We start from the raw sequence: 143110 nt of genomic DNA, 5'->3' as shown, positions 1-143110 counted from the left end.
TTGCCGTAATATAAAAGAAATGCATCTGATGATAGTGGGAAGAGCAATAATCAGGTGAGCTGGACAACTCCATCTGCTGTCCAGGTGCTGCTAATTGCTGATTGAGAACTTCTGTTTTCTGACCTTTCTGTGAGTTCTTTGGACCAGGCAATCCTCTAAAGTAGGACACACGGGCACCCTAGTTCCTTTGGCTCCACAGTTGCCACTGATGATACATAGCCAGAATGCTGTGACAAAGAAATGGTTGGCATCCATCTGTCTTGGGAGGAGTGAGCCTTTGGGGGTGAGGTCAAGCTGTTGGCAGGTTGCAGCCTGATGTGGCTGAAGAGACTGATGCAGGGACATGTTTTGCTGCAGCTGCGTGAATCTCTGGCAGATGATCACAGGGCCTGGAGACAGGCAGTCAAGTGACCAGAGGAGAAATGATCTCTGGGAGGAACGCAGAGAGAAGAAATGCCATGATATACAACTGGATGCCTTCATCTGTGACAAAGAGGAGAAACATAAAGAGAAGAGCCTCTTGGATGAGGACAATGGCCCATCTAAACTAGCATCCTGTTCTCAAAGTGGCCAAGCAGGTGCCTGTGAGAAACCAGCAAGTAGGACCAGGACACAAGAGCCCTCTCCCTTCCTGTGTCTTCCAGCAAGTGGCCTTCAGAGGCATATTGCTTCTGACTGTGGAGGCAGAGCAGAGTCATCATGGCTAATAGCCACTGAGAGCCTCATGCCCATGAATTTGTCTAATCCTTTTTTTAAAGCCATCCAAGTTGGTGGTCATCCCTTCCTCCATCTGGAGAGAGTTCCATAGATTAACTATACCTTGTGTGAATAAGCCCTTTATTTTATTTGTCTTGAACCTTCTAACATTCAGCTTCATTTGACCTCCATGAGTTTTAGAGTCATTGAAAAAAATCTGGTAACCTGTAGGCTAATAGCAATGTAATGAGTCAATGATACTAATTGGGATACATGAAAATCACAGCAGCCAAATTACCTTTTGCGCAGAAGTTGCTTCTTCTGCCAAGAGTGAGCTTGCTTCTGTAGGCACCATTGCAGAAGGCTGCAATTCTTCCTCAGCCCCCCCCCCCCGCACACCTGCCTGGCCCACCAAACAACCCCACCTGACAAGCTATTCTCATCAGAAACAAGGATGCAATGCCACAGTTGTTTTATGTCTGCACACTGCAGTGCTTCCTAGAGCCTCCACCTCAGCTCAGCATTACGGGGAGTGATGATGACTGAAGAAACTTACGCACAACCAGACCTGACAAAATCCAAACTGGCAGCTGGAATTTGTGCTCAAGTTTGGTAAACAGGGCTTCAGAATGGAGTTCTCTCATGTCTGGCCCCAGAAACTGGGCCTAAAAAATGTTATTCCTCTCTGTGTCCTTCAGCTACGAGCTTATCTTATTAAGGAAGAGGACCCTGCTGATCATGGCCTAAACACTGTGTGCTTCCTGAGTCACACTGAGGCTTTCTGATGCTGAGGTGAACAAACTCTCTAGGAAAGCGACAACGTGTGTACCTGAATTGCCACTTTGCCTCATTTGCACAATTTTCTTCTCTTGCTTTTCCTTTTGCTGTAAAAAAGGAAAGAAGGTGAGTTTTCTCACCCATCTTTGGGAAAGGAACTGCTTGTAACATAAAAGCCCAAAAGTCTTAGGGAGCAATAAATTATGAATGAGAAGCAGCTCTTGTGGAACAGATACCACCACTGAAACAAAGTCTCTGGTTTCATGTCACAAATTGCAGTGGGAAACAACTCATCCAAGAGAAATACAAAAGTAAGCACATTTTGAGCTCAGAGGAAATGGGATCTTCCTTGTGCTGCAGAGAATGCCAGCCTCCCAAGAATCTCCTATATAATTTTGAAAGTGGTTTGACTGTTATTTTTCCATGGTTTCAGCTGCCCTTTATCTTGTCACAAAACTTGTCATGAGGGGGTTCATCAATGTTTGGATGCTGGCTGCCATTTTGATTCAAGATGGCAGACCAAAACATGACTTTGCTCATTTTCTCATTTGGAGCTGTCTCTTGTGATATCATTGCTAGACCTGGCAAAAGGGTTCCTGTAGTGGGGACAGCCATCTTCACTGATGTTTGGATGCCAGGCACCATTTTGAATCAAGATGGTGGGACCAAAATATGCCTTTGGAGTGACTTTACCCAATTTTTGGCATGACAGGACCAAACTCACAAATTGCACTATTCATTAAAAAAATAATAATAATCCACGCCTTTTCATTTCTACAAATTCCCAGGCAGTGCTGGGCATACCCTGATACTAAGATAGACACTGTGGGTCCATTTGTGTTCTGCTTGTGCCTTGGGTTGCCAGCTTCCAAATCAGCCCCTGCACCTGTGCATTAAGCGGTGCTTCTCTGTGCAACACTTAGCAGCATGCTGATCGCTTTGCTGTTACTAAAGGCACAATAACAAAACAAAAAAGAATGATGATGAATTGACAACTGCACAGGTGGCCTGTTCACATATAGCAGTGCAATGGTACCTCTGGTTGCGAACAGGATCTATTCCGGAGCCCCGTTCACAACCTGAAAGGAACACACTCGCGTCTGCACACGTGTGGGTCGCGATTTGCCTCCTCTGCACATGCACGTGACGTCATTTTGCGCATCTGCACATGTGCGAGCGGCAAAACCCGGAAGTAACCCATTCCAGTACTTCTGGGTCGCTGCGGGACGCAACCTGAAAAGATGTAACCTGAAGCAAACGTAACAAGAGGTATGACTGTAGTATCCAATGTGGTGTCCTCGACATTGTTGGAACTCCAACAATTGTTGGAACTCCATCAAGCAAACATGGCCATTGGTCAGGGATGATGGGAGTTGTCCATTGACATCTGGAAGGTCCCACATTCTGTGCCACTGAAATCTGCGTAAGGGATACAAGACTCTTTCAGTGATGTAGATGATGACGACTCATCCCTTGTAGGAAATTATCTCCTGCTATTGCTCATCCAAGCCTTTTTGGGAATTGATGACTTCAGCTAGACAGATTTTGTACATTTTGTTTGTTGCCCTTTCCCCCCTTAAACTGTATTATAAAGTGTTTATTTTTAAATGACTGAGCAGTTAAGCTTTGAATGGCAGCTGCATCCCCCCCCCAGTTAGTGTCATCATAACATCATTATGTTGTTGCTGGAACTCTTTTTTCCCTTTAATCTCCCTCTCACCAAAATATGCATGCAAATAAACGCCGATTCATTTATAGAGCAACATCAAATTAAACAGCTTGGATAATGACTTAACACCGATTATCACCGCCCCGAATAATATCCACTTAGACACACCACTTTGGAATCAAAGGCACAATGCCTGTTGTAACATTCTTGTGTTTTTTTAACATTAGAGAATCCCTTTAGAAACCAGGATGGGTGTATATTTCTCTCTCTCTCTCCCCCCTCCCCAAAATGGCCAATCTTCAGTGGGACACTTTGGTAGGTGGACAGAGTCACCCACCAATCAATCTCCAGGCATCCCAAGCAGGAAAAGACAAAGCCTAAGCCTACAAAGGAATCAGAAGTGTGCCAAAGAGACAGGACATGCTTGGAAATGACCAGGAGCTCAGATCCCTCCCCACAGCAGTGCAACGGGGCAATGGGCCAGATTCCAATTGCACCAAAGGAAAAGCCATGGCTGCAAAAGGATGTTCCTATTTACACCCATGGATTCAATTTCGTGGTGCGCTCAGTTGCAGCTATACTTGTCCTGCACTTAATGTCAGGTGATGTCAGGTGATGGACAGGCAGAAGGAGAGGCCTGGTGGGCCTAACTAGGCTCCAGGGACAGTGGTTCTTCACCATCACTGCTCTATTTTCAGACATCCATGCCATATAAATCACTGCAAAAACATTCTTCTCATCCTCCTCCTGCTCGTTAGTTTGAACACTGCTCCTGAAGATGGTTAGGTGTCTATTTGTTTAAACAAATGAGACCCACAACAATATGTTGCTGTGCATCCTTTTTCACCGCCTAGCAGGATCACTCCCGTTTTGGTTTCCTGCCATTGTTGTTGTTGTTATTATTATTAATATTAATATACTGCCCTTCACCATATGATCTTAGGGTGGTTCACAATATAAAAGCACAAATAACACCAAGGTTGCAGGTTCGATCTCTGTAAGGGACAGCTGCATATTCCTGCATTACATTAACGTGTAGCTATGCTCCAAAGAATTAGAGAGCTGGAGCTCTTCATGGAAGCAACAGAGCACACCGTCTCCACCAAGGAGGAGACAGGGGACTCCCCTGAGAAAGAGGCTAGTTCACCAACACAGGAGCCAGATATATGGAGAAACGTGACTCAAAGAAGTAGGAGGCTCAGGGTTCACTCTGATTGTTTAGAAATACACAATCGCTTTGAGGTCCTCTCCCCTAGCATGGAAGACGAAGAGCAGACTCCATTTGAGGATCTCCATTTGGGGCTGCCCAGGAGGACTCCCCTGAGTGAGTGCTGAGGGCCCTGCTCTTGCCACTTACCATCTGGCCTGGGGCGGGGCCTGAAGCCTCATAAGGACTGTGTGCTGCTTGCTGCCCAGGAGGACTCCCCTGAGTGAGTGCCTGATGGCCCTGCTCTTGCCACTTACCATCTGGCCTGGGGCGGGGCCTGAAGCCTCATAAGGACTGCTTGCTGCCTGCTGCCCAGGAGGACTCCCCTGAGTGAGTGCCTGAGGGCCCTGCTCTTGCCACTTACCATCTGGCCTGGGGCGGGGCCTGAAGCCTCATAAGGACTGCGTGCTGCTTGCTGCCCAGGAGGACTCCCCTGAGTGAGTGCCTGAGGGCCCTGCTCTTGCCACTTACCATCTGGCCTGGGGCGGGGCCTGAAGCCTCACAAGGACTGCTTGCTGCTTGCTGCCTGTTGCCCAGGAGGACTCCCCTGAGTGAGTGCCTGAGGGCCCTGCTCTTGCCACTTACCATCTGGCCTGGGGCGGGGCCTGAAGCCTCATAAGGACTGTGTGCTGCTTGCTGCCCAGGAGGACTCCCCTGAATGAGTGCCTGATGGCCCTGCTCTTGCCACTTACCATCTGGCCTGGGGCGGGGCCTGAAGCCTCATAAGGACTGCGTGCTGCTTGCCGCCTGCTGCCCAGGAGGACTCCCCTGAGTGAGTGCTTGAGGGCCCTGCTCCTTCCTGCCACTTACCACCTGGCCCAGGGCGGGGCCTGACAGGCCTCACTAGGACAGTTGTTATTGCCGGAGGGGCACAGAGTGTTTTTAAAATGTTTTAAAATTTTTCTTTGGATTTTTTGTATGTGGGGGGTGGGGGTGGGATGGATGTTTGGTTGGGCTTGGGGAATTATTATTATTTTTTATTTTGATGTTTTTGTAATTTTTACTTTTTTTGTTTGTATTGTTTTATTGGTTTTGTTTGTTTGTTTAAGGTGTTATTTTGTTCTTAGGGGGAGGGGTTAGGGCTGCCGGGGAGTGGGCCCCAGCCCACAAAATGGCTGGGGCATGTTCCACAGGGGGGGATGCACTGGGACGACTGATCTCAGTGATCACGGGTAGGAGGAGGAGTTATGCTAAGACTAGACCATATCATTACAGAGGGGGCAGGTTTAGTCGTTGTCTGAGGACTATTCCTGCCTCCGGGTCTGGTCCTGACTGGATGGATACTAGAATCAGCAAGGGATACCCACATGACCTGAAGGTGCTGCTGTGCAATGCCAGGTCAATGATTCATAAGACCACTGCCATCCATGACATGATCATGGATGGAGGACTTGACCTGGCATGTGTAACAGAGACTTGGTTGGATGAAGCAGATGGGCCTGTCCTTGCCGCTGCTTGTCCACCAGGTTTCTCTTACGCACAGCAACCCAGGTCACGTGGGCGGGGAGGGGGGGTTGCAGTGATTTTTAGGAAGTCATTAGTTTGCACCAGGCGTCCTATTGGGAAGACCCAGTTTTCTGAGTGCATGTTCTGGAAGTTGGGTAATAGGGGCAGTACAGGATTCCTTTTGGTGTACCGACCTCTCCGCTGCACCAAGGATTCCCTGCCCGAGCTGCTTCAGGTCGTGGTGGATGTTCTCCTGGAGACACCTAGCTTGGTCGTCCTAGGGGATTTTAACATCCATGCCGACACGACCTTACAAGGGGCCGCTCGGGACTTCGTGGAAAGCATGGCCTCCATGGGGCTGTCCCTGAATAAGTCTGGCCCAACCCATAGCCGTGGACATGTCTTGGACCTGGTGTTTACCTCTATGGATGTTGGTGATCTGACACTAAGTAAAAGCGAAACGAAAGAAGTGCCATGGTCAGATCACTTCCTGGTGCAACTGGACTTCTCTGCAACCCATCCCCTCTGCAGGGAGGTGGGACCAATTCGGATGGTCCGCCCCCGCCACTTAATGGATCCAAATGGTTTCCAGAGAGTGGTAGGGGATGCTTTATCCCATGTTGATGGCCTTTCAGCTGATTCCCTGGTGGCCCGCTGGAATGTGGAGTTAACCAGGGCTATTGACTGTTTGGCTCCGAAGCGCCCTCTCCGATTGCATGGAGCCCGGACAGCCCCGTGGTTTTCCATGGATCTGAGGGCAATGAAACAATCGTTGAGACGGCTAGAGCGCTGGTGGCGGATAACTCATTCCAAATCTGACCGGACACAGGTTAGAGCTCAACGTCGAGCCTACCAAGTGGCGATGGTGACGGCGAAGAAGAATTTCTTCACCGCCTCTATTGCATCTGCAGAAAACAGCAGCAGGAGACTTTTTCAGGTGGTTCACAATTTAGCGGAACCACCTGCAACATCGGGGCCCAGTACGGGCCACATGTTCTCCTGCAATGATTTTGCAAAGTTTTTTGCAGATAAAATCGCTCATTCGGGAAGAAGTAGACTCCACCGTGGCAGCAGGGCCGGGGCGGGAGAGTGCTAGAGTTCTGTCTAGTCAAGTTGAGTGGGATCAATTCCAATCTGTTACCTCCGAGGATGTGGACAGGCTGCTTGGACGAGTGAAACCAACCACCTGTCTCCTGGATCCTTGCCCATCCTGGCTTATAAAATCTAGCCGGGAAGGACTGGGCGATGGGCTTTGTGGGGTGGTGAATGCTTCCCTCCGTGAGGGAGCCTTCCCAGACCCGCTGAAAGAGGCGGTTATTAAACCGCTTCTTAAAAAACCATCTTTAGATGCGGCCATGATGGCCAACTATCGCCCAGTCTCAAATCAATCTTCCATTCCTGGGCAAGATGATTGAGCGAGCGGTTGCCGAACAACTCCAGGCACGCCTGGAAGAAGCGGACCATTTGGATCCCTTCCAGTTGGGATTCAGGCCTCATCATGGGACTGAAACTGCCTTGGTCGCACTGGTTGATGATCTCCGGCGGGCTAGGGACAAAGGTGAGAGCTGTTTCCTGGTTCTGCTGGATCTCTCAGCGGCGTTTGATACCATCGACCATAGCATCCTTCTGGACCATCTTGAGGGGCTGGGAGCTGGGGGCACTGTTATACAGTGGTTCCACTCCTTCCTCCTGGGCCGTGTTCAGAAAGTGGTGGTGGGGGATGAGTGTTCAGACCCCTGGGCTCTCACTTGTGGGGTGCCTCAGGGTTCTGTCCTCTCCCCCATGCTTTTCAACATTTACATGCAGCCGCTGGGTGAGATCATCAGGAGGTTTGGGCTGGGTGTTCATCAGTATGCGGATGATACCCAGCTCTACCTCTCCTTTAAATCAGAACTAGTGAAGGCGGTGAAGGTCCTGTGTGAGTGTCTGGAGGCGGTTGGAGGATGGATGGCAGCTAACAGATTGAGGTTGAATCCTGACAAGACAGAAGTACTGTTTTTGGGGGACAGGAGGCGGGCAGGTGTGGAGGATTCCCTGGTCCTGAATGGGGTAACTGTGCCCCTGAAGGACCAGGTGCGCAGCCTGGGAGTCATTTTGGACTCACAGCTGTCCATGGAGGCACAGGTCAAATCTGTGTCCAGGGCAGCTGTTTACCAGCTCCATATGGTACGTAGGCTGAGACCCTGTCTGCCTGCGGACTGTCTCGCCAGAGTGGTGCATGCTCTGGTTATCTCCCGCTTGGACTACTGCAATGCACTCTACGTGGGGCTACCTTTGAAGGTGACTCGGAAACTACAACTAATCCAGAATGCGGCAGCTAGACTGGTGACTGGGGGCGGCCGCCGAGACCATATAACACCGGTCTTGAAAGACCTACATTGGCTCCCAGTACGTTTCCGAGCACAATTCAAAGTGTTGGTGCTGACCTTTAAAGCCCTAAACGGCCTCGGTCCAGTATACCTGAAGGAGCATCATTCTGCCTGGACGCTGAGGTCCAGCGCCGAGGGCCTTCTGGCGCTTCCCTCATTGCGAGAAGCAAAGCTACAGGGAACCAGGCAGAGGGCCTTCTCGGTAGTGGCGCCTGCCCTGTGGAACGCCCTTCCAGCAGATGTCAAAGCGATAAACAACTACCTGACATTCAGAAGACATCTTAAGGCAGCCCTGTTCAGGGAAGTTTTTAACGTGTGATTTTTTTTTGTATTTTTGGTTTTTATGGAAGCCGCCCAGAGTGGCTGGGGAGGCCCAGCCAGATGGGCGGGGTATAAATAATAAATTATTATTATTATTATTATTATTATTATTATTATTATTATTATCTCTCCCTCATTACAGTCGATCAGGTATATGAAGACGAGCAGCAAAGTCAGTCCTCAGGGAATGTGCAGGCGACCTTGGAACGGACAGCTCACGGAAGAACCCCAACCAAACCTAAGAGGAGGCGTGTAGTGGTGATAGGGGATTCCCTACTGAGGGGAACAGAAGCAGTGATCTGTGGGCCTGACAAGATGTCTCGGGAAGTGTGCTGTCTCCCCGGGGCTAAGATCCAAGATGTAACTGAACGACTGCAAGGAATCATAAAACCCACTGACAAATACCCCTTCCTCTTGGTTCATGTGGGAACCAATGACACTGCAAGCAATAGCCTCCAGAAGATCAAAAGAGACTACGAGGCTCTGGGCAGGAAATTGAAGCAATTAAATGCACAAATTGTCATCTCATCTGTCCTCCCAGTTGAACGACATGGCCCAGGGAGAGAGGGAAAAATAGTGGAAGTGAACAGCTGGCTTCGCAAATGGTGTAAACAGGAACGGTTTGGATTCTTAGATCACGGACTACAGTTTCTTGAAGATGGACTTCTGGCAAGCGATGGGCTGCACCTCACAACGGTTGGGAGAAATGTTTTTGCCAAAAATCTCAGAAACCTCATCAGGAGGGCTAGTTAGATGTATTCAAGTCTCCAGGGCCAGATGAACTGCGTCCAAGAGTATTAAAAGAACTGACAGATGTGATCCCAGAACCACTGGCAGTCATCTTTGAGAATTCCTGGAGAACAGGCGAAGTCCTGGCAGACTGGAGGAGGGCAAATGTCCCTATTTTCAAAAAGGGGGAAAGAGAGGACCCAAATAATTATCGCCCAATCAGTCTGACATCAATACCAGGGAAGATTCTGGAGCAGATCATTAAGCAAACAGTCTGTGAGCACCTAGAAAGGAATGCTGTGATCACCAATAGTCAGCATGGATTTCTGAAAAATAAGTCATGTCAGACTAACCTGATCTCATTTTTTGACAGAATTACAAGCCTGGTAGATGAAGGGAACACAGTGGATGTAGCCTACCTTGATTTCAGCAAGGCATTTGACAAGGTGCCCCATGATATTCTTAGTTGGTCTTTAAGGTGCTACAGGAAGGAATTTTTTTATTTTGACTATGGCAGACCAACACGGCTACCTATCTGTAACATGATATTCTTGTAAAGAAGCTGGTAAAATGCGGTCTTGACTATGCTACCACTCAGTGGATTTGTAACTGGCTGACTGACCGAACCCAAAGGGTGCTCATCAATGGTTCCTCTTCATCCTGGAGAAGAGTGACTAGTGGGGTGCCACAGGGTTCTGTCTTGGGCCCGGTCTTATTCAACATCTTTATCAACGACTTGGATGATGGACTCAAGGGCATCCTGATCAAATTTGCAGATGACACCAAACTGGGAGGGGTGGCTAACACCCCAGAGGACAGGATCACACTTCAAAACGACTTTGACAGATTAGAGAACTGGGCCAAAACAAACAAGATGAATTTTAACAGGGAGAAATGTAAAGTATTGCACTTGGGCAAAAAAAATGAGAGGCACAAATACAAGATGGGTGACACCTGGCTTGAGAGCAGTACATGTGAAAAGGATCTAGGAGTCTTGGTTGACCACAAACTTGACATGAGCCAACAGTGTGACGCGGCAGCTAAAAAAGCCAATGCAATTCTGGGCTGCATCAATAGGAGTATAGTATCTAGATCAAGGGAAGTAATAGTGCCACTGTATTCTGCTCTGGTCAGACCTCACCTAGAGTACTGCGTCCAGTTCTGGGCACCACAATTCAAGAAGGACACTGACAAACTGGAACGTGTCCAGAGGAGGGTAACTGAAATGGTCAAAGGCCTGGAAACGATGCCTTATGAGGAACGGCTAAGGGAGCTGGGCATGTTTAGCCTGGAGAAGAGGAGGTTAAGGGGTGATATGATAGCCATGTTCAAATATATAAAAGGATGTCACATAGAGGAGGGAGAAAGGTTGTTTTCTGCTGCTCCAGAGAAGTGGACACGGAGCAATGGATTCAAACTACAAGAAAGAAGATTCCACTTAAACATTAGGAAGAACTTCCTGACAGTAAGAGCTGTTCGACAGTGGAATTTGCTGCCAAGGAGTGTGGTGGAGTCTCCTACTTTGGAGGTCTTTAAGCAGAGGCTTGACAACCATATGTCAGGAGTGCTCTGATGGTGTTTCCTGCTTGGCAGGGGGTTGGACTCGATGGCCCTTGTGGTCTCTTCCAACTCTATGATTCTATTCTATGATTCTAAGGGGTTGAATTGGACAATCCTCAGTGTCCCTTCCAACTCTATGATTACATTGGGGTGAAATACCACTATGTGCGTGAGGTGATAAAAGATGGACTCGTTGATTTTGCATATTGTCAAGCCAAAGAAAAGACAGCCAATATTCTGACCAAGCCACTACCAAGAGACAGTTTTGAGAATCTTTGAGTCAAGATGGGACTCTGGGTGGTTCATTACTTGTGCATGCAATTGTTATATTTTCCAGAGAAGGGGTTTCTGCAATAACCAGCTTCATACAACCAACATGCTTAAGTCTATTAATGCATGAAGGGGTTAATAACATAAGGTAAGCTGCCCTCCCAGGCTTAGTGAGGTCACTTTCCCTTAACTTAGGAGGAAATGGGTAATCAAGCCTGTTGTTCTACCCTCAGTCTACCAGGGAAGCTCAATGCCATTTAGTTCCTATACTGTACCAATAATTTAAGAAATTTCCCCAGTGCAACTAAGTCAAGTTTTACTGCCTGTGCAACTTTTCCTGAATGATGTATGCAAAGCACATGAATCTGACCTTTAGAGAGCTTGAAAGTAAACTATTTTTAACTTACCAAACGTGTGGTCTTTTTCTACCCTTTTTATATCTCTGTTTTTTACTTGAACCAGCATGAGTCACATCCATTGCTCCACCCACTATTGTATGTAGCCCCACCCACCACTTGTAAGTGGACCCTGGAAGGCTATGTAAGAGGGGAGCGGGGCCTCTGAGTTAAGCAAGTTTTCCTGCCTCAAGCGTACAGGGTAATTGATCCAGGGACCCCATTTAAATTGTTCCAACAAGATTCCCCTGTTCCACTTCTTGTATATAAATATCATTTTCTTCACACAAATGAATTTTTTTAACTATTTTGATTGTGGCTTGGGTTGGGGATATAACAGTTTGGCAAAGGCCAGCCTTCTTCAATGGTTTGGATTTCCAGCTTCCACCAGCCCCAGCCAATTGTGTCCAGCACTGCAATCCAGCAGCCTCTGGATGGCACCAGGTTCAGAAAGGCTGGTGTACAGAGAGAGATTTGGTCACAGGTGATGGTTGTCCTCTAATCAGAAATGCTCAGCTGAGTCCAAACGTTCTCCACTGTCCAACTCAGGTCTGAAAGATGGAAGTATTTTAAATGGTCACAGTCTATGGGCAGAATTAAATACTGAAGTCTTGAGATTGGTTCCCCTCTGGATTCCATTAGGCTGTCTACAGTTACAATAAAAATGATTGTTTTCCTATCAGGTATAGAGTAGAGACCCAAGTCTTAGAGGAGCATCTGCTTGATGGCGCTCTCTGTATGGACCACTGGTCATCCTTTGGGATTATCCCTTTCATGGTTGCTCAGATTTTCCAGCCATTGCTTCCTTTTCCACCTGTCCTTCCGCTCTCCACATAGCTTTCTTCTCTGCGTTTATCTTCAGCAGCGTGTCTTCTCTTTTGACAGCCTTCAAAAATAAGAACATCTGGTTGGTAACATTCCCTACAGCAGAGATCCAGGGTAAAGATCACAAGGGCCCCACACAGCTGACTGTTTCTTGAGCAGCCCCCAAGTGCAGGCGTCACTTGTCAGTGTTTGAAAAAGAAAATTTTCTTAAGGACTTTGGGAGAAATATAGAGAACTCAATTTCAAATTAGAAACATGGGGAACTTGGGCAGATCCACACCATATCTTAAAAACATGTCCAATGCTTGTTGAAAGCCTATGACTTCTTTCCAACTGGAACTGTAGTTTAGCCTTTACAGAGCTACAATTCACAGGATCCTTAACAAACTGCTGTTCCCACGAATCTTTGTGGCAAGTCATGTGCCGTACTTTAAATGTACATTAAATGTGCTTTGAATCTTAGGCGTGGCTCTACTCCAAGAGAAATCAGAATGGACAGATCTGTCCATCTCTGGCGGTAGCCCTATACAGGTGTGATCCCTCGCAGGGAAGCCCCTCTCAAGTAGACACAAACAGCAAGGCATGTAGAAGCACTGGTGGAGGAAGAGGGGGCGGCGGGTGGAGCGCACCACCCCCAGCAGCACGATCCCAGTGGGGTTCCATTGTGGTTGCCCCCCCCCACGCTGGGTGCCACAACCCCAGGCCATGCACCACACCCCTGTGGGCGGTGAACCATGCCCCTGGGCAGAGCACCAGCCACGCCTGCTCGTTGCCCCCCCCCAGTGCCAGAGCATGAAGCTCCGCCACTGTGTAGAAGCGAGAATCTTCACAAACGTATGTGAACCCCTCTCTCTGTGTATGTGTTTAAAGCACGTTGGGTTGTATTTCTTGGTCTGAGAAACAAATGAAGTCAATTCCTTTACCATTTTACCAGAGATGATCATGGCCACGCATCCTAGCAGAGTCAATGCAATCATGATGTAGCAGATTCGGATCCTCAGCTGGCTCTGAGCTGCCTTGAGGACTTCAACTCTGGAAAACCAGAAAACAATGGCATTGTAGTGTCATTGACTACTCTAGGCTCCAGGTGGAACCTCCTGGTTGTTTAGGGACTCCATCAGCTCCAACCAACATAGCCAACGGTCAGGGATGGTAGGACCTGGAGCTCATCATGTCTGGTGAAGGGTGAGAGCCACCCGTGATCTAAAGTATATCCTCTCTTCAATTAGCACAACACAACACAACACCACCCTAGATACTATGCCACCAAGTACAAAGTACCACATGTTGTCACGTATCAATTTTCGGGCAACAAGTTTTGAAATCAGGCCCCCCAAACTGCACTCCCCTCCCCCTCCCCTCTTCTGGCACAGCTGCAGGTATATATGATTCTAGGATATTGGAGCTACCACAATAGTTAATTGATCTCTGGTTTTATTTTTTTCCTGTGCTTTTTGCAATATGATCTCATGTTTTCTTGGTGTAAAGCACTTTTTTTATGAATAGCAATATTTATTACTATAAATAAATATATGAATAATCTTTTGGAAGGAGGCAACAGCAAATTTATTTTGGCTTTCCCCCACTCTCCAACATTTGTGTGTTACTATCAAGCACCATACAGATGAACCATGATAAAAATGCTGCAGAGATCCTCTGTGTACCTTGTCATGGAAGCAGCTGAGTGCTACAGGCTTTGCAAAATTTCTCTCAAAAGCAAGTGGAAGCGGTTATGGATAAACGAATCTTCCAACTTGGTTTGGTTTATTTTTGGATGGAGACAATGATCGACGCCCACACACTGAACTTCCTGTATCACACACAGCCCCGGTGAAGCTCTTCCAGAGAAAGTACACACTTGCCATTAAATGTATTTTGGGTGACAAGGGAATTAATGGCTGCGCAGGCGTTATTATGAAGAGCAAGCAAGTGAGAGAGAGAGGAGTCGAGATTTAGTTCTCTCTGCTTGGAGACAGGAAGTTGCTTCTGAGACAGCAGATGGGTGGAATGATGCAACAAAATGTGACAGGGTCTTAACTCTCATTTCGCTGGTCTTGCTGCCACCCCTTGTTTCACAAATCTGGCAGGATGCCTCTGAATCCCAGGAGCTGGGGATCCCAAGTGGGGAGGATGCTGCAGGTGCCCTCAGGACTTGCTTGCAGGCTTCTCAGTGGGGCACCTGAGAAAACGGTGTGCAGTGTCCTTTTACTGTTGAATGAGCACTTTTAGTTAACGATGTTTCTTTTTAAAAAAAATTCTGATGTATTCTAAATTTGGCATGGTATGGTTTTTTTTGGGGGGGGAGTAAGCAGCTTAATAATCATGCTAGGGTCATATAAAGAAGCCATGAAGGCTGCACTTGACCCCTGGGCCCTTTCCTTTTAAGGATATTGTAATAAATAACTAGCGAACCCCTGTGGCTACTTACGACAAGAGGTGTGGGATGTCTTCTTCTTTTTTAAACCGTCCCAACCACAGCAGTACCTTTTTGTCAAGCTTGGTTGGTCTTCTTTCATTTCTGAATGCTCTGTGACCTTAAAAATATAACCAAAGTTCAGCAGTTGTTGGTTCCAACTGCATCCAGAACAGGATCCTTGACCCCCCGCCCCCCACTACTGAATTAATGGATAGGATTGACTACTCTAAATAATTGCCTTGTAGGATGGGATTTGTGGATCATCCCTTTCCAGCAGGCAAGTGATGGAAAAGCCACAAGTACTTTTCAAGGTGAGATGATGTTTTCTTCCCTTAAACTTTGGTTAAAGGGCAAAAGGGTTTGGGGAGGTTCCCCCCTCCTTTCCCTCCACCCAATTTCTTTTAAAACATACAGAGCCCAGATGGAAATGGCAAATGTCTCGTCTCCCTTTAGTAATTCTCTTCACTGAAATCAATAAAGCACACAGCTCCCAGAACAAGCTATGCAATGAAAAGAGTCTTTAAATGATTTATAGTTTGTGGGAAGAAAGTACCCAGAATAAATTGCTAAGCCAGGAAGTTATAACAATGCTGCTGCAGCCCAACTGGGTACATACTTCAAGAAGTAGATTATTTAAAAGAAGATTTTAAATTTCATTTAAAAACACCTTTCTTCATTTCTACCCGTCTACCTTCTGCAAGGAAATAGAAAGACTTTTACAAGAGAAAGAGAAAAATCATATGCATGCCTCTCAAGTCTTCCATTATTCAGAAGTGAGCTGTTGTTTTTTTGCTTTGATTTTCTAATAACTAAAACAGGGGGGACCAAGCTGGGTAACAGATCAGGAGTGGAATTAGATGCAGTTCAAATTCCCTGCTTCAACTCTGAAGATTGTTTGGTGACCTTGGACCAACCACCATCTTATTTCTTTCTTTCATTTATTAGGCACCCAGTAACAGCAGATTTTGAAAAAAAGGTTGCACACGAGGGAATCTGGCCCTTAGGTGAAAAAACCTCCCTACCTCCGGCTTACTGTTTTCCTAATATTTTATTTATTTGAACTATTTCTATATCACATAACTCCAATAGTCCAGACCCTCCAAGTGTCCCTATTTTCCAGGGACATCCATGATTTAGAGACGCCATCCCAGTTTCTGATTAGATCCCAGAATCTCCCACTTTTTCTTAGGATGTCCCTGTTTTCACTAGATAAATATTGGAGGGTACAGAGTTATCCGACCCCCAAGCCTTCTGAAGGCAATCTTGTATAGGGAATGTTTTTAAATGTTGTATTATGTTTTTATTTATGTTGGAAACTGCCCAGAGTGGCTTGGGCAACCCAGTCATATGTGTGGGGTATAAACAGTAAAACTATCATTATGGAATGGGGAGTCCCTATTTTCTTCAGAGAAATATCAGAGGGTATGATAGTCTCCAAGCAGTTTGGAAAGGTACAATACCAAAAATAAATAAAAGCCGGTTAAAACTATAAAATCAAACCTCAGTTAAACAAATGCTAGCTGGAATGACAAAATAAAATAAAATAAAATAAAATAAAATCTTCAGTAGATGCTGGTTGTTCAACAGGTAGAGAGCCTGTCTGGACTTAACTGGGAGGGACTTGTACTCATTTGGGCACGTAATACTGAACACAGGGCTTCTGATTGATAAAAGCTGTGCTCCAAGCCATGGGGGACCATTCACAGTGACTCCCCCAAGGATCCCAGTGATTTGACAGGGAATAGACAGGATTAGGTGGTCCCTTGGACCCAAGTTGCTGTGGGCCTGATAAAGTAATACAAGAACCCTGAACCTGGCCTGGAAGCATGGGAACAGCCAGCACAAGCTTTTGAGCACTGGAATTGTGTGATGTCGAATGTCTGTTCCCATCAATGGCCTAGCTGCAGCATATTGTACCAGCTGGAGTTTCTGGACAAGGGAAGGATGGTTGGATGCGTGCACACACACACTGCAGTAATTGAGACTTGAGGTTAACATTGTGTGGCTTATGGTGGGCAGACTATCCCTTTACAAGAACGGTTGCCTGCTGTGCCCTCCCCCGTGTATATTCCACTTGTTCCATTACTTTTCACACACACACAAATTCTAAACAGCTTTAGAACTGCTCTTACCAACCTGAAAAAGTTCTAGGAGATGCCAGCCTACTCTTCACTGAGCCCTTCGTTTCGGGCAAAGGGGTTGTCCTCGCCAGTGTCATTCCGGTGCCATGGCTCCTACAGAAAGCACCTGTTTTCCACAGTGTGGCTAGAGGCCTGTGTCCAAACAACCTTGCAAACATGCTGGCAGCCTCAGTGCTCCCTTTGGAGTTCTGGCTAGGTAGGCAACACAGGAGCAATTGAGTCTGTTGACTGAGGCAGGGCAGTATGGAACAGGCCGCTCCCTCCTGAGGTGACTCAGAGGCAAGTTCAGCCTTGGAGATTTTCTTTCTGGGTTAAAGCTGATGATCATTATATTATCATGAACCTTCTCCCAGTTAGATCTCCAGAGTAACAGTGACAACATCAATCAAATCTGCTTCCTTTGGCTGTGTACACACCATATATTTAAAGCAACCCCCACCTTCCAAAAAATTGTAATTAACCCCTCATAGCACTGGATTTAGGGTGGTGCAGGCAGCTCCGCCATACAGGACACTGAACCAAGAGGGTGCAAAATTGAGAAGATCCATTTGGGGGTGCTAAATTTTGATCTCACACAGTGCACCATACAGTACTACAGAAGATTACCAAAGACCACACCTGCCCTCACAGATATACAATTCCTAGCACCCTTAACAAATTACAGGATTCTTGGTGAGTGTGCTTTTAGAAGTACTGTAAATGTATGGTGTGCGTTCAACCTCTCCCTTTTGCCACAGGCCATGCATCCCGAAGGAGTCTGGCACGGGAACAGCTTGAGAAGCAACCTTGCAACGTTCATATAAGTCACCTTCCTTCTCCAGGGCAGAACTCCCATAAACATCCAAATGTAATAGTGCCACAAAACTTAGCTGTGGGTGGTGATGGTTGGCCAGCACATGTGAAGCTATCAGGACACTTCTCCCCTCAATCTCTGGAGAAGTTCTGCAACTTTTTTTAGAAAGTGGTTTTGGTGTTGGGGAATAAAAGGAAGGATGAAATGTACATAGAATTGCAGAGTTGGAAGGGACCATGAGGGTCATCTAGCCCAGTCCTCTGTAGTGCAGGAATCTTTTTTGCCCAACATGGGGCTTGAACTCATGAGATTGAGAATCATATGTTCGGCCAACTGAGCTAGCTCATCAAAATTTCATTTCTAGAAGGCAGAGGGTTCGTATGTAGTAGGGTGGGTTCTCCCACACTGCAGGTCTCCAAGCAGACAGCCATCTCTTGAAGGTGCACTTGTTCAGGATTCCCTGCACCAAGGGTCCTTCAAGTCTGACTCTATAGTCCTGTGTTGGAGTGGGCTAACCCAGCGTTTGACTCCATGCAAGGATGGGAAAGTGGGAAGGAGCCTGGCACACTAGGAACAGAGGAACTTGGCTTCTACTGAGTCAGGCTAGCTCAGTATTGCAGTGTCTGGCAGTGGCTTTCAAGGGGTTGAGGAGGAGTCATTGCCAGCACTATGTGGAGATGCTAGGGCTTGACCCTGTGACTTTGTTCATGCATATAGCATACCCTCCAACATATGGGTGATCCAAATGGGATTTTTGGTCTGGTGCTCTGGTCCAAGCCAGTTGACTCATGTCAGAGCGCCAGACCAAAGAATGGGATATTCTGGGATCCAAGCAGAAGCCAGGTATGGCTTCCATAATTCCAGGATGTCTTGCTTAAATCAGGATGGTACAGCGGTATCACATGGAGGGGGCTACACCCTGTGACTTCTCTTTAAATATTGATGCCTGCTCTTCATGCCCCCAGTGACTCCCATTTCTCGTTGCTACACATCTTGCTAGAAAAGCCAACAGGTGGCATTCAGTGTTAGCCATACTCAGAGCAGACTCATTGAAAAGAACTGTGATGACTTATTTAGGTCTGCTCAGTTCAGTTGGCCCATTCTGAGTGTGCGTTAGTTGGCGCCTGACCTACAATCTTCCACTTACATATTTAATATGTCAGCCCTGGCAATGAAAAAGGATGGTACTGGTGAGGGATTTGTCACAGAAGGCTCCTAGCCCAGTGAACTTTGGTTGAATATGAGTGTGATTCACCTTTGTGGCTATAAAAAAGAAACAGCAATGTTTCTATTTTTTAGAGGGGGGAGGACATTTGCAGGAAGCCAGATGATCCCCAGGGAAGTTGCAGCAGGAACAAAGCCCCCCCCCCACCGCCTTTAGTGAAGAGCCCCAGATCTGCTTACCCCACCCACACCTTTTAAAACAGGCATGGCCAAACTTGGCCCTCCAGCTGTTTGGGGACTACAATTCTCATCATCCCTGAACACTGGGACCGAGGTGTGCCACCCACTTGCCTGCCATTTTGTCACCCCCCTCAGTCATGACACCCGGGTGGATCGCACCCACCACACGCCTCTGCCCTTCCCAGGTTGGAGACCCCCATCCTCCCCTCACTTCCCTCTTCCGTATGCACAGAAACTGCCTTTTTGGCCTTTGGACCTATGACTGGTCTCATCTGCTCAATCTGCCAGAGCCTGTCTTCACACGCAGGGCACAGGCAAGTCCCTAACTCACCTGATTCACTGAGAATCTGTTGGAGATGTGGAGACTTTTGGAAAGATCCTGTGAAAATGTGGGAGACTTTGTGAAGGGCTTGTCTGAGGGATATTGGACTTTGTCCCAGCAAGAACCTTATAAGCTAGAGCCCAAGCTAGACTCAGAGAGTGAAGACTTCTTGCACCAACTGTAAATAGTGTTTTTATATAGTGTGTGTGTTCGTGTTTGCTGTGTAAAAGCTGTATCTGCCATACTGTTGTTTCCTGTGGTGAGCCTAAATGCTTGACTGAACTTCTGTGGCACATACTCAACACAAAACACCCCACCCCACCCCCATGCAAGTTTTGTGCTGAATGCCCCCCTTTTGAACACCCTAAAAATCTCAGTGACTTTCCAGTTTAGCAGAAGCCAGCCTTCCTCGCTTAATTAATATGAACTGCTTGTTTGGAATCAAACTAATTGAGCATTTTGACGTGAAAGGTTAGTCTTGTAGATATCCTTTAGACTGCATTTAATCAAAGTCAAAGCAAACATGATTCAAAGGGGCTGAGGTACTTAGACAAATATGATCCACATGAGAAATTCCAATGAAGTTGATGCAAAACTCCCAGCAAACTTGAGTAGGTAGAAAATAAGGCAGGCTATAAAAGACAAAAGGGCCCTCTTATGCCTATGGAGTGTAAAGGTTTGGGTAATGGCAAGAACACACCCTTTGCATGTAAAAGTCCCAGGACCAAGCCCTGAGATCTCCAGGTAAGGCTTGGAAATACTCCCATAGAAGAACCTGGAGGGTTGTTGCCAGTCAGTGTAGAAAATGCTGAATTAGATGGAATAATAGCCTTCTATAAATCAATTTCTTATTTTTTCTTGTTTTATCTCAAAATGCAATCTGTAGACTGGAAGGTAATTTCAGATCACAGCTTCCGATGTGATGAGGTGAAAAACCTGTGAAGTTTAGCAGGTAGTTTCTATAAGTAGCGGTCATGAGGCCCCCACTCTCCTCATGGATACAATACCCAGAGTTCCCTTGGAAGAGGGATGGAATGTTAAACCAAGGGTGGATCTACACACAGGAAAAAACCACAGTATAAATAATACAGAAATTAAATCGTTATAACAAAAGGAAAAAAAATGCTATGGGAAATCTCAAGGAATTTTTTTTGCTCTCCATCGACATCTGGTGTTGCATGTTTATAATGTATTCAAAGCACTGTTTTTTGACTGATGTAGGTGAGTTCCAGGTCCTTAGTATGTGGGCTGAGAATTGCAGCCTTCAGGGGCACCAGTCTGAGCTCTGTCCTCTATGAACATCTCCATCTAAAGTCACTATGCTAGGTTCCCCTCTCCCTACAGTAGCCTTTCACATGACCTCATACCTTCCAACATCCCAGTGAGACAAATCAATGGAGGCCATGTCCCTTCTCAGGCCCCCACCCCTTCTCTGTTCTCAACTCCCTCCCTCCCTTGGGGCTCACCAAATTCCCACTTGCACCATCCTGCTGGTGGGCCCATATGCACTTTTGCCCACCACCACTCCTTCAAGAGCCACTGCGACTTGGCTTTCCAGACAGCATACTTCTGGAAGCCGGTGCCACTTCTGGAGGGAGGAAGAGGAGTGTGTGACGCTTGGGCACAAGGTGAGAGAGCATCTTTTGGTCTCATCTCTTGGTCCCATGCTCTGGTGGGAGTCAACTGACTCGTACCAGAATGTGGAACCCAAGAGCACGCATCTTTTGGTCCTGTATTCTGGCACAGCCAGAGCACAGGAGCCACAACAGGACACCTGGGAATGTGATCAGAAGCCAGGGTGGCTTCTGTAAATCTGAGATGTCCTTTTAAAAATGGGACAGTTGCTCAGTATGTGAGCTGCCAGGCCTGAGAGCTCTTAAGCCTTTCTGGGCAGTAGGCCAGATTAAATGTTCCATACCCAGGTTTCCTAAACATGTGAGAAGAAATGATCCCCTCACTTCAACGGGACCTGGTAACACCCACTTTAGCTAATAGGTTAATTTCCCACCAGTGACGTCTTTCCTCATTTGCTACACTTTGTGGTTTTTATTTGAATGCCTGAAACTGTGGTTAATGCTGATGTTTAATTACATCCCCAGGACCCGTCCCCATGACATCTGTGGGCCCCCACCCCTGCTTCTCAGGTTTTGGGAATCTCAAGGCATTTTGAAGTCTGGAATGTGCCTGACTGTGCTGCAGATGAAGCTCTGGAGAAAGTCTGCCTAGTTCCATTTTTGATGCTGCGCAGGAGGCAGTAAGACAGGCCTGGCCCAGGGCACTTTAGGGACTTGTGTTTGCCAAATTGATTTTTCTTCTTGTTTCTGAACAGTATTCAACGACATCTTTGATCTAAATGTATGATGTTTCTGCTGTCATTTGTATAATGTTTGATATGTGTTCGGAGGATTTTCTTTTCTTTCTGCCTGTGATTTTTTGTGTTCTTTTAGGGTGGTCTGGGAGCTTTCTGTTTTCCTGTGAACTGCCATGGGCAGCCTTTGCAATCATGTGCCCTCTATGTTTGGGGCTACAGCTAAATCACCCCCAGCCAGTTGTTGCCTCCAGCTTGTGGAGGGCACCAGGTTGGCCAAGGCTGGTTTCAAGTAAGCTCAGTTAGAATAGGAGGCTATATTAGTGGGATAGGCAACAAAATATTACACTGTAGTTTTAGGTTTTTTAATTTATTTTTCAAGCATCCATTCTAATGTGCTTGCATATTGGTTAGCCTAAAGCTGTGCATGCACTGACTCATACTGCTGGCATGTTGACTCCTTATTATGTGAGGCTCTGGGATTCCCACTTATGTGGAAGCCTATAAGTCACTGACTTGCACTGATTTAGGCCAACAGCATTGTAGATAAGTATTGTCTACACTGCCTGGCAGGTGCTGTCTCTGGTTTCAGTTAGGCATTTCTCCTAGCCCTACCCAGAGAAGCGAGATTGACCCTGGGACCTCCTTCTACATGCAAAGCAGATGCTCTACCTGCTTCCCCAATATACATGCAGGTTTCCATGCTTAGATTTCATCTGTATAAGTTTCTGTACAGCAGGGCCCCACTTCCTAGTATAAGTGGGCAAGCCTTTGCATGGCGAATGCATGAAGGGAGCTGCTGTTATGCCCCATTACACCTGGGGGCAGCAGGACAGGGGCAAGCACTCAGCTCTTTCCTCCAGCAGCTAGCTCTTGCTGATTGTGTGTGTGTGTGGGGGGGGGGAGCACACTCTATCAAAGAGGAGAGCCGGCCCCGCTCTGCTGTTCTGTAGCTTTAAAGGCAGTTTTTGCCCTAGCCTCTGCCTGTGCTGGACCACAGCTTCTGGTGATGTAAGCAGGATGCTGAAGGTCAAGGAAGAGATATAATAATAATAATAATAATAATAATAATAATAATAATAATAATAATGTTTTTTATTAGTTTTCCATTATTTCCCCAATAATAGCCAAATTATAACAATATCAATTATTTTCCAATTTATACAATTATTCAAATGCCAGAGACAGTTTTAAAAAGAAGGAACTTGACAGAGATGGATGGTGGTCAGGTTGAATCCTGACAAGACTTAAGTACTGTCTCTGGGGTGCGGTGGGGGACTCCCTTGTCCTGAATGGTATAACTGTGCCCCTGAAGCACCAGGGGCATAGCCCGGGAGTCATTTTGGACTCACAACTGTCCATGGAGCCGCAGGTCTAGGACAGCTGTCTACCAGCTCCATCTGGTATGCAGGCTTGGACCCTACCTGCCTGCCGACTGGCTTGCCAGAGTGGTACATGCCCTGGTTATCTCCCGCTTGGACTACTGCCATGCGCTTCACATGGGGCTACCTTTGAAGGTGATTTGAAAACTACCACTAATCCAGAATGCAGCAGCTAGACTGGTGACTGGGAGTGGCTGCCGGGACCATATAACACCAGTCCTAAAGGATCTTCACTGGCTCCCAGTACATTTCTGAGCACAATTCAAAGTGTTGGTGCTGACCTTTAAAGCCCTAAATGGCCTTGACCCTGTATATCTGAAGGAGCATCTCCACTCCTGTTAAGTTGTGGGTGAACATATCAGTTGGTCAGTCACCAGCGAGGAGGCCCAGGAGCGGCTTGTGGTCGGTGATGAGGTCGAAAGTCCTGCCGTAGAGGTATTCATGGAACCTCTTCACTCCAGCCACAAGTGCCAGTGCCTCCTTGTCGAGCTAGCTGTGATTCCGTTCAGTCGGAGATAGTGTCCTGGAAACGTAGGTGAGCGGTGCTTCTCTTCCGTCTGGAAAACGGTGACTGAGGGCAGTGCCGATGCCAAAAGGTGAGGCATCGAAGGCAGGGACCAGTGGCCTGGCTTCACTGTACGGTATCAGCACACTGTCCTATGAAAGGAGAGCCTTGACTGCGTTGATGTGGCCCCTTCTGGAACACTTCCGACAGATGGCATCTCTGAATCGACACTTGGCACGGGAATGGTTGCCTCTGCAGCCGGCACATTCCAATTGGCCCTTGGACTTCTTTTTGAACTTCCCGCACTGCCCTTTGTCTGGTGCACGTCATCGTCTTCGCTGGAGGATGCCTTGTAACTGCTGGCCTCTTCGTGATGCACTGGAACTGGCTTCCTAGCAAGACATGGGCTGCTGGCCTTGCGGATCTCCTGGGCAGCTTCCGAGGCCACAGCCTCCTCAATGGCTTTCTGCAGTGTGAGGTCTGGCTTGGCGAGGAGACACCATTGCAGACGGATGTCCCAGACCCCGCAGACGATTTGATCCATCAGGGCATCATCTAAGTCTCGGAACTCACAGTGCATTGTGGCCTGTCAGAGGGTGGCGGTGTAGTTGTTAATTGACTCCCCCTCTGCCTGGTTCCGGTGGTAGAACGCATGGCGGGCAGCAATCTTGTTTTTTTATATATAAATATTTATTAAAGTTTTCACAGTATTACATAATGAAAAAGAAAAAAGAAAAAATACAAAATAAAAAACAGTTTAAAATAATTCCATCTTTTCGTCACTTATCTTTCATTTACTTGTTTCCCGGACCTGCTCATACCTCCCTTTTTTGTATTCCAGTTCAATTTATTAGTTCAGCAATTCCTTTCGCTCCTTATTATCCTGATCTTTAATCTTAATATATTGTAACATTAAATTTTTACCTATTAAAAATCCATTTTTTTCCATATTCTTTTATACCATTACAGCTAGAAACCACTTAACTTCAATCAAACATCATTCTAACATTCATTAATTTTGCAATATTTCTGTAAATAGTCTTTAAATTTCTTCCAATCTTCTTCCACCGTATCTTCTCCCTGGTCTCGGATTCTGCCAGTCATTTCCGCCAATTCCATGTAGTCCATCATTTTCATCTGCCATTCTTCCTGAGTGGGTAAGTCTTGTGTCTTCCAATACTTTGCAATAAGTATTCTTGCTGCTGTTGTAGCATACATAAAGAAAGTTCTGTCCTTCTTTAACACCGATTGGCCGACTATGCCCAGGAGAAAGGCCTCTGGTTTCTTCAAGAAGGTATATTTAAATACCTTTTTCAATTCATTATATATCATCTCCCAGAAAGCCTTAAATCCTTGGGCACGTCCACCAAAGGTGAAAGAATGTACCTTCAGTCTATTTACAGTTCTGGGCACCACAGTTCAAGAAGGACACTGACAAACTGGAACGTGTCCAGAGGAGGGCAACCAAAATGGTCAAAGGCCTGGAAACGATGCCTTATGAGGAACAGCTAAAGGAGCTGGGCATGTTTAGCCTGGAGAAGAGGAGGTTAAGGGGTGATATGATAGCCATGTTCAAATATATAAAAGGATGTCACATAGAGGAGGGTGGAAGGTTGTTTTCTGCTGCTCCAGAGAAGCGGACACGGAGCAATGGTTTCAAACTACAAGAAAGAAGATTCCACTTAAACATTAGGAAGAACTTCCTGACAGTAAGAGCTGTTCGACAGTGGCATTTGCTGCCAAGGAGTGTGGTGGAGTCTCCTACTTTGGAGGTCTTTAAGCAGAGGCTTGACAACCATATGCCAGGAGTGCTCTGATGGTGTTTCCTGCTTGGCAGGGGGTTGGACTCGATGGCCCTTGTGGTCTCTTCCAACTCTATGATTCTATGATTCTATGATTCTACATTTCCAACATTTGTTATCGGGCAAATGGTAGATTTTTGCAAGCTTGACTGGGGTTATGTACCACCTGTATATCATTTTCATAATATTCTCTCTTAAGGCATTGCATGCCGTAAACTTCATACCTGTGGTCCACAACTGTTCCCAGTCAGCAAACATAATGTTATGTCCAACATCTTGTGCCCATTTAATCATAGCAGATTTCACCGTTTCATCCTGAGTATTCCATTTCAACAGCAAGTTATATATCTTTGACAAAGTCTTAGTTTTGGGTTCTAACAATTCTGTTTCTAATTTTGATTTTTTCCACCTGGAAGCCGATTTTCTTATCCAAATTGTATGCCTCCATTATCTGATAATAATGAAGCCAATCACGCACTTTGTTTTTTAATTTTTCAAAACTCTGCAATTTCAATCTATCTCCATCTTGTTCCAAAATTTCCCAATATTTCGGCCATTTGACCTCCATATTGAGCTTTTTCAGAGCTTTCACTTCGATCGGTGACAGCCACCTTGGGGTTTTATTTTCCAATAAATCCTTGTATCTTATCCAAACATTAAACAATGCTTTCCTGACAATATGGTGGGCAGCAATCTTGGACGGCTTTGGCGCGTAGTGGTTGCGGAGCTTCTCTCGAATCATGTCCCATGGTGCTGCCTGGACTGCTTGAGGCGCAACTAATGCTTGGGCCGTCTCAAACACCTCAGACCCACAGAGGCTGAGAAATACACTCCTCTGACACTTCCGTCAACTCGTTGGCTTGGAGGTAGCAGTTGAACCGAGCGAGGTAGGAGTCCTATGATTCAGAGGCTGGGGCAAACGGTGGTAGAGGCACGAGTGAAGCCATGGTTCCAATGCCAATGTGGAGGGCGATGGATGGAACACAGTGCTCTAGCCAGAACAGTCAGCTCTGAATTGTGATTTTGCTTGGTGTTTCAGCTCAGTGATTCAGCTCCGCTCAGAGGGTGGCCGCATCTGGCTGTGCTCTGATGTCCATCAATCCCATCCTCATCGCCAGTGTTAAGTTGTGGGTGAACATATCAGACGACACAGCGATTCTTCAAACAGCTCTTGTTTATTCACAGGCCAGAACAGAACTGAGCTGAAGGGTTCAGCCAACCTGCTTATATAGAGCTCCACTACAACGCAACTGTAACACTTTCTGTAACTATTCAATCATTGAATGTCACTTTCAATCCCTTATTTGCATATGTGGACCTGAGTGAAAACTATCTACAGTATCCCCCTGCTGGCCCAGGGTGAGAACATCAGTACATAACAGGTACCCTCCCTGTGGAACGCCCTCCCATCAGATGTCAATGAAATAAACAACTACCTGACTTTTAGAAGATATCTGAAAGCAGAGCAGGTTTTTTATGTTTTATGTTTTATTGTGTTCTTATATCTTTTGGAAGCTGCCCAGAGCAGCTGGGGCAACCAAGTCTGATACACGGGGTCCACATTAAAAAGTTATAATTATTATCATTATTAGAGAGAAATGTAAACTGCTTAGAGTTGTTTTATGATGGTGCAATGTAGAAACTTAACTAAACAAACAAACAAACAAACAAACAAACAGAGAAATGTCGAGGAACAGGATTACAGCTGGGCAGCCCTATGCAAAGCTGGGGAGTACATAACTGATCTTGTTCCCAGTGCCACTTACTTTGTAAGAATTGGGCATGGTAACAGCTTGCCCTGCAATGAAATGCACCAGGCATGGCTGCAAATTTGCAAGAGCAATGACGCTCCATGGTATCCACTTTTGATAACACTTTTTTGTTCTCCCAAGTTGTTCTTTTTATTATTATGTATATGAGCCAATAAAATTGCACCACGTGCAAACTACAAGAAGGATGCATTTGCTGAGAACGGGGGCGACAAGGACAAGGAGGCAGCAGAACACCTTGAGCTCCCCCCCCCCTGCTTCTCTTTCCCCTTGTCAAGGTTGCTGAACTAAGCAACAGGAAGGCATCACGTGGGCTTGGGGATTTGCCCAAGGCCAATTACTCTGGCAGGTGTTTGTGCGTGTTGAGTGGAAGCTGGGTGTTTCTTGAAAACCAGCCCATAGAGGGCAGCATAACCCAGCACTAAGCATCAAAAGCACTTTGTGCGCTGATGATGAAGATTCTCTAGCCCATATGGGGACTCCTGCACGACAAAGTCCCAAAGAAGAAGGTGGATCCAAACAGCACAGTTGCCTCTTTTCCATTTCTTTATAAAAGGCTCACACTGTGCAATTTCGTTTTCATATTTGGCCCTTTAAGTTATATCTCAGGGCTACTACCGTGGGAAGCATTTTTAAGCCTGCCAGGCATTGCACAGAGATATAAATGGGAGGCCTTGAGGGTAGAGAAGCTGTGCAGGCAGCTTCTACGATGCAGAGGGGATTGGTGTTTTAGTGAGCCTCTGTGGTGGTTCTTAAGAAGGAAGCCTCCACCTTCAGAGGCAGTTTACCTAGGACTGCTATGTGTTGAGGACAAACAGCAATGGCTGTCCCTGTCTGACCTGCTTAGAGACAGGGTACTGGGTCTATTTTGACCTAAGCTGGCAAGCCAAGCCCTCTGCTACTGGTTCTCTCCTCCCCACTTGATGTGGATAATCACCCCAGGGAATTGTGAGATTGTAAAAGATAAAGGTAGGTAAAGGACCCCTGGACGGTTAAGTCCAGTCAAAGGCGACTATGGGGTTGCAGCGCTCATCTTGCGTTCAGGCCGAGGGAACTGGCATTTGTCCACAGACAGATTTCTGGGTCGTGTGGCCAAACCGCTTCTGGCGCAACAGAACACCATGACGGAAACCAGAGTGCATGGGAATGCTGTTTACCTTCTCACCGGAGTTGTACCTATGTATCTACTTGCACTTTGACGTGCTTTCATACTGCTAGGTTGGCAGGAGCTGGGACAGAGCAGCAGGAGCTCACCCCGTCATGGGGATCCGAACCATCAACCTGATCGGCAAGCCCAAGAGGCTCCGTGGTTTAGACCACAGCACCACCTGCATCCCTTGTGAGGGTGTACATTGTTAGGGAGCCAAAGCCTCTAGTCTCAACCCCGATCTCCTTCTTTCCTGTTCCTTTAAAAAACACCATACAGTGGTACCTCGGGTTAAGAACTTAATTTTTTTCTGGAGCTCCGTTCTTAACCTGAAACTGTTCTTATCCTGAGGTACCACTTTAGCTAATGGGGCCTCCTGCTGTCACTGCCATGCGATTTCTGTTCTCATCCTGAAGCAGAGTTCTTAACCCAGGTACTATTTCTGGGTTAGCAGAGTCTGTGACCTGAAGTGTCTATAACCTGAAACGTCTGTAACCCAAGGTACCACTGTAATTGTATTTGTTTCACTTTGGTTACAGGGTATGTCCAGAGGCATGTATACATATAAATTAATGCATTCAAATTTCATGTCAGTTTGTGTTATGGGCCTTTTTAAAGTACCTCACGACACTTCTGAATCACCAAGCATTTGCAATTTGACCTTGTTGCTACCACATGCAAATCCAGCTGAGGTTTCAGTGAAATCTCATCCTGGGAGACCTTGGTGATATCTTGCTGGAAATCAGCACAGATGCTGGTGGCAGAAGGTCAGTGGGGGCTAGGTGAGGTGCATCACCTTGGGAGCTTCTGCCACCCAAGGTGGCTCCTTTACCCCACCTCATGGTTGGGCTATGCCAGGCCTGCAGCTGAATCAGACAGACAGAAATCAGGCAGCAGGAAGTGGGTGAGTTCTTTTGAACTGCTTGTTAGGAATGCTGCAAAGTAAAAACCCAACAATGGCATAAGCTGAGGCTGCCCTCTAAGGGCGAAAAGTCTTGAATGCACAGCACAGCGATGTCTCTTGCAACTTGCTTGTCAAAACTTTCTGTGCCTGTGGACCTATTTCCAAACCGAGGTCTTATCCATAACGACTTAAAAGCTGCCTTGTTTTTCATATATTTTGTGTGTGGGTGAACCACATCACATTTCTATAAAATGGCTGATGTGCTGGTTTTGGGGAAGGCAAAGATCCAGCTTCCTACTAGCAGGCAATAGCACAGATCCAATTACATGGCAACTTGCCTGCCAGCCTGTATTTGCCAAACCTTGCTTTTGTGGTTAGCCCACTTTCCCCTCTCTCCCAAGCCTCTAAACCTCAACCTTCCCTTCCTCCTTTCTTTTGTTGTCGTCGTCACTGCTGTTCATTTCCAGTTGCAACTTTCTCTCCTTTCTGGGCGGATTTACCTGGGAGGTAGTTTCTTTGCACTAAACAGTGCTTACTTTTGAGTAGTAGGGTTTACCAGAGGTACAATTCTGATTGTTAAACCACTCTGAGAATTGTAGCTCTGTGAAGGGAAAAGGGGTCAAGCAGGTCAAAAACAAACAAACAAAAATTTTATTGGTTTTGAGATGGCAACATGTTCATTTCCCAAAACAGACAATATGTTTTTTTGCAGTACAAAAACACACCTGGGGGAAACCCAGAGCTTCCCACCTATCACCACAGGCTTGGTGTCCCTGGCAAAGAAAGTGCCCTGGTCCTATTTTATGTCATGGACTGTGAAGGCAGCTAAAGGACTCTTTTCAGTGAAAGTAGACTTCCAGGACATTGGCCTACAATTGACAGGAAACGTGGAAGGAAGGTGGGTCTAGTGGTCATGCGACTGCTTGGTACGGCAGCTGGAACATCCTGTCACATTGCAGTGGCATTTTTCTACCACCCACCCAGAATCAAACATCTGGGGACAAATGGTGGCCACATCCACACTATGAGTTGAAAGCACCATGACACCACTTCAAACGGTTATGGCTCCCCCCCACCCAAAAAAGAAAAAAGATTTCTGGGAGCTGTAGTTTTTTAACGGCACTGAGAGTTATTAGGAGACCCCTGTTCCTCTCACAGAGCTACACTCCCTAGAGAGGCTTAACCATCCCTCTTCACAGGGAACTCTAGAAATTGTTGCTCTGTGAGTTGAATAGAGGTTTTCTAACAATTCTCAGCACCTGCTTTAAATTTATGTTGTGAATGTGACCTGTTTCTGGGATCCCTCCTTGTGGCTGCCATCAGAACCAGAGTAGCCAATGCTGCCTGACCTGACGTTGTTGAACTACAAGTTCCATCACCGGCTAAGCTGTTTGCGGCTGGTGGGAATTAAGAGTCTATCAACATCTGGAGTGCATTGTGTTGCCTACCTTTCCATTAGAACAGTGTTTCCCGAACTTGGGTCTCCAGCTGCTTTTGGACTACAATTCCCACCATCCCATGCTAGCTAAGGATGGTGGGAGTTGTAATGCAAAAACTGCTGGAGAGCCAAGTTTGGGAAACTCTGCATTAGAAGGATGAAACAACTCCACTTCCATTCTTCAACTGAGATGACTTAGGGCAAAGGAAGAGTGTTCTTGTTCCCCCACCCTGGGCCCAAAGAGGCTGTTATCTTTCAGAGCATGGGCCAGGGCTCAAGAATTGGTGTCCTCTAGATATTATGGGGAACCTGTAGCTCTCTGGCATGGGCAGTGGCTGGGGATGATGGGAATTGCTGTCTAGCAACATCTGGAGAGCTGGACATTCCCCCTCCCAGGTGTTCAATGGGACAAGGCTATGGACATCTTGCTGTATCCCATTATAGAACCACAGAACTGTACAGTTGGAAGGGACAACAAGGATCATCTAGTCCAACCCCCTGAGATGCAGGAATCTTTTGCCCAACCAAAGGTTTGGACCCATGAGATTAAGAGCCTCAGGCTCTACCAGTTGAGTTATCTTCTAACAACAACAACAACAACATTCTGAAATAATATATATATATATTTAAAGTCACTTTTCTCTTTTGGAAGTATACAAATTTGATGCCATAAAACTTATAGCAGGAGCTTCAGGGAAAGTTCCTTTGTAACTCAGGTTGCCTGAGCATTTAAAGAATGGCATTTTTGAAGAAAACTAGAAAACAAGTGCTGACTCACTTGTGCAACATCCTTAAGAAAAATGACCCTCTCCAGAGACACTCACAAATTAGAGATTCAGGAGAGAATGGGGATGAAGATGGATGAAAGGAAGAGCCTCTTGAGAAGATCGCAGCCATTACCAGCTCAATACAAGATCAGGCAGAACAGAAGCATCGTGAAAGTCAGGTCTTTGGGCTGGCCAGCCTGCCACTCTGGGCTTTCTGAGACTAACTAAGGCCACAAAGCACAGAATATGGCACTAGGCACAGGACCCAGCTTCTGAAGTGTCGCATTTGAAAAACAAACTCCAAACACCAAGCTGCTAGCCTATATTGCTGGGACTGTAACAATATGCTTAAAGGTGTGGCAGAAACACCAGCTGAAATCCCCCAAAACCAAAGAGTTGGCTGGATCTTTAGCAACTGCATGAGGGGTGGAGAGCACCTGGCTTATCCATCCAGAAGAAAACCTGATCATCATCATCATTATTTTGCAAGAGGATAAAAACAATAAATTATGCAAAATAAAATAAAAAGTGCACATCGCTCAGGTTTCTGTGGTGCCAAATTTGGAATGCCTGGATGCAGAAATACAGATATAGATCTGATGTATCATACACATAGTTCCAGGAACAGGAATACAAAAACAATAGCTAATTGTCAAAAAACTAATCTATTTGGGATTACATCCCACTGACTTCAACAATGCTTTCTTCTAGGTAAGACACTTGTGTGATACTGAATCACCATCGAGCATTATGGAAGTGTATTCCTATCACAAAGCCTGTTAGGATGGGCAAGGCTGCTGCCCTTATTTTTTCAGTGGAGGATTAAGACTCTGGGGAGGATTTCTGCAGGGTCGTTACAGGAATGGATCATGATGGGTTAGGGAATGGAGCCCACTCCTAGCAAGATCTATGTCACAGCCTCCCCTGGGAACAGGGACTAAACTCTGGAACTTCTTCCAGCTCTCCCCATGCATAGCATGGACCAGTTTTAGCACCAGCTAAGGGGTCAGGAGACATGCTGTCTTCCTCACTATATCTAGCAACTGGGCAGGTCAATAGGGCAGTACATGTTAGCGACGAAGAACCTGCCTCCACGCTCCGTTGACTTGCTGTCCATTGATCTATCACAATATACAGTTCTCAGAATAAATAATATGGCTTCCATTATATAAAAAAAAACCCGTTCACACAAACCCAAAAACCCCACTCTCTCTGCTGCAGATGAGTGACAATTGCCTCCCAACGGGCCACTTCACTCTGGCTTGTGTACGTAGGCATCCACAGTCGGGATTTCGATGTCTTTCTCCTTCTCTGTGTCAACCATGTTGCGGTATCTTTCTCCACGATTGCGCTCTAGGGCGGGACCCCAGTTGGGCTGGGGCTTGCAGCAGAAAGTAATGCGCTAGAAGGGGGAGAACCAGAAAGGGGGAATGAAGGCTCAGTCTAGAGGTGTCATCCTAGTAGCAGACACAAGAGGCCTGGCGCAATTCTCTGCTGCAAGGTGTGTAGGTGAAAGCTTCTGGTTTAGATAGCTCCTCCAAACAGATTAGGTCAGTAGTATGAAACCTCAGGTTTGTGGGGGAATGAATGTGGCTCCTCTCCCCAGGCCTTTCTATCTAGCCCCTGGGATTCTCTCCAGACCATGCCCTTTCTTCTCAGACCACATCCCTCACCACTCCTGCTCCATGCCCTTATGAGAAGTGTCCACAAGTTTCTAGTCCTTAACGTTATGAAGAATGACTGGAAGGCCTGTGTCAGTTATGAAGAATGACTGGACATGGCCTGTGTCAGTATGTGACACGAAAACTCAGGACCCCAAGGGACAGGAATCTGAGCAGCCGCCATGCAAGGGTTCAGAAGCACCATATTCCCAAGAACATTGAGGAGCTGACACAAAATCTTATGTCGCTCCACGTCTGGCTTCATGTTAGGCTTCAACAATTGGGGAGGGGCCAGCTCCCTCAAAAAAGAAAAAGATTGGGGGGGGCAAAGAGCCTTGGGCCCCCTGGAGCTGTTGCCTATGCAAGGTTTCTTGGCCAGCAAGTCTTTGCGGAAAGTAGAAAGCTTATAAACCAATGCTTTAGATTGCTTAGCAAAATTGTCCTAGCATTCATGGGAATTTACATATGCATTATTATTTGCTATTGTTTCAGCTCTGGCTGAACTCAGTGCCTCTGGGTGCCTCCAGGCTGATGTTTTGCTGTGGGTGTATTCTGCAACATTTTCTTAACATAACAAAAGTGCAGTAATAGCTGGTTTTATCTGCTTTAGTTTGGTCTGTGAAGTTTCTCCAATGCTATCACATTATTGATGTCTGGAGGGGCTACAGCAGAACAAAAGCAGGGCACCCGCCTGCCAGAACATTTGTGGTATGAAAAGTTAAGGAATTTCAACCGGAGGTTACAGGGTATGCACTGATGGGAAATGAAGCTGCCCCAAAATCTTTACAGGCACAAACAGTATCAGGATTGCGTCTAACCACTTCAATAGCATTGTGATCACAAATCATCACGAATGCACAATTAAAGGACATCTGAAGGGACCCAGAGAAGGGCGACTATCCCATCAGAGCAGAGTTCATGATACCTCAAAGCACTTACCTGCCACAAGCTCCCTTTTGCTTTTGATATCTTGTAAATGGCAATGATGGGAATCCAAATCAGGCAGAACATGATCATGCACCAACCAACAGCAGCTCCCCAAACTGGGTATTCCACAGAGCCAAATGTTGGGCGCTCAAATGTGACCAAAGACCAAATCAAAATTGCCTGTTTGAAAAAAAAGTTAGAGAAACAGGAGAGTCAAACTTAGCCAAGACTAAGCTGCTTGTGCAGCATTGAACAAGACCTGATCAGACATGTTTTAGGCCCAGCTTTCAAGACTTGGTTTCCTAACCTCAAAATCTGGCCAAAAGGGAAAGCCTGGACCTGAGACTGAACCACGGCTGTAGAGCTGGTGGCCCCTGGTAATGTCATGAGGTGGGCCTGGAGATGGACGCTAATTGGAAGAGGGGAGCAGAGGAGGGCAACCCCCCCCCAAGTGTTTGTGCTATCATTTGCAGCCAGCTCCTGCCAGACTGAAGCCTGCGCTGTCTTCTTACTATATATATTTTTATTAAAGGCAATCTTGCTCACCTGGAGATTCAGGCTCTCCAACTGACAGCTGAAGAGGCACCTGGCAAACCTGGAGACTTCAGAGCCGACCTAGATGTCTGGCAACTGCACCAGGGAGAGAAGTTCACCTTGGCCTGTTTTCACACTGCATTTGAACATGGTTGAGCTGGCCCCATCCTTCACCTATTCATGCTTAATGTTTGCAGAGTGCCAAGGAGAGTCAATGTCATTGTCTTCAGTGGTGCAGCCAAGCCTAAAATCAATGTGGCTTGTTTCCTTCTGTGTACCTAAGAACCATTCCAAGATAACGCATGCCCCCCCCCCCCCGAGAGGCATCTCATGGGAGTGCTGGGGTGAGGGAAATATTTTGCTCTTTCTAGCCCAGGAGCTTATCCAGTCAGCCAGGATATTTCTGGGCAGCCCCCAAAAAGACTACAAAGACCTCCAATATTATACGTCATGGCATTACAAGGAGTGGGAGCAAGTAGTATTAAGCTCCTCCCTGTGCTTCTGCTGGTGAGCCAGATTCTGCAGGATTTGGGTGTGCAATGCAGTTTCCTGCAGGGGGCGGGGCAGACATCTCACACATCCAAAGCATTCCTAGATGTGCATGTGAGTTTAATCCTGCTTTCTGCAGGAATCAACCATGCGAAGTGCTGATCCAGCCATGTTGCCACCTGCCCAATACCTGACACCATATATGATGTCAGCTGTGGAGATTAGGGACTTGGATTTGGGAAAATATGGGGAAGCTTGGCTGGGGAAAAAATGACCCACGGAGGTTCCCTGTAAGCCCAGCTCTACCTCCCCCCAGCCTCAGAGCTACTGAAATCTCTTGCTAAAAGTTGGCTACTTACGAGGAGGAGGAAAGGTGTGATGAAAAACCAGCAGACTCTCCACCACAGCCAGAACAACCAGCTTTTCTTCCCAATCATCATCTCAGTGTCTTCGATAAATCGGTTTCCACCTGTGCAAAGGGGACACAAACCGCTGGGTTAGTTCTGTGTTTGTGAAGAGTCAGCTTTCTTTTACTCCCCTTGAGAGTGATGGGATGGCCTGCAGACTGTCCTCAATTGCAGGTGTGTGGCACTGAGGTTTCTGCCTTGGAGTGGCTGAAAAACTGCTGCTAAAGTGTTTTAAGATGGGGAGAGATGTTAACAGACAGAGAAGACACAGGACTGGAGTGATTGAGTGGATTCCAGAATCTAATCCAAGATGTGACTGGCTTGGATCAGATCCTGTGACTCCATGCTAGAGTCCTGTGATTCCTCCCCACTCCTTCCCTGCCTACCTCACAGGGTCGTTGTGAGGATAAAATGGGGAAGGGAAGGAACATGTATGCACCTTCAGTTCTGTGGAGGGAAGATGGGACGCAAATGTAATGACGAGGATGATGATGCAAGAATTAAACCTGGGACCTTCTGCACTCAAAGCAAGTGCTCGGCCACAGAGCCCCTTCTCACAGGCATAGTGGTTAGAGTGCTGGACTTGCACCTGGGAGACCAGGGTCTCATGAAACCCACTGGGTGACCTTGGGGGCCAGTTGCTGCCTCTCAGTCTAGTCTACCTCACAGAGTTGTTGTAGGGATTAGATGACAAGGGGTTCTTTCTGTGTGAAATAAACAAGCTGAAGGTTCCTGATGTTTGGGTTATACCCTCAGAGCGCTGAGTACAGCTGGCTTAAACCGGTTCTCTTATCTCTTTCTGTCAAGGTTGTGCTGACTATGATAATCAGCCAGAAGGAGCCAGGGTTTAACTGTCTCTTTTTATCTCTTTTCCTTCTGGTGTAGTGTTTTGTACATAGTGTGCTTAGTATTAAGGTTTAGTCTTATTATAAGTTATTGTAAGTTTAAGTTAAGTCTGCTGCAACCGGATTTCTTATGGACTGTGCCAATCCTGAATGTATTGGATTTTTAACCGTTATGCTCATTTGCCTTCAGTAGCAGTAAAACTCTTCTGGATAAAATATAATTGCCTCTGGTCTATTTTGGGGGGAATCTTGCAATGTGTTGAAGTTTTTATTCTGCTAACTATACTCTGGAGTTCTGCTCTGGATCAATATTGAGTAGAATTTCATGACGGAACCAGGTACACCGCCTTGAGCTCCTTGGAGGAAAATAACGGGATATAAAAGCAACAAACAAACAAACAAAGCTGCTAATTCAATCTTACAATTATGGGTGTCACTGGGTCTAGCCATTTGACCAGGGCGAAGTAGCATATAAAGCAATGCATTTGGGAGACTGAATTATCAAAATTTAAGTTAGATGTTAAATGTTGATCACTGGCAGAGGAAGAGGGGGGTGGGGGGAGCGCACTGCCCCCGGCACCACGATCCCGGTGGGGTGCCATGGCAGCTGCCCCCTCGCGTTGGGTGCCACACCCCCACAGGTGGTGCGCCATGCCCCCAGGATGCACGTAATGCCCCTGCGGGCAGCGCACCACCCCCAGGACACACGCCAGTCTGTCCCCACCTGCTCTCTGCCCCCCCCCATGCCAGAGCATGAAGCTCCACCACTGAGGTTGATGAAACCTTCCTAATCATCAAGTTGCTGTTGCTGCTTTGGAACTGGGGAGTGTTTGGTGAGGTTAGTGTTTTATTAGGGGCTGGGTGACACGGCATTCATCACTTACCATAAATCCAGCAGATCCCCACCAGCTCCAGGACAGCTGCAAAAAGGATCCCCCAGCCAGCACAGAAATGGTCCACCAGGTTGACCCAGTAGATCCCTGCCTGCAGAAACAGGATGAAAGGCAGCAGAAAAGTTAGTTCCATTTCACACAGATCTCTCTCAAGTGTCTCTAGATTAGGGATGAACAAGTCTGTCAATTTTTGTTTCCTCTGTTTCTCAAGTTCTTAAGTTCAGTTCACATTTTTGCAGCATTAACAAAATGCAGCAATTTCTCATTTAAATCTTCATGAAAATTTATCAGCATTTTAGTGTGATTTTTTCCTAATATACACGTTTATTGTATGCAGTTTTGCCTAATATACACATTTTTGCAAAGCCATTTCCTCCATTGTAATGCATTTTCGTGTTATTTTCAACAGCATATGCATTTAAATTGGATGCAATTTTTGTACCCAGTACTTGGCTGGAGAACTGCATTGCAAATTTCGGAGGAAGATGAATTTGGGAGCATGGGTGTGTTTCAGTTTGTATACTGTTTTGGAAATCCAGTGGGTTTATCTTTAAACCCAAACTTCAAATTAATTTCTCCCCATTCCTTCTTCTGAGTGTCACTACTTCCAGGAGGGACTGAATCACATCTCAGAAATATAGCCTCACGTAGTTAAAAGGGCACTCTCTTGCCCTTGCACAACAAATCCTCTTATCCTTATTCTCCCTTTAAAAAAGACTTTTTGCAGCCTGGGAAGTGACAGGAAATGCACTGAGAAGTGCAGGATGCACAAATCTTTAGCAGGAACATGCACAGCCAACCAGGATGATCACTCATTAATGATGGGAATAGGGCATCAGCTGGGCCATGATTCAAAGCAGTATCACACCACTTCAAACAATCATGACTTTCTCTAAAGAATCCTTAGAAGTGTAGTTTGCCATGGGTGCTGAGTGTTGTTAAGGAGATCCTTATTCTCCTCACAGAGCGACATCTCCCAAAGCTCCCTGGGTAGAGGGAACAAGTGTGCTAAACCACTCGGGGAGTTATAGTTTTGAAGAGGGTATAGGGGTTCTCTTAACAACTCTCAGCACCATCACTGTTTAAAGCACTACCACAGTTCTTTAAATGCATAGTGGAGATGGAGCCACAGTCTGACCAGTGTGTAAGCTTCATGCACATAAACCAGGGTGCAGGCTCAATAGGACAGTCATCTGGAAAAGGCTATAGTGATTCCCACCCCACTTTGTCCCTGAGAGATTCACAAATTCTATCCTCAAGGGAGAAGGTGGGTCCATGGAGGCTTTGCTCCTTCCTACCTGCGTAACACAGACGAGCCCAAGCAGGAACAGCACGGTGCACAGGCCCAAGGTCACTGGGATCCTCATTTTCTTCATAAGTTTGGGGTAAACATCTTGGATGGTGGTTGTAAGGGTCTCTGCAGGATAAGGTGGGCATGATGAGCATTAGTACTACTGATTTATTTTATCATTTCAAGCTGCACTATACACACTATACATTTAAAGTGTGCAACTTCCTCACCAAAGAATAATGGAAACTGTTGTTTCTCAAGGGTATGAGGAACTGAATCCCTAGAACTACAATTCCCAGGGTTCTTTGGGGAAGCTGTGTGCTTTAAATGTGCGGAAGTTCGCCAATCTAACATGCATTGCAAATAATTCATTTCCGCAGAAGGGTTTGCAGAGTTTAAGGGACTGTAATCCTAGGAAGACAGTTCAGAGTGGCAACCTGATGAAATAAAATGTAATACAATCTCTGCCGACTGATTAATCAAGGGTTCATTTGAGGAGGTTTGAAATGTTAATAAATTATTAACTAAAGAGTGCAATCCTAAGCATACAACTTTTCTGTTCAGGCCAGGCTACCCAGACATGGAATTTTGTTGTATATATTGCTTGCTAATCTTATCATGTCTATTTGTTTATAAAGTCTATTGATTTTATTGCTATTTCCCCATCATACTAGGTTTAAAAGCAATACATAAATGAACACCTATGAATAGGCTTGTGCAGAGTTTGTCTGAGGCCTGGGGCTGGAATCTTGCTAGAATAAAATTATAAACTTAAACAAAAAAGGAGCCAGTCCTTGGCGGAGGCCCCCCCAGCCAGCTTAGCTTTCATCTTTGCATCAGGAAAGCAGCTGCGTGAATCAAGGCTGGAGATTAGCATGAAGGTCACAGGGAAGAGTGGCTGAGATAGGAACAGCTTGTTTTGTAGCATGACTCACCTACAGTAGCAAACTGGGAATCGAGCCCCAGGAGCAGGAGCATGAAGAAGAACAAGAAAGACCAGAGGGGGGCGACGGGGAGCTTCGAAAGGGCCTCTGGATAGGCAACAAACGCCAGATCAAAGCCTGTAACAGAAGAGAAACAATTGTGGGATGGGAAGGCAACAGGAAGTGGTTTCTTGCAGTGTCTCAGTGGAGGCCTCTGATGCTATGGATCAAGGAAGAGCAGCAGGGAGGCTGCAATCTCCAGCCTAGTTTCATCAAAATCAGCTCTCATTCCATTCATTCTGCTGCAATTCGGCATCTGCTAAAATCTACCTTGTTCATCTTGCTATTTGCCATGGCCAAAACTAATGCAATTAATTACATAATCATGCATTTGATTTCAATGGAGGAAAACAGCATATTTATTCAATGCTTGTGGACTAAAAACCCCTCACAATGACAGTGAATGCCGCTTATAGTTGCTTGTGGGATTTCTGTTTCTGGCCTTGGAATATATGAACTGATGGGATTTTTTCTGCTTCCAGTTTCAATGAAATGCTCCAACTTCCCCACCAACACATATCCCAAGAGCTGCACAACCCCCGGACACCCACAGCCTGTTATAGCAAAAGTAGGTGCCCCAGCAGGCTCTGGCTGCAGATGACCAAGTATCCTCCAGCTGTGCTGCCCAGTGGTCGGAGGGCACCAGTTTTGGCAAGGCTGCTGTAAGATCATCAGTAGAGCCTTGCTGCATCAGAGCAGCTGGGCTGGCACAGAAGAACATTTAGCCACCCAAGGTGAAGGAGAAGGTGGTGTCTCCCCACATGTCAGGGGGGAAGCATGCTCTGTAGCACCTGAGGTTTTCAACCTTTTTGATCCCGCAGCTCCCTTGACCAACTACATTCTTTCTGTGGCTCTCCTGTGGGGTCAGGAGCTCAGTTATGTCCCCCCCCCCCCGCCTGCAGAGCTGGCAGCCCCTCACCCTTTTTCAAACACCCTCCCTGGTGGAGTGCTCCCTCAGGCTCCTCTCCCCTTCCCTTGGGGGTCCTCTGGGCAGCTGCCCCCACCCCCTGCAAAGAGAGGTGCCTCCTCACACCGCCCCACAGGGGCCTGGGAAGTCCTAGCCTTAGTGGCCCAATGGAGACTGACCAAAGGTGAACATGAGGCCAGCACTTTACCTTGGGAGGCAGCAGTGGCGGCATCAGGTGCTGCCAGGCCTGCATGGCAGAAGGGCTCCCCTTTAGCACAGGGCACTCAGCTCCCAGGTGGGCCTTGCACACAGTGAGCACAAGAAAGGCCAGTGTAATGGCTGTCTGCCTGCCCGGCCTCCCATTTGTCTGTCCATTTCCCAACAGCAAGGGCTGCTGGGCTGGCTGTCTGGGCTCCCTTGCCCGCTTGCTTGCTTACACCAAGGCTGCCTGAGCTCCTGGCAACCGGCACCCCATGACCAGTCCCAGAGACACCGTTTGCCTGGGGAGCTTGTAGCCAGGGCTGCTGCAACAAACAGCTGGGCAAGCCTTTGGCAGGCTTGAGAGAGAGCATCAGAGAAGGGAGGGAAGGAAAGAGGGACAGAAGCCAGGGTTGCCCGCGGCACCCCTGACTGTCCTTCAAGGCGCCCCAGAGTGCCACGACACACAGGTTAAAAACCACTGGGCGACTATATAGGGTATGGGGCAGGGCACAGGGCACACCAACCTGTGCTCGCTGCGACCCCATTCTTCTGTACCCTCAGCTCTCTCTCTGCCTCATGGTAAGGCTAGGATCCAATCTGTCACAGTTCTAAGAAAGCTCAGGAGAATTAATGGAAGGATCTTTTTTATTTTGCTTCTCCCAGCTTGTTTGCTTTTTCGGTCTTAGATTCTCTACATTCTTGAAGCAATTGGTGTACTTTCTTGGTGTACAGAGGCATGAAAATGTGCCAGTGTTTCATCATTTTTGTGTGTGTGTGTTCATAAACAACACATTTTTTTGTATATTATTTTGACTGCAAACATTTCTACAAGTCACTTCCCAGTTCTGGGGAGGGCAGGAAACAAATAAATAAATACCTAATGGAATGATTTTTTTGTATGTCATTTCCACGAATGCTTTCATTTTTTAAGCATGCTTTTCTCTGAAATAAGCATTTTTGTAAACATTGGTTGGTAGGAGAGCTGCATTGCCAAATTTGGAGAAGTGCAAATTTTGATGGCTGGCTGGCTGTGCTCTGCTTCTCATATACTTCTTGAAAGTGCAAACTTGAGAGATCCAACTTTAAATGCAAACTGCATAGAATTTCTCCCCCACCCCTACACACAAGTAGGGGATGCTTGCCACAGCCCACTGCTGCTCTATAACACCCAAGAGCGCCACATTTGAAAGTCCGTTTTCTCTCCCCACATTCCAGGTCAGGACTGCAGGCAGATGCACACAGGGTCCATGGCTTCAACACCAGCCAGCCTTTCCTCCACCCAACCTTTACTGCTTAGTATCTAGCGTGATGAAAAGCCATGGAGAACCCCAAAGTTGGCACACTATCATTGTGATATTTTATTTATCATTAAATCATTTGCTTCTTAAAATAAGGCCCGATTCATCCTTTCCCCAAATAACCGAGGGCAGCAAACCACTAACTTAATAATTCCAGTACAAACACAGACTGGGAAAAATCTCCGTTTAAAAGAGGAAGGTGTTCAGTTGGCACTGGAAAAAACATCAGAGGAAGTGTCTGTCTAATATTTAATGGGAGGGAGTTACATAGGATAGGTACCACAACACAAAAGACCTGATTTCTTTGTTGTGTGGAAGAAATCTCCTGATAAGGAGGCTTTCACATGCAGAGCATAGTAATTGATTGGGGTGAGATAATCTTTCAGGTTTCCTGGTCACAAGCCACATAGGGCTTTATACACTTAAGCCAGCACCTGTAACTTGGCTGTTAACTGCTAATTAATTGGCAGCCAGTAGCAATTAGGCTGGCACTTTGGTTGAGCAAATAAAAGTATTGCTGTAATTTGGATTAAAAAAGAAGATTCTGAGCTACAGGAGGACAGCTGTCTTGAGCCTCCCACCCTTACGTCTACTTATTACTTATAGTCCTCCTTGTCAAGGAGCCACTGCAGGACAAATGCATTTGGTGCATCTTCACCCAGGCATGAACTATGAACACATCATACATTAAAGCACAGAGAATCTTGAGAACAGAGCTGCAATTCCCTGCACCCTTAACAAACTGCAGTTTCCAGGATTCGGGGGGGGGGCGGGCGGGGGGAAGTGTCGCATGCTTTAAATGTCCCTTAAAAGTACTCAGCCATAGATGGATCTAAACAGTATTTCTCCAGTCTACCTGAATCGACGACTTCTGAGACTTTCTTGCCTGCCTCGTGTGCCATGTGTCCCAAGATGGAGAAAATCGCAAAACCAGCAAAGACGCTTGTGAGGCAGTTTATCACGCAGACAAAAATGGCATCCGAATAGCAGTTGTTGTTGAATTTGTTGTATGAGGAGAGGGCGACCAACCCTCCCCACGCAACAGACAGAGAGAAAAAAATCTGCGTGGCAGCATCTTTCCAGACCTTGAGAAAGACAGATGGAGGTGGGGGTGGACAATATAGATATTATTGCATCACAATCCCTGCAATGTAATAGGCATGTGTGTCGCAAAGGCTGTTGTACACAGGTATAGGCTGGGGTAGCCAACATAAGAACACAAGAGCTTGCTGGATCAGGCCGAAGGGGGCCCATCTAGCCCAACATCCTCTTCTGACAGTGGAGGAAACATCTCTGAGGAACAAGGGGAAGTTTAGGTGTGTGGCCTGATTCTGCTCATATTTATTTTTTAAAATATAACGTCCCTGCTCTCTTCATCTAGCAATGTTAGACAACAGGAAGTTTTTGCAATGATGCCTGCCATGTTCAGACTGGGAAATGATGCATTTTTAATGCCACACTGGAACTCATACTTTGGGGGGGGGGCAGAGGGGAGGTATGTAGGAATTCCCACTTTGCCTGTTATCAGTAGTGTGGAAAGAGGATAACAGGGACTTGATCCCTCTTAGGAACATCATAGGAAGCTCCTTTATATAATGTCAGACCATTGGTCCATCTAGCCCAGTTACGGAGATGTTAAGAGGTCATGACTCCCCAAGGTTTCAAGGAGAGGACATCCCAGCCCTGGAAAGTCTGTTGGGGATTGAACCTGGGGCCTTCTAAATGCAAAGCACTTGTTCTACCATGCACCAATGACCTTTCTCTTAAAAGGTAAGGCTTCTCTTGGTTGAAGATAAAGAGCTGATTTAATGGTACATAAGAAGCTGCCTTACCTAGGACTAATCTACACAGGTGAGTTATATGTTAAAAATGTGTTATAAAAGTGTGAGGGCACTGTAGAGCAGCGATCTGTCACCAGTGGGAAATTGCCCTGAGAGCAATATTTTTATAGCATTTTTATAGCGTTCTCCTGATCAGTGTAGATCCAGCCTTAGAGTCAGACCCCTGGGCATATCTAGCTCAGTATTGTCACTCTACACTGATGGGCAGCAGCCTTCCAAGTTTTCAGGCAGGGGACATTCCCAGACAGTGCTCTAACACTGACCCTTCTGTGGCCCTTCTGTGCTGGTATCTGATATCTGGCAGAAGCTGTGCTCAGCCCAATTCCACCACCTGCCAGGACACACTCACCTCTGCCTCTGTGAGCTTGGTGAAATTAGACTGCTTTCCAATGTAGAACTCAATGCCCTCCAGAGCACCGTCTAGAGTGGCACCTCGGACCAACAATATCACAAGGACAACGTAGGGGAAGATTGCTGTGAAGTAAACAATCTGTGATGACGAGAAAAGAAATGAAAGAATGATCAAGATTTTGGATTTGGGAGGAGGATGTAGAAGGTGGAGTCAGGGTGGGACCGAGTCTTAAATGGAGGATTTCACTAGATCTGGAGCAGGGAGCCACTTGCAGCCAATGAGATGGATGCCTTGTGTCCCTCAACACCCACAGGTCATTCTGACAGATGGGCAGAGATGCCCACCCATCAATCACCCAATGATACAATAATGATAATGATAATATCATTATGTTGGATATTATAATACGTTGGAAAAGAGGAGACGGAGAGGAGATATGATAGCCATCTTCAAATACCTTAAGGGCTGTCATATGGAGGAGGAAATATGCCTGTTTTCTCCTGCTGTGGAGGGTAGGACTCGAATCAATGGCTTCAAGTTACAAGAAAAGAGACTCTGACTAAACATATGGAAAACTTTCTGACAGTAAGAGCTGTTTGGCAGTGGAACACACTCCCCCGAGAGGTGGGGGACTCTCCTTCCTTGGAGGTTTTTAAGCAGAGGTTGGATGGCCATCTGTCATGGATGCTTGAGCTGAGATTTCTGCATTGCAGGGGGTTGGACTAGATGACCCTTGGGGTCCCTTCCAACTCTACAATACTATGATTCTATTAAGTAAGTAAGTAAGTAAGTAAGTAAGTAAGTAGTGTCTGAGCTATTTAATATAAAACCAGTGCTTTTTTAAAAAGATGGTATGCAACAGTAGGCTGTACTGCCACCTCTCCCCCCACCCCCATGCTACAAATTCATGTGACCCTTTTATCATCGCCAAGTGCCTGATTATTGTAAAAAGGTGGTGCCAGAGCAGAGGCGCTTTGGCACAATCCTTTTGTGATTGTCAGGCAAGTTCCTGGAAGGCACTTTGATGATCATAAAAGGATTGCACCAAAGTACTTCTAGGATGCAGCAGGCAAAGGTGCGAGGGGGGAGGGAGTGGGCGGGTGGGTGGGTGGGCAAGTGGGGGCCAGCATGGTGGCGGAGGGGGGTGCGAACAGGCAAAAAGCAGCAGGGTGGGAGAGATGGGGGGGGCATGGTGCGTACTGGCACCATTTTCCCTAGAAATAAAGCACTGTGCATTACATACATACATACATACATACAGTTGTTAAATAATATGTGCAATGATTGCCAATAGAAAATATTTCTTGAAAATAATTATAATTGTAAAAGCTGCTCATTCTATCTACATGCAAAGCAGCTGATCTGCATTTCATAGAATCATAGAATCATAGAGTTGGAAGAGACCACAAGGGACATCGAGTCCAACCCCCTGCCAAGCAGGAAACACCATCAAAGCACTCCTGACATATGGTTGTCAAGCCTCTGCTTAAAGACCTCCAAAGTAGGAGACTCCACCACACTCCTTGGCAGCAAATTCCACTGTCGAACAGCTCTTACTGTCAGGATGTTCTTCCTAATGTTTAGGTGGAATCTTCTTTCTTGTAGTTTGGATCCATTGCTCCGTGTCCGCTTCTCTGGAGCAGCAGAAAACAACCTTCCACCCTCCTCTATGTGACATCCTTTTATATATTTGAACATGGCTATCATATCACCCCTTAACCTCCTCTTCTCCAGGCTAAACATGCCCAGCTCCCTTAGCCGTTCCTCATAAGGCATCGTTTCCAGGCCTTTGACCATTTCAGTTACCCTCCTCTGCACACGTTCCAGTTTGTCAGTGTCCTTCTTGAACTGTGGTGCCCAGAACTGGACACAGTACTCCAGGTGAGGTCTGACCAGAGCAGAATACAGTGGCACTATTACTTCCCTTGATCTAGATGCTATACTCCTATTGATGCAGCCCAATTGCATTGGCTTTTTTAGCTGCCGCGTCACACTGTTGGCTCATGTCAAGTTTGTGGTCAACCAAGACTCCTAGATCCTTTTCACATGTACTGCTCTCAAGCCAGGTGTCACCCATCTTGTATTTGTGCCTCTCATTTTTTTTTGCCCAAGTGCAATACTTTACATTTCTCCCTGTTAAAATTCATCTTGTTTGTTTTGGCCCAGTTCTCTAATCTGTCAAGGTCGTTTTGAAGTGTGATCCTGTTCTCTGGGGTGTTAGCCACCCCTCCCAGTTTGGTGTCATCTGCAAATTTGATCAGGATGCCCTTGAGTCCATCATAGAATCATAGAGTTGGAAAAGACCACAAGGGCCATCGAGTCCAACCCCCTGCCAAGCAGGAAACACCATCAGAGCACTCCTGACATATGGTTGTCAAGCCTCTGCTTAAAGACCTCCAAAGTAGGAGACTCCACCACACTCCTTGGCAGCAAATGCCACTGTCGAACAGCTCTTACTGTCAGGAAGTTCTTCCTAATGTTTAGGTGGAATCTTCTTTCTTGTAGTTTGGATCCATTGCTCCGTGTCCACTTCTCTGGAGCAGCAGAAAACAACCTTTCTCCCTCCTCTATGTGACATCCTTTTATGTATTTGAACATGGCTATCATATCACCCCTTAACCTCCTCTTCTCCAGGCTAAACATGCCCAGCTCCCTTAGCCGTTCCTCATAAGGCATCGTTTCCAGGCCTTTGACCATTTTGGTTGCCCTCCTCTGGACACGTTCCAGTTTGTCAGTGTCCTTCTTGAATTGTGGTGCCCAGAACTGGACACAGTACTCCAGGTGTGGTCTGACCAGAGCAGAATACAGTGGCACTATTACTTCCCTTGATCTAGATGCTATACTCCTATTGATGCAGCCCAGAATTGCATTGGCTTTTTTAGCTGCCGCGTCACACTGTTGGCTCATGTCAAGTTTGTGGTCAACCAAGACTCCTAGATCCTTTTCACATGTACTGCTCTCAAGCCAGGTGTCCCCCATCTTGTATTTGTGCATCTCATTTTTTTTGCCCAAGTGCAATACTTTACATTTCTCCCTGTTAAAATTCATTTTGTTTGTTTTTGCCCAGTTCTCTAATCTGTCAAGGTCGTTTTGAAGTGTGATCCTGTCCTCTGGGGTGTTAGCCACCCCTCCCAGTTTGGTGTCATCTGCAAATTTGATCAGGATGCCCTTGAGTCCATCATCCAAGTCGTTGATAAAGATGTTGAATAAGACCGGGCCCAAGACAGAACCCTGTGGCAGCCCACTAGTCACTCTTCTCCAGGATGAAGAGGAACCATTGATGAGCACCCTTTGGGTTCGGTCAGTCAGCTAGTTACAAATCCACTGAGTGGTAGCATAGTGGTAGCATTTGTGATGGCCCCTCCCTCAATTCTGCTGGTACTGCAAAACTTCCTTCTGGGGAACAGCCTCCCTCTCCTCTGCTGCAATTGTGAGCAGGCGTGCAGGTTCTCTGGAATGCATGAGTGTGTGAGTGACTGTGTGCACGAGTGAGGACACTCCCATATGTGATACCCCACAGGAGCCTCAGCTCTTGTCCTTGGGATCACCTCCAGATGAGCAACATAGATAAGAGCAACTCACAGCTTCCTGCCAAACTTGTCCTTCTATGCTGGCCCTGCAGAATTGCTTAGGAGAACCCAAATGCCGTGCCAAACTAGACTCCTCTGCCACGTTGTTAACTGCTAATTTTAGTGGAATCACCCTGCCAGTGATTCTCAGTGACTGGAGAAGGAAAGGGAGTCGGCCCCAGAGCTTAGCAGTGCTTAGAATAATCATTGCACTCTCAGGATGTCATCACTGAGCCAGCCAGGCTGGTTCTGCTCTCACAAACAGAAGCCCTCTCATTGCTTCACCACCACCACTTGCCAGAAACCCTGTGCAGATGGATAACCCTCTAAATCTCTCTCTCTCTCCACCCTGAATTTAAAACACCATGATACTGCCTTAAACAGTCGTGGTTCCCCTAAAGAATTCTGGGAGTTGTAGTCTGTTAAGGGTGCTGAGAGCTGTTGGAAGACCCCCTTATTGCCCCCACAGAGCTACAGCTCCCAGAGTTCCCTGTGAAGAGGGATTGACTGTTAAACCACTCTGAAAATTGCCACTGCGCCCTTAAACTACAGCTCCCAGAATTCTTTGAGGGAAGAAGCCAGGGAGGTTTAAAGTGCTTTAAATGCATGGTGTGAAGGCGAACTCTCTTCCAACTCAAGGGAGTTCTGAGCAATGCTGCACAACCTCTTCTCAAGGGGGATTTTTTATTCTGTAGATAGGTATGAAACAAGCCTGAACATCCCACATTGGAACAAGGGGACAATTATGCCATTGCGGCTGACTGGAAAGAAATGCAGGCTCTCATAAGCTCATGTATCTGTGAGCACAAGTCTAGGCAGTGGCTGCTGGTACTCTTGCTTTGGTGCCCAAAGGTGCTTGAACTATCCAAAGTTATTCTGGATTTTCTAGAGTGGGCCTGACCACTGCTGCATAGGAAGCTGCTGTAAACCAAGTCAGACAACTCGTCTGCCCAACTCAGTAACGTCTACATCTAGGTAGCTCAGATGGTTAGAGCATGATGCTGATGATGCCAAGATTGCCGGTCCGATCCCCGTATTGGACAGTTGCATATTCCTGCATTGCAGGGGTTTCGACTAGATAGCCCTTAGGGTTCCTTCCAACTCTACAATTCAACGATTCTGTGGTTCTTTGATGGTCACAGCTCTCGAAGGTTTCAGGAAGGGTTCCCTCCCAGCCCTACCTGACATTGGGAACTGAACCTGGAACCTTCTGCATGCAAGGCAGACCCTCTACCATGGACCTATGTCCCTCCCCTTGAAAACAGTGCCTCACTCTAAATAAACGGCTGGACTTAGGAAACTGCTTTGTCCATCAACTTCAGTACAGTATGCACTTGACAAGCAGTTGCTCTCCAGGGTTTGAGATAGGGAGTTCATCTGAATGTTTTCCTTTCAATGTGTTTGCATCCCATTGGAGCACAGGCTTGATCAAAGAGAGGGAGAGCAGATCTGGTGGACTGATTGTATCCTTTCCTCACGCAAAGGAGGCTGGCACTGCAGCTGGTAGCCCAACGTGTCTGGGTTAAGCCTACCTTTCCCGAAGACTTGATTCCTTTAAACAAGGCCACTGCCACAATCAGCCAGGAAAGGAGAAGGCAGAGGGCGAGGTACCACACAACCTCCCCGGTCTCGTCTAAGCCACTTGAACGCTGAAGGACCTTGTTGCTGGGGGGAGACAAGGGAAGCATCAGCAAAGACATCACTTAGAAGGGAGTGCTGTAGCCAGCTGTGCAAAATGAGGTGTTCTAAAGGAGGCATCTGTGTAACCTCCAAAAGGGGCTCCTACATCCTGCAGACCCCAGTTTGGCTTAGGAACTTTTATTTCACCCAGGAATGGGAGAATAGCCTAAGAATATGTTACAGGCCAGACAAAGGGGTTTAGAAGCTATTTGGTTTTGATTCACCAAGATTTCCACTGACAACAAATACTAGCTTAATCTTGACTTGGTCATACACCACGTCTGCCTGTCTGAACCAGATCTAGCTTGCCAGGTTTTCATCCTGGCCCTGGGCACTGATTTTTTTGCCTCTGGGTTTTGAGCTTGGAGAACTGATCTTGTGAAGTCCCACCACCAGCTTGCAAGGTTTCCCAAGCAATATTGGCAATGTCACATTTCTCAAAGCAAACCAGGATCCATTTCTCTCTTCTGGAGGTTGTACCATGTTGTTTCACTAACAACATAGCTTTTATTACTCATATTACTCATCGGGCAAATGTGCCGCAACCCATAATGATTAGTGCACAAAAGAAGCAGGGCAGGTGACACACCTGCAAATTAGTTGTGTTCAGGTGTCATTACTACTCTCCAATGCCTGCCCCTTTCAGGTTGTATACACCTGAACAAAGGGGTCACCTAGGTAGATGCTTAATGATCAATGAGTTTTGGGTGGGAGACAAAACTGCCTAATATTTCAGGGTCTGCCCTCCTGTGTTGTTAAACTGCTTCAGGATAGGTAGTGATTGGGGGGGGGGTTGGGGGGGTTGCAAAAAGGTTGATGATAGAGGTGGGTGGACAAAGGTCAGCTTGGATATGGAAGAACCCTGTTGGTCATGTTTGTGACCTTCGGCAAGTTTCTCAGTTCCCCATCTGTAAAATGGGGGTCAGCAGAGTCTTACCTCACAATGCCATTGTTTTAAAGGTCATAGGTAGTTGCCTACGGCTGTATGCAAACCAGACCTTTAAAGCACATTCTTCCCCACAAAGAAACCTGGGAATGGTAGATTACCCCTCACCAAACTAAGGTTCTCAGCACCGATAACAAACTACAGAACCCAGGATTCTTTTTGGGGTGGTGTGCTCTGAATGTGCTTTAAAAATCTGATGTGTACTAGAGTTTGACTAAGTGAGACCACTGGCCTATTTAGCTCAATGCTATCTGTACCTTCTTTCTCCACTTGCTGCCCATCATCCCTGGCCATCAACAAGAGTCGTGGTCTAAAACATCCAGATGGTACAAGGTTGGGCAAATGCTGGTCTACACTGACTAGGCATTTTTCCACCTGGGGATGCCAAGGATCAAACCTGAGTTCCTTCTGTGTGTAGCTGTTGAGCCACAGCCCCTCCACCCACTGAGGACAACCCCAATGACACCTGCAGACCACATTTCAACTGGAAGAGCAACAGGCCCAGGACTCACTTCCAGTATTGTTCACTGGGAGCCTGGGTGTTCGCAAACACCTTGGTGCCATTGATGCAGGTGTAGTTGTTTTTCTCAACCCAAGAGTAATTCGCGTTGATAGTCTCATCGTTTAATGTAATGTTGCAGTCTAACACTGAAAGACAAAAAAGTGTTGCTCAGCAGTTCTGCAGAAGGAAGGGGGTACAACAAGTATGTGAAGCAACAGCAGCAAAAACATTTTTAACCCCCAGTGTGATTTTGACCTCTGACCATTTCTTATGAGCAGAATGCCCATCGCAATGACACAAAGGGTGTGTGCCGGTATGGAACAAGCAAGGATGGGGACCTTGATGTTGATGGATGATGTTGTGGTTGTTGGCATTGTCACATTTATTAATCACTTCCCAAACCACTGTCAGAGTGATTTATACATATGACAAAAACAGTTAGAAACAGAAAAACAGCAAATACCTTTAGAGCAAAACTAAAACCGTAACCAGTGAACACTTACGGTAAAGAGCCATTTTATCTAACTGGGAAAGCCTGTTGGAGCAAAACTGTCTCCAATGGTTTCTACAAGGTGCAGGTGATTGTCGTCTGTTGTATATCAACAAGAATGCTATTCCACAGACAGGGGCAACACACTAAAAGCCTTGCTCCAGGTTACTGCAAAGCAGGCTTTCTGAGATCTTTGGAACTTGCAGGAGAAACTCTTCTGCAGAGCACAGTGAATGTATAAGAGATAAAGCAGGTCTTCCAGGTAATTTGGTGCTGAGCAGTGTAGGAACTTATACTCTCTGCTGTATTATGAATCCCCATCATCCCTGACCACTGGCCATGCTGGCTGCTAATACTGAGAGCTGGAGGCCAGGAACACCTGGAGGAACCAGGCCAGGGAAGATTGGCCTACAGAAAATGATGGGGGACCTGATAGCCACCAATTAACACCCCAATTGCATTGGTTCTTTTTATGTGGTGCTTTGTCAGTTTGCATCAGCACTTGCACACATAGGTTAAAACACTATAGAAAACAGGCCATCTCAATGTGACTGCACATCCAGGTGTATTAAGAGTCTTGGTGTGGTGTTTTACCACTATGCATGGATGCCTATACCTATCAGTAGATCACCCTGAAAAATGAACTGAACATAAGAAGCCTCCTTAGACTGAGTCAGACCATAGGCCCATCTAACTCATATTGTCTACACTGACTATCCAGGGCTTTGTACAAGAAGTCTTTCCTGGCCCAGCCTGGAGATCCTGGGCTACTCTACCACTGCACTACAGAGCTTCCTTGCATTGCAATCATACATATGACCACATCAAGTTTGCTCTTTTGCAGTGTTTTATCAGTCCACATTACATACTGGTAACATGGAGGTTCAAATGAACAGAAGTTGTTGAGCGTGGAGGCAAATTCTGTACAGTGGTGCCTCGCAAGATGAAATTAATCCGTTCCACGAGTCTCTTTGTCTAGCGGTTTTTTCGTCTTGCGAAGCAACCCTATTAGTGGCTTAGCGGATTAGTGCTATTAGCGGTTTGGCGGCTATTAAAGGCTTAGCGGCTATTAAAGGCTTAGCGGATTAGCGGCTAAAAGGCTATTAGCGGCTTAGCGGCTTAGAAAAAGGGGGGGGAGCGGAAAAAAATCGGAACACTTGCAAGACGTTTTCGTCTTGCAAAGCAAGCCCATAGGGGAAATCGTCTTGCGAAGCAGCTCAAAAACGGAAAACCCTTTCGTCTAGCAGGTTTTCCGTCTTGTGAGGCATTCGTCTTGCGGGGCACCACTGTATTTCCCCAGAGAAGTAGATGCAGGCGGGGGGGGGGAGGTAGAGTAGTAACTGTTTTGGGGGGGGGCACCGGTGCTTAGCGGACCTCCCGTCTCCAGTTTTGCTGCAGCTTACCCAAAAGAAGGAGGAGTGGTGAGGTCAGCATAGTACAAATGCATTGGTAGGAGTGCCAGATTGGTTCTGCCAGTGTGTTTGCACTGTGCCAGCCTCATCCCAGGTAAGAGCCACTTGCTCCACCCTGCCAACCACTACAGACTTAGAGGACACCATTAGCAGTAGGGTCCCAGCTTGCTTTCTGCCCATGGTGACTTGGCCACAGATAACCAAACTCGCTTCTAACCGCATAGTGCCACCTATGCATGTCCACACGCTTCATTTGCAGAGTCCATCCCTGTTTCTTGGTCACACACTGATGTGTGATGGACTGTTGCAACATTGCTCTTATATACTGAGGCACCATTTGGGAGGGGTAAAGAAAAATGATGCACTAATCCAGACTCCAAATAAGCCAGCATTCAGCAACAGCAAGAGAACACGGCATCAGTTTACTGTAAATAACTTGCAACACGATCAAGGATTATTGAATGAGCTTGAAAGAACAATCTTGCTGCCATGGAAGTCTTACCTAGCCTCGTCTTGCTGCAATTTGCATTGGCCCACTCAGGATTGCAATCTGCCCAAGGGAGGACGCTTTGGAAGGAGGCAAACAAGTAGTAGAGGCTGTAGCCAATGATGACATTGTAATAGATGGTCACAAACGTTGAAATGATCACCATTGTGACTCCGACTCCTAAAGGGATAGAGAGGAGACATTGTGATAAGAGCAGGAAGAGCATTTCTAATGGCCATGATGTTCGTGCCCTCAAAATTATTTAACAGACTCACTGGATTGGAGAATAAGGCTTGTGGGGAGCCGTCCCTATCTCATCCCTCCTGCCCAAACCGTCCTCCAAACTTTCTAGTTGAAAACGGCATTCCACATGGGTCAAAGCACTTTCTAGAGCAGAGATGGGCAACACTGAGCCTAAGGGAAGCATCCCTTTCCAGGGGCCACAAACTAGATGCAAAAGTGGACAGAGCAACAAATGTTAATTTTACCTCTGTACAGTACCCTGGCTTCTACACCTATGCAAGAGGCATGATAAGAGTTTAAGGGCACATTTCCAACCAGGCAAAAGCAGTCAAGGAGGATACAAATCAGATGTGTTGTTGAGTTTATGAATGGTCCCCAGGGATCACGCCTCCTACCTCTTAACATTTTTCATCCAAGGGGTGGTGAATATCCCGTATGCTATTATTGTAGTACAGTTTTGACCACCAAGCATGCAATTTTGCTTCCTCTGCTGCTTTCCCAATAAGCCACAAGCAAGGAAGATGCAAAAGACGGAGTGGATGGAAACTGATTGACTCAAGTTCTAGATCAAATTCTTTTGGGGGTAAATATTGTGGGATGTAATCCATGAGAGGCAGTCAAGTACAACATTCCTTGAAAAGCTAGAGAAGACGTGTGAGGGAGTGTTTGGTTCAGCCAGTCGAAACTTCCCGTTCCTCCTGGCTAGAGCATCCTTCTTTTTGCATGTGATAGAAGGTGGGCGTGATGTAACCTGTCCAGGTATCAAAAGGACGAGTCACGCAGCACACCTCTCTCTTTTTCACTTCTTTCTTCATTTGACCAGCTTCTAGCTAGGACTGCTCTGTTAGCTCTCAGCTAGCAGAACACTGGGATTACTCCCCCATATGGGGTAGATCCACATGTACATATTTGTAACTAAGTCTGCCTTCAGGGATTCAACTCTGAACTGATGTAAGTAAACTTCTTTTATTGACTTCTTTATTCTTTGAAGAGGGATTCAAGGGAACTTACCAGGAATGTACAATTGAGACAGACTGTGCATTTTTAACATACAATGTCTATGGGTCTCCCTCCACTGTTGGAGGCTGTGTGCCTCTGAATACCAGTTGCTGAGAATCACAATTGGGGAGAACGCTGTTGCACCCACATTGGGGCATCTGGCTGGCCACTGCGAGAACAGGATGTTTGTTGGGTTAGATGGGCCTTTGGCCTGATCCAGCATGGCTCTTCCTATATTCATATGTTCAAGGCTGTTGTGCTGATATATAAACCCCTGAAAAACTTGGGTCTAGGGCACCTTAAGGACTGCCTGTGGTCCAATCCCTGAGATCACCTGGAGGAGTGCTGTTTGCTGCCCCTCACCTTGCAATGGCCCAAATGGCTTCATCCGTAAGTCAGGCGTTTAGTGTCACCAGCCCCATTCTGTGGGGCACTCTTCCAGCAGGGATCCAGCAAGCACCCTCACTTCTCAGGCATCTTATAGAGGAGGTGTTATCTTGATGGCAGGCCTATGCAGTTGCTTAAAACTCACACAAATTGTCTGTTCTGTGCTGCTTAAAAAAATGTTTGTATGTTGCTCTGCACCACCCTGATATATTATGAGAGGGTGGTAGATTAAAATACATTCCAAAATAAAACAATGAGCACAAACCACCCTCGATTTTGCATTAGAGAGCTACAAACAGAAACCTTCCCCGGAAGTGTTGTGTATGTCTGTGAGTGTGTGGATGTTTCATGGCAGCCCAGTGGAAACCAATGTGGAAAGGGTAACAATGCCTACCTTGTAAAAGGGGTAGAATCCTCCAAACAGAAATGGGTCCCAAGCTGGCAAACTGCCCAAGCGAGCATTCCAGGAAGAACAAAGGCAGCCCAGCCAGAGCCAGCATGATGGTATAAGGTATCAAGAAGGCCCCTGCCAAGAAGACAACAAAAGGAAAGAATGTGAGCATTGGACCAGCCAACCTTCCAAGACGTGTGCATATACAAAGGCAACAAAATGTTACGCACCACAAACATACTGGGGAATAGGCAGATTAGCAGCCTGCTGATGGTGTGGGCACCCTTAAACAGGCATTTGGCATTTGGATGAATTCTGTTGTTAAAGTATTACCCCCAACTTCTGCGTAAATCTAAACCGGGCTTCTAGAAATCTGGTGTTTTGGGCTCCCACTCCCAAAAGCCTTGCTGACTGGGACTGGTGGGCATTGCTCGAAGCACTGCACCTTTTATGCCAACCACACTTGGCACAATGTAAGTTATTTCTAGCCTGCAGCATTCATGCTGTTTGTGTCTCAAGGGCTGGATGAGGAGTGGGAAGAAATGCCTTTCATGGAAATTTACTTGGCTGGTCGCCTAAAGGCACTTTCAACACACTCTAGGTGAGTAGGTAAGCAGCTCTTTGCCAGCATGCATTATAAGACAGGCAACTTCAACAAACGCTCCACTAAGGTGCTTCTCCACTTTCTCCTTCTAGGATGGCCTTGCCACTGACACAGGAAGCACAAAAAGAAAGCCTACCTCCTCCATCCTTATAGGTGAGGTATGGAAAGCGCCAGACATTCCCCAAGCCAACGGCATAGCCAACCATAGAGAGGAGGTAGTCTGATTTGCGCGACCAGTTTCCTCGTTCATTCTCTTCATCTTTTTCGGTAATTTTCTCAGTAGACAAAGTGAAATCCTTTAAGAAGGAAGAGAGAAAGTCATTCATGCATTTATATCAAAACCTTTGCACCCCACCATTCTGTCCATGAATGAACATTGGCGAGAGAGGGAGAGAGAGAGATGATACAAAAGAATGCATGCCAATTATTATATTAGTTTATTATATTATTATATACTCAGAGTAGACCCACTGAAGAAGAAGAAGAAGAGTTTGGATTTGATATCCCGCCTTTCACTCCCCTTCAGGAGTCTCAAAGCGGCTAACAATCTCCTTTCCCTTCCTCCCCCACAACAAACACTCTGTGAGGTGAGTGGGGCTGAGAGACTTCAAAGAAGTGTGACTGGCCCAAGGTCACCCAGCAGCTGCATGTGGAGGAGCGGAGACGCGAACCCGGTTACCCAGATTACGTGACTACCGCTCTTAACCACTACACCACACTGAAATTAATGAATATGCCCATCTTAGGTCCATCCATTTCAATAAGTCTACTCTGAGTAAAACTTAGTTGGATGCAGCCCAATTCTTAATATTTATTAATTTATATTAATTAGTTTACATTAATTTACATACACAACAAGGCCCAAGTAGACCCATTTTGTTATATAACGGCAGTTATAATGCTCACCAGCCATGGCGACTATGTTCTGCCTCCATTACAAGAGGCATAATGCTTCTGAACACCAGTTTCTAGGAATCTCAGGGGAGAAAGTGCTCTTGCAGACCCTCCAAGTGCCCCTATTTTCCAGGGATGGTCCCAGATTTACAGAAGCCATCCCAATTTCTTATTTGATCCCAGAATGTCTTAAGACGTCCCTGTTTTCGCCAGAGAAATGCTGGAAAGTATGGAGTTATGTGACCCCCTGAGCCAAGGAGATAAGTATACAGTGGTACCTCGGGTTACATATGCTTCAAGTTACATACGCTTCAGGTTACAGACTCTTCTAACCCAGAAATACTACCTTGGGTTAAGAAGTTTGCTTCAGGATGAGAACAGCAATTGTGCAGCGGCAGCAGGAGACCCCCATTAGCTAAAGTGGTGCTTCAGGTTAAGAACAGTTTCAGGTTAAGAACTGGCCTCCGGAACGAATTAAGTACCCAACCCGAGGTACCACTGTACAACCTTTAGAAGACCTCTAAAGGCAGCCCTATATAGGAAAGTTTTTTTAATGTTTAATGTTTGGTTATCTTTTAAATATGTTGGAAGCTGCCCAGAGTGGGCAGCAAATAGCAAAATTATTATTATTATTATTATTATTATTATTATTATTATTATTAGATAGGACACCCCTGTTTTCATTGGAGGGTTTGTTGTTGTGCTCATATCCTTCTTGGGGCCCACCCTTGGGGGCATCTGGCCGGCCCCTGTGAGAACAGGGTGCTGGACCAGAAGGGCCGTGGGCCTGATCCCGCAGGCTCTTCTGATGTGCCTATGTTCTTGGCAGTTTACAAAATAAAAAAGCCAAGTTACACCAACATTAAACTATAAACACCCATGACTGAAATGCACAATAAAAGAAAGCCACTTATAACAATGCAGCAATTAAAGGCAGGAGACTCAGGAAAGGCACCTGAGCCAAGGACAAGGTTAATAACGCCCCCCATGGTTCACCAATCAAAGGCCAGAGATGGAAGAGATGAGCCTGAATGCCAGGGGGCTGCTGGCGGGGGGGGGGGGGGAGAGTTGCTCTTGCACTCATGTGCTACTTTTGCTTCCCAGAGGCGGAAAGGGGAGCTGGGCCAGTGGGCCCTAGACCTGATCTAGCAGCCAGGTACTGCCTGTATTTCTCCACCACCAGGACAGAATCAACAGCAGCAACAGTGAAGCAGAAAAGCATTTCACATAACTCAATTTTTCTGTGGATATCCAGGTCAGAGCATGTCCTGGGCTGCAACTGAAATGACTGCTGTTGCTTTAAAATCAGCTGAGAAAAAGGCAGAGAATCTTTAGTTCTACATGCAGAGCATGGATTCCTCCAAGGCAGGAGTGCCATCTTGGCCCTGCGACTGTGGGTGCCCGGCGCTGTGGTGGGTACCACACAGCTTGCCTGTCCTGGCGCTGAAATTTGTGGGTGCCCAGCCCATTCATGGGAATTTTGTAGGCGGTGCTCAGGCACCCAGCGCCCCAGGCACCTATGCCCCAAGGCATCTTAGGAGCTGTAATTTGCCCGCAGCAGAGCAACAATCCCCACCACCCTTAACTACACTTCCCAGAATCCTTTTTTTTTGGAGGGGGGAGAGTTGTGTGTTTCAAGTATGCTTTAATTATATGGCAAAGTCAAAATAAATTTGTCAGCCACCTTTAGATCTCATGACAGTTCGCGGCATAAAAATACCAATGCTTCCCTCATATGCACCTGCCACTTTAGTTCTGATACTTTTTTAAACACACACACACACCCAGGATCAATCCTCATGGGCATGGCCGGGGGGGGGCAGGGGGGTAGTTGCCCCCCAGATCAAGTAAAACAGCAGAAATACTTAACTGAGCAGTCACCGCCCATCAAAATCCCTCACTATGCGCACGTTAACCCTTTTACCTCTTGGCCATTTCTGCTCCATCAGAGGTTCCCAAGAGGGGAGCAACAAAGGTGAGCTCTTCTGTTCAACCTTGTGGAAGCCTTTGGGCTGCCAGAACCCTGCTGTAATTGCTAATCTTCAGTCATGCAAGCCTTTGCTCCCCCTTTCGCTTCTGACTCCGTTTCCCCTACCCCTGGTCTCACCCTGGGGTAGAATGCTATTCGTTCGTTCGTCTGTTCTATATCGATATACTTAGCGATAAGACTGTAATGAAAGCCTCGAACTACAGCCGTTCAGAGACTTGTTCCCTTGTTCTGGATCTTGATAAGACGCAGTTAATCACTAAAACCAGGGGCGAAACCATGCTTTATTTCACCCGGGTCAAAGACCCAGTTTGGCACCCCAAGCCCACGTGCAACCCCCCCAAAAAAAACCCCCACACAGGCAGGGCGCCTCAATGGCGCCCCTCTGGAGGAGTCACAAGGCAAAAAACCTGGCTAGCCCCGCCCCCCAGCTAAGGCACTGACTAAAACCATCTATTTATGCCAGTGACTTACCAAGCAGGACTTTTAAATTATTGTAGCAAAAAGCAGAGCAAGTGATGAAGGCACAAGCCCAAACCCTTTGCTGTAAGAATTGAGCATTTCTGATTTGCAAGCTATTGTTCGTCATATATCTGTGTCTATATATCCCAAAGTATCTATATATCCAAAAGCAAATCAGGAGCAGATAAAAAAACTACCATAGTTAAACTAACCAGGGGTGCCAACTTGAATAAAATATGGAGCGGGAGCTCCGCCCTGCATAATCAATCACATTACACGGGGCACACACACCATTTGAATGGCAATGCCCATTAATGGGGGAGGCAGTCCCCTCAAATATTTTATGGGGGGGGGGACGTAATCAAAGGTACCTTGGCCCCTCGGAGTTGGCTCCAATGAAACTACCCATCACTAACTCGCTCTAAATGTAGAATCCTTCATACTACAGGAAGCGGCCCCCTCCTTGCAACTTGAATGAGCGACCCATTGAACTGAGGGGGCTTTGATGCACAGGGGGTGCAAAGATGCATGGGCAACGGGGCACACAAAACTTCCCTCTTGCGCTCTGAAAAAGGCTACAGGCAAAGAGGAGGAGAATAGGCAGAAGTTACCTGCCGCAAGGAGCTTACAATCTAAACCTCTACCACATACGATGGAGGAACCCCTAGGAGCTTCCACCCACCCCGGCTTGCTGCCCCATGTTATTTAGTGGGGAGGAGGACTTTAAGTCGAGGCACCACAGTTTGTTTGCGGGGCATCCTGGTTATTCCGAGCAGCCTCCTCCCGTCCCTCCTTGCGCGTCCGGCCGGACGCCGGTGACGCCTGTTCGGCTGCATCTTGCCCATCGCTGTGCGGACTCACCTCCTTGTTACCGCACCGCAGGAAAGACGGCAAGCTGAGCCACCCCATTGCTGTCTGTGCTCGAAGCCCGGAGTCTTTCGCAGACTGCTACCTCCTGCCCTCCCGTCCAGGTAGCTTTTATGGGGCGAGGCGGGCCGGGCCCGCCCTGCCTGCTCTCCTCCTCCACTTCTCCGAGAGGGACCTTACAGGTGGAACCGGGAGAAGGGCAGGCCCCTCCCCTCCCCCCCCGGTCATGTCCCGTCCCGTTTGGGCACAGCACGTGGGGAGGAGGCCACGGAGCAGCGTAGCCATCACCCGCCTCCACTTCTCCACTCAGGCAGTTTCTCCCCCCGCCCCAAATCGGAGCCTACCCCGGTCTCAGGAGGACAGGTAGCCGTTCAAACGTTCCTCTGTCGCTTCCCTTTTCTTCAATGGATTCACGTCTAAGTTCACTTCCCCTTGTCTCTGCCGCTCAGGCGTCCCATACTTCTTTCCTTCCCCCCTTTCCACCCTTTGCTCATCTGCGGACCAGCCGCCCTTCCCGCTTGCCCCCTCTCTAGCAAGGCTTCCCTTACCCACTTCAAAATTTTAAAATGAATTTCTCACAACGGCGGCGAGAGCTTCCTTACACTAGCCTGGTCCACACGTGACGTTGAACAGGAGTCCAAGCTGCCTCGGTTATTTATTTACTTCTTACATTTATGTCCCACATATTGGTCCCCAAGGAGATCAAGGTGGCCTGCATGCTTCTCCCCTTTCTCATTTAAGCCCAGCAACAACCCAGTGAGATAGGTTAGACTGAGAGGCAGGGACTGGCCCCCAGGTCACCCATCAGGAGCTTCACTGCTGAGCAGGCTTCAAACCTGGTCTTTCCCGTGTCCTAGTCCCAGAGACTCTAACCCAGAACAGCCCAACTTTTCAAACCAAGTGGGCCGAAAAAGTACTTTGACACAGAACCCGTAGGTTGGACACTGTCCTGTTGTGCGGGGGTGGGGGTGAAGGCTGCCAAAATTTGACACCCCCCCCCAGTGTGTGACCATACAATCAACTAATAATCTACTCCTGTATAAGATAAGTGTGCGCACTAATGTACATAGATGGTACCCTTGCTGAATAGCGCACATTAAGAACCATAGGCGTGTGCAGCTCAGTCGGTTTGTGTACACAGATTGTGCACTCATCTGGATCTGATGGTTGGTCCATCGAGCCCAGTATCCTTACTGGCAGAGGCTTTCTCTCTCTCTCTCTCTGCCTGGAGATGCCTTTGGGGGTCGAGCCTGAGACCTTCTGCATTCAAGGCAGATGCTCTGCCACGGAGCTACAGCTCTTCTTCTAAGAACAAAACAAGGTACTAGTCCTCATAGTTTTGTATTAAGGGTGGATTTGATAAGAACATAGAAAACTGCCTGGTACAGAATGAGATCATTTTGGGTACAACCAGCTCAGTATTGCCTGCACTGACCGGCAGTGGCTCTCCATGGTTTCAGGCGGGCGACATTCTCATCCCAACCTGCAGAGGCCATCAGATGGAACCTGGGCTCCACCTGCAAAGTGGGTGCTCTGCCACTGAGTCAGAGCCCTGCCGAAGGCAAGAGCAGAGGGCATAGAGCTCCTCCATTTAGAAGGCCAGAAAGATAAAATCTGTGCCTGATTCCAGGAAGGAAAAGTAGGCAGCAAGATGCTAAAGATCCATCTGTCCACTGAGCCTTCTTTTCAATCCATCATCAACTGCCTCTTTAGGACTGTTTTGGCATCTATTCCTCCATCTATTCCTCCCTTTCAGTCCAATTATCCACCATTCCATTCATTTTTGCCTGGCTCTTTATCACGGACTGCTGTGTGTGTATGAGAATCGGGGGGGGGGGGAGAGGGAGAAGGGGGGGAGAGAAATGTCTCTGCTAACTTTTCAGAATCACAGTCTCTCTCACTTTCTCCCCTCTCAGCCTCTATCCACACATTTCATTTTATTTGGAGCAATAACATTCATACATTTTGCAAAGTACGCTTTTCAGCTCCATCTTTTTTTAAAAAAGGAAACCATAGGAGCCAACTCCTAGGGGCCCTGGGGGCTTTGGCCCCCAAGATAAAATATTTGAGGGGGCCAGGCCCCTGCAAAGTTGATGGGCATTGCCATTCAAATGGTCTTGTGTGTGCTGTGTCATGTGATAGATTATGTGGGGTGGAGCCCACCTGTGCCCCCATAATATTTTATTCAAGTTGGCACTCCTAAAGGGAAGCACACAAGGTCTGTGTTTCCTTGCTTTTTGAGTCGACTCCCACAGTATAGCTTTGCACTCTTAAACAGTGCAAAGCAGGACAGCACTTGCGTCTGAGGGACAAGCAAAGCTAAGCTAGGAAAAAAATGAGATTGCATTGCTTGAATAAGATGTTTGCAGTCTAGGGAGCAAGTAGTGGACGGGGGGACAAAAGAGTTTTAGCTCCCCCACCCACAGCCAAATCCAGCTGAACAGAGCCTCTCCTACGGAAGGGCTTTAAGAAGACCAGAAACAGTTGGAAGGGGAGGAGTTTGGCGGCAGGGATTCTTTTAATTTTATTGCGCTTTTTTGCATGGCTTTTTATGTATTTTGGTATTTTATGTATTGCAATTCTGCTGCTATTTTTATTGATTATAATTTAAGTAATGGTTTATTGTAATTGTTGAGAGCAAATTTCCAATCGTTATTTGTTGATACTTGAGTGTTGATTTTGTTGTGTACTATAATAATAATCATAATTATTTGTATCCCGCTTCTCTGACTGGGTTGTCCCAGCCACTACATTCTAATGGATTATTGAATACTACATTATTTGATATGTTGTTTATTTGAAGTCATATTTTTGGTATGACTTGTATTGGATTAGATGGTTGTAAGATGTGTGATATTTGTTGGTTATTTCCTTGTTTCTTCTGTCTGTAAACTGCCTTGTTGTGTAGCAATACAGAAAAGCGGTATGCAAATTATAAATGAAATGAAAATGAAATGAAGGTTGTTAGAGTAGGACCTGGGAGACCAGGGTTCAAAGGTGCCTCTCATCCTAGCCTCCCTCACAGGGTTGTTGTGAGGATAAAATGCGGAGAGGGAGAACCATGCATTCCACCTTGAGCTCCTTGGAGGAAAGGCAATATAGAAACGGGATAAATAAAATAAAATAAATATTGGGAATGTGAGAGGTTTTGCCATGGTATGAAGAACACATAAATCCGGTGGGGGGGGGGTTAAGTAGAAAGGGTAAGGCAAGTGAAGGATAGCTGCCAGTTCAACATTTCTTCACGCTTCTTCTTTCATTCTTTGTACATCCAGAACTTTGCTTCACAGTCAGCTGAGAGAAAGGGTGACTTCAAAGAGGAAAATCCAGAATTGCCCCATCACTTTTCCTGCACCCACACAGTTGCTGTGCAATGCAGAATTTCATTCACTCTGAACTAACAACTCTCCAAGGCGTCTTGCAATGTATCTGGAAAAACCAAAGTCACCATCACAACAGCAGCTGGAGCAATAAAACCAAGGTAGGTAGGTTGACTCATAAGGAGGTAGAAACCAAAAACTGAAGACCATTAGAGCAACCAGAATGGCACAAAAGAGTGTGCAAGCTTTTGAGTTACCAGGAAAAGTGGGTAAACAAAGCAACCTGGATCTTTTGTGGGCGGGAGTGAGGGGCGGAGATGAAGCTGTGAGTTTGCAACAGGGAAGAGACTTACGATGGAATGTGGGAGGAGATAGTAGACATTAGAATGAGGTGCACCTGTGTGTGGTGAGGTTTCAGGGTGCACAAAGGGCTGCTGAGAAATAAGAAGGAAAAAGGGAGGGGTCATAGGTCAGCAGCAGAGCACCTGCTTTGCATGCAGAAGAATATGCCAGGTTCAGTCTCCAATGGCATCTCCCTGTAGGGCTGGGAGAGATCCCTGCCTGAAACCCTGGAGAGCTGCTGCCAGTCAGTGTACAATACTACTGATGGACAGCTTCCTGTGTTCCTAACGTACAGTGACCGACTCCCCATCTGTGGGAATTCAAAAGAAGAAAATTACCTTGATCCATTGCCACCCTTAGGAACAACACAGGTGTCTTGGAACAGGTGGGAAACAGGAGTGAAGAGGAACAAGGCAGTAGTTATGTCAAGCAGGTACAGGCTAATTTTAGGTGCCTGAGATTGCTTTATTCCTCTTACCTCCTGCTCCACTTTCCCTTGTGTTGTGTTTGCTTAGATTATTGGCCTGTGGAGAAGGGACTGTCTTGTTTTGTATGTAACCTCGTTTGGGAACAACCCCCCGCCCAATGGTATAAAATCATTTTTCCAGTTTAGAATTTTGCATCTGAATTGCTTAATTTAAAAATAAATAAATTCTAGAGTCGCATAAAAAGTTAGAATCTAGAATCCATTTTGGGGCACTATCTTTATTAGGCCACCAAAATGTCACAAAGGATAGGTCCGGATATTATTAGTATTGTTGAGATCTGGAAATGGCCTGTCTCCAGATTTAAGGACTTAATAAGAGCATTGCTAGATCAGCAAACGTTAAGCACATTGGTGTTCATCATCATCATCACAGTCATCATTTTATTATTTATATCCCACTCATCTCACTTGGTTGCCCCAGCCACTCTGGGTGGCTTCTAACAGATATTAAAACATCACACATTAAGAGATTCCCTATACAGATCAGACCAAAATACTTCTTTCCTGCACTTACAGTATCCTTTTCAGAGTGTGGTGACCAGAAATATATACTCTATTCCAAATGTGGCAGCACCATAGATAGGCATTGCAGTACCGACAGTTTCAACACACAGTACACAAATGTCCCCATTTAGAAGTCAAGAAGAAATCTTTTGATTGCCTCAATAGCTATCAGGGATGCAAACTTGGGTCTCGGCTTATAGGTGCCCAGCATATGTGACATAACATCATGATGTGACATCGTGATGTGATGTCATGATGTCACACACCCTGTGACCTCAGAACCTGACTTCCAGTGCCACCGGAAGCCAGGTTCCAAGGTCTCACAAGGCCTTTGATAGCATCTCCAAGGTCTTGCTAGATGCTTTGTGAGGCCCCCAGGGCTCCCTATAGTTGGTGTCCCTGATACCTATGTTCTTCCACTGTAGAAGGAAGCATGCCTCCAAATATCAGTAGCTGAGGTCAAAGATGTGAGGTGAGGATAAATTCAATCCAGTTCAGATTTTAAGACATCCTTCAGAATTTGCAGCTCTCCAAATTTTGCATCGTGGTTTTCCAACCTACCAAATGACTACAAGAATCCAAATATTTGGGGAAGTTGTGCATAAAAACAAATATATTAGTGAAAACAGCATACAAAAAATGTAATATATTAAAGAGAAATTGCCTGCATGCATGTGTGAATGAGTCAAAACTGCATACAAAGATGTGTTTCTTAGGAGAAATTTGCACTAAAATGCTGAAGAATTTTCATGAGGGTTTTTTTGAAGGAAAAAATGGAAAAATCACAGATTGCTGCAGCAACATGGAAAACTGAATTTAAGATTAGAAAAATGAGAAAACAGAGACAACCAAAGCTGACAGAACCTTCTCCCACTAGCTGGGAATTGCAGGTGTTCGGGTGCTGATGTGCTCATATCTTGCTTCCAGGCTTCCCATTGGAGTAGCTGGCTGGCCACTGTGAGAAGGGGATGCTAGACTTGATGGGTTACTGGCCAGATCCAACTGTCAGGCCCTTCTTGTGTTTTTATGCTTTCTGGTTCAGCTACATTTGTGCCTAACTGGCCAGTATACCTTGAAAAATGATAATGTGGGGCTGGGAGAGGGGGCAGAAAATAGCAAAAAACACCAGGGCCATTGAAAATGTTGTTTCCTTCTCAATGGCCTTTGGAATCTCTTCCATTTATGAATGCATTAGCCAGGGTGAAGGGTTGCTTATTAGTCTTCTCTAGGGAATATCCCCAAACAGCCAAGCAGTTTTCCCCCTTCAAATGGCCAGTTTTGAATACATTGGCACGGTTTGGGATTCTGCGCCCATGTCCTACAAGGTTTCTATATGCCACAAAGCCAGATGGGCATGCCTGTTTCCAAAGGGGACGATGAGAGTGCCTGGGATAGGATGGCCTACTGCGCAGTGCACTGCAGAACATAGAATAAATGTCTGCAAAATGCTGGCTCTGCTGAGTGACCAGGAGAAAGGGTTCTTCCTTCAAAACAAACTCGGAGCAGGATGTTGAGTGTGGAACAGCATTCCTGTTGAGATTTAACAGGTACCTGCTACCTGCACTTCCCAGGTACAATTGGAATACTTTTTTTTTGTTTTGTTCCAATGGGCTTTCTCAGATGGATAAATGGCTTTTAGTATTTTGTATGGTTTTAGTTCTGTTCTACATGTATTCGGTTGGGGATTTGCTGTGTTTTTAATAGTTTTTATTGTACATTGCCTTGAGACAATTGCATAGAAGATTAATGAATACATGCTAATGATATTAATTATCCCCACCATCTGTCCCCTGAATGGCTGCTAGAGGCCACTCAACATACCCTCATTCAATGCATTCCACTCACCATTCAGGAACATTTATCTATGTTCATCTGGCAATCCAGAATCTCAACCCATTTGGAAGGGCCATGGAAATACATTAGAAAGGGTTGAGATTCTTTTTGTTCTGGCCATTTGAAGACGGTCCCTAAGAATCACCAAGGACACTGGGCCAATCACCACCCTGATGGTGGGAAAGTTGGGGCCTGGCATTCCTTTGGCTATTCAGAAGGAACCAATGTATTCCATTTGCTACTCCCTGTTATTGGCTTGAATATCTCCCCAAGGGAAAAGCAAAGGCATTTGGAGCTTTGGGGAAGGGTGGGTGGGTTATAAAAACCATGCGTGGTGCAGAGAAAGCAGGCAGGGATCATTTTTCACCACCTGCCTCTTATGCCACTAGAACTCAGGGGCCACCCAATGAAACCAGCCTGCAAGAGGCAGAGAGCAAAGCGAAAGGGGGCACAATTAGCTAGTGGAATTCGTAGGTGCACAAAAGTGGTTTAAAGAGGGCTTGAAGGAGGGGATCGTTATTCTGTTGTGGTTGTTAAAACCTTAGGTCTGATCCAGCAGGACTCTCCAAATTTTCTTACTAAATCGCCTCCTTTCAAAAGCACAAGAAAAGGAAAACCTTCTGCAGAAAGCACCTTGATTCATGACAATTTTGGGCTTTGAATGCTTTGGGAGGAGCACTCAAGGCACCATGCCACACCTGGTTTGGGGCTAATCTAGACGCTGTATTAGCCATATATGTATATAACCCCCCCCTTTTTTAGGTGATCTCCACCACATTTTTGGAATGATGCAGCCTTGGCTGGGGCTCATGGGAGCTGTAGTCTAAAACATACGAAGGGCACTAGGCTTGCAAGGGCTGCTATAATACAGTTTTCAAGTCCATTTATTGTAAAATGAGAAGTAATGGAAATTAAAGTTGCAAGCCTCGTGACCATCAAGGGCTAAAACTAATAACCTTTGCAGCATAAATCTGCCAGAATAAATTTTAAGAGACAGATTAAATTGGTATACAACTGTATAACAAAATATATTTACATTTACATAAGGGAACCCTGCTGGGCCAGACCAAAGCCCAAACTAGGTCAGAATCCAGTTTCTTGCAAGTTGATGCATCTGGAAGAGACCATAGATCAGTAGCAGAGCATCTGTCTTGCATGTTAAGGCCCCAGGTGTGACCCCTGGCATCTAGGTTGGGCTGGGAATGTCCCCTGCCTGAAACCCTGGAAAGCTGCTTCCAGTCAATGTAGACAAGTACTGAGTGCGATGGATCATTGGTTGACTCAGCACATGCAATTTCCTTTGTTCCAATGGGATGCCCACAAGAGGGACTTAAGAGAACAACGAGCCCTCACTGTCATATGTCCACACCATTTGGTAAGCAGATGTAGACTGCTTCTGAAAACAGGGGATAACTCCTAGCTGCTCATTCATCGATCCAAAATTAAACGTAGCAATGGTTTTTCACTGTCAAACAAACAACAACAACGACTTCATAAGCAGAACAGAAAGCAGCAAATGTCTGGGGGGAGGATGCAATTAAGGCTGGTTTTTAACTAGGCACCAAAAGCTACACAGCAAAGTAGCCAAGGCAGGCATGACTTGGGAGATAGGGTTGTAATCACAATAAAAGACCTGCTTCTTGAGTCACCCACTCAGTTTCCCACAGGTGTTTGAGATTCCATGCCCTCCTGCCCAGAAGTGCACAAGGCTATCATTTGCCAATAATAACAAAAGTGTTTTCTGAAGACTGGCCCTAAAAAGAAACCAATTTGCTCCAAGCTATCATTATTACAGTGGTACCTCGGTTACATACGCTTCAGGTTACATACGCTTCAGGTTACAGACTCCGCTAACCCAGAAATAGTACCTCAGGTTAAGAACTTTGCTTCAGGATGAGAACAGAAATCGTGCTCCGGCAGTGCGGCAGCAGCAGGAGGCCCCATTAGCTAAAGTGGTGCTTCTGGTTAAGAACAGTTTCAGGTTAAGAACAGACCTCCAGAATGAATTAAGTTCTTAACCTGAGGTACCACTGTATTTCAATTTATTATTGGCCCCTCAATGTAGGGTCTCAGGATGAACCAGTTAAAACTATTTTCAAACAAGATAATAGGGCTGGCCCTTCTATGAAGAAGAAGAAGAAGAGGAGGAGTTTGGACTTGATATCCCGCCTTTCACTCCCCTTCAGGAGCCTCAAAGTGGCTAACATTCTCCTTTCCCTTCCTTCCCCACAACAAACACACTGTGAGGTGAGTGGGGCTGAGAGACTTCAAAGAAGTGTGACTGGCCCACAGTCACCCAGCAGCTGCATGTGGAGGAGCGGAGACGCGAACCCGGTTCACCAGATTACGAGACTACCGCTCCTTACAACTACACCACACTGGCAAGATGAGGCAATTGCCTTGGGTGGCAGGATCCACAGGGGCAGCAAATCTGGCTTCCAAGAAATGCATCACCCAGTGCTGCTGCCACTTCCATAATGACAGTAATGGCTGTGGTGACTCAACATCCCGTTTGGAAGTCCCCCCACCCCCACTTCTCTACAGTGGCCTCTTGACAAATAGGAGACACTACTGGCTTCCTCCCACCCCTAGGGAGGAAATGGTGGGAGCTTCCCTCTGGGGTTTCCTGGGGTCTGCACCTACAAGGTGTGATTTAAAGCAGGCCGCCACTCCACAAAGGCCTTTGATTCTCACTTCAACTGTCAGGTAAGCCTGATTTGATTCCACTGCCCTTATTCCCAATGTAGACCTTCACTCACCCCCCCCCTTCTTCCCTGGAGGGGGGCACCATTTTGTACTTTACCTCAGGTCCCAGATGTCTTGGTTCGCCACCCCCTCCCACACACAGCAGATGGTGCTCATCCACCTGGGAAGGGAGCCCATCTAGGAGAAGGAAAACCCTGATCTTAAACCTCTACTGCCGTGCAAGATATCTTCAGGAGAAGAAAAGGCTAAGGAGTAAACCTACAGAAATCTGGAGTCCCTAAGAAGGGTTGGGTGGCGCCTTGCACACCTCCTTCCGGCAACTCCTGCAGCCAAGCTGGTGCCCAACGTCTTGCTCTGCTTCCCTTTGGACCACATCAGTGAGGCTGAGAGGAGGGGTCTTGCCACCTGGGCAGCCCAGGACCTCCAGACACACTGCCCAAGCTTGTGCCCCTGAGGGGTCACTTCAGTGCTGCTAACACAGCAGTTTGACTTCCTCCACAGAGGCATGGGGAGGAATTTCTACTGCTAAGGAGCTGCCACAGAACAATGATATTGAAACCCTACTCCTCAGGTGGATAACAAACAGCCCTTAGGCTTATACAACCCCAGGCTTGGTGGAACGTTTTTGTTATGATTATTTTTTAAAAAACAAACAAACACTCTATTGGCATCTTGCCTTAATGATTATGGAAGGCTCCTCTGAGATAATCTGTATTTACTTGGCAACACGCCCTGATGCCAACCACACTGTGCAGTCACGTTCATCCCTGCTTAGCAGGATGAAAGTATATTTTGCAATGTTAATGATGTCATGCTACTGTGGTGTTTTGTTCCTTTCTTTTTAAAGGTGCAAGCACAAGGTGCCCAGAAAGCAAAGTGTCAACACTGCAAGATAAACAGAATTTAATCCTCATAGGGGGTGGGGGAAACCTGGGTGTCTGGGGGATATTTACATTATTTCCTTCTTTAAAAAAATATAACCAGTGTGTGTAACTAGGCTGGCAACTGCAAGGCTATGGTGACTGCTGTGAGAGGGGTGGGCTTGGCCCTACAAGAAGGAGTCTGAAAGCCAGTTCAAGCAGGATTTGGAGTTATGGGGGTGAGGAGGAATCAAGCTGCTATTATTATTCACTTTCTACACAGTTGTCTCAGGCAATGTACACTAGAACCTGCAAAAAACAACCTAGTTAGAAATATAAAAAACAGCAGATTTAAAACAAAAACAAAACCATACAAAGTATACAACTCACAGTGAAGACCCATTTATCCAGCTGGGAAAGACTGTTAGAACAACAGCAGCAAATGTCCTCACTTGTTTTTGGAAACTCTGGCGGTTAGAGTACTGGGTTGAGACCTGGGAGACCAGGATTCAAATCCCACTCACTGGGTGTGACCTTGGGCCAGTTGCTTTAGCTCCTTGGAGAAAAAGGTGGGATATAAATGTAAGCAAAGAGATAACAAATAAATACGTGTTTATTCAGAAGCAAGCCCCAAGGTGCTCAGTGGATGTTATCCCCAGGAATGGTTGTGTTGGGATTACAGCCTTAAATCCATGTGATTGGCAGATTAACCAGCCAATTAAGTAACAAAACGTTTAGTCGATTAACTGCGGGAGGCCAGTTCCAAGCTGCAAGTGATGCTGAAAGCGAAGGGGAAAGCTTGTTGTTTCTGTGCCATGGAGTTGTGACATTTAGGAGGGGGGAGTCCCCACCCTTCTAATAACCAAACATGAATGAGAAAAGGAAAATTCATAATTGATTCTTCTAAGAATAAGTGGCAGCTGCTGTTTATAGATCTGTAAGTTATCTTTCCTCACTTTGTAACACTTCCCCCAATATATTAGTTAAACTGTGGAACTTACACCCACAGGAAGAGTTAGTTATGGCCACCAACTTGGATGGTTTTAAAAGGGGGCTGGACAAATTCATGGAGGAGAAGGCTATTGGGGACTGCCAGTAGCCTCTAGCAGTGATTGCTGTGCTGCACTTCCACAGTCAGCCTCTGGCTACCAGTTTCTGGAAACCACAAGTGGGGAGAGTGGTCTGGTTCTCTGTTCCTGTTTCCAGGCTTCCCACCGGCCTCTGGTTGGCCACTGTGAGAACTGAAAGGTGGACTAGATTGGCGCCCGTTGGCCTAATCCAGCAAGCCACCTTTGTGTTCTTACGCTTAGGAGACCTTTGTATCAGGGGTTTCAAAACAGCACTTTCTTTTTTTCACTGCACTGGAACCTTCTGCCCTCTTGCCTAGGACATGAGACAGGCATGCCAGCCAACTTGTTTCTGTTTTCACCCAAACACTTTCAGACAGGTTCTCATCCCTCAACTTGCAAGTGGAAAATGCAAGATCCACAGAGTAAATCAACTTGTAGGGCAAGTCTGCCCACATGCCACTCATGGAAGCGAGGTGTCCCTTAACAGGAAGTCTTCCCTGAAAAGTGCTGGCAGGAGCAATGAGTGCATGCCAGGGACTTAGATGCCATTGTGGTGGAGATGAGTGACTGTCTTACAAGACCAGGCTGGGCACCCCATCTGACATATGCGAGAGGCAGCCCTTATACAAGCAGGTTGGCAGAAGGAGAACTCCCAGGTCAAACAGTATGTGTCAAGAGGTGCTGCCCAGGTGATGGAATTGCAGAGCTGAGTGACTGTCAAAGAAGGGTTAGTTCAACACAGAGAGCTCCAAGTTGCTTCCAGGCCAAATGGGTGTGCCTGGCATTCCAATTCTCGTCCAGACATAGTTTCAGGAGTTACCTTAAGCAGAACAAAGGTACATGTGTATTCGGACTCTGACCAAAGATAACCCCAGTTCTGTATCACCATCAATTTTGTCAACCTGGGATTTTTTTTATTACAGTGGTACCTCGGGTTACAAACGCTTCAGGTTCCAGACTCCGCTAACCCAGAAATAGTACCTCGGGTTAAGAACTCTGCTTCAGGATGAGAACAGAAATCGCGTGGCGGCGACAGCAGGAGGCCCCATTAACTAAAGTGGTACCTCAGGTTAAGAACAGTTTCAGATTAAGAACGGACCTCCAGAACGAATTAAGTTCTTAACCCGAGGTACCACTGTACTCATATTGCATATTTCTGTGTAATTTAAGGAATTTGGCTTCTCAGATTTAATGAAATCTATGAATATGTGTGGGTGGGAAAGACTTGGTGGTTGAGCAACTACCAGGACCATGATGCAGCACAGCAAGATCAAGCAGGGTTTTGTTGTTGTTGTTGTTGTTGTTTTGTTTTTTAAACCCTTCAGGAATGGGGAATTTGTAGCTCTCCAAATGTTGCTGGGCTACAGCTCCCAGCCTCCCTGGACATTGGTCCTGCTGGTGGGGGCTGATGGGAGTTGTGGTCCAACAACACAGAGAGAGCTAACCACCCCTGTTCTAACTCTAACTCTAATGGTGCAATGTGCACCATTGGGTTGGCAAAAATGCTAAAATTGTGCTATATCAGTTACAGGCACCCCCCCCCCATTCACACGCATTCAGTATGTGTGCAACTGCGCACACGTGCACAGTGCGGAACCTGGAAGTGACCTGCTGTAAACTTCACAGAAAGGGGCAGAGTGAGGGTGGACCTTTCCAGTGGTATTTCAAATATATGTGATTTCGCTTAAATGCACGGTACCTTGGAATGTAACCCCTGTGAAAATTGGAAGCTGTCTGTACTCATTTTTCCAAACTTAAATTTAGTTTGTGGATTTTTTGAAGTCCTCATGGAAATTCATCTGATTTTAGTGTGAATTTCTCCCAATATACGAATATTTGCATACAATCTTGCCTAATACGGACATCTTTGCAGAGCAGTGCTTATTATTATTATTAGCCCTCCCTTTACCACAAGGTATCAGGGGCAGTTCTCTGACTGGAAGAAGTAGAAAGTGGAGTCCCATAAGGATTGGTATGGAAGCCTGTGCTTTTTAACTTGTTCATAAATGATCTAGAGTTAGGAACAAACAGTGCGGAAGCCAAATTTGCCGATGACACTAAATTGTTCAGGGTTGTTAAAACAAAAAGAGCTCCAAAACGACTTCTCCAAACGGGTGGAATGGGCAGTAAAATAGCAAATGCAATTCAGTGGAAACAAGTGTGAAGTGATACACCTATGTGCTAATGGGATCTGAACTGGAAATGACAGACCTTCATATGAGATAGCTTGATGAAGATGTTGAGCCAGTATGCAGTGGCTGTAGAAAAGGCAAATTCCATGCTAGGGATCATTAGGAAAAGAATTGAAAATAAAATGGCAGATATCATGAATGCCATTATAGAAATCTATGGTGCAACCACATTTGGAGTCATATGGACAGTTCTGGCTGACTCACCTCAAAAAGGCTATTGTGGAGTTGGAAAAGGTTCAGATAAGGGCAACTGAAAAATAATCAAGGGGGTGGGGGTGATTCCCCTCTGAAGAAATGTTGTAGCATTTGAGACTTCTTAGTTTAGAGAAAAGGTGAGTAAGGAGCAGCATGACTGAAGTTTGTGAAATTATGCTTGGCATGCAGTCAAATGCATGGAGAAAATGGGTAGAGAAAAGTTTTTCTCCCTCTCTCATAACACTGGAACTCGTGGACATCGAATGAAGCTGAATCCTGGAAGATTTAGGAAAGATAAAAGACAGTATTTTTTCCAAGCAGCACATAGTCTAAGTGTGGAACTTGCTCCACCAGAAGGCAATCGACTAGGGTGGCTTTAAAAGAGGATTGGGCAAACTCAAGGAGAAGAAGGCTACCCATGGCTACTCGCCAGGAGGGCTATGCTCTACCGCCACAGTCAGAGGCAAAAGTGCTTCTGGTTGCCCTCCTAGGGAGGGGAAAGTGCTCTTGCACTCGAATCCTGCCTCTGGGTTTTCCACTGGGGCATCTGGTGGGCCACTGTGAGAACAGCAGACTCTCCAAGTGTCCCTATTTTCCAGGGATGTCCCTGATTTAGAGAAGCCGTCCCAGTTTCTGATTTGATTGTGGAATGGGACATCCCTATTTTCATTGGAGAAGTGTTGGAGTGTATGGAACAGGATGTTGGGCCACTTGCGTGATCCAGCAGACTATTCTTATGTTCTTGTGGCAGTTACAACCATTACAACACAATGGCTAAGGACAGTTTAAAACAACTTACAGCCACAGAAATAAGGCGAGTCCTGAAATAGACATCGAAGGGGCCTACAGATGTGTCTTTAGCATATTTCCACGTTATTTTAACCAATAGTACATTTTAGGCACACTTTACCCAAGTGAATGTGTTTTTGTACACATTACTTGGCTAGAGAAGTGCACTGCAGAATTTGGAGAATCTGGAAGGAAAGCTGTGTTTTGGATCATGTGCAAATCAGGCAGATTCGTCTTGGAATGCAAGTGAGACTGATTTTCCCCATCCTTATCATCCTTGACATCAGCCGAATTGAGCATCATTGGACTTAGCAATGATACAGAGGAACAGGCTGCCCCTGCCTTGGGTTTCTGACACTGTGATAGAAACCCACAATGGAGATGGCGCAGCAGAGGAGGATGCACAGACCGCTTTGCATTACAGTGCAGAACATGTCTGGGTTCACTGGGATTAGAGATGGCAGCAGTGACCAACCCTTTTTCCCGTAGCCAAAGGGCCCCCCTGCCTCCCATCTGGGGCTAGTGTGTCAGTGATGGCTGTGGTCACTGCCAACTCCCACCTCACATGCACACATCAGAGCACCACAGTGACCAGCTGGCAACCCCTCTCCTGTTAAATCCTCAGCAAAGGACAAGGGCCTGGGGGGGGGGCAATTTCCTCCCCATCACAGCACTGGGATGGGCAGAGTGCTTGAAATCTCTTTGCTCAGCCCAGTGCCGAGATGCGGAGGAAAACTGCAACCGCTCTGCTCTTCAGATGAGAGGCAACAGGACTTGGTGTTACCTATGAGATAGTCAAGGCCACTGGCGTCCACCTCCTTCTTCCAAAATTCCTGGATCTGGGCAGTGCAAGGATTCTTCCATGAATCATTCTTTTAATTTCCCCAGGCAGTTTCAGTTTTTGATTGACTCACATTCCTGGGAATGTTGAACCTTCCTCTTGTTCCTGTGCTGTTACATAAACAGCCGTTCAGTAGTTGATGGGGGAAGTTTCTCTAGGGTGTCTCAGTCCAACCATCTAGTTTCCAACACATTCCCATCTAATTGGGGGGTTGGGGTTGGGAATGTGCCAAAAAATACTTCCAAAGCCTTTGGCCGCAGAATGGGGCTTCCTAAACATTTCTTGAGCCTTATACATGCTGCTGAGGTCTTCCAGGTGTCACTGAAGGTGAGGAGCCAGCCAACCTTCTCCTGGCGAGCGGCTCCAAATCTTTGCTTTCAAAGAAACAATAAATGTCATAATTCACGAGGAAATACTCAAAATGTAAGTCATTTTCAAAGGAGGTTGAATCGGTGCACATACACTCTCTTTGACTTGCTCACAAATTCTGGTAAAATATTGCGGTGGCACATCAGCACAATCTGTTTCTTTTTTGAAACCTTTGTTTCCTGCTCTTCTGGTGCAAAAAACCAGCACACCGGGCGGCTTATGGCTTTTAACATTGCAATGACATTTGAAGCAATATAAAATAATTGTGCAAGGTGACAAGGTTGGTGTTTGAAAAAAGGCTAAAACATAAAAAGTCTGCCAGAATCCAACGGTCTTTGGGTATCGATGCAGGAGCAAGTTATATTTCATGAGGCAAGATGTTCCATAAAGTAGCTTGGTCTTGGCTAACCTGAGTTGTAGTCCAAAACATCTGGGGGGGGGGCACCAGGCTGGGAAAGGTGCTGAGATATGAATTTTATTGTGGGAAAACAGAAGCTAGTGGCTCACCAGGTATGGGGCTGCCACTGAGAAGGCTTTTCTATAGAACATAAAAGACTTCCATATCCAGCTGGAATTTGCTCCATTTACCTGTGTGGGTGGATGTGTGAAATCTCAAGGCGTTCAACATGAGCAAATGAAGTCATCTTACCCTTTTGAGTCAGATCCTTGGCACATCCAGGCCAGTATCACCAACATTGAATGGCAGCAGCTCTCCAGCATCACAGGCAGCCATCCTTAGATGGTGGCTTAACTGGAGAAGTGCACTTTTTCATGAAATGCTTCCAATTTCCTTCTTATGGTCCTCAGTGCATCCTCTGACTTGTGTGGTTAACAGAGTTGTTTTTCTGGTGATGCAACCATTTTTATTTTTATTTTTTTAAAAGTATCAATCTAAACTTGCCTAACTAGAATTGCAATACACAGCACGCAAACCTGTTCAGCAACAGCAACCTGCATGTGGTAGAAACTGAGGCTATAAGTCAATAGATGCTTTATCCTGCCAGATTATTTGCCAATGTGACTGCTTCCTTTTGTGCTCCTTTGGCCACATTCCTTATTTGTTTTTATGCAATACATGTTGAAGAAGAGTTCCCCCATCTAAGAAAATTATGGACTCCTTTGCAATAGTCATCAAGTGTTTGCGAGAACATGCTGGTTTCTCGCTCCCCCCCTCCCCCTGCCAAACCCAGTGAACGCAGATATGCAAAGAATGTATAGAAATATCTCAGCTTGCCAATACAACATTTGCATTCAAAATTAATAGGGAGCAAGCTTTGGAGTTCACCAGCACTCTTCATCAGACTGTATGGGTAGCCAACATGGTGTGTTCCAAATGTTGTTGGACTACAAACTCCATCAGCTTCAGCCAGCATGAGCAGCCATCAAGGAAGATGGGAGTTGTAGTCCAACATCAACGTCAAGGCATTTTCACTTGACAGAGTTCCAGAGCAGGGGAATCAAGTCCTCACCCCCACATCTTGTGGAAGGGTACCACGTCAGCTCTATGGGGTTCAGGTTTCAATTTGCTCTGCCTTTCAGGAGTGCCAACTTGAATAAAATATTGGGGGGGGGGAGGTAAGCCCCACCCTGCACAATCAGTCACATGACACAGTGCATGCACACCATTTGAATGGCAATGCCCATCAACCTGGGGGCCTCCTCAAATATTTTAGGGGGGGCAAAGATCCCTCAGCACCTAGGAGTTGGCTCCTATGCTGCCCTTAACATAAAAAGGGATGGCATGCAGAAAGAGGAGTCAGGAACTAAAATGCTGAAAAGTCTTCAGCTGGGCACCGGCTGGTCTCCCAAGCAGGTATCACATTAGTATGGAGAATTTGGCACTGGGTTTCAACAGTCAAGGGAGCATGGAAGTAGACCAAGCAGACACGGGGAGATCGGAAGACCTATGGATTATAAATTTGATTAAGACGAAAGTTGGAGCTTTTGGGACATTTGGGACATTTGGACTTAAAAGGAATAAGAAACACAATTTGGGCTCCACTTTTGAATCTGGAGGTCTGGTTGGAAGAAACATAGACCCTACTGGGACAGAGCTTCTCCGAGATTCGATGTCCAACATAAAGGACTATCAACAAAATCGGCAGAGAGGGACTGAGAGAGATTTGAGAGCCTCGAATGTGAGGGACCCAGGCTGAGAAATGATAGATTGATGGATATTTCTTGGGGATCGAAACCGGGAAAGGGGGCGGGTGAGAGTTTTGGAATCCAAAGGGTGTATAATTGTATGTTGTTTTTGGTTATTATATTTGGTAATTAATATATAAAACTGGGAAATTTGTGGAAGGGAACTTGGGTCGACCTTAGAAAAGGAGGTAAAAGTTGGGTATTGTTGTTTAATTGAGGTTTATAAGTTAAATTTGGTTAACCAAGAAGATTAAGTAAAATATTAATAAGGTAAGAGTAGGAGATAAGAACTTGCTGAGTTAACTATGAAATTGGAATGCAAGAAGGGGAGGTGTGGGGAAGTCAGGGTAAGTGGTTAAGAAATTAAGGATTTCAAATTATATGTGTTTGTTTTTGTGTTTGTATCGTGTCTTGTGTGTGTTTGTATAAATTGTGAAAACCCAATAAAAATTTTATATATATAAAAAAAGAAGTAGACCAAGCAGACAGATCAGTGTTGCTTCAGGGGAAAAATAAAAATAAATGAATGGTGCATTTCCAAAATAGACCAACCTAGAAGGTGAATGGTGCCTGCCATGGCCAATGAAACCTGTCAGATCAGTTGACAATGAGTGCAAGATGGTTGCACAAGAGCATAGTGGATCTTCATACACAACAAGAGGAGGCATCTATTTCATCACTGTTGCACAGATTTCATCAAATTTCGCATGGAATTTTCAGTTTGGAGTCAGCTCATAGATTTACTTCTTCAGAAGGAGACAAACTCTCAGGCCTTGTCTTCTGAGCCCAGGAAGGGGATATGATTCATTTTGGAAGCTGTCTGTTTTTTTGTGTTGTTGTTTGTTTGTTTTTGAGTCAGGAAGGATGTCACAAGGTTACATGTACATTTCTTTTGAAGTGTGAAATGCATACATTGTGTTTCCTCCAGAATGAGCTCCAAATGATTCAGACGGGGTCCCTAGGTGGGCTGTCCTTCCTTCATGACTTTTATCAAGGATGGGCTAACTCAGGTTTCAAACCCGAAATCTCCTTGGAAGGAGGAACAGGGGAAGCAGATTTCATCAGCGGCAGCCTTAAGAAGCAATGTTGCCTAGGCTTCTGGGTGCGTTTCAGGCTGCCCCCCCTATCACTCCCAGGGTTACAGGAGCAGAGCAGAAAACAAGCTAAACAACAGTTTCAAGGCTGTTTACCGACAGATTGGTTAGATCAAGATTGTGTGCATTATTTGCTGCTTTAATAATATCTGACATTTAGTGAGATAGCATATCAAATTTCTGCTCAAGCAGAGCTGGGGCTGCTCTCCCGTCCAAGGCCAGTGCCGGCCTTTTTTATTATTGTACACATCTGAGTCTCTGTCCTCCTCCATTATAGCAGAACTTCCCTGCCTTCTTGGTCCTGCATATTGCCTTTGGCCATGTCAGCATCTGAGGCCTCCTCTGAAGACTCAGGCAGAGCTCCCTCTACTTCTTCCTGAAGATCTAACCTTGCTGAGGCCGTGTAAAACTTTTTGATTAGATGTCAATAGGATCCATCACAGGTGTAGAATGGGGGTGTGAGCCAGGCGCCCCTGCACAGAGTGTCCCATCCCACCCTGCCTGCTGCTGCATCCCCAGTCCCCTCACTGAATGGCTGCCTGGCCAGCATCAGGGGGATTTGCCCACCAAGAGCTGCATTGGTCTACCGGGCTCCACATGTGTGGGCAGGGGCACAGCCCTGCTTGGTTCAGGTGGCCAGGGCTGAGCTGGTGCACAGGCTCCATGAACCCTCTGCACCTGGTGGACATGTGCTCAGCAGTGTTGGTGGTGATGGCTGGCCTGGCGCAGTGGCTTCTGTGGCCCTGCCCTGCCCAGCACACACGCACACACATGCATGTGTCCCAGGTGTCAAAAAGGACGCAATACTGCTGGGATCCAGTCTGCTTAGATTGGAGACAAAGAGCTATGCTGCCATTTCGCTTTCCAGCTAGCCACAGTCCCACCCTAGGATTCTGTATGGCACTGCAGACACTCCATTGTGTCAGGAGCAAGGAGCCAACCCTGGAGGACACTGTACCCATCCACCAATGACACCAACAGCTGTCCAGAGTTCTGGGTGGGGTAGGGGATTAAAGGGGAAGAAATGCTGGTGTGATGTGAATGATTTTTGGACTACGGAGAGGTTGAGGTTTTGTTTATTAAGTAGAGAGCCTGAGTGTTGCTTTTATTATTATTAGGGTATGTTTTATATGGACATTATGGTCTCAACTTGCTGGTAGTTAGAAAGACAAAGACCAGAGTTGGGGGTTGTGTGTGCAAGCTAAAAGCTGGAAGCAAGCAGGCTGCAGCCTGGGCAGCTGGGAGGCAGAGCCATGCCTGATTTCTACTGGAATCCAAGACTGTGGCTATGGGAGAAACAAGTCTTTCTGGGGTGTTAATGTTGTGAGCCCCTCCATCATAGGCTCCAGTGGTACATATGTTCAAATTACCCATATATCATGAAGACACCCAGTGCCGAATTCACGTATAGGCTAAGCAAACTATAGGTTAGGGCCCCACTCTCTCCCCCAAAAATAAAGGAAAAAAACCTGGATGTACATTTCCAAAATATAAGAAAAAAATAAATAAAACCTACATATTTTGTTATGTGCAAATGGCTTGAGATACCTATTGGGTCCATCAATTACCATATAGCATATATTCAACACAAAAACCAGGAACGAGTTGTTGTTGACAAAGGACAGCTGGACATATAAAGGGCCCCATTACCTCCAGTAACTTTGGGCCTCATCAAACCTAAATCCAGCCCTGAAGACACCACAGTTGCCACTGAGCCTCATTCTCGAAGGAAATATGAACCCTGGGTAAGCACCTGGAACCCCTGGAATCTTGCACCACTCAAGAGATTATGGTGGCCTGCAGCTATACTATTCAAGGGATTCTGAATACTATAAAAGCCAGAGTAAATAGGATGGCCTTTCCCTAAAAAAGATGAGGATGGGCAGATCTGCATAGCTTTCAACAACCTGGCATGGCACCAGTGGCGTAGCGGGGGTGCAGGGGGGGCCGACCACACCGGGCGCAACATCTGGGGGGCGCTCGCACTCGCAGCTCTCTGCCCCTACCTGGCTCACTCACTCTCTCTCACTGCAGTGCTGGCTGTGCGAATCCGATCTGAGCCGCTGGGTCGCCGCCCACTGTGGAGGGGGGGGTGCCAGGCGTGCGGTGCGGAGAGAGAGCGAGGGACTATCTGGGGGAGGGACAGTGCAGCGGCCGCCCAGCGCAGCGCTGAGCGCTGGAGAGAACCACACCAGACCAGACCAGGCAGCAGCAAGAAGAAGCTGGCAGCGGCGGCAGGTTAGGGGTTAGGGGGCGCAAATTACTTGCCTTGCCCCGGGTGCTGACAACCCACACTACGCCGCTGCATGGCACCTCCAGATATTTTGCTAGGGGCTGATGTGAGTTGTCAAAAACATCTGGTTGGTGGAGCCTGGACTAGGGAAAAAGTGTGCCATGTATGGCAGCCTCCAGCAACTTGGTGCCCTCCAGAGGTTATGGACCACCATGCACATCAACCCCTGGAGGGCGCTAGGTTGGCAAAGTGTGGTTTGCAACTCTGTGTCCTGCAGACTCCATGGATATGTTGATAGATGCTATTAAACTACAGAATCTGATCTTTGAATCATTGATAAGGGAAAGGAACAATGAGGAAATGGAGATTAGTTTAGGGTAGGTGTGCAAGAGAATGTACAGACTTGCTGCCCCAGATGATAAGGAAATGGTGAATAAGGGTAAGGGCGTACAAAAAGATGCATTATCTGATGACAAAGATAATGAGACATTAACAGACCCCTCTCCACCAAGAGTGAGTTTGGGATGTTGTTGGAAAAAATAATATTTTCATAAAACTGTATTTTGGTTATTATGTTTTCTTTTGAGTCTATGGCCTAGCTAAACTGAAAGAGCCTGTACCTGCCTCTTACAGTACAGAACTAGCTGCTTTTAGGTACTGTAAGTAGCTAATGTCCGTTACAGAACATTGAAAAGAATAAGCTGTTAGAATCTAAGGTGCACAAAAAAAGAATCAGCTGGACACAGTAATTGTGATTAATCTTGAATTGTTTTGCAGACGGATGAAAGGCGACATTGGAAGACTTTTAACCAACAGGAAAATTAACTCTTAACAGAGAAAGACGCTGAAGAATGGTTAGATGTAATCACATGATATTATGGTGAGGGCTGATCTGAAGAGTCAAATGACTTTGACTGGTCCAGGATGGTGACACTGGGTTGCAACAGCTAAGACTGCTGTGATCCTTTGAGTATTGAATAGAAATGATGTGTGCAATCTGGAAGTGTAAAAACAAGAAAAACCCATGGCTTTGGATGCGGTTCTTTGCAGCCTCCTCCTTGCTTTTGGGGCTGGCCCTGTTTGCATTTGTACAGTCATACCTCAGGATAAATGTGCTTCAAGTTAAGTATTTTCGGGTTGCGCTCCGCAGCGACCTGGAAGTAATGGAGCACGTTACTTCCAGGTTTCGCCGTGCGCGCATGTGCAGAAGGTCAAAATGACATCATGCACAGAAGCAGCAAAACGCAACCTGTGCACACACAGACGCACGGGCGCGGATTGCTTTCGCTTCAGGATGCGAACAGGGCTCCGGAACGGATCCTGTTCGCATCTCGAGGTACCACTGTATTTTAATAAAGGCCTATCTTCTCACTTGGAGCTTGCATCCTTTTCTTTTAGGTTTCTAGGAGGGATACCTCCAGTCTAGGAACCACTTTTTAAATTTATCCAACAATGTCTCTGTGGAAATGCCCCAATACGAGACCTGGCCTCTTGAGGCGTGGCCCCCTACCTGTGGAGTGCTCTTCCCAGGGAGAATTGCCGGGTGCCATCTTTGTACAGCTTTTACATGTTTCTGCTGGCCAAGGCTTTTAGTTAAGTAAGGGTTACCTCCTGTGGTGTTGCTTGTGTTTCAGTAGGTGGGCAGGACGTGGTCTGTATTAGTAGGTTGCTAGATGAACATTTTACCTACCATCAATGTTTTAAACTTAGCATGGCTTTAAACTGTTTTCAGCTGTGCTGTGTTTGATTTCTGTCAAGTTATTTTGAGACATTTGATCACAAAAAGCAACTGATAAAAGTAATAAATAATAATATAATAATAAATAAAATCACTATAAAAATTATATACAGTCTGAAGATCGTAGGGGAATCTTATATAAAACACTTAAATAAACTTATATAAAATATAAAGCTCTGTCTACTCCTCCTCCCCAAGAAACAAATATATACATTACATGTGTGCAAGACCAGGACAAATCTACAATGTCCAAAATTTAAAAATAAATTTATAAATATAGATACATTATTTCTTGCCCACCCTTCATCATAGAACATAGAACAGAACATAGAATCATAGAGTTGGAAGAGACCACAAGGGCCATTGAGTCCAACCCCCTGCCAAGCAGGAAACACCTGTCCCAATGTGGATTATACCAACATATTGCACAGATAGGAAAACAGGTAGAACTATTATAATGATACAACAAGTAAAGATCATTCCAAGTGGAACAGAACAGTTATAGATGAAAGAGGGTCTCACAAAACAAGACACCTTTTCTGTCAAAGGCAAGGGTAGAGAGGGGCATCTCTTATATTGAAATCAGGCTCCATATACCTGCTGTGTATCTTGCCTAGAGAGAAGGATTCAAGTCTAGCTCTCTCTCTGATAATATAATTTTTAGGTACCCAAGTGCCTAAAGGAGTGCCTCTCCTAATACCTCCCATCTTGGGTCCTAGGATCAGAAGGGGAGACCCCAGTGGTGGTGGGTTCAGTGCTGCCTGCTGCCTGTTGACCACAGCAGGTCCTTCTCAGTGGTGGCCCCCCATTGGTGAAATGCCCACCCTGGTAAGGGATGTTTATCTTCTTTTCCTCCCTTCTGTTAACATTCAGAAGGAATTTAAGAACATTTCTCTCCACCCAATCATTTGATGGCTCGAAGAAACTTGAAATTATTAAGTGTGAGGGTGTGCAACTGTTTGTCATTCTTCTTAGATACTGTAATTTTTAAAATGTCCTGTGGTGCATTTGATTTTTTTTTATTTGTTTTGTTTTGTTTTTAATTCCCTTGTTTTCTTACTTTGTAGTTTGCTGTCCCCAGCTCTTTGGGGAGGAAGGATGGGACAGAAATATAGTAAAGAAAGAAAGAAGTCAAATTTTGTCTTCCAGAAAAGGAGCCTGCCCCAAAGATCCTTATCACTCTTGGGAGCTGTGCTGCTCCAAGTGGAAGTCTAGGAACTGATGTGGGACAAACCACACAGCAGTACTCACCAAATTCTAAAGGTGCTAGCCAGAAAAAGAATTACTGTGTGTTGACTTTGATGCTCTGCAGGAAAAAGGCAGAGGAGAGTCGTTCAAGAACATGATGACGGCTCTTCATTTTGTGGTTTAGTATCTGGGCATGAACATCTAAGGTCCCTGCTCACTTGAGCATGAAGCAGACAGTGGTGCCAGGTGGAACATCATGTGGACCCCAGGTGAAAAAACTTTCCTCTCACCTCAGCCCTACCCTCTGAATTACACACCAGTTTTTTGCTCCTGTCTGAAGCATGCCAACCCAGTAACCCTATATAGGGATGTAAATCAAGCACCTACTTTGTTCCAGGCCTGAGCCTCTGGACCTGGCTCGCCAGTCCCGGTTCCTGAAGCATTATTCTGTCCTTTCTGGCTGAGGGTCCACAACCACAGCAAGCCCTGGTCCCACATTTTGGGGGGCAGAGCCTTCATGCTGCCAAGTTCTGGACTGCTGGAGGCTAAGAGGGAGAGAGGGAGGCCCACCATGCACTGGGTGACCCCTGGGGGCTGAGAGTTGAGAGCAATGCCTGCCTAAGCACCCAGCTGATGCACAGCGGGTGCCGTTCAACATTCTAAATCCCCATCCAGTAAGTGGCTTGACTAAAGGATTGCTGGCCAGTTCTAAGCATGGGCTTCTATGACCTTGGATCATGTTCGAGGGTTGTCTTTGGCAGGCGGGGCTTCATGTGGAAAACCCCCAGAAGATGTCCCATCTCCCAAGGAAATGGAACAGGAAATGCCCACACCACTAGGATCCTCTCCCTGCCACCCGACTCAGGTTCTGGCTAAATGGCACTCATGGCTCCCACTGGCTGGCTTCTTTGAAAAGCTTCAGCTGCATCTACCTTTATGACTCCAGGTTTACCTCATTAGCTACTTCAAAATGAGCAAACAATGAAATTACGGTAGTCAGAGGGATGCCTCTGAGTGATGATTGGGTGTCCTTTCCTAACCTGTTGTCCTTATGCCCCTTTCATGAGGAAGTAAGATTGTTATTTAATGACACTGAGGGAATTGCTGTTCCTTCTTCCTCTAGTGCTTGACTTGCTAAGATCAACATTATTCTCAGTACAGACTTTCCACAGCAAACTTATTTTGGTTGCTGGGTTTCTGAGCTTTCCATGTTTCCTCCAAACTTTCCATTTTATTCAGCAACATAACAGCATTTTGAAATTTTGTGGTCAGATGCATGGCTTTCCAAAGGTTCTGAGTGTGCTTGGGGAAAATGTGTTTCCCTGTAGAAAGTTATAGTGCTTGTCATAATCACCAGTCCAACACAAGTCCACTTCACTCTCTTTCAAGGTATGCTATTCCTACTCTCTATTGCACAAGCCCCACTCAAAATGGGGATGCCCCAAATTCTTCATGTCCTGCATTGCACAAAGAGCACTTAGTTCAGGAATGCATCAAATGAAGCCATTCAGAACTCACTCCACCCTTTCATATCTGCCACCAGCTGTAGAGGCAAAATGTACAGGACTAACATTCTTTGGCACTTGTTTGAGTGACAAAGTGAATTTACCTTCTGCAGTGTAACGTGGACTTAGTCATGAAGACAAATTAGTCATCTTAATTCCTCTGCACAAACACACACATACACCAACTCCATGTAATCTTACCTGCAGGAAATGTACAGCACAGCAGTGCCAAGTTCTAAGATTACCACACCTGACTTCCTTGTTTCCCTTGATGGGCACAAGCAGTCCAAACACAGCTGAACCAGAACAAACATTTTCAGGCCTCACAAGTCAAAACTTTGAGGCAGCAAAAAGAACACCATAGAATTCAGACTGTGATACAGCAAAATACAATATTAGAAATAAAAACTCAGTTAACCAAAATACAGTGCCTAACACAGCACATTCCAAATGATAAAACAGGCAGAAAAATTACTAGGTGGTCTGCTAAGACCAGCAGCAATTTTCAAGTGGTTCGTGGGGGGAGGGGGGTTTGGAGCCACATTAAAAAAGAGAAAGTGTAGTGGTTAGAGTGTTGGACTGGGACCTGGAAAACCAGGGGTGAAATCTCCACTCAGACATGAAGCTTATGCGCCTAACCTACCACACAGGGATGTTGTGGGGATTAAAGGAGGAGCAGTAGAACCACCTTGAGTTCCTTGGAGAGAAAACCAGGATATAAATACAGTAGATAAAAAAAGGATCCCCGGTTTATCCTGGACTCCTCTAGATGATGTTTAACTGAGCATTTGCTGGTGGGGTGTTTCATTGGTCAAACATTTGCCCATTCAATTCTCTGTTACTTGCCTAAATGCAGCAGCCGGCTTCTTTTTGAAAGTGCATTGTTGCACCAGGGTAACAGCACTTTAACCCACCTAAAGAAGGCAAACCTAAATCCTACCACAGAATTAAGCCACATTGGATCAATGGTCTTGAGCCCAGTGATTGTACCTTAAGAGTGGATAGTGGAGCTATCCACTGGGAACTAGAAAATCTTACAAACACAGGATTGCTGAAAGTGTCCTTGAGGACACTCCATAATTTAGGTCCCAGGTGGGTAACATGCCTCCTGAGGCCCCCAGCCAAAGGGGGCCCATCTAGTCCAGCATCTTGTTCTTCCAGTGGCCAACCAGATGCCCTAATGGGAAGGGCACCCACAGGACTTGAGGGCAACAGCAAGTCTCCGCACTTGGGAGTCCCAGCAACTGATATTCAAAGGCCGATGGCCTCTGACCCTGGAGGGAGAACATGGCCATACTGGCTAGCAGCTGTTGAGATAGCCTGGTCCTCTGTGAAAGCCATTGAAGCTGGTGGCCATCACTGTCCCTTGGGGCAGCCAATTCCATGTTGTTCTTCAATTCCATGAAGAAGTACAATCCTTAGCATCTCCAGGCAAGGCTGGGAATGTCCCTTGTCTGGAACTGTGGAGAGCCTCTGCTAGATAGAAACCCTGAGCCAACTGCACCCAGAAACATGGGAAGCTGCCCTGTACCAAGTCAGATGATTGGTGAATCTAGATCCATATTGTCTACACTGACCAGCAGCAGTGGCTCTCCAGGATTCCAGGCAGGGGTCTCTCTCAGCCCTACCTGGAGATACTGGGGATTGAACCTCAGATCATTTGCCAGGTCTTCTACCAGGGAACTACTGTTGCTCCATTATGGACCAATGGTCTGACACAGCTGAAGATGGATCCATATGTTCTTCAAAACCTTTAAGAGTAGATCAGTATGCTTCCTAAAATGATTTGTGCTTCCCAGAGAAGCCTAATCTAATGAAACTGTTCCATCTCACAAATGGAGCTGGATCACCTCCAGAATTCTCAAAGCTCTTATTGTTTTCCTTTCAGAAACTATATTTTGTGTACTTCAAGTGACAGCTTGAAAACAAATGAATCACTGAGGCCTGGACCAAACCACTGATGCTTATCTTCTGTGCCCTATGGAGGCTTACTTTGGGCAAACATGTAAATGAGAAACCCCAAATTAGTGTAAATGTGATGTCAGTCTTTCTGTTGGTAGCCACCGACTATGAATCAACCTTAATCGTGTTTAGAGTAAGGGATTCTTTGGGCTCAAGCACAGCCTCAAGAAACCAGCATTTCCCTAGGTACTGCCACTAGGATTCTGACTCTGGCAACAGCCCCCTGGACTTGTTGCAGAGAGGAGGGGGCTCAGTCAGAGAGATGATGTCTTGTCCAAGGGCTTTCTATAACCTGGCACTGACTGTGCAGAACACCTATGTTTAAAGCTTATTTAGCCCATTATTTTCTCCCAAAGAATCCTGGGAGCTGTAGTTTGTAAAGGATCCTGGGAATTGTAGCTCTGTGGAGGTAAACTATGCTTCCCAAGCTTCTTGGCAGGGAAACCATGTGATTTAAATCATATGGTCATTAAAAAAAGAAACTGTATAGTTTTGTATAGAGTATAAGATGTAAACCATAAGCATCACAACCTGGAAGGATAAAAGTACAGAGATACAGCGCAGCTCCAAAGGGATAATAAAGTGTTAACTCATACAAAGGTTCCCTTTACAAATAATAAAGATGCATAAAAATAAAAGTATTCTCCACCTTGAATTCCATCATTATTGAGAATTAAGGTTCTATGTGGTCTTAAAGGAACAAGACCTTTGCATATCATGGTGCCTATGAGAGCTCATCCTCAGGAGGAGTATTTCTGAATGTGCCAAAGCTGAGCATTCAGGACCACGGAAAACACAAGGTGCTTCAGTGCATGTTACATACAAGGGAACTTCAAGGAAGGCACAAGTGAAGTCACTCCAGGAGGAGACAGTGGAGCCCTCCACATCCTTTGCCCTTGTACTCATGTGCCCAGGAAATGGTTGTTGCTGAAAGGCAACACAGAGAGAGCTGCACTGATGGTTGCGATGCATCCACAGTTATAATTATGCTATAGCCATGAGATTATTTTAGAATCTTAGCAGGTTTGTAATCTTAGAAATTGCCTTGGCTGACTCTGCACGTCTGAATTTGCCACTACGCTACTGCTTCTGAGTTAACATCAGACCAGGCTGCTAATCACTTTCAAAATACGTAAGGCAGATGTGTTTTTAGGGTCTTGCTGCTTTGAGTTGGCTTACCTTAGCCAGATGGCATTAGGTGCACTGAAGCACCACAAAACAGTGGGTAGGAATTTTGAATCAAAGACCTCTGGGTTATTTTTATTTTGAAAAAAGAAAGTTAATAGGAAAGGGACCAGAGTACTAAAACATGCATTGGGATGCGGGTGGCGCTGTGGGTAAAACCTCAGCGCCTAGGACTTGCCGATCGCATGGTCGGCGGTTCGAATCACCGCGACGGGGTGCGCTCCCGTTGCTCGGTCCCAGCGCCTGCCAACCTAGCAGTTCAAAAGCACCTTCGGGTGCAAGTAGATAAATAGGGACCACTTACCAGCGGGAAGGTAAACGGCGTTCCGTGTGCTGCGCTGGCTCGCCAGATGCAGCTTGTCACGCTGGCCACGTGACGTGGAAGTGTCTCCGGACAGCGCTGGCCCCGGCCTCTTGAGTGAGATGGGTGCACAACTCTAGAGTCTGTCAAGACTGGCCCGTATGGGCAGGGGTACCTTTACCTTTACTAAAACATGCACGAAAACTTTCAAGCACTCCTGTGATGCCATGTTTCCAAATCAATGGATTCTATGATCCTCTTAGCAGTCATCTGCAGGCTTAGAAGAATTCAGGCCTCCAGCAAAGCATCACTGTTTGCCTGGCACGTGGAAGACTTTTTGTTCCACAATGGATACTAAGCAGATGAACAGTGAGAGGTAGATGGGCTGTTCGTCTTTCAGGCCAAAAGCTCTGAACCATGGGCATACACCTCTCAGTGTTAAAACACTGGAACCCATAAATGGCCAGAATGAAAACAGAGAGAGAATTACCGATGAAAGAAGAATGGAGGATGAAATTGATGGACTATGCAGAGTTAGATAAAATAACAGGTAGGATTCGAAACCTGCAGGACCAGAGATTCTCAGAAGACTGGAATAAATTTACGAAGTATCTGAAAAGCAATTGTGATGAACAGATTATGCTAGTAGGATTGCAAGAAGTTTTGTTAGGTGAACTATTTGAAATATTGAAAGAAAGACTATGAGGAGAATTATTAGTTAAAGATAATTAAATGTAATATAGAAATTAAGAAATGCAGAATAAGTGATAGAGAATGGGAAATCATCAGAGGTATTGACGGAAGTCTAAAACATTTTATAAGATGAGAAGTTATGTTGTATGAATGTTGGAATTGATATATTAAAAAATTAATAAAAATGTATATATGTGTGTATATAGATATAGATGATAGATAGATATAGATAGATAGATAGATAGATGATAGATAGATATAGAATTAAAACAGAGAGAGTAGTTACCGTATTTTTCGCTCTATAGGACGCACCCGACCATAGGACGCACCTTGTTTTAGAGGGGGAGAACAAGAAAAAAAAAATCTCCCCCTTTCAGCTCAGCGCCCCTTCAGCGAAGCGACAGGAGAAACGGAGCCCCTTCCATTTCTCCTGCTTCGCTGAAGGGACGCTGCACAGCTCTCCCTCTCTGCTGAAGCCAGGAGAGTCTTGCTCTCCTAGCTTCAGCAAAAGGAACCCGAAGTCTCTGGAGTGCAGCGGGACCTCCCGCTGCGCTCCAGAGGCTCCAGGCTTCAGCGAAAGCAACGCGAAGCCTCCGGAGCGCAGAGGGAGCGCTCCATCTGCACTTTGGAGGCTTTACGTTGCTATCGCTGAAGCCAAGGAGCTTGCATTCGCTCCATAGGACGCACACACATTTCCCCTTAATTTTTGGAGAGGAAAAAGTGCATCCTATAGAGCAAAAAGTACGGTAGTTTAGCTGTGAAGTGTCATGTCCTGATGGAAGTTCATTTGAAAAAAATAATCAAGAGAGAAACCAGATTAAGAGATTAAAAGAAGGAGCTTTTCATATTCACAATGTCATATAACTGGTTGGTTGATGAATGCTGGTATTTTTAGCAGCTGCCTGTGTTTTCTGTGACAGTTGTAAAACTTCTCCCTCTCTCATGGCAGTAGACCTCAAGGTCACACAATGAAACTGACTGAGAGTAGATTCAAGGCAGGCGCAGTGAAGTACTTCTGCACATGACACATAATTAATGCTTGGAATTTGCTGCCCCAGGAGTCAGTGGTGGCCACTGGTTTAGATGTCTTTAGAAGGGGACTGGACACAACTGTGGAGGAAGATGGGTTATTAGCTATTAGCCAAGGTGGTTGCATAAAGCCTCTGTGTTCAGGGAGGTCTGCCTCTGAATGCCAGTTGCTAGGTACAGTACTAAAAACAGGGGAAGTCCTGCTTGTGGACTTCCCAGAGGCATCTGGTTGACTGCTGTGGGAACAGCTTGCTATACAATTGTATGGTCTATTATTCATACAAAGATTTATTTCCCATGTTTCTTGAGTTTAGGTACCACCCAGTGTGGCTAAAAAGAGTTAAAAGGGGCACTATCATCCCACAGATGTTCTTCCCTTAGAAGAACAATACAGTGGTACCTAAGGGTTAAGAACTTAATTCGTTCTGGAGGTCTGTTCTTAACCTGAAACTGTTTTTAACCTGAAGCACCACTTTAGCTAATGGGGCCTCCTGCTGCTGCTGCACCGCCACTGCACGATTTCTGTTCTCATCCTGAAGCAAAGTTCTTAACCCGAGGTACTATTTCTAGGTTAGCGGAGTCTGTAATCTGGAGTGTCTGTAACCTGAGATACCACTGTACGATAATTCTCAGGTCAGTCATAAAGTTAGAATCTATGCACAGAGGTGAGGACAATGTTGGAATAGGGAATAAGCCTCATGTTCCTATGAGGGCATTCTAGGAAGCAGGTAGAATTCCAGGCAGTGAAACTCCCATTCTCAAACAACTTGTGCAATATGCACAAAGATTTGCATTATTGGAAAGTTTTTGTGAACCATGTTGTAAGCCCAGAAACCCTAAAGAATGTGGATTGGATTAAAGGTTAGGGCACTGCCAGGGCTGGTGATGAATAAGCTGCACCTTGGCTGATCAAAGGATACCACATGGAGGAAGCTCAATATTCATAGACAGATTTATCTAGCATAGCTTCCTCCTTGCCTGAGATGCTATTTATGTTTTTTGCACACAGGAGATTTTGACACAAGGAAGCCTTCAAACGTGAAGTTCCCCATCAGTGTGCTCTTAAGTGACAGAACCCCAGGAGATTTCTGCACTCGGTATGTATGTGTGTGAGCGAGCAGTGGCAGACCATGGGGTCTCAAATTTCAGTGACACCCTGTGCAGTGCCAAACTTCGCATCCCGATTCCTGCGCTCAATTCCAAATAATAGTTGTGGAGACCCTGCAGCTCTGTGCACAGTGCAACCAAACTGATTGGCTCCCCAAAATCCACCTCTGGAGATATTTCTCCAAGTCCACTCACCTTCTTAGGTGGGGGCTGTTGCGGGCTGTCATGATTCTGACAGCAGAGGCCCTGCTTCCTGGGACACTTTCCAGGCAGGAAAGGACGTCCCTGGACTGAGCTTGCTACCTGGGAACTGGATTCATCCTGCTCACACAATTGGCCAATCGAGATCAGGCTTGGGGTGGTCCACTCCTGGGGGGTGGACCCAACCAGGCCTGTTGGCTTTTCTCAAGTCCCCTCCTATGGGGCCTTTGGCTGGCCTTGGCAGCCACTCTTTGCTGGATCATCCTCCCTCCCTATTTTTCTGTTGTGTGTTGCATTGAATGGCCTTGCCAGGGATATTGGCCATCACCATATATGGCAGCAGGTTGGAATTTTCCCATTTGGCTAACTGGCTGCTGCCATCTGGTTTTCTCCATCCTTGTAGGCAGTTTAGGCATTGGGTAGGCGTAGTCTTGGACCAAGCGGAAGTTGTAGCCTCTGCTTGCCCCTCCAGAAAATGAGGTATCCCATGAAAAGGATCCAGCAGTGATGCTTCTGTCTGGATGCCCAGGCATGGGCTAGGTCCACAGCATTTCCTAAGTGCAATCCAGAGGGGCAGCTACTTCCTGATGTAGGTCAAGAACTCCCTCCTGGTGACCCCATATTAAGTACTTGCAGCAGGTGGGCTGGAAGAAGTGTGGTCTACCCAATGCCTATGCCAAACCTCTTACAGCTGTAGGTGATAAAGTTGTAGCCTGATTTGACCCAGACGCGCTGACTAGGCCTCAGATGATGCTTCCAGGGTTATGGCAGGGGTGGGGCGGCGAAGTTAAGGTGCACATCTGCAGCTGCAGCAGGCCCCAACAAAGGCCCCGTGGTGAAGACAGAGGCCCAATCCAGTTGCCACTGCAGGGCTGGAGAGCTGGAGGTAAGGCAGCAGGTGGCAGCAGGAGGAGGCCGGGCACCCACAGTGAAAATTTTGTGGGTGCCCAGGCCCCCCTGCAGATGGCACCAGTGATTTGATGAAAAATGGAACTTGTCGGTTCTTATTATTTACAGTTTAAGATGTTCCATCAGATAGGGATGCCTGGGAACGCAAGGGACGTTCAGGGGTGCAACGCTCACATGACATAATTTAAGAGGTTCCTCCTTTACCTGCCATAGGCCAACAAAAATGGCACAAAATAGGGTGAAAGCTTTCAAGTTCACCCAAATAATTTTATTATTTGTACCCAACCCAGCTGACTGGGTTGCCATCCACTCTAGGCAGCTTCCAACAAATTATAAAAGCACAGCGAGACATCAAACATTACAAACTTCCCTATACACTTATACCTTGGGTTGAAAGCGCTTCGGGTTGAGCGCATTCAAGTTGTGCTCCGCGGCAACCCAGAAGTAATGGAGCGCGTTACTTCCAGGTTTTGCCACTCACACATGTGCAAACGCTCAAAATGATGTCATGTGCATGTGCGAAAGAGCCAAAACATGACACACGCATGCGCAGACGCACCGTTGCATCTTACGTTGTATTCAGGATGGATGGATCCCGTTCGCATCCCAAGGTACCACTGTATAGTACTAACGATGCAGTTCTTCTGGTACCAATGTTATATGGTCCTGGTGGTTGCTCCTTGTCACCAGTCTAGCTGACGCATTCTGGACCAGTGATAGTTTGTGAGTCACCTTCAAAGGTAGCCCCACGTAAAGCACATGGCAGTAGTCCAAGTGGGAGATAACCAGAGCATGCACCACTCTGGCGAGACAGTCTGCGGGCAGGTAGGGTCTCATTCTGCGTACCAGATGAAGCTGGTAAACAGCTGCCCTGGACACAGAATTGACCTATGCCTCCATGGGCAGCTGTGAGTCCAAAATGACTCCCAGGATGTGCACCTGGTCCTTCAGGGGCACAGTTACCCCATTCAGAACCAGGGAGTCCTCCACACCCGCCCGCCTCCTGTCCCCCCAAAACAGTATTTCTGTCTTGTCAGGATTCAACCTCAATCTGTTAGCTGCCATCTATCCTCTAATTGTCATTAGAAGTAAAATACAAGCTATAACAATATAATAAAATAGGTGGACGTTATAAGCATATTGTACAGCCCTTGTGTTTGTCAAGAGTGGCAGCAAATACCCAATAAATAAAAATGTCTCCAAATGGTTTTTGGGGGGGGGGCATGGAGAAGCAGTACCAGTTTGGGGGTGAACTGAACAGGGTTTTTTTGAGAGACGCAGGTGGTGCTGTGGGTTAAACCACAGAGCCTAGGACTTGCCGATCAGAAGGTTGGTGGTTCGAATCCCCGCGACGGGGTGAGCTCCCGTTGCTTGGTTCCTGCTCCTGCCAACCTAGCAGTTCGAAAGCACGTCAAAGTGCAAGTAGATAAATAGGTACTGCTCCGTCGGGAAAGTAAACAGCGTTTCCGTGCGCTGCTCCGGTTCGCCAGAAGGGGCTTAGTCCTACTGGCCAGATAACCTGGAAGCTGTACACTGGCTCCCTCAAGAGAGATGAGCGCCGCAACCCCAGAGTCGGTCACGACTGGACCTAAAGGTCAAGGGTCCCTTTACCTTTATTTAGAACAGGTTCTTTAATAATTTTATAGACTTTTTCAAAAGCTCTAGACCAGGAACTTTTACTAGTGGATGTTCCCACCATAAGTGGAAGTATGTACCACAGGACCCACATCCCCCAACTCTTCTCAAGATAATACATGAAAGGTGTATTGGGGTACAGTACCACTTGCCTTATTGACTGCCCACCCTACTGCTGTCCCCGTCAGCTCACCGACTGAGTGAGACTCCCTGCCACCCTCTCCTCCCTGAGGAAGGACCAAGGGCAGTGGAAGCGCAGCCATTTGGGTGTATGAAGCCCTGCCCTGCATACTCTCTCTGCCCAGTGCCAACCCCTGCATGCTTGCTTTCCTGCCTGAAGCTGGGACAAGCAACAACTCTGGATGTCAGCTGCCTTCTCCTACTTAGTCCCAATTCTGCCCTTGTAGAACTGAGCAGGGAGAATGATGGGGACAAAACTAGAATGAGACACTCTGTCTGTCCATGGCTCTGGCACCACCTGCTGTTGGTCTTCCAGCCTTGCCAGGCACCAGGGGCCAAGGGATCCTTCTTCAGAGTGAGGCATCGGGTGAGGTGGCTGATGGAGCGCCTACACTGCTGCAGTTTGCCATGGTGGTGCTAGCGAGACAATTTTCCTGTTGATACACTGGTGAAAGGTGATATTGCGGACCTGAACTCTGCTGATCAAATAACTGATAGTGCAGGTAATAGTCCAGCAAACTTAGCACATCTTCTCCAATGGATGCTGTTGCTCATGCCCCTTTCATCGCTGCCTTGTTAGAAACTATCCTCTGGTCCCCCATATGTCTGTCGTTCATTAAAATGCCTGTGCTTCCCATGAGAAGGCACTAGCCCTTCCTGGGCATTCCTGGGTGGAGAGCTGCTGTACCCCAGACCCCAAAAGAAAATCCATCAGGCAATGCTAAAAATGAATTCTGTTTTAAATGCAGTTTTTAGATATATTTGCACAGAAGAGCAGCCAGAAATGTTAAAAGTGCCTGTGTTAGGAATACAATTGGGTTTCTAGTTGTTTTTGGACTACAATTCCCATCATCCCTTACTGCTGCTAGCTGGGTGTGATGAGAGTTGTAGTTCAGAAAGAGCTGGAGACCCAAGTGTGGGAAGACCTGCTCTAGTGAAAGGCAATGATATGGACATGAACTGTTCTGATTAAATTGTAGATTGGATCTTTCGTAGCTCCGATAAGAGTGAAGTTCAGGGAGCAAACAGCCCTCCTACTCCCATGACATCGCTCCCCCTGCCTTGCTGAAGTTGTGTGTGTTTACTCCCTTGTAGCCAAGGGATCTGCTGTTGTTCATGCTCATGCTGGTATCTTTGTTTTTTTTTTTAATAAAGTTTTATTGCTTTTTTCCAGGGTAAAAGAAAGGTATATCATCCATAGCACATCAAAAGCAGTTTTACAGAAAAGAAAAGAAGTTATAAAAGAAAAAGAAGAAAAGATTCACATTTTTCACATCCATTTTCATGATCGATCAGACTTCCCCACGTCCCCCATCCCCTGTTTTCTTTACAATAAAAATAAACAGCAAATTAATACCTTATTTCATATGTTTTTGTGTTTTCCTTTAGTTATATAGTCCACAATTTATACATTTCGAAATCTTAACTTAATTTTCAACATTTACCAAATTCAATACTGAAGCATGTTTTTCCAGAACATTTAGCAAATTCTCAACATTCATATAGCTTATAATATTTTTGTAAATAGTCCTTAAATTTCTTCCAGTCCTCTTCCACGGCGTCTTCTCCCAGGTCTCGGATTCTGGCTGTCATTTCAGCTAATTCCATATAGTCCATCAGCTGCAAATGCCATTCTTCCAGCGTGGGTAACTCCTGTGCCTTCCAGTGTTTAGCTATAAGAATTCTTGCTGCTGTGGTTGCATATAGAAAGAAAGTTCTATCTTTTTTTAACACTCTCTGGCCCACAATGCCCAGGAGGAAGGCCTCTGGTTTCTTGTGAAAGGTGTATTTAAACACCTTTTTCAACTCGTTATAGATCATTTCCCAGAAGGCCTTCACCCTCGGGCATGCCCACCAGAGGTGAAAAAAGGTTCCCTCAGCTTCCTTACATTTCCAACATTTATTGTCAGACAAATGATATATCTTTGCAAGTTTGACTGGGGTCATGTACCACCTGTATACCATTTTCATGATGTTTTCCTTTAAGGCAGTACATGCCGTAAATTTCATACCGGTGGTCCATAACCTTTCCCAGTCTTCAGACATAATGTTGTACCCGATGTCTTGTGCCCATTTTATCATAGCTGATTTAACTATCTCATCTTGAGTGTTCCACTTAAGCAGCAAATTATACATTCTTGAAAGCACTTTCGTCTTAGGTTCAAGTAATTCTGTCTCTAATTTTGATTTTTCCACCTGGAAACCAATTTTTTTGTCTTTTTTAAAAGTCTCTAAAATTTGGGCATAATGAAACCAATCTCGCACCTTTCCTTTCAGTTTTTCGAAACTCTGCAACCTCCAAGTGTCACCATCTCTTTCAATTATCTCACAATATTTCAACCAGCCAGTCTCCATATTACGAAATTTTACGGCCTTAGCCTCTACCGGTGATAACCACCTCGGAGTCTTACTTTCGAATAAGTCTTTGTATTTAGTCCAGACAATAAGTAGAGCTTTCCTGACAATATGGTTTTTAAACAGTTTATGAGACTTTGCCTTGTCGTACCAGAGATATGCATGCCAACCAAAAGCATTGCTATGCCCTTCCAGATCTAGGACATCAGTGTTTTCTAACAAAAACCAATCTTTCAACCAGCAGAGGGATGCAGCTTCATAGTACAGTCTTAGGTCCGGCAGGGCAAACCCCCCTCTTTCCTTTGCATCTGTTAATATTTTAAATTTTATTCGGGGCTTTTTGCCCTGCCAGACAAACTTCGCAATGTCCCTCTGCCACTTTCCAAAGCATTCCACTCTGTCCACGATCTGAAGGGTTTGAAACAGAAACAACATTCTTGGCAATACATTCATTTTGACTGCAGCTATTCTGCCCGACAAGGTAAGTCTCAGTCTCGACCATGTTTCTAAATCCTTTTTGATTTCCGACCAACATTTTTCATAATTATCTTTAAACAAATTCAAATTTCTCCCAGTCAGGTTAACCCCCAGGTATTTCACTTTTGGAACAACATTTAATTCTGTTTCCTTCTGAAACCCATCTATTTCTGAAGGTGTCAAGTTTTTAGCCAAAACCTTGGTTTTTTGTTTGTTCAGCTTAAATCCCGCCACCCGACCAAATTCAGAAATTAGTTCTAAGGCTCTTTTTGTACTAGCTTCTGGCTCCTGTAATGTCAAAACCAGGTCATCTGCAAAGGCCTTCAATTTGTATTGTTTTTCCCCGACCTGTATTCCTTCCACCCGCTGGTCCTTCCTAATCATATTCAGCAACACCTCCAGGACAGAAATAAATAACAAGGGTGATAAGGGGCACCCCTGTCGTGTCCCTTTTTCAATTTTAAACTCCTCAGTCACCACGTTGTTTACTATCAATTTAGCTTTTTGCTCTGAATAGATTGCTTCAATACCATTTTGGAACGCCCTTCCCACTCCCATCCCTTCCAAATTTTTCTTCATAAATTTCCAAGATATGTTATCAAAGGCTTTCTCAGCATCTATAAATATCAAAGCTGCCTTCGTGTTCAGATTTTTCTTGCCTAGATCTGAAAATGATCAGGCAATCTCTTGGTTTATCCTTCCTAGCCACTCTTCCTAGTCTGAAAGCGGTGACAATTTTAAAATCTTTTTCCTCTGCCACACCCCAGAATTTGGATAATTCTGTTGTCAAAAATCCAATCAAATCCTCCTTTTCTGATTCTGGAATGTTTCTAATTCTGAGGTTATTTTCCCTATTTTTCAGCTCTGCAAGGGACAGGTACACTTGTTGTTCAGTCACCTGTCTACTCAGTGGTCTGACTTCGCCTCTTAATTCCTCTATCCTCTTTTTATTTTCGTCTGCTTTTGTATTTGCTTCCTGTGCCAGTTTCCGATTTTCTGTTGCAGTCTTTTCAATATTATCTATGGCCTGAGAGTTTTTAGAAACTTGGTCTGTCAATTTGTTAATTGAGGCTGTTACCTGGTCAAGTTTAGCAGCTTGTTCATCAAACCTAAGTGCTTGTTCATCCGCTTTCTTGTTCAGTGCTGCCAACTGCTCCAATATTTCTTTAGATACGGAGTCTATCCCTCCAGCAGCCATCTCTCCAAAAGTAGGCTGTATAGCTTGTCCTTCCTGCAGGCCTGTCACAATTGGGACAGATGATCTGCGTGGCTGCACAGGCAGAGTTAATTGCAAAAGTTCAGTTTGTTTTGCTTTTTTTCTTTCTGCAGCCTCATGCTGGTATCTTTGCTGCCTTGTCAGAAGCTGCCCACTGGTGTCCCCCAACCCCAGCCACCCCCGTAGATGCATCAATCACTATAAGGCTTGGACTTTCCATGGCGATGCACAAGCCATTCCTTGCCACTGGCGGAGAGCCTGCCCAGACCCCAATATGTCTCTTTGGTGCTCTGCCACTTCTTGTGCCAAAGATTCCCCATTTTTCCACTGGGCACATGGGCAAGAGGGGAAGTAGGCATACAAATCCTTAAGGCTGGGTTTGCTGTGAAGTTTACAGGATCTAAGCCAGGAAACCTTGGTTCATTGTGGGGATTTGTTTCTCTGCGCACATGTAACTCGTTAGGGAATTAATTTTGGAAATGCATGGTTTGCGATGTACTGGATTTTCCCAAAAGGGCAGTCAAAAAAGTGAAAAATATTATGATGCTTTAAGCCAGCCAGCTAAAATGTGAATTTGAAAAGGAGAAACGGCTGTTGTGGTCATCCCTCTGTCTCAAGAGACCATGGCGTGTGCCTTGGGGGCTGAAGCCAAACCGCTGGGCTAGCAGCAGTGAAGTGACCTCCCCAGGGCATAAGCCTGGGCAGTGTGTCTGGTGGTCTTGGGCTGTCCAGACGACAGGACCCCGCTCTCGGCCTCGCTGATGGGGTCCAGAGGAAAGCAGAGCAATGCATTAGGCACCAGCGTGGCTGCAGGAGTTGTAGGAAGGAGGCACACAAGGTGACAGCCAACTGCCTTATGGACTCCACTCCGCATTGTGTAGGGTTTACTCCTTGGCCTTTCCTTCTTCTGAAGATATCCCACAAGACAGAGGAGGTTTAGGATCAGAGTTTTCCTTTTCCCAGATGGGCTCCCTTCCCTCACCTGCCCCTCAATTCCCACTCCAGCACATGCAGGAACCGCCTCCTTAACCGCTGGACCCATTATTGGTCCCATCTGCTCCATCCTCCGGAGCCTGTCTTTGCATGCAGGTGAAGTCCCTAACTCACCGAGGGTTTGAGACCCATTGGCTACCCTCCCCTGGTTTAGCCAGCCAGTCGAAGCTGTTCCTGGCGTGTGGCCTCTATCACGTGCTGACAGCTTCTAGGACCAATTTACATTGAAATGGATGAAAGTAGACACAGAAGCATTTGGAACACACCCACAACCACATTGCTTTTCTATATTTGCTGTAAGTCACGTGCAGAGCTTCGGGTGACAGGCAACTAATAAATGAAATGATTATACTTCCTTCTGCCATGATACCTGTCACTTCTATGCTGTCCAGCACTCTGTGTCATAAAAGCCGCTGTTGGAATCTGCAATAGGAATACACTGGCATATAAACCAAGAATGGCTGCTAACTGTGGTGAGTGAGAACATTTATTTGACATTTAAATGAGAAACTGTACTTTGTTAAAATTGTTCCATGAGGCTTTGTTCACACTATAACTGCAAAGCACAGTCAAAGTACATTCCTTGCCCCCGAGAATTCTGGGAATTGTAGTTCACTAGGATTCCCAGCAGCCCTTAACAAACTACAGTGCCCAGAACTTGAGGAGGGGGGGAATGTACTTTGAAAGTACTGTACTCAGAAGCATAAGGCAGAACCCCAACTCACGAGCTACAGGTATTGGGATATTCTCTGATGAGAATTTCTCTCTTCTGTGGGTTCTTTGATGTGAAAAAAGGAGTACACTTCCTTCCACGTTCCAAGCATCTGCTTGGAAATTCTCTTATTTCCTTTGATTTAGCAAACAAGGTCTGGAAATTTCTACGGTACCTCCTCTTTGTGACCCAGCTGATGTATTCCAAGACTTAAGGGAGACACAAAAGACTTTTGACTTTTGGAGCATATAAGCTGTGAAGGTGAAGGAGAGGCAGCACCATCTTCCGCCTGCGCTCTCTCCTCTCCCAGGCTCCGCCTCCTTGGGGATAACTTGGAACCTTAAAGAGCTAGCAGCCCTGTAGCCTGATGTAGGCACTCCTTCTCCTGCCTGGACTGGTGGTTCCACAGGCTCAGGGGAAGCTACTTGCCAGGGTCCTGCCTCTGACCTACGGGATCAGGTGATACAGGAGCTTCTTCTGAGGGCTCCGAACCTGATCTGGATCCTTGGCTGGAGAGTGCAGCCCCTGAGTCCAGATTGTCACTGGGCTTTAAGATCAGGACAGTGCAGGTGACAAAGATAGGGATGGTGTATCTTGGCAAAAATGGTAGGGGGTGGATGAAAATTGAGGGTGGTGCCAATAGGTAATTACCCAGAGTCCTGAGGCCTTTCTTTTAGGCATAATAAGGTCCCCAAAAAATGATTAACTTACCTTTGCAACAACAGCAGCTAGAATTTTGTACGCTCAGAACTGGAAAGAAGAGAAAATGCAGACGAAAGAAGAATGGATTTTGAAGCTAATGGACTATGTGGAACTGGTGAAACCTAACCGCAAAAATAAGAAATTAACATGGCAGACTATTTGTGGAAGAATGCAAGCCCTTTCTGGAATACATTAATAATAATAATAATAATAATAATAATAATAATAATAATAATAATAATAATAATAATAAATTTATACATCGCCCACTCTAGGTGGCTTCCAACTGAATATTAAAAACAATACAGTGTCAGACATTAAAAACTTCCCTAAACTGTTGTCTTTTAAAAGTAAAATAGTTGTTTACTGCCTTGACATCTGCTGGGAGGGCATTCCACAGGGGAGGCGCCGCTACTGAGAAGGCCCTCTGCCTGGTTCCCTGTAATCTCACTTCTCACAGTGAGGGAACCGCCAGAAGGCCCTCAGCGCTGGACCTCAGTGTCTGAGCTGGACGATGGGGGTGGAGACGCTCCTTCAGGTATACAGGACATAGCTGTCAACGTTTCTCTTTTTTAAAGGGAAATTCCCTTATTCCAAATAGCATTCCGCACAAGAAAAGGGAAAAGTTGACAGCGATGATACAGGACTCAAACCGTTTAGGGCTTTAAAGGTCAGCAACAAGACTTTGAATTGTGCTCGGAAACGTACTGGGAGCCAATGAAGAGCTTTCAGGAACAGTGTTATGTGGTCTCGGCGGCCACTCCCAGTCACCAGTCTAGCTGCTGCATTCTGGATTAATTGCAGTTTCTGAGTCACCTTCAAAGGTAGCCCCACATAGAGCGCATTGCAGTAGTCCAAGCAGGAGATAACTAGAGCCTGCACCATTCTGGTGAGACAGTCTGCGGGCAGATAGGGTCTCAGCCTGCGTACCAGATGGAGCTGATAAACAGCTGCCCTGGACACAGCTTTGACCTGCGCCTCCATGGACAGCTGTGAGTCCAAAATGACTCCCAGGCTGCGCACCTGGTCCTTCAGGGACACAGTTACCCCCTTCAGGACCAGGGAGTCCTCCACACCAGCCTGCCCCCTGTCCCCCAACAGTACTTCTGTCTTATCAGGATTCAACCTCAATCCATTAGCTGCCATCCCTCCTCCAACTGCCTTCAGACACTCACACAGCACCTTCACCGCCTTCACTGGTTCTGATTTGAAAGAGAGGTAGAGCTAGGTATCATCCACATACTGATGAACACCCAGCCCAAACCCCATGATGATCTCTCCCAGTGGCTGCAAGTAGATGTTAAAAGCATGGGGGAGAGGACAGAACCCTGAGGCATCCCACAAGTGAGAACCCAGGGGTCTGAACACTCATCCCCTACTACCACTTTCTGAACATGGCCCAGGAGAAAGGAGCGGAACCACTGAATAACAGTGCCCCCAGCTCCCAGCCCCTCTAGACGGTCCACAAGGATGTTATGGTTGATGGTATCAAAAGCGGTTGAGAGATCCAGCAGAACTAGGAAAAAGCTCTCACCTTTGTCCCCATCCCACTGGAGATCATCGACCAGTGAGACCAAGGCAGTTTCGGTCCAATGATGAGGCCTGAATCCCGACTGGAAGGGATCCAAATGGTCTGCTTCTTCCAGGCGTGCCTGGAGTTGTTCAGCAACCACTCGCTCTATCACCTTGTTCAAGAATGGAAGATTTGAGACTGGATGATAGTTGGCCATATTGGCCAGGTCTAAAGATGTTTTGTAAAGAAGCGGTTTAATGACCGCCTCTTTCAGTGGGCCTGGGAAGCATTCACCACCCCGCAGAACCCATCACTCAGCCCTTCCCGTCTTGCTTTTATCAGCCAGGATGGACAAGGATAAAGAAGACAGGTGGTTTCACTCGTCCAAGCAGCCTGTCCATTTATCATTATTATCATTATCATCATCATCCCACTTTCCCCCCTAACAGAAACTGAAGGTGGTTTTCAAAGTAAATCTGGATTATTTTGAAAGTTGCAGCTAGTTTTGCATTAAATGTTGAGTGCTTGACAGAACTGGCCACATTATTTCACCACTTTCTGCTGTGTGCTCTTCATATTTTTAGAACAAAAATGCAACCAATGATAGTGTGAGAAAGTCGCTTTAAATCCGCCAAGGTCAGAGTAGTTATGCTCAAGACATTCACTGATGATTTACTAGTAACTGCTTTTCTACATAAAAATGCAACCATAATTTTAAGTGATAGACATTAGGCCAGTAGAAAAAGATTAAAATAAACTGCATCTCTGTTAAAAGAACATGCAGAGAATATAGCTCACATTTGCTCCAAGCAAGCTGCTTGAAATTATCAAAGGTTTTTGTTTCTGGCAATGATCTATTTGGCAATGATATCATAATCAGTTGAAACTGTGTGCAGGATTTAAAATGATAATATTTGAAATAGAATAATATGTCTTAGCTGAAACGTTTATCAGAATGCAGTATGTAAAAGGGACGGGATTAAGAGCAGCAGGGAGGGAAAGGCGGGAAGCCAAAGTTTAAAGAGAAATGTACGTATAGCAAATTTGAAAGCTGGAATTTATATGTAAAGAAAAGAAGAAATGGAGGTTGGTTGCCCATTGAGTCCAGCATCCTGTTCTCACTGTGGCCAACTAAGTGCCTGTGAGAAACCAGGGCTAGGGTTGGAACTTGCATTGGGAGAAGGTTTGGAGATGCTCAGTTGAGACTCAGGTGGCTCAGAGTCCTGTTGTGGGGCAGATGGTGGCTGCACCTACCATGCCCACAGAAGGAAGCCTCGGTCTTACTCAGCTTGATTTGCCAGCAAGACAAGCAAAGGGTTGCAGGCGACAGTGGCATCAACTTCCTGCTGTGGCAGGGCAGCCCTGTGCCTCAGAACATGGGAAGAGCCTTTAAGGAAGATTGGAAAACATTTGTAGAATCATTGGAAACTGATGAAAATGTTAGCAGGGTTAGAATAAATCCAGCAGTTTAAATTAAGTGAAGATATAATGGGGGAAATTATTATTATTTAATTAGCATATGCAGTCGTAACGGAAAACTAAAATGAACCATGGAATGGGGGGGAGGGAAGTTGATGACTATTGTATGGTAATATTAATTTGAATGTGAACCTATGTAATGTAAAATCACAAATACGTTTGTTTTTTTTAAAGAACACAGGAAGAGCCATGCAGCTGGGTCATGCCAATGGCCCATGCAGTTCAGCCTCTCGTCCTCTCAGTGGCTGATCAGGCACCCAGAGGGCGGAAGCCCCCAGGCAGTATTCCAGCACAAGAGACCCCTCCTCCCCTGTGGTTTCCAGCAACTGGTATTCAGAAGACCTCCAACTGAGGAGTCAGAGCATAGCCATTGTGGCCAGGAGCCACTGAAAGCCCTCTCTGCAATGGCTGTCTACTGAATCCTCTTTGGAAGCCATCCAAGTTGGTGGCCGTCACTGTTTCCTGGGGGAGGGAGTCCCAGAGCTGAACTCTGTGCTGTGTGAAGAAGGGCTGGGTCTTCCCACATTTAGCTTCCCAGCTCTAGTGTTGGGAGAGAGGGACCAAAGCCTTCCTCTGACGGCCAGCACAGTATGCGGATGCAATAAATACTCAGAAAGATAGGGAGAAAAAGTTCAAAGTGCACTTCAAAGAGTGGTTGCTTCAACTCTTTTGCAGGAGAAGTGACCTGTTCCAGGTGGGGGGGGGGGAGATGGCTAAGTGGAGTCCTTCATATGGTGAGGTTAGCTGAAAACTTGCCTTGTTTACTAAACTTAGCTTTCCAAATCATGCAACTTAAAAGCAATACAAAAAGACCTTTTGACTTGTTCAGGTCTTGATCAGTTTGCTATCAGGAGTTTGAAGGAGGCATGGCAGCTAGGAGTCTGGGAAATTATTCAGTGCCAGTGTTTTGCTGTTTCCTGTGTAAAAGAAAAAGAAGACGAAGAAGATAAGAAGCGGTTTTATACATTCCTAGTATCTTTGAAAACCCAAAACAATGCAATGCCTGGGACAAAGGGAATGTAAACTATTTCTGCACAGTGTGGGAACTCTCAGAATCAGAAGAGTAGAGTTGGAAGGGACTCTGAGGCTCATCTAGTCCAACCCCCTGCAGTGCAGGAAGAAATGGGGGCCTGTTAATACTGGAATCCTTGCCACCTTCCAGTCAACTATTGGAGATTCCATAGCTCTTGATTCCCTGCATTAAACTGGGTCATTTATTTATTGCTTGTCTGATTTATATGCCACATTTTGGGCTGCAATTGGCCCAAAAGAGCATGAGAAGAACCTGTCAGTAGCCCATCCAGTCCAGCTTCCTGCTCTCATGGTGGTCCCCCAGATGCCTGTGGGAAGCCAGCAAGCAGCGCCCATGTGCAAGAGCTCTCTCCTTTCCTCTGGTTTCCATCATCTGCTGTTTGGGAGCACTGCTGCTTCTGGTCATGGAAGCAGAGCATAACCACCCTGGCTAATAGCCATTGGTAGTCTTAGCCTCCATGAGTTTATGCAGTCCTTTTTTAAAGCCAAATTCACATAATGCAATAGTGATGCTGTTAATAATGATTCAATTAAAACCATCTGATCACAGGCTCCCTTCCACACAATATAGGAGAAATCTGTAACAATATAGGAGCTTAGTCTTTAGTGGGGGGGGGGGTCCCTGCCTTTTGGAATTCCCTCTCCTTAAAATAATAGACAGGCACTGTGTCTGTTGTCTTTTCAACACCTGCTGAAGACCCCTTTCTTCCAGTAAGCCCTTGAAGTAGATATCTTTTCTAGTCTGCATATGTTGGAACTGATTATAAGTATTTAAATCCAGGTGGGGAAAACCTGTACCTCCTCCGGATGTTGCTGAACTACAACTCCCATTATCCCTGACCATTGGGCTTTGCTGGCAGGGGCTGATGGGAGTTGGAGTCCAGTAACATCTGGAGGTCCACAAGTTTTTTCTTCTGTGTTTTTATTCTTTTATTGCCTGTGTGATTGCTGCCCCTGGCTCCTTTGGAAGGAATGGCAGGTATGAAATTAGTACTGGTATTACTATTTCTGCAGAACCTTCTTCGGCTTGCCTTCTTCATCTTAGAGATGAAGCAATCTTGGTAATATTGCCACAACCCACCATTCAGGGACTTGTTCAGGCAACAACGGCCATGCACAACTGTAGACAAACACATTATGACAATGACCAGAGCAGTCCCCTACAATACCCTCTGCTTCTCTGCATGCCCAAGTGTGGAGAAACCCCAATGCAGCCCCCCCACCTCTCTCAGCCCCTCCTTACTCTCTGGAGACTACACAACTTTCTTGCTTGTTTTTCCCTAGATGGAATGTGTCCTTGAAGTGTGCCTGGATGAAAAATAGTGATGCAGACTCCTCTGACTCTTGAAAGGCTGGAAGGCAAGGACCACACACCTTCCTCTGACTGCTTTCACAATAAATAAAATACTTTTTGTTCTGCCTGCTCAGTTCCTGCATGCACTTCCTAAGCCTAGCCTAAAGAAGCTCACAACCAAGTCTGGGGCAAAAGAGCACCTCCACTCCTGCGGCTTCCAGCAACAGGTCCTTGGACTTCTTCCTGGGCCACGCTCTGGTCATTTTTGAGCTGCAGCTTGTAGCTCTTGGGTGCTCAACATAAACACAAGTGGTGCCAGAAGTGGGGAATCCATAGGTGGCAACCATCTCTTGACCATCTCCACCCAGAGGAACATTAGAAGATCCTTTATTACCGGGTCAGATGAGGTGCCCATCCAGTCTATGTCTAAACATTTGCCCTGGCCAATGTCTTGCAACCTCCTTCATCCCAGTTCCTGTGGAAGATCTCTCATGAGATCCTCAGCAGTGAACATCCAAAGAGTCTTCTGGATCAGGCCAGTAGCCCATTCAGTCAGCATTCAGTCCAGCATCCTGTTCTCACAGTGGCCAACCCACAAGCAGGATTCGCACACAAGACCACTCCCTCCTCCTGTAGTTTCCAGCAGCTGGGATGCAGAGGCACCACTGCCTCCAACAATGGAGGCAGAGCCTAGTCATAATATCTAGAGCAGGCATGCCCAACAGGCAGATCGTGATCTATTGGTAGATCATTGGATGTCTGTGGTAGATCACTGGCTCCCCCCAAAGAAGCTCAACAACTTTGGCTCCCCTAAAAATGGGGCTTTCCTCCTTCCTAAAAAAATTGCCAGTTTTTAACTCTGTGATTAGATCTCAGTCTCTTGGGAGTTGGCCACCCCTGCTCTAGAGCCTCAGCAATCCTCTCCTCCAGGACTCAGGTTAATATTGAGGCCCAAGAAGACCCCTAGATTTTTTTTCACATGTGCTGCTGTCAAACCAGGTGTCCCTATCCTATATTTGTGCATTATTATTCCTGGCTAAGTGTAGAAACTTTGTAAATTCATTTTGTTAGTTCTCCAATCTGTTAAGGCCACATGGAATGCTTTCTTCTGCAGCATTAACTGCAGGTTGGTGTCACTGCAAATTTGTTGAGCACCCCCTTCCATTCCTCCACCCAAGTCATTGTAAAGACGTGGTCCAAAATGTTCAGACCCTTGACCAGAGTAGAGGAAGACTGAGATTTAGACCCATTTTTTTTAGAAAAGAGATGGTGAAATATGACTTCTAGGGATGGAGAGAGTGTGCAGGCTTTGTTGATGCTTAGTCATTTGTGATATATAGATAGCACAGGTGAGGGGCCTTTAGAGTAAGGTTACCAAAGTCCCCATTTCCCGGGGACAGTTCCCCGATTTACAAATCAGCCCCCTGACAAAATCCATCTATTTAGTAGGAAGTTGAAAAGTGTCCCCGGATTCATTGAAAAAATCTGGTAACCTTACTTTAGAGACATCTGTGGAGCAGATGCAACTGTGGCGCTGCAGGTATTTCAAGCCCCTTGTATAGTGGCTTGGCATCTTCTACACTTGAGGGATTGCCTTATGCCCTGTGTGCCTACTCAACCTGCACAACTGGGACTGTTACAGCTGCCACGTAAGACTCATTCCACACTTGCAAGAAATCTCTAGTTTAGTGCAACAGCACTAACACTTTGGAACTCCCTGCCTTCACTGTACTCTTCCCCACACCTCCGTAAAGCCTTCAGGTTTAGGGGCCTTTGGAAGACATGTGGAAGGCTGCAGGGTGTGGAAAGCCTTTTGCTTACTGCTGAGTTTAATGGTCATGGCAATATTTTGAAATGTGTGCCTGTATTTCACTGCTTCATTAAGCATGAAGTGACATTACATGACATGAGGTGTTTTTGTAAACTTGCTTTAATTTTTTTGATAATCAAGTGGGGTATAAATGATATAGGATGAATTAAGTTATATTAAATTAAAATGAACTCAACTGAAGTTGAATCAGAAGCGGTGATGGTCTATCTATCTGCTTGTGACTTATGTTATTCCTGTATTGGATTATTTTTGTGCTTCTTCCTGATTTTGTTGTGTCTTGAGACTGAGATAAAAGCCTCTCGACCTACAGCAGCCATTCTCCTAAAAATATTCAGGACTGACTTCAAGGGCTGCAACTCTTTCCTATCTAACATTTCCTCTGTTTTTTTACCATGTAGAGGTTACATGCCCCATATGTTTTAGAAAGCTCTCCTCCTTTTATGGAAACTTTCTCTCAAAAGGCCCACACTTGTGTTCTATGACAAAAGCTTCTGAAGAATGTTTAAAGCGTTCAGTGGAATTCATCTTATTGTGAGGCTACTTATGTACCCTGGGAGTAGAATAGGGCACATAACATATTTCAGATCAATTTTACAACAGCCTGCAGTTTGATTCCACTCTTTGGCTGACAGAACATGGGAGGTCATGAACTGGACAAGCCTAAGTTATGGGGATAGTGTTTATCCCCACTGACACAGGGTTATGCTGTTATGCTGTGTGGGTATATCAGAGCCAGGTTGGGGGCTCCTAGATAGTCTTATCGCAGCCTGAGGGGTCAATCCTTGTTGGGGGCTGGCAATGTAGCTATCATACCTGAGTTCCCGGGGTTGTGTTTTCATTGTGGCAGCATGGCCTATAAGAGGCTGCCAGTGGGGGGGGGGTGGCTCAAAGGGGATCATTTTTCCAACGTCACCATCACCCGCAACATCACAGGTGAGGAACCTTTGAACTAAGGCAGCTTTGCACATAGAAGAGAATCGGGAGAAGCAACTGCAAGCCCCTTAAGAGACAGAAATCTGTCCTGGTTGTGGTTTGGGGAAAATACAGTGGCGTTGTGTGGGTAGGGTCACGGGGCAATTTTCCTGGGCACAAAATTCTTAGGTGCTTAAAATTTCAAAAAAAGAAAGTAGTAATAATAAATATAACACCCCCCCAAATCTCCCAACATTCATGTGAGGAGCAGATTTGGGCTATGGTTGGTTGCGAGGGCACCCTCCACACAGTCTTTAGTAAGATGCCCACTTCCTACCAATCCTCTGTGCTGAGTGCTCAAGGGAGCTGTGGCTGGCACTCAGGTAGTTTGCCGAGCTATTGCCCCTTTGTTGCAGCCTGTTGGGAGTTCTGCCCTGCCCCATGACCCCTTGTTGCCTGGTGCCAAGAGAGGTCCCCCCCCCCATCTCTGCAAAGGGAAGCTGGTGCTACCTCTGTGGAGGAAGCTGCTGGTCTCTGGGTGCTGCAGGACTGAGTGATCTGGTGCGGGGCTGGTGGGGCTAGATTGAACTACAACTCCCTTCATCCCTGGCCATTGGCCATGCTTGCTGGGGTTGATAAGAGTTGTAGTTCAGCAGCATCTGGAGTTTAGTATATCTGGTATATATGAATGCATGGGTGGTGAAGTGTGTGACCCTTATTGTTGCTCTAACAATGGAGGGGGGAGTTTAGTGCTGGTGGGGTGGGTGTCAGTTTATGCTTCAGGAAGCAGAATGTCCAGTGCCAAGATTGCAAATGCTGGCTATATTAGCCAAAACAAAATGCCTAGATCTTTGTTTTGCTAAATTATAAGGAACACTGTTAGAATATCACAGACAAAATATGCCTGCATAAGAAAAGCAACCAGGTGTTTCAAAAAAAAAAAAAAAAAAAAAGGATGGGGAAGTTGGGGCTTTGGAAAGGGCCTTTACTGTGACCCCCTCCAGATGTAGATGTACCAACCGTCTGAGGAGTCATGACTTCCCCTCCCTGCTGTAGCAGCTTAGAATAATAGATTCACAGAATTGTAGAGTTGGAAGGGACCCCGAGGGTCATCTACTCCAAGACATGGGTGGTTCTGATGATTCCCCTGTTAAGAAGGGGTAGAACATATGAGGCTTTGGGGCTATGCGAGAGGGGGGAAAGTGGGGACATCATAGAAATATGCATGATGTGGAAAAGGTGAATAGCAATGCTTTCTCCCTCGTAATATCAGAACCTGGATCTCTTTAAGAAAGCTGAATGTTGGAAGATTCAGGCCAAACACACAGTGCCTAGTGACACTGAAATTTCCTCCTTCCAGAGGTATTAACAGGGATGGCTTTAAGAGAAGATTAGTCAAATTCATGGAGGGTTAGACCATGTTGCACCTCCAGCCGCAGATGCAGTCTACCTCTGCATACCAGTTGCGGGCGTCCCAAGTGGGGAGAGTGGGGCTGCATTTGGAGTCTGCTTGGGGCTTCCCTTGGACATCTGCTGGGCTGCTGAGAGCTGGACTAGATGGGCCTTGGTCTGATCCTGCAGGGCTGTGACAATAAGAGCCTGGAGTATGGCTGCTTCGCGAAAAATTCAGGGAACAGTAGTGCAGAATTTCATCTCCCTGGGAAGGAGCACATGCTCAGTAAAGCTGCCTCTTGCTTCTGGTCCTAAGAGTTGGGGTGGGGACAGGGAGGTAAGGGCTTCTGTATGTGGGAATGTTCAGGGAGGCAGGAGAGGATATATTGTTTAATTATATCCTTCCCGACTTGTGTTAACAAATTCTACAATTTAGCAGAGTAACAGTCCCCCTTTTAAACTTACACAGAGGATAACACTTTTGCCAGGATTGTTTAAGCCTCTAAAATAAGTTTCCTGGTAATTCCCCTTTTATTCCCTCCTAAAAAGATAGACACAATACAGTCTTGTATAAAAGTATAAAATAGCTCATAGTTTCATTCAGTTCACAAAAGGATCCCTGAAGGCAGACTTGTTACAAAACATATACACCTGGAATCTATCCCATAAGGAGATAGTTCCTTTGATGCTTTGATGAAAGCAAAATGGAGAAGAGAGAGATGTGGTGGCCACTCCTGTGCTTTTGTTACCTGCACAGGTAAAGTCACGCCCACCTCTGGTCACATGTAGAGGAAGTTTGTTCCAGCCTAGGAGGAAACAGGAAGTTCATCTACTGGCTGGACAAACATCCCTCTTCATGTCTAAACATGTCAACTCTAGGAATGTTGTATTTGACTGCTTTATGTTTCACAGCCCATACTGCAGAGGCCAGTCTCTCTCCTATCTTTCTCTGCCACCTCTGATGTGCCCTAAAAGGCAGTTGGCATAGGAAGCGAACCAATAGTCACGTTCATCTGTACGTGTGACCTATTCTGACAGATGCTGCCTTTCATATTCACGCCTAAGAGCCTTTCCGCTCCAGAGATCTGGGCCTGAACCCGGGATCTGCACGCCAAGGCTGGAGTAAGAAAGAGCCCTTGCCAGCTGGCCACGTTGGGCGCCTGCCTGGAGAGTGGAAGCCGGGGGTTGGAGGGACATCGTGCTGCTCCTGGCAACCCCCACCCAACCCGACGTCCTCTTCCGCCTGAATCCCGCTTCCCCTGGGACGCACTTCCCATCCTGGAGCGGCGGGAGGGGGATCGCTCCCCACCTCCTTTTCCAGACCCCGTACTTCATGCCCCCTCTTCGCTCCTTCCAGCCTGGTCTCCCTTCCCGTGTCAGTGGGCATCCCACTGCCTGCAGCATGCCAGGATTCTCCAAATCGCGAAACAAACGCTCGGATGTTTTCCTGAGTGTATCTTCACAACCACCCTCTGTGAAGGAGGCCCATCTTGATAAAGGTCTGGCCCAAGGTAGCCCTGTGAAGCTGAGAATGCGAGCGGGACAGCATTAAAGAAGTGTCGAACACAGCGGAGCTGCAGGACTCTGGCTCTTGACCTTTGCCAACCATTTCAGAGCTGACAGTGAAGAAAGCAGTTTTATTGCCTGAAATAATAAGACTGAACGAGTGAAGTTTGGAAATACTGGTGTATCATAAACCATACATTAAGTCTTGTCACTGGGTCTTAGGAGCTTGTAGTCAAAAGGTAACTTTAGAGGAATTCTGACAAGGCCGCTGGATGTCGCTGGATGCCATCACCCAACACAACACACAGAGAGTGTGTGTGTGGGGGGGGAGAGAAACTTCTGTTTTGGATGAGAAAGGGCATTGAGTCATGCTAGTGGCCTTGACTTGCTCTCAGGCATCCCATCGCACTTTGTTTTCATACTTGGCATTGGAGGAGGGCAACTGACCCAAGCACATTCAACGCCTTGAGGGGAGGGGGGCAGAACTGCTCACTTCCTTCTTTTATTGGCCGACTGCAGCACGCGAGTTCCAGCCTTTCCCCGACAATTCAGTTAATTGGGGAGAGCAGCACATCCCAGGTTGGATTCTCTGCTGGCGGCTGCTGTGTCCGGAGCTCGGACTAATCCAGGAGAGAGCGCGTGTCCCGAAGCGGAGGCTGCTACAGAGAGGACTTGCCGGAGCATCCTCGGAATGGAAAAGAAAAATCCGCCCGAGAAGTCCGAAGAACCTTCTCCTGCCCAGGTTGCTTGGGAGAACTGCAGGATCCGATCTCCTATTCTCACCTCTTTTCTCTTGCGCCAGGAAAGCTTGGTGCCCTGCCGCCGTCCAGAGCCTGTGTTTGAATCGCGCGGGCCCCACGACCCGTCGACCAGGGCTCCAGCGCAGGCTCCAGCGCAGGCTCCAAGGCAGCCTCCAAGGCAGGCTCCAGCGCAGCCTCCAAGGCAGGCTCCAGCGCAGGCTCCAGCGCAGGCTCCAATGCAGCCTCCAAGGCAGGCTCCAGCGCAGGCTCCAATGCAGCCTCCAAGGCAGGCTCCAGCGCAGCCTCCAAGGCAGGCTCCAGCGCAGGCTCCAAGGCAGCCTCCAAGGCAGGCTCCAGCACAGGCTCCAATGCAGCCTCCAAGGCAGGCTCCTGCGCAGCCTCCAAGGCAGGCTCCAGCGCAGGCTCCATGGCAGGCTCCAAGGCAGGCTCCAGCCCAGCGACGTCCGGATGAAAAGGTAGGGAAAAGTTGGCAGAACCCACAAGCTATTGTGCTATTGCTATGTTCGGTTTGTGGGGAGAATAGTGCCTTTTTCCTGTGGGTGGGTGGGCAGCCAGCAGCAGGGTGGCATGTGGGCCTAGGGAAATGACTTGGTTGGGGACCCTCAGAACTCATCCTCTGCATGTTTGTTCCCCATTGTACCAAAGTGGGAACTGTCTTGCAATTCAGGCTTGTGGCACACAGGTAGAGAAAGTGAGCTGTTCATGTCTTCAAATGCCTGGGAGAAGAGAGTAGTGGGTGGGGGCAGCCTCTGCTACTCCTTCTAGAAACATGAGTGCAATTCTGGGTGGGAAACATGTTTTCCCATCATGGATTTGGGGGGATGCTGCTGCCAGCCAGTGTGGGCTATTATATAATATTATATAAGATATTAAGCATCTTTTTCCTGTAGGCCTGTTTATTTTGCTGTATTTCAATGATTGCATATTTTCTGACATGGTTTTAAAGTGTCTTGAGATTCCCACATAATTGGTGGCAGGTAAATACTCTAAAAAAATTAAATTACTTCCCCCCTATCATGTCACAAAGTCAATTGCCATAGAGCCTAAAATAATGCCAATGAGCTCTTCTACCTGAACTTGCAACATTAGCTCTTAGCACAACAGCCCATTCCCCCCCTTACTTGAAGGAGTCATTGGATAGCTCAGTCAGTAGAGCATGAGACCCTCAGAGTTGTGGGTTTGATGCCCACGTTGGGCAAAAGGATTCCTGCATTGCAGGGGGTTGGACTACATGACCCTGGTGTTCCCTTCCAACTCTACAATTCTGTGCTTCTATGAATAATGCAGGTCTGAATAGTGATCCTTTGGTCTTCAAGCCACAAGGAACCCCCACCCCACATGCAGAAAAAGAGCATCTCCCCCTGAAATCCTTCCACTTTAAAGTGTGTGAATAAAATACTTTGGGTCATGTGTCTCATAGAAAGTGCCTCCTGGCCGACAACAGGCTCCTCAGGGAAACAGGCAGAATATTCTCCAACCTGTAATGAGATTTGCCGAAAGAGCTACAGGAACATGGACTCCAGATTTTGGCGGTGAGCTGACTTGGTTTGGGGTGGGAGAATGTGCACTGTGTGTGACTGGTCTGCTTATGCTCATTTCTAATTGGTGTTTATGCTGTTTAGGTGTGCATCCTCTGAACTACAAATATTTGACTAGCACTGTATTCTTCTCCTGCAAGGCTGCAGTTAGGTTGGCCAGATGGTAAATCCTGATAGTTGGGTCCAGTGGCGTAGCGTGGGTTGTCAGCACCCGGGGCAAGGCAAGTAATTTGCGCCCCCTAACCCGTGGATTTTAGCAGGGGGCAGAGAGCTGCGAGTGCGAGCGCGCCCCCCCAGATGTTGCGCCCGGTGCGGCCGGCCCCTCCTGCACCCCCCACGCTACACCACTGGTTGGGTCAGGATGCATATGGAATGGGTTGGGGAAAGAGGGAACTCATTTATAAACTCAAGAGCTGGTTGTATGTTGGGATAGGGGAGGAAGAGGGCTGGGTAGACTCTTACGGTTTGTGTAGCAGGCTGTGAGAGCTTTTGGCATTTTCCTCAACAGCTGTTACACTGCATGCTAGTATGAAGGTGGAAACCAGCAACTTTTCACTGTGTGTGGGGTGTTGACCGCGACACTTTCATCAGGCTGTGGTCTGAATGGAGATACATTGCAGCCTTAGGACTCAACTTGATGCCTTTCCTAAATTGGTATTTGTGGTTTTTGCAGCTGGGAATAAGAAGAAAGCATCTGGTTTTGTATTCAACTCAGACCAAGAGATCCATAGTTGGGCGTTTGGTGGTGGCTTGGATTGTCACCTTTGGTTGGGTAAAATGCAAGACAGGTGGGGCAGGGAGGGGGGCAGAGAAGATGGGGGGTATTTTTTTACCTGGTGCTGAAATAACTTCAGAGCAATCCATTACAAAGACACATGTGGTACGCGGTGCTTTATTCAATGAAAATACATCAAGAAAAGCATTATGGTTTAGAAGTGTAAGAAAAATATTACATATTACGTGCTTTGCTGGGCTTTGTACTGCTAATTGTTTTGACACAAATCAGCATGAAATATCTGCTGCATGGTTTTCACCCCAATCAATTGGAAACTCTCTGTAACTTCAAACAATAATTAAACAAATTAACATCTTTGTTTCTGTGGAAAGGGCCCGTCAGTAAGTCCCTCTGTATTGAGCCAATAGTCACTCCACCCCCCTCCTTCACCTTCCACGACTACATTCTGTCACTCCTTGCTGCATTCAGCAGTGGTCTGCCTTCAAATATAGCAGGGAATGGGCTTGGGATTTTGCCACAAGTCAGGGGAGGCATAAAGGGTTTAGGATTTGGCACAGCAGGGCAAGTTAAACACATTGCATACAACATGCATAGCTGAGCTGGCTCTTGTAATACGATTAGAGGCAACCTGCATAGGATTTCACAGCAATAACTACAAGCATTCCCAAAACAACTCCAGGCATGCCTGGAGGACCATTTGGATCCCTTCCAATCAGGATTCATTGCCTTGGTTGTGGTGGTCTCTGGTGCGCTAGGGTCAGAAGTGAAAGCTGTTTCCTAGATCTGCTGGATCTCTCAGTGGCTTTTGATATCATTGACCATGGTACCTTCTAAACTGCTTAGGGGGATTGTGAGCTGGGGGCAGCATTATGCAGTAGGTCTTCTCCTTCCTTCTGCTGTGATCAGAAAGTGGTGGGGGGGATGAGTGGGCTCTCACTTGTGGGGTGCCTCAGGGTTCCATCCTCTCCCCCATGCTTTTTAACCTCTATATGAAGCCACTGGAAGGGATCATCAGGGGGTTTGGGCTGGGTGTTCATCAGTATGTGGATGATACCCAGCTCTACCTCTCTTTCAAATAGGAACCAGTGAAGGCGGTGAAGGTCCTGTGTGAGTGTCTGGAGGCGGTTGGAGGATGGATGGCGGCTAGCAGATTGAAGTTAAATCCTGACAAAACAGAAGTACTGATTTTGGAGGGCGGGGTGGGCTGGTGTGGAGGAGTCCCTGGTTCTGAATGGGGTAACTGTGCCCCTGAAAGACCAGGTGTGCAGCCTGGGAGTCATTTTGGACTCACAGCTGTCCATGGAGGTGCAAGTTATTTCTGTGTCCAGGGTGGTTGTTTACCATGCCCGCCTGGTACACAGGCTGAGACAAAGAAGAAGAAGAAGAAGCTTGATGTCAAATGTGCAGTTGGGTTTGTGTTTGTCACCCATGGATATTCTGCCACCCACTCTGAGCTATATACTGATTTCCTCTTCTGCTTCTGGGATGCATGTTGTAGACATCCTGAATAGATTATAAACTGCAAAAGGTTCCTATACTGAGAAAGCAATGGGAATATTCGTTCTGTTTCTCCTTTTCTTCAGAAAATCACAACCCTGATACAATGTCGCCTCCTCTCCCACCCCAGGTACTCCTGTGCAGCCTGTCGCCTTTCGTCCAGCTGTGCTACGTCCTGCACCATATCCAGCCAGGACTTGGATCCCTGGCTGCTGCTGCTGCTGCTGCACCTATGCGGCTGCCATCACTGCCACCTTACCTGCCACTCTCCACTACCAGGCCAGTCACTCTATTCCTCCTTTAAATTCATTGTGTTTTCAAGCAAATTAATTATCAAACTTAACCAAAGGTCCAAGTGCCAGTCAACATCATCAGTGTATTTTAAAACTTTTCCACGTAAGAAAACAAACTATTACACCCTGCATAAATCTCATTTTCAGAGTTCATAAATACAAACACAGATCCGAGTTATGAGAACCGCACCACAGAATGTCGCCACCCTGGACTATTTAGTTTGCTGCAATCACCTTCCCCATGCAGCCTCACAGAACCACATTCAGTGCAAGAAAGAAAAGGGGAAGAGGCATACTCCAAGAGCGTATTTTAAAACTTTGCCACATAAGAAACAAAACTACTACATCCCACATAAATCTCAATTTCATTAGTAGATTTCATAAATACAAAACCCCACCTGCTTAGTTTGTTTCTGTCACTCACAAATTCTTTAACCAGTGTCTCTGAATCTTCTGTAAACACCTGGAGTAAATGTCTACCCATCTCTGTCCTCTCCAGGAAAATCTGGCTCAGAAGATGGGGGTCGAGAGACTTAGGAGGGATGTGCAAAATACATATAGCGATAATCAGGCACTTAACAGAGCCATTCATGTGTTTGAAGCAGACATCTTGGAGTGTGACGCAAGATTCCAGGAGCCGCAAGCAGGAGGTATTTTTCAGAATCCTGTCTTCACAAATCCGGAGACATGGCCCTCCCACTGATGTTGGGTCTCAAGTCCCATCATCCATGATGAGTGCTGGCCATGTTGGCTGGGGCTTAGGGGAGTCCCACCACAGTCTGGAGCACATTTCAGTGCGCCTTTGTGGGCAGCTGGTAGCCATGCCAGGGTCGCCTTCACTGCGTGGAAGGGGTGGCATCCCTCCCCCCAGGAGGCCAGAGGCCAGTAGCAGACTGCGCATGTGCCTCTGAAGGGCACAAAGGTTTGCTGTCTTCCTTGTGTGCCCCTTTTCTTGCCAAAAAGAATAAGAAACAGCTTAATGAAAATACAGCATATGGTTGCACATACCAGGCACCAATTTTAACCCGTGGTTCTTTGGCTTTTCCCTCAGGTGAGGAACAGGAGGAGGAGCAGGAGGAGGAGCAGGAGGAGGAGAAGGAAAAATAAAGAAAACTGGAGGATATATTTTTTCATATCTATTTCTATTATCAGTTATATTCCTATAATCATTTTTAAAAATACATGGTGTGTATTTGTAATAGAAATTGGTCTTCTGAGCACAGTCTGTGAAAAGGTTTTCTGAAGATCAGCAGCACTTGGCTTTAGCTTGCTGCTAAGAAATCACTCGTTGCTCTTGCCTTTCATATCCAGGGCCGGATTTAGGTTTGATGACACCCTAAGCTACTGGAGGTAATGGGGCTCTTTATATGTCCAGCTTTCATTTTTCAACAACAAATTATCACTGTTTTTTGTGTTGAATAGATGCTAATAGATCCATACACAACACAAAACACTGTTGCAGTATGTTGGTTTTATTTTATTTGTTTTTTATCTTATATTTTGGAAATGTACATCCAGTTCTTTTTTCCTTTACATTTTTTTGAGGCCCCCAAGATATTGGGGCCCTAAGCTATAGCTTGTTTAGTTTATATGTAAATTATCATTGTTTTTTCTGTTGAATATATGCTAATAGGTCCATACACAACACAAAACACTGTTGCTGTATGTAGGTTTTATTTTATTTGTTTTTTATCTTATCTTTTGGAAATGCACATGCAGTTCTTTTTTCCTTTATTTTTTTTGGGGGGGGGCGCAAGAGAGTGGGGCCCTAAGCTATAGCTTGCTTAGCCTTATATGTAAATCCAACACTGTTCATATATCACTGTTTTATTGCAGTCCTTGCCATAGCTGTCCAGAGAAGTATTCTCAGGATCCTGTTGAGGTTTCTGCCTTCCCTCCTTCCCCCCAGACAGAACTGGTTCTTTGGAATCTGGTAGCCACTGTCCCTTAAAGTTTAGCCTTTTGAGACGCAGGACCCACTTTTCACCCAAGCATGCACCTGAGAGATCCTTTCTTAAATTTCTGGGGCATGCATTTATATTCCCTGAATTGTGGAGGCTCCATTGACAGCAATGAGAAACCGAGCCTTTAGAGTCATCAGCCCAGACCTGTGGAACTCCTTGCCAATAGAGATTAAGAGGGCGCCTTCTGTGCCAACTTTTAAACGCCTGCTGTTTCATTCCACCAGGCCTATGCGGGCACACCTCCCACAATGGTATATGGGTGCACCTTTAACGTTTTTACATTTGGATTGTTTTTAGTGTTTATGGTTATATCCTATGACTTTTATCTTTCTGATTTTGTAACCTGCTTTGATATATTTAATGGTATATATTCCTTTATTAATAAATAAAATTGTTAATTAAATATGTTGAGAGTACTTCGGTTTTGAAGCTGAAAGCAACACTTTAAAGCAGGTGTGGGGAACCTCTGGCCCTCCAGATGTTGTGGATCTGTCGCACCCCCCACCTCTGGTCGTCGGCTATGTTCCTGGGGCTGTTGGGAGTTGCAGTTCAGCCCCAGGCTCCCCAAACCTTCTTTAAGGTATCACCCTCTGGGACAAAGGGTGCCTGGGACCCTGATCTGACAGCTCCAGGTTATTAGATGACAACATTTATTTTCCACAGCAATCACCCCCAGTTTGGTTTGCAGAAGGGCCATAATGTATTGTGGGAGCAGCTTCCTGCTCCCATGAGAAGGTCCCTGTTTCAGACCATGATGTCTGCAGTCAGAGCTGGGAAAATCCCACAGAACGGCTGCCAGTCAATGCAGAAATATGTCCCCCGTCTTTTGATTTGGGAGAGCTGAACTCAAAGAAAGGAGCAAGGGGCACAAGCGGCAGAGCACGGCCAAGAGAGACTAAAATAAAACAGGAGTTTACAGCACCTTGTTTACAGCACCTGGGGCTCACGGAAGAGGGTGAGCATGTTCAGCTCCAGATTTAGAGTGGTGTGGGGTGTTCCACTGCACAGGGTGCCAAGCAGAGGTGTGCACAGCAGCAGCAGCAGCAGCAGCAACAGCAACATTTATTATGGAGAAGATCCATTAAAAAGCAACTGCATCAAAAGGAATTATTGTGAAAATAAGACCTGGGCGTGGCACCAAATTTTGTCCTCGCTTAGAGAGCCATATTCCCAAAATGTGCCTTTCACAAAAAATGCACCCCCAGCTTGCAGCCAGAGGCTCTTGATTAGCTTATTTTGCAGAGTGGGTTGACGGCAGATAAAGATCTGGTATCCATCTCACCAATGCCCTGGCCTTTTGCCAGCTGCTGGCATGAGCCTCTTGGCAGAAGCCAACTTCTAAGGGCCGTGGGGGAGCCAGGTCCCCCTAAAGTTGATGGGCATTCCCATTCAAATGGTGTGTGTGCACTGTGTCATGTGGGATGGGGCTTACGTAGGCCCCCGCAATATTTTATTCAAGGTGGCACCCCTGGGCTCCGGGCAACCACATCATATATGCTCAAGGGACCCTCTAAGCTGGGAGCTCTCTCTGGAGTTCGCCTCTTGCTTTCTTCCCAGCAGGATAAGGCTCCCTACTCTGGAAAGCAATACAGTGAAAGCTGAAGTTCACCAGGCGTCCTGAGTAGGGACCCCCTGTTGACAAGCCACCGCCTCCTTCTTCTTCTTCATCTGCCTGAGCCTTCCCTCTCCATCCTGATATCAGTCAAGAGCATGGTTGTGAGCTCCCAATTTATTTCTGGGGTAGTTCGCTAGCCAAACCCAGGTCCCGTCTTAATATCTGCCTTTGCTGCATTTGGTGATATGAGAGAACCTTCTGCACCCCCAAACAACCAGAGAGCTCCAGCAAGGCTTCTTAGGTTCTCGTAGGGAACTGGGTGCCCCTTTGCAGGGAAGAGGAGTGGAGAAAGAAAACAGCAGCAGATTTGCTGAAGATCTTCCTCCTCCCCAAAGGCATCAGCAAATAAGGAAGGGAAGGGAAACTGCATCACTTTGCAAGTCTGTGTCACATTATGCTCCTTTTCCCTGTCAAGGATTGGTTTGATGGAGACATGCAGGCTGCATACGTGGACTTGAGGGCAAAAATATTTCCCATCCTTATGACAAGTAGAATTATGCTGCTCTCCCCCACCTCACAATGCAAATTAAACAGTAGATTCATACAGGTTGCAAAAACGTGAAAGTGCTAAGTAGAGTGAAGAACAGCAGGACCATTGTAGAAAGGGTTACTTGTAATGCCATGCAATGAACAATCCATGCCCTCCAACATTTCTCCAGTAAATATAGGGACGTCCTAGTCCATAAAAATAATATTAATCATTTTATTATTTATACTCCACACATCTTACTGGGTTGCCCCAGCTACTCTGGGTGGCTTCCAACACATATAAAAACATAATCAAACATTAAACATTAAAAAAAAACTTCCCTATACAAGGCTGCCTTCAGATGACTTCTGGTTGTATAGATACTTATCTCCTTGGCTCAAGAGTCATAACAAGACACTGACACTAGCTGAGCTAGTGTGATCAATGTATAAAGTGCAATTCCCAAGGTCTCCTGGGAACTGAAATGACAATTGGTAACTCTGTGAGGCATAAATTACACTTCTGCTGCAGGGTTCTGTCCTGGGTCTGTTATTGTTCAACATCTTTATAAATGACTTGGATGAAGGAATTGAGGGGGTGCTCATCAAATTTGCAGATGACACCAAACTGGGAGGGGTAGCTAATGCCTCAGAAGACAGAATCAGAATTCAATATAACCTTAACACACTTGAGAACTGAGCCCATACTAACAAAATCAATTTCAATAGGGACAAATGTCAGATTCTGCACTTAGACAAGCAGAACCAGATGCACAAATACAAGATGGTGAACACTTGGCTTACCATTACAGTGATACCTTGGGTTACAGACACTTCGGGTTACAGACGTTTCGGGTTACAAACTCCGCTAACTAGGAAGTGGTTGCTCCAGGTTAAGACTTTGCCCCAGGATAAGAACGGAAATTGCGTGCCAGCGGTGCAGCGGCAGCAGGAGGCCCCATTAGCAAAAGCATGCCTCAGGTTAAGAACTGTTTCAGGTTAAGAACGGACCTCTGGAACAAATTAGGTTCTTTTTTTTATATAAAATATTTTATTCAGTTTTCAGATACAAAGATTATAAACATAGACCGAAGCCAGAAACAAAGAAACAAGAAACAGAAGAAAGAAATAAAAAAAAAGAAAAACCAACCGTCCAACACATTTTTCAAATAACCAACTGGACTTCTTCGCATCTCCCCTACCCTGCATTCTTTATAATAAAATTATCAGCAAATTATTACCTTGTTTCGTGTCTTATTTTGTACTTTTCAAATACTATACATCAAATTTTTCATACTTTCCATCAATTACTTATATCCTAAATTAAACATAGTATTACCTTAAAATTTAACCTTTTCTTACTTAAAATATAATTTCCTAGTTCCTAATTTTAGTTGCTGAAGCTATAGTTTCCGAATCGTGAAAATTTTTAACATTCATATAACTTATATTGTTTTTGTAAATAGTCCTTAAATTTTTTCCAGTCCTCTTCCATTGTTTCTTCTCCCAGGTCTCGGATTCTGCCAGTCATTTCAGCCAGTTCCATGTAGTCCATCAATTGCGTCTGCCATTCTTCCAGTGTGGGCAAATCTTGTGTCTTCCAATATTTTGCAATGAGTATTCTTGCTGCTGTGGTCGCATACATAAAAAAGGTTCTGTCCTTCTTTAACACTCTCTGGCCGACTATGCCCAAGAGAAAGGCCTCCGGTTTCTTGGTAAAGGTATATTTAAATACCTTTTTAAACTCATTATAGATCATTTCCCAGAAGGCCTTCACCTTTGGACATGTCCACCAGAGGTGAAAGAATGTCCCTTCAGCCTCCCTACACTTCCAACATTTATTATCAGACAGGTGATATATTTTTGCAAGCTTGACTGGGGTCATGTACCACCTATATATCATTTTCATAATATTTTCCTTCAGGGCATTACATGCCGTGAATTTCATTCTGGTGGTCCATAACCTTTCCCAGTCTTCAAACATGATGTTATACCCAATATCCTGAGCCCATTTTATCATGGCTGATTTGACTGTCTCATCCTGAGTATTTCATTTAAGCAACAAGTTGTACATTCTTGAAAGTATCTTAGTCTTTGGTTCAAGCAGTTCTGTCTCTAATTTCGATTTTTCCACCTGGAATCCTATTTTTTTATCCGACTTAAAAACCTCTTGGATTTGAGCATAATGTAACCAATCTCGCACCTTGTTTTTCAATTTTTCTAAACTCTGCAGCCTCCAATTGTCTCCAATTTTTTCTATTATTTCCCAATATTTCGGCCAACCGGCCTCCATATTGAGTTTTTTTCGAGCCTTGGCCTCCATTGGTGATAACCATCTCGGGGTCTTATTCTCTAATAAGTCTTTATATTTTGTCCAGACAATAAATATTGCTTTTCTGACAATATGGTTTTTAAACATTTTGTGAACCTTTACCTTGTCGTACCACAATGGAACAAATTAGGTTCTTAACCTGAGGTACCACTGTAGTACATATGAAAAGGATCTAGGGGTCTTGGGGGACCACAAGCTTAACATAAGTCAACAGTGTGATGCAGCAGCAAAAAAGCTAATGCTATTCTAGGCTGCATCAACATAATCAAGGGAAGTAATAGTACCACTCTTTTCTGCCTTGGTCAGAACACAATATAAGAAGGATATTGACAAGCCGGAATGTGTGCAGAGGAGGGGTCTGGAAACTAAGCCTTTTGAGGAACACTTGAAGGAGCTGGGTATGTTTAGCCCGGAAAAGAGGGGACTGAAAGGAGATACGATAGCCATCTTCAAATACCTTAAGGGCTGTTATATGGAGGAGGAAACATGCTTGTTTTCTCCTGCTCTGGAGGGTAGGACTCTAACCAGTGGCTTCAAGTTACAAGAAAGGAGGTTCCGACTTAACATATGAAAAAACTTCCTGACAATAAGAGTTGTTTGGCAGTGGAACATATTCCCATGAGAGGTAGTGGACTCTCCTTCGTTGGAGGTTTTTAAGCAGAGGTTGGATGGCCACCTGTCATGGATGCTTTAGCTGAGATTCCTCCACTGCAGGGGGTTTGACTAGATGACGCTTGGGTCCTTTCCAACATTATAGATCTATGATTCTTTGCAGGGAAGCCTTGTGATCTAAATGTGCTAACTAGCTAGCTATTTAGTGATCTAAATGTGCTAACTAGCTAGATATTTAGTTATTTAGTTGTTATTTAGTTATATTTTAAAACTGCATTGATTTAATCAAAGGCAAACATGAAAAACAAAACTTGCAAGCATTAACCAAAAGGAGGAAAACAAATAATAAAAATATAAACCATAAGCATCACAACCAGGAAGGATAAAAGTACAGAGATACAGCGCAGCTCCAAAGGGATAATAAAGTGTTAACTCATACAAAGGTTCCCTTTACAAATAATAAAGATGCATAAAAATAAAAGTATTCTCCACCTTGAATTCCATCATTATTGAGAATTAAGGTTCTATGTGGTCTTAAAGGAACAAGACCTTTGCATATCATGGTGCCTATGAGAGCTCATCCTCAGGAGGAGTATTTCTGAATGTGCCAAAGCTGAGCATTCAGGACCACGGAAAACACAAGGTGCTTCAGTGCATGTTACATACAAGGGAACTTCAAGGAAGGCACAAGTGAAGTCACTCCAGGAGGAGACAGTGGAGCCCTCCACATCCTTTGCCCTTGTACTCATGTGCCCAGGAAATGGTTGTTGCTGAAAGGCAACACAGAGAGAGCTGCACTGATGGTTGTGATGCATCCATAGTTATAATTATGCTATAGCCATGAGATTATTTTAGAATCTTAGCAGGTTTGTAATCTTAGAAATTACCTTGGCTGGAAGAAGCGGACCATTTGGATCCCTTCCAATCATGATTCAGGCCTCATCATAGGATTGAAACTGCCTTGGTCATGCTGGTCGATGATTTCTGGTGGGCTGGAGACAAAGGTGAAAGCTGTTTCCTAGTTCTGCTGGATCTCTCAGCAGCATTTGATACCATTGACCATGACGTCCTTCTGGGCTGGCTAGCGGGGTTGGGAACTGGGGCACTGTTATATAATGGTTCTGCTCCTTTCTCCTGGGCCATGTCCAGAAAGTGGTGATGTGGGATGAGTGTTCAGCCCCTGGGCTATCACTTGTGGGGTGCCTCAGGGTTCTGTCCTCTCCCCCATGCTTTTCAACATCTACATTCAGCCGCTGGGAGAGATCATCAGGGGGTTTGGGCTGGGTGTTCATTAATATGCGGATGATACCCAGCTCTACCTCTCTTTTAAATCAGAACCAGTGAAGGCAGTGAAAGTCCTGTGTGAGTGTCTGGAGGTGGTTGGAGGATGGATGGCTGCTAACAGATTGAGGTTGAATCCTGACAAGACAGAAGTGCTGTTTTGGGGGGACAGGAGGCGGGCAGGTGTAGAGGCCTCCCTGGTCCTGAATGGGGTAACTGTCCCTGAAGGACCAGGTGTGCAGCTTGGGAGTCATTTTGGACTCACAGCTGTCCATGGAGGCACAGGTTAATTCTGTGCCCAGGGCAGCTGTTTATCAGCTCCATCTGCTACGCAGGCTGAGACCCTACCTGCTCGCAGATTGTCTTGTCAAAGTGATGCATGCTCTGGTTATGTCCCACCTGGACTACTACAATGTGCTCTACGTGGGGCTACCTTTGAAGGTGACTCAGAAACTACAACTAATCCAGAATGCAGCAGCTAGAATGGTGACTGGGAGCGGCCACCAAGACCATATAACACCAGTCCTAGAGGATCTTCACTGGCTTCCAGTGCATTTCTGAGTACAATATAAAGTGTTGGTGCTCACATTTAAAGCCCTTAACAGCCTCAGCCCTGTATACCTGAAGAAGCATCTCCACCCCCCATCTCTCAGCCCGAACAAGGAGGTCCTCCTCTGAGGGTCTTCTGCTGTTTCCCTCATTGCAAGAAGTGAAGTTAAGGTAACCAGGCAGAAGGCCTTCTTGGTAGTGGCACCCTCCCTATTTAATGTCCTCCCTTCAGATGTCAAGGACATAAAAACTTCATAACTTTTAGAAGACATCTGAAGGCAACCCTGTATTGGGATGTTTTTAATGTTTGATATTTTACTATGTTTTATAAATACTGTATGCCCCACCCCCCTGAAACTCAGCCAGATGTGCGGTATATAAATAATAAAATTATTATTATTATTATTATTATTATTATTATTATTATTATTATTATTAGCCAACCAGGGGATTTGGGAACCTGGACATTCTGGAATATCTTCTTCTTCTTCTTCTTCTTCTTCTTCTTCTTCTTCTTCTTCTTCTTCTTCTTCTTCTTCTTCTTCTTCATCTTTGGCGATCTCTGGTAGACGAGTAAAATTGTCTTCCATAAACACGGTTTTAACAGTGAGTCCGTAAGTGACTGTGGAGGCCAATTCTGGATCCACATTCCACAGTGGGGACATAGATTTCTGGGTAGGAGTTGATCATGTTGAGGGTTTGCCAAGCGTGCCTTCCTCTTACCATGTTTCTCCCTTTCATCCTGAGTTTGAGCATCTTCAAAGCCCATGACACCTTTGGTAAAGGCTGTTCTCCAATTGGAGCACTAACAGGCCAGTGTTTCCCAGTTGTCGGTGTTTATACTACTTGGGGGGGGGATGAGCCTTGAGAGAGTATTTAAACCTCTTTTGTTGACCACCAGCATTATACTTTCCATTGTTAAGTTTGGAATAGAGTAGTTGCTTTGGAAGACAATAATCAGGCATCCACACAACATGACCAAGTCCAACAAAGTTGATGTTGAAGAATCATTGCTTCGACACTGGTGATCTTTGCTTTTTCCAGTACACTGGCATTAGTTCACCTGTCTTCCCAAATAGTGCTTCAACTCTTTTGCAGGACTTGTTCCAGGTGGGGGTGAGAGAGAGAGAGAGAGAGAGAGAGAGAGAGAGAGAGAGAGAGAGAGAGAGAGAGAGAGAGTTGGCTAAGCGAAGCACTTCAAATGGTGAAGTAAGCTGCAAACTTGCCTTGTTTACTAAACTTAGCTTTACATATCATGCAACTTAAAAGCAATCCAAATCCACCTTTTGACTTGTCCAGGTCTTGATCAGTTTGCTAGGAATAAATTTGCCGAGAAGTTTGAAGGAGTCATAAAAGGCGGGAGTCTGGGAAATTATCTAGTCCAGCTTCCTGTTTTCATAGTGGCCACCCAGGTCTCTCCTCCTGCAGTTTCCAGCAACAGTTTCCTCCTACAATCTCTCCTCCTGCAGTTTCCAGCAGCAGGTGTTCAGAAGCATTGCTGCCTCCATGACTAGTAGCCATTGATAGTCTTCCCTCCATGAGCTTGCACAGTCCTTTTTAAAAGCCATATTCAAAAAATGCAAGAATGATGCTGTTGATAATGATTCCACTAAAACCATCTGATCAGGGCTCCCTTCCGCACAATATAGGAACTTAGTCTTTGGTGGGGAGGTCCCTGTCCTTTGGAATTCCCTCTCCTTAAAATAATAGCCAGGCACTTTGTATGTTGTCTTTTCAACACCTGCTAAAGACTTTCTTCTTCCAGTAAGCCCTTGAAGTAGATATATTTTCTAGTCTGCATATGTTGGAACTCATAAGTATTTAAATCCAGGTGGGGAAAACCTGTACCTGTGACAATGCCTGCTGCTTGCCTGGATGAAAAATAGTACTAGTCCAGAGCCCTCCACGGGCATAGCCAGGATATATGGGGGGGGGGGCAGAACACCCACCTGTCATCATCCTCTGGCTCTGTCTAGCAGATTCAGAATGAAATGTCTCAACAACAGTTGTTTTAATTTACTTTCTTTTGACTTCTAGTGCTCAGAAAAATCTGTCAAAATCTTCAGTCATCTGAAAACTAGGAAGTTAACGGTAACATCATGTGGTTAACGAGTATATTTTGCAAACATTTCAAAGAACATGCCTTTTTCATTTTTTATTTTTTTAAAAATCTAAGCTCAAACAAGTTTTCTTGGATTTGCTGAAAAGCTTTTGGGTGCTTCCTTATCAAATTCCTCCTATTTTCTATTGCAGCTGTGTAAGCATAGCCCATTGAGATGTTCCCTTGTTATCCTCGACCTTAGCCAGGTCTTTGGTCTCTGCAAGGGACTGAATGGCTGCTCCAGGGTACAAGTGGTGCCTGGCTGAGCAAGAGAGATGGTCAGTTAGACCTACTGTTGTAGGATCCTAAATTTGGATGTTCTGCAGAGAGTGGCTCACACATTTCAACAAAGTAGTAAATTATATGCTACATGCATAAGTGTAGCAAAAGCAGGCACCAACTTTTTCTAGAGAAATGCTCGTTAGGGAGGGAGATTGCAGTATCTTGGTGAGCATTTCAATTTCAAATATTCTAATTATTTCTGCTTTTAGTTAGGTATTGCTGTTTATTTACTTGATGGGGGGAGCTGCCCAGCTGCCCCCCCACACTATGCCCATGGAATCATCTGACTCTTGAAAGGCTGGAAGGCAAGGACCACATGCCTATTTCTGGTCTACACTCTGGTCATTCTTGAGTTGCAGCTTGTAGCTCTTGGGTGCTCAACATAAACACAAGTGGTGCTGTTATTTGTCCATTTGACTTTCATTTATTCAAGATGTGCATTCTCTGGCCTTAAAAGCCCTCAAGGAGAACCTAGGAGACTGTCTTGCTGAAGCAGAAAGAGAGCCCAAATGGGTGGCCATGCATTTCCACAGCTCCAGCATCACAGGGCAGCTCTGGCTAAAGTTTCTGGGAATTGGACTCCAGACTGGGGGGGAGGTCTGGCTGTGTGGTGTAGTGGGTAGAGTGTTGGGCTGGGACCTAGAAGGCCAGAGTTCAAATCCCCACACAACCATGAAGCTGTCTGGGTGAGCTTGGGCCAGTTCCTGCCTCTCAGCCTAACCTGCCTCACAGGGTTGTTGTGAGCATAAAATGAGGAGGGGGGAGATCCTTGAGCTGCATGGAGGAATGGGGGGAGAATAATGCTTGGCCTCCACAAGGGTTGCTAACATGAATAAAAATGAGGGGAGGGGGGTAAGCCCCTCCCTGCATAATCAATCACGCACACCAATTGAAGGGCAATGCCCATCCACTTTGGGCTGAGAGCCACCTTTGGAGTGAAGTCTAGCCATTGGAGATAATGCAATAAACACATCAATATCCTGTTCCACACACTGGCTGACTAGATGCCTCTGGGAGGCCCACAAGCCAGGCAGGAAAGCAACCTCCCCACATGCTGCTTCTCCCCAACAGCTTGTCTCCAGTGGCATTCTGTGTCTTGGAGCAACAATTTATACATGAAGGTCCTAACAGCATGGAACTGGGCCAGGCCCACAGGAGGTCGGAGGGGAGATGGGGGCAATTCCAGGGCTGATGGCTGGCATCTGCTTCCTGGGTCAGGAAGGAGTTGCACTGGAGCTCAGTGCTATAAAGTTTCAAACTATGTACCTGTTGTTTACTGCTTCCTCGAACATTTTTGTGAGGCTTTTTTGGAGGGGTGCAAACTGCATAATGGGGTTTCTTTTGACAATCCAATGGTATATAAATGCTATTGGATAAATTAAATTAGAATGAACTCAACGGAAATTAATTGTGAAGTGGTGAAGGTCTAACTTTCTGCTTGTGACGTCTGTTATTCCTGTTTTGCATCATTCTTGTTCTTGTGCATGATTTTGTTGTGCCTTGAGAGTGAGATAAAAGCTCTAGACCTACAGCAGCTATCCTTCTGCAAACAACCAGGACCTCAAGAGCTGCAATGCTTTCCTATCTAACCTTTCCTCTATTTTTTGACCATGTAGAAGTTACATGTTCCAAATGTTTTGGAAAACTCCCGGATAATCATCCTCCTTCTATGGGAACTTTGCCTCAAAAAGCCTGCACTTATGTTCTATGGCTAGGCACAGCCTTCTGAAGATTGTTTAATAGCATTCATCTTATTGTGAGGCTACTTATGTACCCTGGGAGTAGAATAGGGCATATAACACATTTCAGATCAATTTTACAACAGCCCGCAGTTTGATTCCACTCTTTGGCTGACAGAACATGGGAGGTCATGAACTGGACAAGCCTAAGTTATGGGGATAGTGTTTATCCCCACTGACACAGGGTTATGCTGTTATGCTGTGTGGGTATATCAGAGCCAGGTTGGGGGCTCCTAGATAGTCTTCTCGCAGCCTGAGGGGTCAATCCTTGTTGGGGGCTGGCAATGTAGCTATCATACCTGAGTTCCCGGGGTTGTGTTTTCATTGTGGCAGCATGGCCTATAAGAGGCTGCCAGTGGGGGGGGGGTGGCTCAAAGGGGATCATTTTTCCAACGTCACCATCACCCGCAACATCACAGGTGAGGAACCTTTGAACTAAGGCAGCTTTGCACATAGAAGAGAATCGGGAGAAGCAACCGCAAGCCCCTTAACAGACAGACACACTGTGTTTCAAAAAGTCATGTCCAAACTGTTTCCAAATTTAGGGCTTGTAGAACTGGAATGTGCCATATCTAATATATCTGCGAAGCTTGCTATTGCTTTTAGCAGTACTATGAGAACTAATGGTGATTTGCAGGAGGAAATAGATTCTCTTGTTCAAATAGTCATTCAAAATAATATGGCACTAGGGGCTCATCCACACTTCCAGAAAGCTGCTCTTTAGCATTCAATCAGAGCAAACAGTCAACTGGGGATTTCCCCACCATCATTTGTCCTTATCCATCACTACAGAGCAGGTTTTCCCTTGGAAAGGGAAAACTGCTCAGATGGTGCTTTCTAGCCATATCACAAGCAGAAGTATGGATGAGCCCTTAATCTCACTCAGAAGCAAAGAGGGGAAGAGTGTATTATTATTTATTTGAGTTGTTGTCATTATGTAACTTCTTTGGGGCAGGTAGAGGCTGAAGTGCAGAGAATTAAGGAAGCAATCCATGTGTTTAATGAGGGGCTGACATTTCTCGTTAACAAGCTGGTTGCCTAGCAGCACCCTCTGATTAAAAAAGCTGATAGTGGGATTTACTTCTGTAGTAAGCATCCTGTTTTAAGGCTAATGTCTGGTTCAATGGTTTCGTAAGCTTACCCAGCTTGAGATATAGGATACTCAGTGTGCCATCTTGAAAAGGGCACACAAAATTGAAATGTTAATTAAGGTTGTTGCAAGAGTTAAAGTCTGAACAGGAAGAGGGACAAAGGTTCATGAAAACAGAGGTGCTCCAAAGGTTCTGACTATGCAAGAAATTATTAAAGGCACAAATGCATTTTAAGGCTAAGGGGGAGGCTGTTGTGGAAAATAAGGTTTGAAGAACATAGAGAAAGTCAGAGTACATGTATGTTGAAAAGGGTAATGCAGTTAAATGCTTGAGGGTGGACAAAATTACGTTTCTGGGCAGGCTTTTGTTGGCATCCATCTGACTTGAGAGACAATGGAGTATGACTACAGGGGTGAAGTTAAACTGTTGAATTAGCAGGGAAATAACCACCCCATTGCACAAGCTGGCACTGGGTGTATAGAGGTCCTAGGCTGCCCAGATGATAAGACCTCCCCCCTTGAGCTCACTGATCTGGTCCAAATGGAAAGAGCAATAATACATTTGGCACCAGCTTGGCTGCAGGAGTTGCTGGAAGGAGGTGTACAAGGCGCCATCCAACCACTCTTGGAGATTCCATTCTGGATTTGTGTAGGGTTCATTCTTTAGTCTTCTCCTCTCTTGAATATACAGTGGTACCTCGGGTTACAGATGCTTCAGGTTACAGACGCTTCAGGTTACAGACTCCGCTAACCCAGAAATAGTACCTTGGGTTAAGAGCTTTGCTTCAGGATGAGAACAGAAATCGCGCAGCGGTGGCAGCGGGAGGCCCCATTAGCTAAAGTGGTGCTTCAGGTTAAGAACAGTTTCAGGTTAAGAACGGACCTCCAGAACAAATTAAGTTCTTAACCTGAGGTACCACTGTATCATGCAAGGCAGCAGAGGTTTAGGGTCAGAATTTTCCTTTTCCCAGATGGGCTCCCTTCCCAGGTTGACGAGGCCCATTTGCCCCTCACTTTCCTTTACAGCATGTGCAGGAATCATCTTCTTGGCTGTTGGACCCACTATTGGTCTCATCCACTCAATCCACAGGAGCCTATCTTTGCATACAGCCAAAGTCCCCAACTCACTGGGGTTTTGAGATCCATTGGCTACTCTCACCTGGTTTAGCCAGCCAGTTGAAGCCATTTTTCGGGGTGTGGCCACTGCTACATGCTGTAGCAGGTTAGAATCAGAGAATCACAGAATTGTAGCACTGGAGTCCAGCTAGTCCAGCCCCCTGCAATGCATGAATCTCAACTCAAGCATCCCTAACAGGTGGCCATACCACCTCTGCTTTAAAAACTCAAAGGAAGGAGAATCCACAACCTCCCAAAGGAATCCATTCCTCTATGGCTTGCCCTGTGACTGACAACAATAAGAGCATATTCTAGTATGGCTGCTTTGCAAGCCATTTGGTGAACAGCCCTGCAGAGTTTCATTTCCCTCAGCAAAGCTCCTGTATATGCTCTGCTTATGAGCCTATGTTGCACAGCAGAACTTTTGCTTCTGGCCCTAGGGACTGAGGTGGGGACATGGAGATAAGAGGTGCAGACTTCTGTAGAAACCTCTCTCTCTCTCTCTCTCTCTCTCTCTCTCTCTCTCTCTCTCTCTCTCTCTCTCTCTCTCGTCTGATGTGACCTAAAAAGTTCACAGGAAGTGAACCAATAGTTAGGTCCATCTGTACTGGCTCAGTATGACCTATTCAGACAGGTGCTGTCTTTGCAGTTTGTGCCCAAGAGCCTTTCAGCTTGAGAGATCTGGATCTGAACCTGGGACCTGCACGCCAAGGCTGTGGTAAGAAATAGCCTTTGGCAGGTGGTCATGTTTGGGCCCTGTTTGTGTGGGAATGTTCAGGGAGGCAGGAGAGGATATATTGTTTAATTATATCCTTTCCAACATGTGTTAACAAGTTCTATAATTTAGCAGAGTAACATCTCGCTTTTAAACTTACACAGTGGATAGGTTTGCCAGGCTTGCCTAAGCCTCTAAAATAAGTTTCCTGTTAATTCCCCTTTAAAGGTAAAGGTAAAGGTACCCCTGCCCGTACGGGCCAGTCGTGTCCGACTCTGGGGTTGCGCGCCCATCTCGCTTAAGAGGCCGGGGGCCAGCGCTGTCCAAAGACACTTCCGGGTCACGTGGCCAGCGTGACAAGCTGCATCTGGCGAGCCAGCGCAGCACATGGAAACACCGTTTACCTTCCCGCTGGTAAGCGGTCCCTATTTATCTACTTGCACTTTGAGGTGCTTTCGAACTGCTAGGTTGGCAGGCGCTGGGACCGAGCAGCGGGAGCGCACCCTGCCACGGGGATTCGAACCGCCGACCTGACGATCGGCAAGTCCTAGGCGCTGAGGTTTTACCCACAGCGCCACCTGCGTCCCTCTTTATTCCCCTTCCTTCCCTCCTAAAAGGAATAGACATGACACAGTCTTGTATAAAAGGTATAAAATAGTTTAGTCACACCCATCTCTGGTCAGAAGGAAATAGGAAGTTTATCTACTGGCTGGACAAACATCCCTCTCTAGGAATGTAGTATTTGCCTGCTCTGTATTTGACATCCCACAATCTGGAGAGCTGAACCCAGGGATTCTCAATTAGGATCACCAGGGCCAGCACAGGACATTATGCTGCTACTAGCAATCCCTACCCTACCCCAACTCCCACCTCTCACAAGCTCCTCCTCTGCTGTAACCCCTCTTCCCGTTGGATGCAATTCCCACCCTGGAACAGGTTGCAGGTGTCACTTCCACCGCCCCCCCTTTCCAAATGCGGTTTGGTTCTCCTCATTCTTTTTGTGCCCTCCAGGGTACCAACTTGAATAAAATATCCCCACCCCACATAATCAATCACATGACATGGTGCATGCACACCATTTGAATGGCAGTACACATCAACTTGGGGGGCCCGTCCCCCTCAAATATTTTATTGTGGAAGGGCTCCAAGGGGACCTGGGCCTGTGAGAGCTGGCTCCTGTGATGCTCTCTCGCTCCTTCCTTGCCTGGTCTCTCCTCCTCTCTCTGCCATCCTAAAACTCTCTCTGGATTTTGCTCAACTCTCTCTCTCTCTCTCTTTCTGTGTCCATGTTGCTTCACTTTCATTGTCCTCCCTTCAGTCTCCACTATTGCATTATGTCCCCTCTCCTGGCCCATCCATGGGCATTCCACTGCCTGCAGCATGCCAGGGTTCTACACATCCAGAAGCAAAGCCTCAGGTGTTTCCCCTGATTGCATCCTCACTACGACCCTGTGAGGTAGGCTAAGTGGTTGGTAAGGGACTGGCCCAGTATAGCCCAGTGAAGCTGCCAAAGCCAGCAGGATGGCGATTAAGATTAAACACACACACACTTTCCCCTCAGATGAGAAAGCCGGGATGAGTTATGCCAGCAGCCTGTGGCCTTGATGGGCTTAGAGGCAGCCCAGCACACCTGGTATTCCACCTCTCAACCAAGGAAGAGAGAAAGAGCCAAGCGCCACCAGCGCAATTAGCAGCTACCTTGATGAGGAGCATCCAGGACCCTTTCACACAAAAAGCAGCCCGTTAGCAAGAGCCACGCGGCAAAGCGCACGGGCAGAGGCGGGCACCCCAAGGCCAGGCGGTATCTCTGCCCGCCCCCGTCTCTGCCCCCTTGTCTGCAAGCAGGCTGCCTCCTGGGAGGATCAGCGCTTTTCTCACGGGACACCAGCGCACGACTTCCCTCTCCCACTTGCCGCCCGCCCCAGTCTTTCTCCGACGCCTCAGATCGGTGCGCGCAGAGACTCATCCCAGGTGGGAATTCGGGTGGCGTTGCTTGCAGAAAGCGACAGAAACTCCAATTCTTCTTATTCGGTAGGTTTTCTGTGATCCAGACAACTTTTTACCAAAAAGTAGGGGTTGATTACTGATTTACCATTTAAACGGCAAAAAGACCTAGGTTTGTAGGACAGGTGAAAAAAACCACGAATTACATTTAAAGTTCTGCGAGATGCGAAGGAAAGCTTGCGTTTTAGACTTCTGTTTTACAGCTTGTTGCTTGGTGCGGTTAACGGAATGGGGGATATTGAGAAATAAGAGACTTTGGGAATTAGAAGGTTGGGATTTAAGGGTTAGATGGCTTGGATATTTGTGGTAGATAAAATTAAAGTAATTGCGCACTTTAAGAACCACTCTGTTAGACGTGCGTGGCGTATTAAGAATCTGGAAATAGATATAAAGTTAGTTTATGCGCAAAGACTCCATTTTGGGTTTCACCAGAAGCCGCTTTTTACAGAAAAGGGGTGACGGATAAAGAGAAATGGTTAACCTGTCGAGAGTTCTTAAAGTCGAAACGAGGAGACTGTAAAATTAAAACAAGGGAACAATTAATACTGGAAGGTTACAATTTCCAGTGGTTTTCTCTTTTACAATTTATAAAAGAGGGCGCGGTTCTTTTTCGGGGGAGGGGGTGGCGGGGATGTTTGCTGTTGCTGATGTTAATTTTTTACCTCTTTATTTTGGATCATATGATTTATGTGGAATATTATGATTTACGTGGATTTTTTTCAATTTGGTTGTGTACCTTTTGTCATTTTGTTCATTGTTTATGACTAGTTTTGCTGTGTTTGCAGTTATGTAATATTTTATTTTTTGTAAGCTGCCTTGCACATGGTTTGAACTTTGGAAAGGCAACATACACCACTGGGTTTTTCAGGTATCCAGAGAAATTGTGGATTTTAGGACTTAGAAATGGGTCAGTAGCTTTATTTGGTACTGCCAGAAAAGACTGCCCCTTAAAATTCTGTTTCTAACGCGTAGTATTTAAAGTATATAAAGGCAAACTTTATCCTGTTTTATGTCAGGAGTTGGGAATTCTAGAAGTAGAATTCCTTTTTACACGTTCTTACTTCCTGTACTGCTTGAATGGAAGAGAAAAAACTTCACTTACTAATTAATTATGTTAAGCGAGGCAAACGTTAGGTCAGGAAGCGAAAGAGAGACTATGGAAAGAGAGACTAGTCCTGAGTAAATGGGACTGTATTGCCTTCGCTGCCCATTTCTGCCTTCAGGCACAGAGCACAATAATATTTCAGGTGTTCTAGTGTATAATTCGGAGACAGGAGTTGATTTTACTTATTGTAACATCCTGGTGAGCACAGAGAGAAGTACGGCTATGATAAATGGAGAAAGGGAAGGCTGATGGGTCTGTATGCATTTTGAGCAGAGGAGGAGGGTCTGTGGAACTGCCCACCACTGCCGTGTACTGTTCCCAGGATAGGTAAAGATCATTAAACAGTTTTCAAATTGAAAAAGGTGTTTCATTTTTAATAACAGACATACTAAAGCTGTAGTCACACTTGAAGGACTTATTGGAACTAGCAAGCCACCTGACAAAAAAGAAAGGTTGAGTAGGTTCTTCATTACTTGCTCCAAATGGTCTTAGGGAAATCTTCTGCCACCCACCACAAAATTGGAGCTCTTTCTCGCATTGGGTCTGACTTGCCCTCTAAACACAGTTTGACAAAGTTCTGTAAGTCCCTCCAAGTGCTGCAGGCACTGAGCAGGGTCCGGTGTGGTTTCATATTGGATAGGAGACCATGTGTTGGGATTCCTGCATTGCAGAGGGTTGGTCTTGAGGACCCTCAGGGTCCCTTCCAATTCTATTATTCTAACTAGAAAAAGAATAAGGAAGGCACCAGCAGTATATGATCACAGCGGCCAGATTATTCCATGTACAAAGATGGAAGGACTTCTTACTACCTACAATGGAAGAATGGTTATTGAAATCTCAATGGATTTGGCTGAGATAGCAAAGTTGATGTGCTTAATTAGAGAAAAATCACTGTTGACATTTATTAATGAGGGAATTAAAAGGGAAACCCTTTTTTTGCATTGAAAGGAACATGAACTTGTGATAATCTGGGTTCAAAGACTGGGGGGGGGGAGTTGGTTTATGGAAAGAAGAAGAATTGGATTTTAATATGAAGAAAGAGTTTTGCATAAGTTTTTAAAGTTGATAGATGAAGAATCAGAAGTCTTCTTCTTTTCTTTCTTATAGATTTTATGTTTAAAAAATGCTTGATATCTGACATTGATTTCTGTATACTGTTTTTTCCTTGTCTTTCAAGCTTTAATAAAAAATAGCCTTTGAAATCAGCCGGTGCTTTGGTCAGAAGACCACAGAAGACGTCCACAGAATGGAGAAGAAAAGTTCACCCAAGTCCCCTCCCAAGTCCCCTGCCGAGACCCCAGCTGAATCGCTGGATGAGCCTTCTCTTCCCCAGCCTGATCCAGAGTCCACTGAGCGCCCAGCTTCAGTTCCCAGCACTGCTGTTGAAAGCAGTGCTGTCTTGGGCCAGGAAGAGCCGAGGTCCCAGCACCCTTATCCACAACTGTTTGGATGGGGCGCCTCCTCCTCCTCTGGCAGAGCTCCCTTGCCAGCCCCTGAGCTGAGCACCGCAGATGTGATCAAGCCCTTGCTTTTCTGCCAGCCTATGGCCCATGTATACCCACGGGTCCGAGGGCATGCCATACGACCTTCCAGGTGCTTCACTGGAAGTGTTTCCCTCCCGGGCCAAGAAAAGCCGGCTCTTAGGCTGGGCTCATCACGCCACCGTGGCATCAGCCGAAGTGTTTCCTTTATGATTGATGAAAGTCCAGCTCCCAGGGATAGCTCCACATGCCGTGGCAATGGCCAAAGTGCTTCCCCCCCAGGGCGAGAAAATCCATCTCTGGATGAGGTTTCTTCTACCCAGGGAATGGGTCGCAAGCGTGCAGCGACATTCTCTAGCCTGAAGTCTGGGAGTAAGAAAAGTGTGTCCAGCTTTGAGGGCATCTCCTTTGAGAGTGCTCTCCAGGGGACCCAGGCTGTTTCCTCTACCTTTAAGTCTCCAGAGGGGTCTGTCCCAGCTCCGAGCACAGCTGATGTGGCTAAAGGCGGTCAGGGGCAAGGCCAGGTAAGTCCAGATTGAGAGGTAGGGAAAGGGCTTTGAGGCAGTAATGCCCACCTTGAGCCTCTCCAGCTGGTTTGGACAACTGCCCCCATCCCTGACCCCTGACTGTGCGGTCATGGTCTGATGAGAGATGGAGCCCTGGAACACCTGGAGGGCACCAGGCTGGGGAAGGATGTCGTGAGGTGGAAGGCAAAAGGAAGGCAGGCAGCCAATCCCGAGGTCCGTCCTTCTTCTCCTGCATGCCACATTTCCAGAAGGCAGCTTCTAGCTTAATGGCTCACCTGAGTTGCCATGCTTTAAACTGAGGAAGCCGCAGTGGCTCAACAGAACTCACAAGTTAGGAAGTCCTATGTTATAGTTCCCATCCTATTCGGTTTGTGGGGAGAATAGTACAGTTTCCCTGTGGGTTGGCAGCCTGCAGAGGGTGGCATGTGGGCCCAGGAAAATGGCTTTGTTAGGGGAGCCTCAGAACTCGTCATCAGCATGTTTGTTCCCCGTTGCACCAAAGTGGGAACTGTCTTGCAATTCAGGCTTGTGGCACACAGGTAGAGAAGGGGAGCTGTTCATGTCTTCAGATGCCTGGGAGAAGAGAGCAGTGGGTGGGGGCAGCCACTGCTACCCCTTCTAGAAAGGAGGCCTTTGCCAACATGGGTGCAATTCTGGTCCATGTGGGGAAAGTGTTTATCCAACAGCCAGTACGGGCTGTTAAGGATATTTTTACTTTGGCCTGTTTATTTTGCTGTATTTCAATGTTTGCATATTTTCTGACATTGTTGTAAAGTGCCTTGAGATTCCCACACAATAGGTCGCAGGTAAATACTCTAAAAACAATAACTCCCCCCCCCATCATGCCACAAAGTCAATTGACACAGAGCCTAAATAATGCCAAAGAGCTCTTCTACCTGGAAGTGCAACATCAGCCCTTAAACACAAGAGCATGATGTGCAGTTGTCACACGGCTATGAGCCCATTTCTCATAGGCCATTAATGCAGGTCTGAATAGTGCTTTTTTGGGAATCCCCACCCCCCTGCAGAAAAAGAGCATCTGCCCCTGAAATCCTTCCACTTTAAAGTATATGAATGACAGATACCTAAAAAATGTCTCCTCTGATATTTGGGTCATGTGTCTCATAGAAAAAACATGCCATGGTTTCTTGTGGACGAAAACCTGCCATGAAATTTGGCAAAGGAGCTACAGGAACAAGGATCCCAGTTTCTGGCGGTGAGCTGACTTGGTTTTGGTTGGGGAGGGTGTACACTGTAGGGGATTGGTCTGCTAATTTCTAATGGGTGCTTGTGCTAATTAGGTTGGGGTGTGCATCCTCTGGACCGCAAAATATCTGACTGGTCTTATATTCTTTTCCAGCAAGGCTGCAGTTAGGTTAGTGAGTGGCAGGCTATTGCCTCTCTGGTGTATCAGCAGTACTGTAGAGTTAGGTGCCTAAACTTGGTCAGATCGCAAATCCTGATAGTTGGGTCAGGATGCATATGGAATGGGTTGGGGAAAGAGGGAACTCATTTATAAACTCAAGAGCTGGTTGTATGTTGGGATAGGGGAGGAAGAGGGCTGGGTAGACTCTTACGGTTTGTGTAGCAGGCTGTGAGAGCTTTTGGCATTTTCCTCAACAGCTGTTACACTGCATGCTAGTATGAAGGTGGAAACCAGCAACTTTTCACTGTGTGTGGGGTGTTGACCACGACACTTTCATCAGGCTGTGGTCTGAATGGAGATACATTGCAGCCTTAGGACTCAACTTGATGCCTTTCCTAAATTGGTATTTGTGGTTTTTGCAGCTGGGAATAAGAAGAAAGCATTAGGTGAAGGATCCCACCAGAGGTCATCTCGGTCAGACAAAAGTAAGTGTGCAAGGAAAGCAGTCTCAGCAGTGGTAATGGATCTTAACACTTCTCCTAGAAAGATAGGAAATAGGTGCTAGACTGAAGCTGTGTGCGTTTGGAAGAGGAACTATGTTGACCAGCCAGGGGAAACTGTAACTGCCTGGTGAGGCAGCTCTTTGGCTGCCTGGCCTTGTGTGGGATAGTTGAATTCGAGAGACAGGGCTTCCCCAAGCAGAATGCTGGCCATCCAGAGCCACAGCACAGATGCGCTTTTCCTGAGTTATAGCAGCTCTTTTGGCTGAGGTGTGGCATGCATGCTTGCCTAGAGAATTCGGGGATGGCCACTTCCAATCTACCATTTTTCTGCTGGAGAGGTGGCTTGCTCCAGCAGAGGGAGGGGCCACTCCACAGAAACACTCTCTGTCATACAAGCAGTCCTCTACAAGGAGATCCTTGGCCTGGGAGGGTGCTGGAAGTGACCATATTCCAGATGAGGGGGAGCATGAAGCCTGGCTCTGGGCTTTTGTTTCATATTGGAATGGAGATGTAAAATCACTTCTTTTGTACTCAGGTCAGGACAACAGATCCACATCTGGGAGCTTGATGGAGGGTGAAGGGATCCGCTGTGGTTCAGGACAAGCTGCACTTGCTGCTCAGGTAAGGCCAGAAGGGTAGTTGGCGGACGAAGTTAATCAAGTCAACTTTAATCATTTAAACTGCCAGGAAAAGGGCCAGTTTAAAATGGTGGCTGTCTAGTTCACCTAGTTCATGAAAAGCACACATGAAAAACTGGTTCTATAATAATGGAAATTGCCTGCTTTGCACCTAAGGAGAGCTTGATAAGGATTGAAGAAATGCAGTGTGATACAGAATCTGTCGTAACTTCTCTCAGGTAAGGTCAGAAGGGTGGGTGGAGGGTGGAGTTGATTGAACTTTAATTATTTAAATCACTCAAAAAAGGGCCAGTTTAAAACTGCAGTTGTCTAGTTCACAAACATCCTGAGCAAGGATGAAATACAATCGTGCATACTCATTCTTCTTATTGTGTGCCTGGTTTCAGCCAGAAATGTGGGATTTTCATCATTAAATGTTAACTGGTTTCTATAATAATTGAAATGTGCCTCATTTGTAACTAAGGAGAACTTGATGGCAGCTGAAGAGAACCCAGTTGATCAAAGACGTGCTGGAACTTCTGTTCAGGTAAAGCCATAAGGGCAGGTGGAGGATGGAGTTAATCAAGTCAACTTTAATCATTTAAATTGCCAGAAAAAGGGCCTGCTTAAAACATCAGGCAATGCCATTTATATACTCATAATCCAGAGCAGCCTTTTCCCATACTCCTCTGAAGTACCACCGCTGTAACACCAGCGCTTGGCCTTCTGGCACCTGCAGGCTAGGGAAAGAGCTCTCTGGGCTCTGCCTGCAATGCCTTTAGCATCCTGGGGTGGAATTTCTTCTCAGCAATAGCACTTTTGGCTTAGGTTTGTTGTTGTTATTCCTGAATTCTTTAACCAGGGCTTCTGCATCTTCTGTAAATGTCTGAAGTAAATATCTACCAATCTCTGTCCTCTCCAGGAAATTGAAGCACTGAGGATGGAAGTCAGAAGACTTAAGAGGGAGGTGAAGTCAATGTATAGAGAAGTTGCAATGATACGCAGAAAAAGCCAGGAAATGCAAGGAAGAGGTATTTTTGAGAATCCTGCACTTGCTAATTCAGGGGCTGCTGCCTTTTCTGAGGGCAGTGATATGGCCCTCCAAATGATGTTGAACTACGTCCCATCATCCGTAATGACCACTGGCTATGTTGGCTGGGGCTTATGGGAGCTGGAGTCCAATGCACCTGGAGGGCCACAGGTCTCCCACCCTTGGTCTGGAGCAGAGCTCAGGGTGCCTTTTTGGGAGATGCTAACCTTGCCGGATCACCTTCACTGGGCAGAAGTCTTGGCAGGAGTGGTGTTTACCCTGCACAGGAGGTCAGAGGCCAGTAGCAGACTGTGCATGTGCCTCTGAAGGACACCAAGGTTGTCCATTTTCGGCATAAAAAAATGAAAGTACAGCATAATGGAAACAAACCCTCCAACATATTTCTCTGATGAAAATAGGGTGATCCTAAGGGAAAGTGGGACATTCTGGAATCTAACTGGAAACTGGGATGGCTTCTCTAAATCAGGGACACCCCTGGGAAATAGGACACTTGGAGGGTCTGTGAAAATACAGTTTATGGTTGTACATGCCATATACCAATTTTAACTGGTGGTTCTTTGGCTTTTCCCTCAGCTATTCTTTCACTCGAGGAAGAAGAGGAGGAGGAGGAAGAGGAGGAGGAAGAAGAGGAGGAAGAAGAGGAGGAAGAGAAGGAAGAGGAGGAAGAGAAGGAGGAGGAGGAAGAAGAGGAGGAGGAAGAAGAGAAGGAAGAGGAAGAGAAGGAGGAGGAGGAAGAAGAGGAGGAGGAAGAAGAGAAGGAAGAGGAGGAAGAGAAGGAGGAAGAAGAGGAGGAGGAGCAGGAGGAGGCAGAGGAGGAGGAAGAAGAGAAGGAAGAGGAGGAAGAGAAGGAGGAAGAAGAGGAGCAGGAGGAGGAAGAGGAGGAGGAAGAAGAGGAGCAGGAAGAGGAAGAGGAGGAGAAAGAAGAGGAGCAGGAAGAGGAAGAGGAGGAGGAAGAAGAGGAGCAGGAAGAGGAAGAGGAGGAGGAAGAAGAGGAGGAGGAGGAAGAGGAGCCACCGAAGAAAAATAAAGAAAACTGAGGGATATATATTTTCATATATATTTCTCTTATCAGTTATATTCCTTTAATTATTTTAAAAGTACAGTGGTACCTCCTATTACGTACTTAATTCATTCTGGAGGTCCGTTCTTAACATGAGACTGTTCTTAACCTGAAGCACCACTTTAGCTAATGGGGCTTCCCGCCACCGCTGCACAATTTCTGTTCTCATCCTGAAGCAAAGTTCTTAACCCGAGGTACTATTTCTGGGTCAGCGGAGTCTGTAACCTGAAGCGTCTGTAACCTGAGGTACCACTGTATTGAATAGAGATTACCGGTAGTCTTCTGAGCACAGTCTGTGAAAAGGTTTTCTGAAGATCAGCAGCACTTGGCTTTAGCTTGCTGCTAAGAAATCACTCGTTGCTCTTGCCTTTCATATCCAGGGCCGGATTTAGGTTTGATGACACCCTAAGCTACTGGAGGTAATGGGGCTCTTTATATGTCCAGCTTTCATTTTTCAACAACAAATTATCACTGTTTTTTGTGTTGAATAGATGCAAACAGGCATAATCCCTGGCTGCTGGACAGAGGCAGTAATCATTCCAATCTATAAAAAGGGTCCTATGGCAGATCCAGCGAGCTATAGACCCATTAGCCTCCTTACTATCCCCAGCAAATTGTATGCCAAACACCTCCACATCAAACTAATTGACTGGATGGAAACTGAGGCAGTTCTGGCAGAGGAGCAAGCCGGCTTCAGACAGGGCAGAACAACAATAGACCATTGTTTCGTATTAGCACGCCTCATTGACAAATACGCCAATAAAACACG

General features: G+C 46.1%; 3 protein-coding genes across 9 annotated transcripts; 1 reads left to right on the top strand and 2 right to left on the bottom strand.

Annotated features, from left to right (window-relative positions):
- Nucleotides 1–11760: 11760 nt before the first annotated feature.
- LOC308578624 (protein FAM162A-like) lies at nt 11761–17204 on the bottom strand. Its single transcript, XM_081179102.1, has 4 exons — nt 16817–17204; nt 14693–14798; nt 13188–13296; nt 11761–12325 (listed from the first exon to the last, which is right to left on the bottom strand). The coding sequence occupies exons 1-4, from the start codon at nt 16977–16979 to the stop codon at nt 12212–12214; spliced, it is 492 nt and encodes a 163-aa protein (XP_081035228.1). The 5' UTR covers nt 16980–17204; the 3' UTR covers nt 11761–12211.
- Nucleotides 17205–29785: 12581 nt separating this feature from the next.
- On the bottom strand, nt 29786–84767 carry SLC6A14 (solute carrier family 6 member 14). 2 transcript variants are annotated; one of them, XM_081180460.1, is made up of 14 exons: nt 84205–84767; nt 55838–55997; nt 55101–55232; nt 53093–53257; nt 50699–50834; nt 49093–49225; nt 43989–44129; nt 42655–42883; nt 39345–39470; nt 38417–38535; nt 37110–37209; nt 35333–35442; nt 33963–34130; nt 29786–32764 (listed from the first exon to the last, which is right to left on the bottom strand). In XM_081180460.1, exons 1-14 carry the CDS (start codon nt 84388–84390, stop codon nt 32615–32617), a joined length of 2055 nt encoding a protein of 684 aa, XP_081036586.1. In that variant the 5' UTR covers nt 84391–84767; the 3' UTR covers nt 29786–32614. The 2 variants fall into 2 exon arrangements, with proteins under 2 accessions (XP_081036586.1, XP_081036587.1); XM_081180461.1 differs by lacking the exon at nt 84205–84767 and adding an exon at nt 59906–60009.
- LOC308579427 (uncharacterized protein) lies at nt 60137–119130 on the top strand. Of its 6 annotated transcripts, XR_014004467.1 has the most exons (8): nt 60137–60280; nt 63187–63392; nt 83697–83892; nt 91502–91589; nt 99958–100038; nt 116601–116749; nt 117263–117413; nt 117815–119130. XR_014004467.1 is itself a non-coding variant. In XM_081180556.1 (5 exons), exons 1-5 carry the CDS (start codon nt 113047–113049, stop codon nt 117868–117870), a joined length of 576 nt encoding a protein of 191 aa, XP_081036682.1. In that variant the 5' UTR covers nt 113029–113046; the 3' UTR covers nt 117871–119130. The 6 variants fall into 6 exon arrangements, 1 of the variants encoding a protein (XP_081036682.1); XR_014004466.1 differs by lacking the exons at nt 83697–83892; nt 99958–100038; XR_014004465.1 differs by lacking the exons at nt 83697–83892; nt 91502–91589; nt 99958–100038.
- Nucleotides 119131–143110: the final 23980 nt, after the last annotated feature.

This window comes from Podarcis bocagei (assembly GCF_964188305.1).
Source record: "Podarcis bocagei genome assembly, chromosome: Z".
In the NCBI taxonomy this organism is placed as follows: Eukaryota; Metazoa; Chordata; class Lepidosauria; order Squamata; family Lacertidae; genus Podarcis; species Podarcis bocagei.
This window is presented reverse-complemented; position numbering and strand designations above follow the sequence as displayed.

Excerpts from the sequence above, each read along its gene's own strand:
- LOC308578624 (XM_081179102.1), bottom strand. The coding sequence starts at position 16,979 with ATGTTTGCAAGGTTGTTTGGACACAGGCCTCTAGCCACACTGTGGAAA. Across the intron at positions 13,297-14,692 it reads GACATCCCACACCTCTTGTC|AGTTGAAGTCCTCAAGGCAG; the intron begins GTAAGTAGCCAC and ends CTGGTTTTCCAG. Across the intron at positions 12,326-13,187 it reads TGATCATCTCTGGTAAAATG|GCTGTCAAAAGAGAAGACAC; the intron begins GTAAAGGAATTG and ends TTATTTTTGAAG.
- SLC6A14 (XM_081180460.1), bottom strand. The coding sequence starts at position 84,390 with ATGGTGGGCCTCCCTCTCTCCCTCTTAGCCTCCAGCAGTCCAGAACTT. Across the intron at positions 50,835-53,092 it reads TTGCAGCAAGACGAGGCTAG|TGTTAGACTGCAACATTACA; the intron begins GTAAGACTTCCA and ends TTTGTCTTTCAG. Across the intron at positions 32,765-33,962 it reads CAAAAGGGAGCTTGTGGCAG|CGCATTACTTTCTGCTGCAA; the intron begins GTAAGTGCTTTG and ends TCCCCCTTCTAG.
- LOC308579427 (XM_081180556.1), top strand. The coding sequence starts at position 113,047 with ATGCAGCCTCCAAGGCAGGCTCCTGCGCAGCCTCCAAGGCAGGCTCCA. Across the intron at positions 114,232-116,600 it reads ATGGACTCCAGATTTTGGCG|GTACTCCTGTGCAGCCTGTC; the intron begins GTGAGCTGACTT and ends CTCCCACCCCAG. Across the intron at positions 116,750-117,262 it reads CTGCCACTCTCCACTACCAG|GAAAATCTGGCTCAGAAGAT; the intron begins GCCAGTCACTCT and ends TGTCCTCTCCAG.